Below are 144,179 nucleotides of genomic sequence, written 5' to 3'. Positions count from 1 at the left end.
TTCCACGTCATCCAAGAAATCTGCTGGTGCTTCTTTGTGTCCAAGTTCATTGACAATTAGCGTTTCGTTTTGCGCCTTTTTTTTAACGGACTCCGCTCCTTTCTTATTTCTGGATTTCTCCCTGCAGTGAAGCACGAGAAATACGAGTTCCACCTGCGCCAAAAGCAAGCATACAGTCAAGTTTAAATATCGTGTGTGGATGCCGATCCCCTGTCTCAAACGCGGGATACAATAAAGAACCCTTTTTACCACCTTGTTGCCTCGAAACACTTCATCCTTGCGAAAGGCAACCGCAGGGAGCAGGCAAGGTTGAGACCAACCATTTCTCAGCCTTTCATATACAAGATTATGAATCTTCGAGTGACGTTATGAGGTAGTAACATTGCAGCAATGTGTCCTCTGCGTCTCTGTGTTGATTCAGTGACATTTTTCTTTGGAATCTCTGCCCGTCAGCATGTCATTGTAAAACACGAGTGTATTTGTTCTGACAGACAGTTATAACTCGTGTACAGTAAAATATATCACATATTCCTTTATTCTTCCTAGCTTACTAGAAACATACTATGTACATTTTTCAAACTTTACAAAATATTTCCTCTTTAATATGCTGTTGCAACTTATATTTGAAACTTCTTTCGTGTAATTTTCATTTTGTTGCAGCCCCACCTTCCCCGTGGCGGAGTGGTTAGAACATCGCGCTACGACGGCAGGGGACCCGGGCTAGAATACCGGCCTGGGTATGGATATTTGTGAATGTCCTTTCAATCCTCCTTACTTTCACGTATCGCCAAAATAGAAAAACGCAAATACAACCTAGACTTGGATTTCCTTTTCAGTTGCCATGTTCTTGTGGATCCCCCGCTGTTCTTTTGTTTTCAATGCAGCGCGTCGTTAGGTGGTAATATGCAGGTGGGTCCATTATACTTGTTTCGGCGATTTGAAGTGTGACGTCAGCAGGAGTAGGTTATGACGTACTTTTGAATACCAAATTCAATTAACGGTTTCACCTTATTAATGTTGTGTTATATATTTAATATTATTTTCTAATTATTTTTTTAATTTTCTACCTATTAAAAAGAAATTGTATTGATATTGATGCATGATTTTTATATGAAGTTCATTCACAAATGAACCAACATGTCCTGATCAAGACTCGAACCTTTAAACTACAATTTCGAAATCGCGAGTCGACCACTCAACCTACCGAAGCGACTGCCAGAGGCAGTGGCGGCGATTGGGTTCCAAAATTAGGGGACAAGGTGTAAAATGGGGGGTTGGGGGCAAGGACAATTTACTTTCCCTTGGTACATAAGATTAGCATAGTGCGGGGACAAAAGTTGGAAAAAGTGGATGGGGGCATCTACACCCCTCGACCCCCTAATCGACGCCACTGGTCAGAGGCTTTTTCGAGTCCCTTAGCTCTACCTCATAGTGCTGATGGAACCAGTTGGCTGTTGCCTCAAACATGCCTAAAGAAATACGTAGAAAGGTAAACTGAAGTGACATCCATCCCAGTCACTGATGATTCCTTCCATGATATCTGAAATCGTATCCAAGTTAAACGATTTATGCTGAGCCCTGAATGTCTATGGTACAGTGATTCTGACCCCATTTTCAACTCTATATCCAGTCCCAATTAACCCCGATTATTGGCTCTAATCGGTTTGGCGTCTGACTGCCACACGGGATACAAGAGTTCTATTCCCGGTGTGGGTGATCTAAATTAGGATTTTTTCCGGCCTTGTCACCGAATTAAGCGGCTCTGGGGGCTATCCAGCTTCAAATAAGTGTGTACTTGGAGGCAAACCTACAGGTTAAAGGCGGCGCTGGTACTGATCACAACCCCTCCAAAATGGCCGAGATCGAGAATGTGTGGAACCCTAAGCAAGTTCCCCTGATTGTGGCACGGTGCAGTATGCACGGGGAAGTTACCTTTACGTTACCAAATCCTTTCAACTAGACAGAGATACGAACAGAGGGTCTGTTAAAAAGGTTGTTATGTATTATTACAATATAACTTAATTCCAGTCTGGAAGGACGCGATGCCTTGTAAAAAATGAGTACCAGGTACGATTCCTGGCGAGACACATTGAACCGTGATTTGAATCCGACATTTGAGAATAAAGTGAATTTGAAACCAATTTGGCTAATCAGAAAGACTAATCCCAGAATCACGTAAAGATTTCTCAAAATTGTAAGGGCAATTACGCTGTAAATGTATGAGAATTACAAATCTATTTATAAATTCTATAATATAACACATGGGCGAAAAATATAAGGACAGATAGAAGAGGGAGAAAGAAGGGTGGAACAGAGAACACTGGAAGCTACGCATCGTGATTCCGTGGCGCCGTCTTGTCCGAATCGAATAACCTTTGCAAGAGGCTTAACGAGTTCGTATTTGAGAGATGGTTTGATAAGGTACCATCTGCTGCAGTCTGACTAAGCTTTTCTGTTGTTTGGTGTAGTCACTTCAGGCCACTGGCGTACGCACAAAGAGGGGGCTAAATGGGCTACAGCCCCGATATTTTTATAAAATAAACAAATGAAAGCAGAAAAGTCGGGAAACCCCCCATTAAAGTAATCCCCGATAACCATTGTTGTCTTTGAATAACTTTTCAAACGAAGGTTTAAAATCGTATTTGGAGCTCATATCTGATAAAAAAAAGGGACATTATCGAAATTGACTTACAGCGATGTAGCTTATTCTATGATCCAAGAAAATATATAATCTCTGAACCAGCGTTCACATTCAGCTGTAGATATTGGAACAATTTTGATATAATTCACATAAACTTTGAGTGACGTGGCAATGTGTTGTGGAGTTTCTTTGTAGTTGCGAAGATTTTTAACTACTGACGCAGACATCCTTTCGCTTACAAAGTTTGCCTGACATCTCGCACACCTTCACAATTATCTAAATACCATGTATGTGCATTTTATGGGACTGTATGCGAAAATATACCTGAGTCTTTAAACCATCTATTCATATTATTCACCAAAGAAGAAAATGCTTTGGAACATGGTTATCCTTAACTCCGAAACTATCATCCTTCAAGGTGAATCACTTGCTTTCAATGCTTAAAGAGTAGCCATGTCTAAATATCTAAGAAACTGAACTGACGAGACGGAACTGAAAGATTCCAGATAATCACGAACCGGAAGCCTTTCCGGTCGGCTACGGTCCATTTCGAGCCCTGACTTCACCTTATGCTTCGTCTGTGTTTTGTAAAATAACAATGTACGTGTAAATATTTTGTGCCAAACTTTTTTTGTTTTCGTTTTCGTAATCGGTGTAAAATGGGCGCATAGTACTGTAGGTACTAGGTAAATAAACAAATAATGTGGTGTCCTGAACTACGTTATTTGGGTTAAAGGTATTTTACCAGTATTGTATGAAAGACGGAACTGTCCATTTCCATCATCAAATTGTGCGCAAGGGCAGGAAACCATAAAGTGAGAAAAGAAGAGCGCGTTCAACAGCAAGGCGCCTTGAATTCCAGAGGTTAGGTTACGATGAAATGTTGCACACAACTGTCGACAATTTATCACCATCAAAACTTAAACCATGATGATTTTTTATCGAGTGTAACAGCTTCGATGATGTGAGTGTTTATTTAATGACGAGTAGATAAACGGGGATCAATGTTTTTTTTCTTCTGTAGAATGAAATACTGCGAAGTCAACGGTTGTGAACTCGATTTACTTGTCGCCCGGCGTCCATTGTTCGAATTCTGGACTGGACTTGGATATGATTGTCACTTCATCAACTTCATCTTCATCGTCGGGATTTGTCAAAAGTGGCAGCATAGTGATGTTAAATAATAAAAGTCAATAAAAATTCGAATCAGGTCTTACGAGCTGAGCGTTTCCTGGTGTTGGGTTATTCATCAATTGAATACATGTATCGATCAACTCCTTCCTTAAGAGGCAGAACTACAAAGTAATCATCTAGGATCTTTCAAAAGTTCTATACCCTTTTCAGGATAAGGAAACCGTTCTAAATCATACTTTGTATGGAAAGCGCAGCAGTAACAATCCTTCTCATAGACGTGCGCACAGAGGGTAGGGGGGGCAGTATCCCTTCCCTTCCACATAGAAAATTAGGGTAGATAAATATTATTACCGTTATTAAACAATATTATCCTCTCAAAAAAATAAACTAATTTAAAGCCGACGAAAGTTCTAAGGAACAACGACGAGTTTATTTCCTACGTAATTCACTTCGTTCTCCAGCAAATTACTTGTTATTAAGACTCACCCATTTCATTAGTTAGCCTAGTTGTGTTCGCAGAATATGTGGTCGCAGAATAAATTGGTCACACTTTGGAAATGAATAAATTATGTATAGTTGTTTTCACTCTGCTGTATTAATTCACGTTTATATGTAAATTAGAGTGAACCACAGATAAGGAAAATATAGAGATGGAAAAGGAGAGCTTTTGTGCCACGGAAGGCGGAATTATTCTAATAGAGTGATTTTCTGTGGGTCCGGACACACACTATATACGTTTCCAACCAATACAATAAAACAGAGAGATGGAATGAACTTTTCCTATCTTCGATTGAAGTTTCATCAATGGTTTTGCTCCCTTAACAAGGGGATCTGTGCTGTGCATGCCCATGATCCTTTTGAGAAACGGAAAGGGAAGAAATTTATTTTGTAGGTTAGTAACAATCCATTTTACATGTAACGTTTAGAGGTATACTACACAATTACTATATCGGCTCGTGTCTCGCCTTCTCTCGTCTCGTTAAAGTAATGCAGGATATAATACCAACAGAAGTAAGACGTGAGAGACATCATAAAATATTATTCCCGAAACTGGGTTAAACCTTAAAACCTTTTGTTCCCTGTACAGTGAGAATAAATAAGGTTCGTTAGTCATAAGGACATTAATATTTAAAATACATTTTGCTTATTACCGATAGTTTGGTAGTTTATCAAATCTGCCTTGCGCTTTTTCTGGCTTCCATCAGAAGTGACAAGCGGCACGTTACTCCTTCACAGTGCAAAAGCAAGCATTCACCGCTCATGCACGAACAACAGCACCAGTCAACACAATGCACTATATTCAGGTAACAGATCAGTCCGAGCGATACGAAAAGAGAAGCAGCACATGAAGCTTGCTATTTCGCTTAGATTCGAAAGATTTCACGCAACAAGGATCTTTCAGACCGAAGCTGCAAGCGACAGGTTAACAAATACACCTAGGTTTTTGCTACAAATCAGTTCTTTACTTTCAATTGATTACATCCATTGAGAGCATCCAGGCACAGGTTATTGGAGATAATATTATACCACAATACCATACACATTAAAACGACAAATAAATAAAATGCTTTCCCATATGATGAAAACTATAAAATCTGATTAATTTGCATTTCTCCTGATTGAATTTAACAGTTTGACATATATGAAGTATTGAGCAAAAGAGGCCTAATTAAGTTAAAACGTCTGACCTTACTTGTACAGAAACGTTAGTCTTTTTGCATTTGTGGCGAATTTGTGAAGTTCAAAACTCGTACATTTCATTATTTCCTTTTTCTACTCCGAGGATAATACGGTCAAACTGAATTCTCTTGACAGCAGAAAACTCTCACCTGGTGATGTTTTTGCTGGTATAGTGTGCAAGATAATTTAGCTGAACGGAAAACGTCCTTAAAAACGTTGTCTAAATTTTCTTTTATCATATATACTGCCAATTTACATGGCGATTTATCCTAGACTGTTGCAGTTCAATAAAATACAGTCAGTTCATTCCCAAGGGCTTGTGAATCAAAAATATTTGGTTGGATAAACTGTACTTGCAAGTCAGCAATCAGATTTTCAGGAAAATGGTTTCTTTCTGAATATGATTAGCATTTTGTTAAATTTTAAAGTTCATAGAGCAAGTTTGGCAACGATGAGAACCGCCTAGCTGCACGACAGCCTCAGTGACGGATTTAAGTGAGTGACATTTATGATGTAGCATTAGGCCCATTCCTGAAATCGGCCCAGATGAAAACAGTCGAGATATGTCCAAAAGCTGAACAGTTTTATTTTGCTATATTAACCTGAAAATAAGTCTTAGAATGAAATTTGTTACCTCAATTTTAGACGCCTAGACACAGCGTTACTTACTTGTATTATACAATTACTATTATTCCTTGAGCTGTGACGTAACTATGACGTCGTTGTGTTTATTGTTCACCGAAGAATTCAAGTTAATGCTATCAATTTTACGTTAAACAGTTTACTTAGTAATTTAGCTGCGTTTTTTGGCAATACTTGGCGATTGTTGCCACTTTATTATTGGCAATGACTTAAGAGATCAGCAGAACCATGACGAACATTATGGGGATGTCATGGATGCGCTAGTCCCAGCGCGTCAGATTTCACCTGGGCCGCCGGAATGGTTGAGGCAAGTAACAGCATTGCACTCAAAAGGAAGCGTAGAGGGCCACACATTCGGGATAGATTAGTTCGTATAAACTTTCCAGCCTGATCATTACCAGTGCGTAGTTAGAGATCTGTTAGTTCATTTGAACTCTCACGCCTAAATATTGCCTATTTTTGTGGGAGTGGGAAAAGGTATATTATTCATTTGCTTTGACTCATCTTACCCAACAGGTCGCTTCTTGCCGGGGATTGTCCCGAGTTGATAGCTTCATGGAGATGAGGCCTGCTCGAAAAGGTTTCGGAAGCGTAGAGGGCATGGGTTCTCCTTTCGATGCGCTAAACTTTGCGAATCCCTTGTCTATTTCTAGCCGTTTTAATCTGCCATTGACAAATATGGGGATATTCTTACTCCTTTTTTTGGGTTCTTCTCTAAAATATTTAATATGGAGTATGTATATTATTTTTCTTTCTCGTCGCCGCATATCCCGATGATCGGACGCCTCGACTTTGATATACCGTTTATATTTGAGGGTGCACCGGTAATGCTGTCAACATGTTATCAAAGGTCCCGAATTCATGTCCTGTGGAGGCATATATTTGTTTGCATTCCGTCCAACAACCTATTAGTTTTGGACGGCATCTCTTCATTAACGGGACTTAAATCAACTCTTTAATTATTTATATCCGTATTCAGAAAACGTCACCCACCATTCACTTACTCTGTACGTATTTATGTGCGGAATTTACTTCCAATTATAAGTTTTCCTTTAGTGCGCCGCCCTGCGTAACGAAGTGAATAACACAGCGCGTTAGGACGCCAGGAGCTCTTAGTTCGATTCCCGACCTGGGAATTGGAGTTTTTGTGAAAGTCCTTTCTTCAATTTCATCACTCATTCTTATCTTCGCGATTAGCCAGAAGTAACAGAACAGCGAAGTAAAATAAACCCAAGCAATCAGTGAATCAATCTTTTAAAGGTCTCTAATCAGTTAGTTCTCAACATTTTTCAGTCAGGTGTCCACCTTGAAGAATTTTATACTTCACGGGACCCACAAGTATGGGCGCCGGCAGAATTACTTTAAGGGGTGCGCACCAAGTTTATAATCGTATTTTTGCAAACATCGAGTACTTTAAGAAGCCCTCTTTAACGCTTGCTTAAACAAATTTCACATACTTCATTCTCGAAGAGTACCATAAATATATAATTTAAAAGGTTGAAATTGAGAGATGCCGGTAAGAAGCAATGGGAGGGTGCGAATGACAGAAATGTATAGCTTACACTAAGTACAACACGGGTTAAAATATTGAAATAATATATATTAGTATTTTAAAATTAATAGTTTTGTAAGACAGTAAATACATTCTCAAGTCCGACTTCGCCACCCTCCAAACACCCCCTCCGTTCCCAGCTGTGAGTCGCGCCCGATAGGTTGAGAAATGATGCGATCCAACGCCTTATTTCCCCTAGCATTTGAGTAGAACAGAAACAAGTTTGGGAACAATGATTCTGCAAGCTGTGTCAGTGTATGGCGCCTCGAAGTCTGGAGAAGGGTCGGCGAAGGGTAGGAATGAAGGAAGGAAAAAGATAACTTTTGCTTCCACAAATTGAATTGCAATAGCGTAATTATACTTGCATTCTCTTATTTTAAGCAGCAGCTGAAGCAGCAGGCAAGTTGTCCATCACTATGTTTATAACTATGCCATATGCAATACAAAATTTGAGGATTGAAAGAAAATCGCTAAGGAGACCGAGGACAACGGCAGAATATAAAATAACACTGCGTATTTCGCGACAACATCAAGGGGATAGTAGAATTGGAAATAGATAACTCCTAACAATAGGCCCTTTAATTGACATTAATGGGTTTTAAATTCATTTTCGAGGGGTGACGCTATTGTTAATTAATCTAGCGCCACGTGTTGGGAGTGGAGGAGGAGATGAGTCATCGATGACTCATGCACACGTGTGAGTTTGAAATTAATGGTTTTCCATTAGTGCACAAAATATACTATTATGTATTCCGTTTTCGGCTTAACCTAACCCTATTGTTGTATTTTATATATGCGTTTCTGCCGGATATGAGTCACAGATGATGTATACAGACGTGGGAACTTGGAATTAATGGATTTTCCATTAATGCACAAAATATACTATTATGTATTCCGTTTTTACCTGAACCTAACCCTATTGTTGTACTTTATATATGAGTTGCAGCTGGATATGAGTCACAGATGATTTATACAGACGTTGGAGTTTGGAATTAAATGATTTTCCATTAATGTACAGAAGATACTATTATGTATTCCGTTTTTACCCTAATCTAACAATATTGTTGTACTTTATATATGTGTTTCATCCGGATATGAGTCACGGATGTTTTATGCACACGTGGGTACTTGAAGTTAATGGTTTTTCCATTAATGTACAAGCCATTTGATGGCGTCAGGCAAGGTTTCCAGGCGTCGATGATGTCATGTGGCGAGGGTGGTGGATTATATTAGCTATAATTAAGGATCTGGATTTACACGAATTAAACCGGTGCCGACGCGATTGTTCGGAGGTAGAAGATATTATAACATATGTTCGCTTTAAAGGCGAAGAAATTGAACGATGTAGCCTATATGAAAACGAAGTATGCGGGCAGAATGCATGTTATTAATAATAATTGCTCTTAAAAAAGGGGAACAATACCGCAAGAACCTGTTATGTGGTTGCATTCATCGTCACCCCAAACCGCGAGCGATCATTCACGCACGAGGGGAGAAACGACTCTCCATTGATATGTTCCCCATCGGTCTTTTTCCGGTGCAGTATGGTAGGAGACAGGTTCCGGCAATATTTTTACACGCTGGTATTGATTTTCTTTGAGGTTCCAATTTTATTTGGCAGAAGTAATTTACGCGTTCTTTTTCTTCCTCCTTTCGTAACATTGCAAAGATTATTTGACCTAAGGCTTAAGGAATTTGGCCGAACTAGGAACAATCACTTTCAGTATCTACAGGTTAAAGTGGATGCGAACCACTATTTGCCCTGCGAACCATGGACCCGTTGATTATTGATTTATAAACATCAGGATTCACGTAAAATTGACCACATGTTTTTACTGTTAGGGCCAATATTTCGCATTTTTTGTGTATTTTTACTCAGAAACGCTATTTGAACGATTCAAGCAAGAGTTTGTATGGCAATTTAGACACACAAACTGTGTTTCTTCAACTTTAGCTGAAATTTAGGTTTATTTTTTACTCTAATATCACAATTTCTTCTATTCAGGCAATATTTTTTATTACATTTTGAACTCACAAAGACATTTTTCAACTTTTAACTTGTTATTTTAAAAGTTTATTTCCATTTTTTACTCTAATATCACAATTTCTTTTATTCAGGCAAATTTTTTTTTAAATTTTGGACTCACAAAGACATTTTTCAACTTTTAACTTACTATTTTAAAAGTTTATTTCCATTTTTAATCTAATATCACAATTTCATCTATTCTGGCAGGAGTGTTTATTGCAGTTTAGACTTGCAAAGATAATTTTTCCAACTTCTTTTATTAATTTTTCTATTTATTGCCTTTTGTACCTTATATTTTTTAATTCTTAACTTTCAGTTTTGTTCTTTATTTAAAAAAAATCTCAAATCACTAAGGAAGAAATACTTTTAAGTAAAACTGTACCCACAAACTTTATTATTACTATTATTATTAGTATTATTATTATTATTATTGTTTTTGTTTTGATGTAGTTGTTGAATCTTGTTTGTTGTTGTTAGGGTTTATTGACTTCCACTACGCTATTTTTGGTTTGCTTCGTAGGAAAGTTTGTTAATTTTAAAGTTTCCTCGGTATTTTCTTACTGTTAGGGTAGGTAAAGTTTCCTAAATATATGAGTAGGGTTCCATATATTCTTGTTCTTGCAGGTTTTTCTTATGATGTGATCACCACATCTCTCCAAGTGCTTTTACTGCATGTTTCCATTTTTATTGAGGCTTACTGATTCCTAGAGCCACTTTATGCAAGAGAGAAAGCTTGAAAATTTCGATCTCAGATAACCGCCAATCTTATGTCAGAGTATTTTCGAGTATATTTTAGACTTATTATGGGCCACTAGAATATCACGGCTTGCTTATTTTTTAAGTATTTTGCGCAGTTATTGTATTTTTGCTTTTGCTTACTAGATAAAGTGTATGAAATGTTTAATATTTGTACTTTTTTGCACTTATAAGAGGCCAAACTTTTACTGTAACTAAAATTATTATGTGTCTAAGGACTGAAACCCCTTTACCAAGAGTACTGTAACTGAACGTTTATTAATATTGTTTCTTTCTTCCCTTAAATATTACTACTTAACAATATAATGACAAATCACAGGACAAGTCGATGTTAGCAGATGACTACGTGGCTCTTAAGTCCACCGGCCAAACTTTTCTTACCATGTTATTTACCCTTATAGTCTTTTATTCGGGGTACGTTTCAAGTATTTCTGACTTTTTTGAGTGTTTGATTAACACCAGGGGTTATTTGTATCTGTTATGCTGTATTATTCGAGGTTTCTATTTTTTATTCTACAATCACTATATGTCCATGAGAACTAAATTCCACTGACTGAAGCTTAAAGCTTAGGCTCTACAGCATGTTGAATGGTTAAGCACTGGTCAATATGAATTTTACAGAGGCTAGTAGGAGGCATAGGAACACACGCCAGAGCCTTATTAGCGTGCAAGAAGCACTTTCAGGGAGTACTACGAGGAAACGAAGTTGATTATTTGAGTGCTTTACCAGTTACACAGCCAATGTTTGCTATTTCAAGTAACTACATGTACCAAAACATTCTACAGCCCAACACTAACTAGACTTCAATTTATACTTTATTAGGTGCTAAATGTAGCAAGAACACTGATTGTACATACTTTTGAGAATCCAACTATATCAGGATTTTTTCTATGTAAACATATTTTTTTTGATTACTAACTTTAACAGACCAATAAGGAAGACGACAAAATTCACTAAACTTAGTACTATAGTGTAGTACTAAGTGCATGAAAAGTAGAAATTATAACAACCACAAGATTTCTATTTTTTGCTTTTGTGACTAATCGTGACGCTGAGGATGAATGGATGGCCAAAACTCTTAAGGACTGGTTGTATTTTACCACTACAGACGCCTATGTAGCAACACTAGAGTATTGTTAGCTTTCAAAATTGAGGTTATAGTGTACTGTTTCTTAAATATTTCGTATTTGGCACGCTTAACAAGTTACACTTATATCCATTTCAGGACAAATATTGCTAAAACTCTCAAAGTTACTGTGTACAAGTTGATATTGCTGCTATCAGAGGAATTAACAACCCTATTTTACAAACAAATGGTATTTTTTACACTTTATTTACTTCAATCTGAGACTAATATTTTACAGTAATTGAATCATTCAGCCCTAGTCAATTCTTTACTGCATCAGAAAGTTTGTTATTAATCTAATAAGTATGCTATTTTGTGCTATTCTAACGCAAACGTTGTTTAATTCACTGGTTATAATGCAAACTTTTGCACAAATTCGATATATTCACTAATTTCAAACCAAACAATTGTACTTATGTAGCGCATTTCATTTATATTTCTTGTAATTAACTTATGTTTCTTATAATTAACAAGCTAAACTAATTACTTTGGCATGTTGAAAACCTTATTTTTTTACTATTTCCTATACTATCAGGTTCTATATTGCTGTTTTTATCAATTTATGTAAGACCACACTCTGGCAAATACACATATATTCTCTTTTATACACATACTAACACGCCACACACACACACACACATTTACACACTTATACGAACATACATCTGACGTGTTTCAATATTTTGCTATAAGTTTGCATCCACGCTATTCAAACAACGGAAGGCAATGTAGTATTTATGAGTATTATTAATCCCAAAGTTGTGTTTTTTGTGTCCAAGTTCAGATGAGAGTTTGCTATGTGACTTTTGCAGGGGATTGCATGTGAAGTGTATGCATATTGAGCATTATTGAGTGTGTATGCTTCCAAGTTTTGCTGTTATTTTCCTATAATTCTGCGATACTGTAGAGAGTTCTCCCTTTTCAAGCAGTTTTCTTTCATTGATTGGATACTTTTTGGGAACTTAGCAGTTTTTTATGTTATGAAGCAGATTGTTGTAGAATATTTTGCATGGCCTTTTGATATTGAGTGGCTGCTGTAATGGTAGTAAGTATCTTTCCTTCTTCTGTTGATGTTCTTGTGTAGGTTTCCTATTTTCGGTCAAGTTGCAGTTCTTAGAATAATCTCTATTGTTTTATTAATCTACGAACCTCCTTTGAATAATCATTTGCATGTGACCCTATACTCCACGCTGTACTTTGTTCTGGGAGCTATCTTTTGAAGCCTTAGCATTCTGCTAGTACAGTATTATTAACGTAGAGGTAAATTAGTTCGTGAAAATATGTATTTTTCTGATTAACTATAGTCGCTTAGTTGTTCTAGCAGGTATAAGTAGTTACTGCTGATGTTGTTAATTTCCTATTCGCAGGTACTATGTATGATGTAGCGTATTTGGGTAATTATAATTCTGTACTGGAAATAGACTTGGCTGTCCCTTTTATTCTTATGTTGTTGAGTTTCTCCATAAGCATGCCCTGTTTTACTCTATTCTATGCCTTGTTGCTGCTAGATATCTGAGGTATGTTGCTGGTTCATATCTGAGTTACCTTGTTTGACTAGCTATTATTTTTGCTATGGCTGTGGCTATTGATGTCCCTTTCTGAATTCAATGTTGGTTTCTGTTTATCCTTGTTGCTGCTTGTTATCTGAGTTAGGTTGTTTGACTTCAGTTCTACCCTTTTTTAACTTTATTGTTGATTGCTTTTTGTTTATTTCCTTATTTGTTTTTATTTGTTTACTGAATCTATTTGTTTTTTGTCTTGTAATATTATTTACTATAGTAACAAAATTATTTTCCTTCCACCCCACATTTATTTTTCTGAGCAACAGATCTTCTCCTCCTTTCCCATATATTTGATTGTTTCTGGCGCTTTCAAAATTAATAATTTAAGAGTACAATTCTTTCAAATTAAAGTTTTAAAAATACCATTTTTTCAAAGTTAATAATTTAAGAGTACAATTTTTTCAAAGTTAATAATTTAAAAGTACAATTTTTTCAAAGTTAATAAATTAAGGGTAAAATTTTTTCAAAGTTGATAATTTAAAAGTACAATTCTTCTCCAATTTGAACTTTTGTACAAATTTGTTATTGTTGTTAAAATAAATATGTTAGTTGATATAAAATAACAGTAAATTTTCATGATTTTATATATTAGAATTCAAAATAGTGTTACGAGCTAAAAATAGCAGTAAAAATAATTAGACTTTGACAAATACTGAACAAGAAATACACAAGCTTGTTGATAAATATCAATTTTTAAAAATAATTTTGCATAAAGTGCATAAAGCGGCTCTAGGAATCACTAAGCCTCAATAAAAATGGAAACATGCAGTAAAAGCACTTGGAGAGTTGTGGTGATCACATCATAAGAAAAACCTGCAAGAACAAGAATATATGGAACCCTACTCATATATTTAGGAAACTTTACCTACCCTAACAGTAAGAAAATACCGAGGAAACTTTAAAATTAACAAACTTTCCTACGAAGCAAACCAAAAATAGCGTAGTGGAAGTCAATAAACCCTAACAACAACAAACAAGATTCAACATCTACATCAAAACAAAAACAATAATAATAATAATAATAATAATAATAATAATAGTAATAATAAAGTGTGTGGGTACAGTTTTACTTAAAAGAATTTTTTCATTAGTGATTAGAGAAATTTTTTAAATAAAGAACAAAACTCAAAATTAAGAATTAAAAAATATAAGATACAAAAGGCGATAAATAGAAAAATTAATAAAAGAAGTTGGAAAAATTATCTTTGCAAGTCTAAACTGCAATAAACACTCCTGCCAGAATAGATGAAATTGTGATATTAGATTAAAAATGGAAATAAACTTTTAAAATAGTAAGTTAAAAGTTGAAAAATGTCTTTGTGAGTCCAAAATTTAATAAAAAAAAATGCCTAAATAGAAGAAATTGTGATAGAGTAAAAAATAAACCTAAATTTCAGCTAAAGTTGAAGAAACACAGTTTGTGTGTCTAAATTGCCATGCACACCTTTGCTTGAATCGTTCAAATAGCGTTTTCTGAGTAAAAATACACAAAAAAATGCGAAATATTGGCCCTAACAGTAAAAACATCTGGTCAATTTTACGTGAATCCTGATGTTTATAAGTCAATAATCAACGGGTCCGTGGTTCGCAGGGCAAATAGTGGTTCGCATCCACTTTAACCTGTAGATACTGGAAGTGATTGTTCCTAGTTCAGCCAAATTCCTTACGCCTTAGGTCAAATAATCTTTGCAATTTTACTAAAGGCGGAAGAAAAAAGACCGCGTAAATTACTTCTGCCAAATAAAATTGGAACCTCAAAGAAAATCAATACCCGCGTGTAAAAATATTGCCGGAACCTGTCTGCCTACCATACAGCACCGGAAAAAGACCGATGGGGAACATAACAATGGAGTGTCGTTTCTCCCCTCTTGCGTGAATGATCGCTCGCTGTTTGGGGTGAAGATGAATGCAACCACATAACAGGTTCTTGCGGTATTGTTCCCTTTTTTTAAGAGCAATTATTATTAATAACATGCATTCTGTCCGCATACTTCGTTTTCATATAGGCTACATCGTTCAATTTCTTCGCCTTTAAAGCGAACATATGTTATAATATCTTCTACCTCCGAACGATCGTGTCGGCACCGGTTGATTTCGGGTAAATCCAGATCCTTAATTATAGCTAATATAATCCACCACCGTCGCCACATGACATCATCGACGCCTGGAAACCTTGCCTGACGCCATCAAATGGCTTGTACATTAATGGAAAAACCATTAACTTCAAGTACCCACTTGTGCATAAAACATCCGTGACTCATATCCGGATGAAACACATATATAAAGTACAACAATATTATTAGGTTAGGGTAAAAACGGAATACATAATAGTATCTTTTGTATATTAATGGAAAATCATTTAATTCCAAAACTCCAACGTCTGTATAAATCATCTGTGACTCATATCCAGCTGCAACTCATATATAAAGTACAACAATAGGGTTAGGTTAAGGTAAAAACGGAATACATAATAGTATATTTTGTGCATTAATGGAAAATCCATTAATTCCAAGTTCCCACGTCTGTATAAATCATCTGTGACTCTTATCCGGCAGAAACGCATATATAAAATACAATAATAGGGTTAGGTTAAGCCGAAAACGGAATACATAATAGTATATTTTGTGCACTAATGGAAAACCATTAATTTCAAACTCACACGTGTGCATGAGTCATCGATGACTCATCACCTCCTCCACCCTCAACACGTGGCGCTAGATTAATTAACAATAGCGTCACCCCTCGAAAATGAATTAAAAAGCTATTAATGTCAATTAAAGGGTCTATTGTTAGGAGTTATCTATTTTCAATTCTACTGGGGATAAGGTGTATACAACCTCTCGCCTCAAAGAAAACAAGTTCAAGAGAAGTACAATCTATAAACGATCTTTCAAACCCATATATCGTATGTTCGTATGGTTTTTATAGGTATATCCAATGATATTTTGTCCCAAAAAAAAACACCCTTCTGTCTCCCTATTTTTCCTGGTGTTTTTTTCTGGTACAATGGAAATATTCCGGGACGGTTTCCTTAACTTCACATTTACCATGGACCCTGCAGTACGTGCTCAAGACAGTCGATCCAAATAATCTTTGCGATGAACTAACTGAAAGATAATGAATTAAATATATCTAATCAAACCTATCATTATAAGCAATTTTATTGGCATGCGTACATTCACTCAAGTTCCAACCAGCCACGTTGATATCATTACAAACTTCACTTGCAACCTACTACGGTTAAGTGGTGAGGTTAACAGCCTGCAGAGCCAAAGGTATGCGGGTTCAACGCTGGTTAGGCATAGACAATTCATTGTGTTTGTTCGATTATCATGTCATTACTTCATCATTCTACGGTGAAGAGAAACGTAAAATAATCAAAATGGGACACAGAGATCGAAGAAACTATCTCCATTAAGCGTAAAATTGCCCCTCCAATGTACATTTAGTCATGGACGGATTAACTGGGAAATGGGATACTTTCGCCCGAAACGTCTCAAAATGTTATTAAATATTGGGTGGCCAAGTGGCATTAAGAAAGTATCAGTATTAATAAGGTATCAGTCCTTTGTCCACCATAATAAATAAACAATTTTTAATTAATCAAATGTGGAATATTAATTTCAACAATTTAAGAGAAAGGAGAGTAAGCGTTACTATGACACTCAAAGGCATATATAAAATACTCTTTCTTCGTTTTATCCTACTTTGCTTCTGATGAGAGTATTGATCGAGGCAAACACTGTAGTTGAGCCTGTGACATTTTGCAAGTTAAGCCTAATGACGGTTAGCGACTAAAAAGTTGGGAGTTGTGTTAATCACGGAGGAAAAAAAAGTTACTCGTACTTTTTTAAAGCGCACACATCGCGCTCTGTTATCATCATATATCTGCGTTTCTTATCGCTTTTCTTTTCTTTTCAAACTCGTGTAGTTGTGGAAGAAGTGTTTCCTTTAAATAACAGTGCGTGATGACTAATTCGACTAAAGTATCGGGATAAAACTAGAGTTCATCTTCATCTTCTCGATTTGCCAAAAGTGGAAGAAAAGTGAAGTAAAATGAAATCAATTAATCAATTAGTAGTGTGTCATTACCGGTCGAGCTTCCTTTTCTCCGTCGTTATTTAGATGACGATACGATACGCAGTCTCAGTCATGCATCGTGATGCCGGGGAATACATATTCAGCTTCTGGAAATGTCACTTATACATTTGGTTAATGAATTTTTCAAATATACGCTCTCCTTTCTCTCTCCTCCCCCTACACACGTGCACGTGCAGACTAATTCATATGGAAGTGCCTAAAGGGGTGTTTCAGTTGACTATCTGGACAATGTTAGCCTATTTGTCACAAGTTAATTTACCCCTTTCACAGAAACCATAAGATGTGTGAGGATGAAATTTTAACTTATGGTTTATGAGTATGCTTTTTCACACTAACACACGTTTTCTTATTATTGTGAAGATATTTACGTTATTTACACATAAATATATCTAATTTGAATTTGGTAACGCAACTGATATGCAAGAAAAACTGTATGCCATATCTACTAAATGGAATAATAATAATGAGAATATTGATGTATTTTACCTACTTTGTGATGAATACTATAAATGTTGTAAGGTTTAAAAGCTTGTACTTCGCAAGAACACGGGACGTTAGTGATTTTATTGCCACAGCCAGTTCCTGACGTGCACTTCTTCTCTGAAGAGGCAATGGAAACTGTTTGAGGAAATCTAATAAAACAGGGAAAAGTCAAAATTGTACTACAAATAACTAAGTTGGTACTTTCTTCAGCATTCCTTGGCACTTTCTATTTCTTTTCAACTGATAGCTGCACTGAGTTCACGGTTCGAAGAGAAATGTACAAAAACCAAATAATTATTTAATATTACCCACACAGATGGATTTGATGGCACCCAATAAATGTCAAACATTTCGCTAATTTCCATCATTGTTGTTTCTACTGCTTGACCACTCTAGAACAGATCCTTTTAATATTTTCTGTTTTGACTGAACATAAAATAAAGTGCATCCATAAAATATTTAGGGTGCAATGGCTATCTTTCTTAAAAACATCATGAAGAGCAAGCTCGAAATTATGACTCAAACAGTGACTGAATGTCATGCCAGTCAAAGTACACGTTCAGAGGGGCAAATTTTCTTCCCACGGTTGGGAATGAATAAATGTATAAATGTAGAGCAGGGCATGGGAAAAATAGAGGGGGGGGGGGAAATTCACCGGTTCCCCCCTTTCATTCGAATACTGCTTCTTCCATCCGATCCTATTATCATTCACCTTCATCTTCGTGATTAGCCAAAAGTAGAAGAAATGCGACGTAAAAAAAATCAAATAAATCGGACTCTACTTCAAATCGTGTTTTCTCTAACGTAGACTGTTGCACCACTACAAACATCGCACTGATTACGTAGATCATTTTGCAAACTATTGTGGGTATTGTTAGCATTGTATTATTATTGTATTGTCAAAATAGGCAGCTTGACACTCATTAAGTATTCAAGGATTTCCTCTTATCACTGGTGAATCCCGAACGAAGGATCATCTTTCTAGGCGGATTCCAGGTTTGGCTGCAAGATCCGACCATTAAAATTCAAATCTCGAGACAGCAGGGAAACGAGCAAAGCGTTTTTGTTACTTAAGAAAAATTATCCAGCTTTAACCAACAAAATTATAATCGAAACGTTGTTTTATATATCTCGGCTATGACTGCCTGGAAAAGTTAAAGGACGCCACGATTGTTAAATGTCGGTCAACTCATTATATTAGCACAATAAATTCTGGGTTCGAATTCCTACGTCAGTTTCATCTTTCTTACTTGGCAAATAAGTAATTAATTACAGCCAGTGATATATAAAGAGACAGTAAACATATCATTTTGGGGGAAGGGGTACTGACTGCATTTACGCACAGCATCGACAGTATTGAAAAAAAGGTCGGCAATTGCTTTGGTAATATATCAAAAGGTAAATAAAAGCAAACGTTGTTATTCACTTTGTTGATTTCTGGTTAAATATTTTTTTTTTACTATTTCATATTTCATTGTTGATAATTTTATCGAAAGAAAAAATTCTTACACTCTACAGAAGACAAATCATGTATTAATTTCCGAATAATAGTCACCATTTTATATCATATGCATATCATTAACATTATTCTGTTAAGCCTTGCATGTATCCTGCAGCGAAATAGGACACCTGCCAAAATACTTCATCGCAACCAAAGCAGTGGCTCAAAGGCCACGACAGTAGAAATGCATGTTCCAACGAAAGTCAGTGGCTCAACCGTTATCTGTTTAATGGCGCCTGGAGTTGTCTCGCTGAGAGCTCGAATTTCGGTTTCGCTTATGAGTGAACACTTATATACACAAGCAACAGTGGCGTGTGCATGGGGGCAATTAGTTGGGAATGCAGTACTCCTCATATGGTTCAAGTTCGCTGTATTATTAACTTCAACTGCAAATAAAGATCGCGAAAAAGTGTGAATGTTTTCTGCTATCACAATTGTCCCCAATGGCGTAGTGGTAACGGTATCACATTTAATGGTGCGGTTCGGCGTTTGATCACCATTACAACCCCAGCGGCTGTTTCCATTGGATGATATTCAGCCAACAACTTCCCCGACAATTGTTTGCGCGAAATCACACCCATTGCAATGATTACGGCAAACTTTTTGGAGTGTGTTGTAAATAATTTATAGGCATTACACCTTCAGTGATTGTGGCAGTGATTGAAGGTGCAAATATAACGATTATATTCAAAATGTAGTCCTGCATTTTGTTTAGTATTTAAACAATGACAAGACTATCTATTAGACTAGATACAACGATGTGTAGGGCCTCCCACATCACTCAATCGCGGCTAATTTGTAGGTGCTGTAATGTGAACAAGAAAAAGCATTGATTCAATATTAACATGTTATTTTGAGGTTCAGAGAATGATAAAATATGACGTGTGTAACACTCGTGAAATAATTCGTTCCCTATTTATTAATGATGATAATTTTGCAATTATTTGCAACAAAAGAAGAAATTATTCATTAAAAAATTGCTTCTTGAATTTTAATGTTAAAAAGTATCAATATCTATTCATGTCACTGATTGGGAATGATCTACAGAAAGCGCGGATTTTCATAAATGACTAGCATGTGAGTCAATATGTGAAAACAACCGTCTCCTCGAATTAATAGCACGGACTTAGTGTAGAAAGTAGAGCCCCTGGTAGCAGCAGATTTTTCATTTATTCTTTAGGAAAGTTCAAGTTGCTGCTTCTCATATAGTACATGCATGCGAATATTGAGGACAGAGTGCTGAAAACAATTCTCCCCTCTTTCTTTGCTGTTACTAGCATTTCTAGTTTTAGATGAGAGCATTTACGTTTTGAACGAGTTTCCCTATTCCCTTGAATCAACAATGCGGCGAATTCAGCAGTCTTTCAACAACCACCCCTTCGCCCTCTGTGATGTCTCCAACTTAAAATATATATTAGCTTCAAGTACATTAACTTGACATTTGTGCGAAAATGTAAAACAATTTACCAATTGATTTTAGGAGAGTTTAACCACAAATATTTAATTTTCGATAGTTATAACTGCGTAAGTCAGTTAACAAAGCAACACCTTTAATCCACAATCATGCAATTATAATTTATTTTATTTTAACGGTTATCCCATTTTTCATATGTCCTTGGTCATTAACACTGTGTTACACATACATATCTGTAATTTGGGCGGCAGAAATACAACAACCGAAAGTATAGGGGGCATACATACTATTCACCTTGAAACCACATCAAGTTGAGGTATTGATACCGATATGGTTGAATGCTCGGCGCACACCTGAAGGCGCCAATGCAAGTCTTATTCATCTTGCCACTTATATCGTGTGCGTCTCGAGAATCACTCCCGCAAGCACAAAGTATTTCAGGTCGGCTCTGTGGCTGAATGGTTAGCGTAGCGTGCAACAAAACTGGGTGTCTTAGGTTCGCATCCTGGAAAACCTGCACATGAATTTTCTTTTTGTTCCAACAATCTGTTTCATCATTCATCCTAACCTTCATGTTATATGGGATATCTGCGAGAGGAATCCTCAATTTGAGGAAGACACAGCCATTTGCTGCTGTTATATAGAGATTAATTTGACTAATATTACTTCTCGCTTTTGTCTCTTTTGGTCAATCGCTAAGATTAGGATGGAACTGATGCGAGGGCAATAACAAGAATGTATGGGCAGTACGCAACAAACAGAGTGAATCTGAGTCTAGACGCGAAAGCACCGATTGTCTGCAAAATGTAGCCCATCCAGAGCGGGATATATAGAATTTGGATTATCCTTTATTTTGGGCACTGTAGACATTTTTATTAATATTTTGTTCTCATGGTACTTCATTTTCACTAACTGCATCATGTTCTGTACTAATAACACTTGTATAGTTCAAAACATTGATACATCTGATTAAAAATTACTCATTAAAATTCGTTTTTCTTTGAAACAGCCACTTTCAATATATATTTCGACAGACAACACTAATACCGCACACGCACTAAAGGAAAACGAATCAACACTACATTATGGTAGCCACACTGCACGCGAACCGGTAACCAATGATGTTGATTTTGGTCGCCAATATCCCCCCCAATTGACTTTTATTTGTTGGCATTCAAAACGTTTACATTAGTTTTTTCGAGGAAAAAATACTTATATTCAAACAATAGAGTTGTACATACTGTTTGTATGATCTAGGTGACGTTTGAAAATAGGTCATGGTGAAATAACTTATTTAATTGCTAGATAGTCCTTCGTTAACGAAATAAGCAAGTAAAAGGATTTGGCATGTTTCAATTTGCCATGGTTTTCACTTCTGCCCCTTCAGCATCTCATTTTTGTCTGGCCCTTGGTTATAGCCTAGGATAGCCTAATGGCAACCCCCCTTCCTCCCTGAGTCCAGGACGTGGAAGAGAGGTTGACATTTAGGCTCTTGCAGAAAAGCCATGCATTGCACCCCGCTTCTGTTATCGTTATTTAAGGAACCCTCTCCATTTTATTTGCGGGCAGTATTCCCCACGCTTTCAGTGCCGTACTCACAAATGCAGTAAAGGGATGTGAACATAAGGGGGTTATAAAGGAGTCCAGGGTTCGAATCCTGATGGAGACGCAAGTGGTTCGGATTTCACTGTAAACTGTAGGTCCAGTCCCGATTAGCCTTACTGTGCATAAAGTGGACTTCAAACAACAAATCAAATCAAATCAAATCATAAGGGGTTATTAGATATTTCTTACCACTCCTAGATCATGCCATATTTTCCTAAATTTTATTTTTATTTTATTTTAAGGAACGTTGAGCAAAAATAAGACCACCTAGCTCTAAAACTCCTTCTAAATACGCCACTGTTCTTAACTTTATAGCTGACATATCATAACACCCATCTATCACCCAGTAAGAGAATTCACCTCCGATTAGCGTGAAACACAATAATAGCATGTATTGTTAATATTTTTTCGCCAATCTTATATAAAATTAATCATCTCCATAACAGTTACGATGAAAAATCTCCGTGGCGAAACGACCATGAATAACAAAGGCCTGTTAAGTGGCTTTCTTATAAGTTGACACGTGGTCAGCCCAAAGAATCCCTTTGCCGCTGTTATCTTTATCTTTTATTTCACTTAGCTCCCCAATTGCCTTCAAGAAACCGAAATGTTCAGTAATGGAATTGAGTTCTAAGTCTACTTTATGCAAAGATGGGCTAATCGGTGCTGACCTATAATTAGAAGTGGTATCCGAACCACAACGTACATAATTACAACAGTAAGGGAGCGGTCGGAGCGTGGGTGACGCAAGCAGCTCTTTACAATGTAATCCTGCCCCTGCGTCGTCAAAATGTTCAGCATTCTTGAACAGATGGTCGTCGCCTTTATTCAGTGCTAAGCATTTGTATCATCATGAACCTTAGACATCGAAAGTAGAGATGTAATATTTATCGTTTTTGAAGCTTTTGACAACGAAGCACTGAAGGAAACTGGCAACAAGGCGGTAATCGGCTAACAGCGATGTGGAGAGGAGAAAACAAATGACTGTCAGGGACGAATCTACATATTTTTGGCCCATCGCAAAGCATTATTTAAGTTCCCTTGAATGTAAAACAAACACACTTGTGAAAGGAAATGACAAAACATTTCCTCCTGTTCAGTTTCTTCTATTTATGTATGTTGTTTGCGTGTGTCTGCAAAGATTTGATTTTGTTATTTAGCATCGCTTTTCTACCACTTTGGATAATCGCGACGATGAGGATGAGTGATGATAGGATGAAATTAGGAAATTGATGCAGGAACACTTACAAAGAACACCCACGTCCAGGGGGAGATGCGAACTGTAACCATTGGCTTCGTAAACTCTGTGCTAAGCAGTCCGTGCGGAGATCGGAATATATCTGGAGTTTTTTAATGTATAGTTTTAAGTTCACTTTTTTACACAGATCGGTTAAATGGGACAGGACCTATAGTTTTAAAATGACATCCGAACCACTATGTGCCTCCACCGGATATCTAACATGGTATACCTCTCTAGAGGGAGGTAGAATTGGAGGGGTAGTGTTTGGCAAAATCATGTGCAGATGAAACTTTCGATAAGTCACTTGTGAGAGATGTTTAAGGATACAATTCAGCTGGGAATGATGGACCAATATCTGTTGATAACATTTCTACATTTGCTCGCTTTTACTTCTAATTTGTCGAGATTTGGGTTGGGTATGCGGTGGTTGTTAGGTAACTAAATCACGTTTGATGGTTCCCAATGTAAATAGTAATTTCGTTCTATCCACGGGATTTTCGCCCCTTGCTCCGCCTGTCTGTCGCAATTATTACTCATTCATTGGACAAACCATTCGTTAAATTAATATTACGCACGTTCTCTCCAAGAACCAAGTACTAAAGTTAGCTGTTGAATTTCGAAGTCCCTCCGACCTTTCGTTTCACGCTACGGGGTTAAGAATTTCAAATAAGTAGTTCTTTTTGTCACCAAGTAAGTTGGAGTTCTAAATTATAATTTGACTGGTGCAGTCCGGCCAAGGGAAACGAAACTAGCTGGAAAGTACGATTCCAAACGCGAGAGGGGAAGCAGGTAGAATACCACCCTGTGGCTCTTGCCTGCTATAGTAAATCACAAGCAAAAAAACCTGCGCAGACCCGCAAAGCCTGTGCACCGTATTCCTGCGAGGAGGGGAGGGGGAGATTGGACCAGGTTTCCTTATGGCACGAGCTGAACGGAAGAAGGGAAAGCTACGCTGGGACTTTTCGTCAAATGGTTTTTTCCTTGTGGTCGCTCTGTAGGTTTCTCTTGCTGTGTTTATTACTGCTTTCCGTTTTGTGTTTGTGATGTCTCTTACAATTCGTAACAAACCGTTTCGAAGTGGAATAAATAAAACAAAGACGTATTGGTCCCTGTTGCACATTCTACAAAACACCCTTGATATAATACACAATGCCACAAACCATTCAGTTACTACATTTTCTTTACTGTATTTATAATAGTTTGCATAATAATACTGTTGAATACTATTCTGATTACTGCTGTGTACATTTGTGCTAATTATACGATTTAATAAGGATACCAATTAAATTGAATGACCGATAATAAGGTTCCGTGTTTACAAACAAGTTTATCTACTAATGTGACGTAATGAATACTTTCCTGATATGTTCCGTTTGCTTATATAGTATATGGATGGTTATTTTTTTTCATTCTGTACCCTTACATAATTCGAAAACATCTATACGTATTTTGGCGGCGATGTTACTACGTTTGAAACTTCATTGTTTTTTCAACACCTGACGATTTTCACGGAACCCGCTTCCTGAAAAAAGTGCCCCTATTTTGCCAATGAACACTTCCAGTTGACGCATGCGCACTTTCGTCCCTGGTCTCAGTTAAGGTAGCCAGACAGTATGTCTGTAGGGCCACCCCGATGGTGGCAATCTCGGTGCCTTGTAAGCAAGGGGTCCTGTGTTCGATGGAGGCACGTAGTTTTATAATTCAACATTAAACTCTATGTCCACCATGACTAACCTATTTGTACATAAAGTGGATTTATAATAAAACCTCAAATAAATTTAACTGATTCTTCTAAGCTTTTAGGCCAAAAACATTAACAAAATATAGGATATATATATTATTCGTAACTCCTTTTCGCTCTTAAATTTTACAGTGATTTTATACTTCTTTTTTTAAATCCTGCAATATTGGATATTTCCCAGTGTTGAAATTTTTCTATACATATATTAATGCTGGACTAAGAACGCCTCAATTTCCAATCAAGCTTTGCAATCAAGGGGTCCAGTAGAGACAGTAGAGACATGTATTGGTTCGGATCCCATTCAGTCCCGATTACTTTATCTGTTCACAAATCAGACTTGCAACAACCCATTATCTCTTTACCTTAATATCCAGGAACAGTAACTTGTCGATCTGAATTCTAATTTGCTAATTCTACACATGCTTACATAGTTTACGGTATTCTTTTGTATTAAAATCGCTAGAATTAAATGCAAAATTTACTTTAGTTTCCCTTCAAAACGCTTTGAATTCAATGCTTTATTCTGTGAAACTCCCTCCCTTGCCCGGGAAAACAAATGCTACCGCTACCTAGATAGAGGCGGCAAAATCTCCCTCGGACAAGTGAAATAGCTTTACGATCCACGTTGAGTTCGTGTATAGGGACCGGTGACCAAGAGTGCATAGCGATTAGCCATATCGAATAAACAAAAAAACATATACTTTCAATTACCACCTCATTACCTGTAGCCGGGAAGCGGCTAGCTGCATACCTGAAAATCACGGGTAGCGACATGCGTACGAAATGATATAGCCCAAAAATTAACATGAAAAATGATAAGCATATTCTATTCATAACAAAACAAAAATCAATTTGTTACATCTCCCCCTCTCTCGCTCACACATTCACACACACATTCAATCTTTACGGGGTCATCAACACAAGATGATACGTAAAATGTACAGGTTTTTATGACAACGAGCCCTAATTATTGCATTCACATTTAATTTTATCTTGACTTTTGTCTAATCAGGTCATTTGTGATGTTTGCTCCAGTGCTACTCAAATCCTAGTCAGCCCTTACTTAAGTTCACTTTAAAAAAAAAAAAAAAATAGGTCGGTGCGGTGACAATACATTATTTGTCCAGCATAAACAAATTCGTCTCAACAGCAATTACGCTCACGTGGGCGGACGTTTTCCTCTTACTTGACCTCACGTGGTTCTAAACATAACAATAACCTACGTTGAGTGACGGAGACATATACTCTCTAGCAGGCGGGACTTCAACACTTCGCCGAGTCGAGCAATTTATATTACCAAGCAAATATTTTAACCAATAATCACATACGCGACCTGACGTAGCTACCAGCGACACAGCGCTGACACATAAAAATGAACAAACCTCAAATCAAACAAATACAAAAGGAGCACAAACAACAGCGAATTTAAGATCATTAAAAAAAATCACAAGAAATAAGAAAAATTGACTTGAGACAAATAAATTACAAATGATAAGCGCAACGAGAGTTTGGTATGAAGTTTCGAGTTGTGTGGGTGTTTTCAATATGTTGACAAATTTCTAGGGCGTTCTCTAAATATCAATCGAGCCGGTACGTGTTGACATTCATATAGATGAATACATTACCATCTCTCAGGTTCCAAGGTGCATCCTGGCGTCTTCATGGGCGATTGAAATCACGTAGTATGCACACGAAAGGTTTTCCTATTCTTCCTCGGTCGCGACGACAAAAATGCGAAGAGTGTTCATGCATCTGGTTCTTCGGCGGATCAGTGACGATGGGTCGTCGGCGTCGCTCGGGAACGTCAATGGGTTCGGCGTCTCTTTCTCTCAGGGTCGGTGAACATCTCCGCGGTCTGGCGCGATTCGGACGTCGGATCTGGGCGGTGGGCGGTCGTTCTTGGCTCGTCAGCGTCTTCTCCATCACCGTCGGACGATCTCAAGCGTCGGGATGTCAACAGGGCAGCGTTCGACATCTCTCTCTCTCTCTGTGTGTGGCGGCTGGTATTCATCGTCGGTGTAGCTCAGGCTTCTTGGCGTGTTGTAGGCATGGGCGGTGTAGCTCGGGTTTCTTGGCATGTTGTACGCAATGGTCGGTGTCTCGTCTGGCATCTGGCGAATCGAGGGTAACGCCCTCTCCTCTCTTCTTCCGTTAGCCCGCCATAGTTGTCGATGTTCCTTGTTTCACAAAAACTGTAAACGGCAAAAGATTATCACGGAAACACAGTCTCGCTTCAACTTCCTCCAGCGGTTGAGGTAAGCGCACTCGTAACGACTTGCTGCCTATCCACACTGATGTTCGCGAAACAAAACAAAGTCTACGGTATACGGAGAGGTCGCACGGAGGTGCTCTCGCTACAAGAATCGCGGTAAAACTGTGTGTCGAAAATGCATGTCCTTTGTTTTATTCGGATTTCGAAAAAGGACGCTCGGCGGTCGTTGAAGGGACGCTTCCGGAGAGGTCATTCCACTTCACTCTATTGTCTCCCAGGCTGGACAGGGTCGTGCCGGAGGTTTGGTTCCTACGGATTAAGCTTCCGCCTCGCTGGCGCCCAGAGCTCAACTGTAATTTGAGCCCATAAACTGATCGATTATAACCAATTCGATCTGGCATGCGTAATGCTTGCTTGATATCGACGAAACTCCAACCATCCATCCTTGCACACATGTTGCTGCGTTGGTAAAAATTTCACGTCAATCCGGCCGCTGGAACCCGAGATATTTAAATGGCTGTCGTTACGGTCGAATTTTCTAAGCTTTAGACGCATAACGTGACCTTTCAGGTGCTCGCCCGTCAGACCCGAGACTTCCTCTCGTTCACATGTCGGCTTGGCATATCAAGTATATATACATACAAAGAAAGTAGTGTAATTGAGCACCACTTACAAGTGTACAAATGATGAGCTCATTTAATTAAACAGCCCGATTTGCCCACACTTAAAATTATGCCAAGATCCTCTTATTCCCCATTTCTTCAAGTGTGATATGCTCTTAATTTCAAGAATTTTGAATCCTAGTGTACAAATGATGAGCCCCCTCAGATTGATTTGCCTACACTTATAAAAGGCACTTCTGTGAGATTGTTGTCCATAAGCTTGTTAAAAATATGCCCCTCTTGATATTTTTTTTGCCCACACCTAAAACTATGCCAAGATACACCCACACCCACCCACACACACACCCACACATATTTACTTCCGGTCCACTTCCGGTTCACTTCCGGTCCACTTCCGGTTTGCCTACTTCCGGTTTGCCTACTTCCGGTCCACTTCCGGCCCAATTGTGGCTTATTTCTGAGCACAGCTCTGTTAGAGATAGGGATATTATATAAATTTAAAAATTATTTCATTCTTCACAAACAAATCTCATCTAACAATTCCATAACAGTTCCATGCTCAGCTCTGTGTCTGTGTGAGGCAAGCACAGCTCTGTTAGAGATAGGGATATTGAGTATTGAAACATCTAGAAATTATTTCATTCTTCTCAAGCTCAGCTCTGTGTCTGTGTGGGGATTTGTACCTAATAACATCAAAACAACACAGCTCTGTTAGAGACAGAATATTCAATTCCATATCTATAACATCTCTGTGTAATTCCATAACAGTTCCATACTCAGCTCTGTGTCTATGTAGAGCAAAACAGCACAGCTCTGTTAGAGATAGGTATATTTTATAAATTTAAAAATTATTTCATTCTTCACAAACAAATCTCATCTAACAATTCCATAACAGTTCCATGCTCAGCTCTGTGTCTGTGTGGGATTTGTACAGCAACATAGCTTTGTTAGAGATTCATTCAATTCTTCACCTCCATATCCATAACAGCTCTGTGTTTATAATAGGTAGGAATATTGAGTGCATTTAAAAATTCCTGCCCATAACAGTTCCATGTTGTAGAAATATCAGCAAGGCTCTGTGTCTGTGAGATTTGAAACCTTGTTCCCAATCAGTTCCAAGCTGTACAGCTCTGTGTCTGTGAGATTTGAAACCTGTTAATGTAGAGCTCTGTGAGAATTTTCATAGTGCCTAATAATATCAGCACAGCTCAGTTAGGATCGCATCTTTTGTGTCACCTAAAATTGAATACTGTTCTCCGATCTGGTCTATGGCATGCCCCTCAAATTCAGATAGACTTAATTCCGTCCTAAATTTCTTCCTGGCCATTGTTCGACACCGAATTGCGTCCACAAAACACTTGCAAAAGTCCATCCTCCTGCAAATGTTAAATATCCAAACTCCACAAGAGAGACATAGACAGGCTGACCAAATATTTCTACATAAAATAGTGAATGGCAACCTCAGAAGTGACCGCCTTCTACAGGAAATTCACTTTCGTGTGCCTGCCCGTTCAACAAGAAGCACTCAACTTTTTGCCTCTCAGAAGCCGAGATTGTGTCTCATCCAGCGCTCTCTGTTCCATAGACTGCCCAGTGAATATAATAATCTAGGAAGCCAAATAGACATTTTTGAAAATCTGGACAGTTTTAGAAGAAAGTTAGCAAAAAATATGTAAGTCTTTTAACCACATGTAATTTTTTTTATGTTATTATTTTTGATGTATTATGTTATTATTTTTTTGTCCTTATGTTCTATAAAAACGTTCCAATGTAAAATGGCTAACGCTGTATTTGGAATCTTCTATTAAATAAATAAATAAATAAATAAATAAATAAATAAATATCAAGGATTTGTACCTAATTACAGTAGCACAGGGATAGGGATAATAAGTATAGACTATTGATATAGAAATTATTTTTTTCTTCAATCTTATTCTTAACAGTTCTATGCTCCTATGTGTCTGAGCAACATCAGTACAGCACAGCTCTGTTAATTAATATCTATTGAAACATGTGTCTGTGCGGGGATTTGTACCTAAGTATAGCTATTACTGAGTATAGAATTATTATATCTAGATACATTTTCTGTGTCTGTGCAGGGATTTGTACTTAATAACATCAGTGCAGCATTGCTCTGTTAGAGTATAGATTTATATTATTATTGAAACATCTCTTCACAAACAATCTCATCTAACAATTCTATAACAGTTCCGCTCAGCTCTGTGTCTGTGCGGAGATAAACACCAGTACAGCACAGCTCTGTTGCTCATCTTTTCAGCTCTGTGTCTGTGCAGGGATTTGTACCTAATAACATCAGTACAGCACAGCTCTGTTAGAGTATAGATTTAATTATATTATTATTGAAACATCTAGAAATTATTCTTCAAACAAATATCATCTAACAATTCCATAACAATTCCATGCTCAGCTCTATTGCTCATCTTTTCAGCTCTGTGTCTGTGCAGGGATTTGTACCTAATATCATCAGTACAGCACAGCTCTGTTAGAGATAGGGATATTGAGTATAGATTTAATTATTGAAACATCTAGAAATTATTCTTCAAACAAATATCATCTAAAAATTCCATAAAAATTCCATGCTCAGCTCTGTGTCTGTGCGGGGATTTGTACCTAATAACATCAGTACAGCACAGCTCTGTTAGAGACATTTAATTCTTCACATTTATATCCATAACATCTCTGTGTCTGTGTGTCAGTACAGCACAGCTCTGTTAGAGATATGGATATTGAGTATAGATTTAATTATATTATTATTGAAACATCTAGAAACTATTTCATTCTTCACAAACAAATCTCATCTAACAATTCCATGCTCAGCTCTGTGTCTGTGCGAGGATTTGTACCTAATAAATCAGTACAGCTTAGCTCTGTTAGAGATATTTAATTCTTCACATTTATATCCATAACAGCTCTGTGTCTGTGTGAGGCAAGCACAGCTCTGTTAGAGATAGGGATATTGAGTATTGAAACATCTAGAAATTATTTCATTCTTCACAAACAAATCTCATCTAACAATTCCATGCTCAGCTCTGTGTCTGTGTGGGGATTTGTACCTAACAACATCAAAACAACACAGCTCTGTTAGAGATAGGTATATTATATAAATTTAAAAATTATTTCATTCTTCACAAACAAATCTCATCTAACAATTCCATGCTCAGCTCTGTGTCTGTGCGAGGATTTGTACCTAATAACATCAGTACAGCATAGCTCTGTTAGAGATAGGTGTATTATATAAATTTAAAAATTATTTCATTCTTCACAAACAAATCTCATCTAACAATTCCATGCTCAGCTCTGTGTCTGTGCGGGGATTTGTACCTAATAACATCAGTTCAGCCAGCATAGCTCTGTTACAGACATTTAATTCTTCACATTTATATCCATAACAGCTCTGTGTCTTTGTGAGGCAAGCACAGCTCTGTTTGAGATAGGGTTATTGAGTATTGAAACATCTAGAAATTATTTCATTCTTCACAAACAAATCTCATCTAACAACTCCAAGCTCAGCTCTGTGTCTGTGTGGGGATTTGTACCTAATAACATCAAAACAACACAGCTCTGTTAGAGACAGAATATTCAATTCTTCACATTTCCATAACAGTTCCATGCTCAGCTCTGTGTCTATGTAGAGCAAAACAGCACAGCTCTGTTAGAGATAGGGATATTAAGTATAAATTTAAAAATTATTTCATTCTTCACAAACAAATCTCATCTAACAATTCCATTACAGTTCCATGCTCAACTCTGTGTTTGTGTGAGGCAAGCACAGCTCTGTTAAAGATCTTCACAAACAATTCTCATCTATCAATTCCATAACAGTTCCATGCTCAGCTCTGTGTCTGTGTGGGGATTTGTACCTAATAACATCAAAACAACACAGCTCTGTTAGAGACAGAATATTCAATTCTTCACATCCATATCCATAACATCTCTGTGTAATACCATAACAGTTCCATGCTCAGCTCTGTGTCTGTGTGAGGCAAGCACAGCTCTTAAAGATCTTCACAAACAAATCTCATCTAACAATTCCATAACAGTTCCATGCTCAGCTCTGTGTCTGTGTGGGGATTTATACCTAATAACATCAAAACAACACAGCTCTATTAGAGACAGAATATTCAATTCTTCACATCCATATCCATAACATCTCTGTATAATTCCATAACAATTACATGCTCAGCTCTATATCTGTGTGAGGCAAGCACAGCTTTGTTATATGATAGGAATATTAAGTATAGATTTAAATTTCATTCTTCACAAACAAATCTCATCTAACAATTCCATAACAGTTCCATGCTCAGCTCTGTGTCTGTGTGAGGCAAGCACAGCTTTGTTAAATATAGGAATATTAAGTATAGATTTAAATTTCATTCTTCACAAACAAATCTCATTTAACAATTCCATAATAGTTCCATGCTCAGCTCTGTGTCTGTGTGGGATTTGTACAGCAACATAGCTTTGTTAGAGACAGAGTAGATGGGTATAAATATTATTTCATTCAATTCTTCACCTCCATATCCATAACAGCTCTGTGACATTTATTCTTCACATCTAAAAATTCCCTTAACTGTTTCATGCTCAGCAAGGCTCTGTGGCTGTGTAGATAGGGATATTAATATTTCATTCCTTCATAACAGTTCCTGTGTCTGTGTGGGATTTGTACAGAGCACAGCTCTGAGATAGGGATTAATAGTTAGGGAATAATTAATTCTTCACATCTATTGAGTGTCTAGATGTTATTTCATCCCTATGCCATGACAGTTTCAACTCTGTATTTGTATGGAATTTAAAACTTGTCTGAAAAGTGGCAATCAATGCCCATTGTTTCTATATAAAAGTTTCAACGTATGTTCGAATGAAATAATTTCTAGATGTTTCAATACTCAATATCCCTATCTCTAACAGAGCTGTGCTTGACACACACTGACACAGAGCTGTTATGGATATAAATGTGAAGAATTATATGTCTCGAACAGAGCTATGCTGTACTGATGTTATTAGGTACAAATCCTCGCACAGACACAGAGCTGAGCATTGAATTGTTAGATGAGATTTGTTTGTGAAGAATGAAATAATTTTTAAATTTATATAATATACCTATCTCTAACAGAGCTGTGTTGTTTTGATGTTATTAGGTACAAATCCCCACACAGACACAGAGTTGACCATGGAGTTGTTAGATGAGATTTGTTTGTGAAGAATGAAATAATTTCTAGATGTTTCAATACTCAATAACCCTATCTCTAACAGAGCTGTGCTTGCCTCACAAAGACACAGAGCTGTTATGGATATAAATGTGAAGAATTAAATGTCTGTAACAGAGCTATGCTGGCTGTACTGATGTTATTAGGTACAAATCCCCGCACAGACACAGAGCTGAGCATGGAATTGTTAGATGAGATTTGTTTGTGAAGAATGAAATAATTTTTAAATTTATATAATATACCTATCTCTAACAGAGCTGTGTTGTTTTGATGTCATTAGGTACAAATCCCCACACAGACACAGAGCTGAGCATGGAATTGTTAGATGAGATTTGTTTGTGATGAATGAAATAATTTTTAAATTTATATAATATACCTATCTCTAACAGAGCTGTGTTGTTTTGATGTTATTAGGTACAAATCACCACACAGACACAGAGCTGAGCATGGAATTGTTAGATGAGATTTGTTTGTGAAGAATGAAATAATTTCTAGATGTTTCAATACTCAATATCCCTATCTCTAACAGAGCTGTGCTTGCCTCACACAGACACAGAGCTGTTATGGATATAAATGTGAAGAATTAAATATCTCTAACAGAGCTAAGCTGTACTGATGTTATTAGGTACAAATTTTCGCACAGACACAGAGCTGAGCATGGAATTGTTAGATGAGATTTGTTTGTGAAGAATGAAATAATTTCTAGATGTTTCAATAATAATATAATTTAATCTATACTCAATATCCATATCTCTAATAGAGCTGTGCTGTACTGTCACACAGACACAGAGATGTTATGGATATAAATGTGAAGAATTAAATGTCTCTAACAGAGCTGTGCTGTACTGATGTTATTAGGTACAAATCCCCGCACAGACACAGAGTTGAGCATGGAATTGTTATGAAATTGTTAGATGATATTTGTTTGAAGAATAATTTCTAGATGTTTCAATAATTAAATCTATACTCAATATCCCTATCTCTAACAGAACTGTGCTGTACTGATGTTATTAGGTACAAATCCCCGCACAGACACAGAGCTGAGCATGGAATTGTTATGGAATTGTTAGGAAGAATAATTTCTAGATGTTTCAATAATAATATAATTAAATCTATACTCTAACGGAGATGTGCTGTACTGATGTTATTAGGTACAAATCCCTGCACAGAAACAGAGATGTTATAGATTTAAATGTGAAGAATTGAATGAAATAATATTTATACCCATCTACTCTGTCTCTAACAAAGCTATGTTGCTGTACAAATCCCACACAGACACATAGCTGAGCATGGAACTGTTATAGAATTGTTAGTTGTGAAGAATGAAATAATTTTTAAATCTATTCTTAATATTCCTACAGAGCTGTGCTTGCCTCACACACACACAGAGCTGAGCATGGAACTGTTATGGAATTGTTAGATGAGATTTGTTTGTGAAGAATGAAATAATTTTTAAATTTATACTTAATATCCCTATATCTAACAGAGCTGTGCTTGCCTCACACAGACACAGAGCTGAGCATGGAACTGTTACGGAATTGCTAGATGAGATTTGTTTGTGAAGAATGAAATAATTTTTAAATTTATATAATATACCTATCTCTAACAGAGCTGTGCTGTTTTGCTCTACATAGACACAGAGCTGAGCATGGAACTGTTATGGAATTACACAGAGATGTTATAGATATGGAATTGAATATTCTGTCTCTAACAGAGCTGTGTTGTTTTGATGTTGTTGGGTACAAATCCCCACACAGACACAGGAACTGTTATGAAGAAATGAAATATTAAGATTCTTAACAGAGCCTTGCTGAGCATGAAACTGTTACGGGAATTGTTAGATGTGAAGAATAGAGCTGTTATAAAATGTGAAGAATTGAATAAAATAATATTTACACCCATCTACTCTGTCTCTAACAAAGCTAAATCCCCACACAGACACAGAGCTGAGCATGGAACTGTTATGGAATTGTTAGATGAGATTTGTTTGTGAAGAATAAAATAATTTTAAAATCTATATTTAATATTCCTACAGAGCTGTGCTTGCCTCACACAGACACAGAGCTGAGCATGGAACTGTTATGGAATTGTTAGATGAGATTTGTTTTTGAATTTTTAAATTTATACTTAATATCCCTATCTCTAACAGAGCTGTTATGGATATAGAGATGAAGAATTGAATGAAATAATATTTATACCCATCTACTCTATCTCTAACAAAGCTATTTTGCTGTACAAATCCCACACAGACACAGAGCTGAGCATGGAACTGTTATGGAATTACACAGAGATGTTATAGCTCTAACAGAGCTGTGCTGTACTGATGTTATTAGGTACAAATCCCCACACAGACACAGAGCTGAGCATGGAATTGTTAGATGAGATTTGTTTGTGAAGAATAAAATAATTTCCAATAGATCTATACTCAATATCTAACAGAGCTGTGCTGTACAGACACACAGACACAGAGCTGTTATGGATATGGAGGTGAAGACTTGAATGAAATAATATTTATACCCATCTACTCTGTCTCTAACAAAGCTATGTTGCTGTACAAATCCCACACAGACACAGAGCTGAGCATGGAACTGTTATAGAATTGTTAGTTGTGAAGAATGAAATAATTGTTAAATCTATACTTAATATTCCTACACAGCGGTGCTTGCCTCACACAGACACATAGCTGAGCATGGAACTGTTATGGAATTGTTAGACGAGATTTGTTTGTGAAGAATGAAATAATTTTTAAATTTATACTTAATATCCCTATCTCTAACAGAGCTGTGCTTGCCTCACACAGACACAGAGCTGAGCATGGAACTGTTATGGAATTGTTAGATGAGGTTTGTTTGTGAAGAATGAAATAATTTTAAAATTTATATAATATACCTATCTCTAACAGAGCTGTGATGTTTTGCTCTACATAGACACAGAGCTGAGCATGGAACTGTTATGGAATTTCACAGAGATGTTATAGATATGGAATTGAATATTCTGTCTCTAACAGAGCTGTGTTGTTTTGATGTTATTAGGTACAAATCCCCACACAGACACAGAGCTGAGCTTGAGATGTTTCAATACTCAATATCCCTATCTCTAAGAGAGCTGTGCTTGCCTCACACAGACACAGAGCTGAGCATGGAACTGTTATGGAATTTTTAGATGAGATTTGTTTGTGAAGAATGAAATAATTTTTAAATTTATATAATATCCCTATCTCTAACAGAGCTGTGCTCAGAAATAGGCCACAAGTGGACCGGAAGTAGGCAAACCGGAAGTGGACCGGAAGTGGACCGGAAGTAAATATGTGTGTGTGGGTGTGGGTGGGTGTGGGTGTGTGTGGGTGTGGGTGGGTGTGTATCTTAGCTTAGTTTTAGGTGTGGGCAAAAAAAATATCAAGAGGGGCATATTTTTAACAAATTTATGGACAACAATCTCACAGAAGTGCCTTTTATAAGTGTAGGCAAATCAATCTGAGGGGGCTCATCATTTGTACACTAGGATTCAAAATTCTTAGAATTAAGAGCATATTACACTTGAAGAATTGGGGAATAAGAGGATCTTGACATAATTTTAAGTGTGGGCAAATCGGGCTGTTTAATCAAATGAGCTCATCATTTGTACACTTGTAAGTGGTGCTGGTTATAGGTCAAATCACACTACTAAAGAAAGACACTCAACACATTGATTAAACCATTTTTTACGGCTAATGGTTAGAATAATAATAATAACGAGGCAGGTCGACGGTAAATCTGACTGTCACAATTCTTCCATAGCATTTGAACTTAATTGAAAAACAAGCCTGGGAAAAACATCGCGGGCTGTTTCCATTGCATTTCGCCTCGAAATCTGGACACGAGTCCGCGAGGAGTAGCGATCGACAAGCGAAAATAACAATTATACCAATACAAATTAGATTATAGCAGTATACATTGACTTGCATTTTGTTACTTTCAGTTTGCAAATGCAGCAGTACTCACGCTGTCATTGTGCACATATTTTGATTGAAAGGAAGGCTATAGGAAAACCGAGGACAATTCTTAATGTGAAAGAACACGGCACACAGTAGTAGCAAGAGAGAGGTGAGAAGGTACACGTGGTGAAAATTTGTTTCTATTGCTAAGACCCTTCATTCATTTCTGACATTCATTTGCATCCTCGCAATTAGCCAGAAGAGGTAGAAATGCGACGTCAAATAAACTAAATAAACTAACAATAAGTATAAAACAATTGCACAAAACATGCATGACGCTTCGAAATATGGATTTTTGAATTTAGTAATCCTTTCTCAACAGTGGCGTAGCAACATATATCGAAGCCCTGGATGATATTATAATGTGAGGTCCCCATCCAATGGCGGAAATTAAAGGGAAGTGGGGGTGAGCAGTCGCTCCCCCATTTTTCATTTTTGCGCCAGAACTGTGCTAAACCTTATCTGCCAATGGAAACTAAACTGTCCTTGTAATTTTTGTTTTATAATCATTGATGCGTGTTTACAAGACATTCCAATTTAGTCGGGACAGTCTATTCTTTCAAATCCCTGTCCCAATTTCTTTCAAACTCAAGTCGTAATTTGACTAAAGGTTTTATTTTGGAGGGCGTTAACCCCCATTTAGACATGTTCTTAATTTTAATAATGATTTCCAATTATTAATAATAATTAATTAATAATTAATAATAATTTCTTTCCGATACTTTGGACCTTAACATTGCAACTCTACAATTCTACAACTAAGAAAGATAATAGTAGGCAAATTGTTCACCACCATTTTAATTCTGTCATTTCTCTACATCCTGTGTTCTTCTAAGGGGTCGTTGATTCTCTTGATGCGAAGCTTATGTTGACTGCGTTTCTATTTCAACCTATTATCATGACACTGTGGAAAACAGACTGAATGAAAATACAATGGAGATGGACATATTGCTTTTACCGTTGGATGTACACTTAGCACTGTATCTACGACTAGAACTAGTTCGTATAATAATACTACCGTAACATTGGTGGTCACATCCAGCACTCCCAACAGCATTTTGCCGATCAGAGTCGACTACCTTGACGTACTGGTTAGCACAGCGCGCTACGACTCCGTGGATTCTGGGTTCGAATCCAGCTTTGGGCATGGACGAGTGTTCCTTGATCATTTTCATCATATCATCACTCATCCTCATCATCGCGATCAGCCGAAAGTGTCAGAAAATCGACGTAAAATAACCTAACTTAACAAATCCAATAGCATTTCGGATCTTCTCTTTTGTTCCACATTTCCGGATCTGTCTCCAACCTCCTCAAAAAATCCTAGGTACGGGCCTTTTCTAGGAAGGAATGAAACAACGCGAGCATTAAATGCCTCACGCTTGCTTCCTGGCAGCTGGAAGTCTTTGTTGTTAACTTATTAAAATCTGGAGTGCAAGGTCAAGAGAAAGAAGAGAATACAAGAAAAACGGCTTTTTATTAATAAAATAATAAATGGGAACAAATGTCTAAGCAAGTTATCGTGAATTTTTGCTAACTGTTTCACATGAGAAATACGACGCTCATTTTTTACTTCTTTCGTGCCTCTTAGACTTAAGACCTGCCTGCCTGTATGTTATGGCTCTGATTTGACATATTCATTCAAATTATAACGTTTAACTAGAATTTAAAACCAGATCAATACAGAATGTTTTAATATTACTGCCCACAAAAAATAGCATTTTCCATGTCCCCAGCACACTTCTATTTATAACATTTTTCGTATCAAGCTCATTTAAGCGCGAAGTCCCGTGCGGTCGCACACTTCTTCCACCCCTTGCTACACCCCTGCCTCTCAATGCCTTGGATTGCCTCGAAAGTGAATATTCTTTACGTTGCTAAACTAACATTTTCCCCCTAGGATAGTGAAATGATCCACATTAATGAAGCGACAGAAGAATCCGACGTATATTTACGTTAATTTTAAGCGTTTTTCTACGTCGTAGGTTAATCGCTAATGAGCATTAATGGTGGAATCAGAATGAACACGATGATATATTCATTCCTCACCCAGGATTCAAAAGTAGGGTTCTGGCTTCGTAGCCACTTGTTCATGGAGGCTAAAAGGTTAAAAATGAATACATTGATTAGATGATTTTTAGCGTAGTTTTTTCATTTTTAGCTAATCCAAACGACGAGGATGAGTAATAATATGATGAAATTGATGAAGGGCACCGTCAAGGGAACACCCTGTGCCATGTTCCTCCACCGCGTGTCGAACCCGCGACCCATAGATTACATGAGAGTGTGGTGTTGATCATTCATGTATCCTTCACTACGGCAGAGATCGAGAATGTGTGGAGCCATATTATTTGCTCGAATGATGTCACCGTAGACTGCCATACACAGGGGAGAACGTTACTTTTTGTAGCAGTCGCCACATATATTTTTATGACATAAAATCTTCTCTGTCCCTTCAATTACATTTGCTTCTGTAACTTCGTAAATATTGTTATATAAAGACCACACTGAGGGAAGGAATACGCTATCTTTCACTAAACCTGAATACTTTGTGACCATTTATTTAATTGCATTATAATTATAAAGTGCAATCAAATTCACGACTATAAATTATCAGGTTTAGAAACGAGAAGAGTGTTTATGTCGTTTAAATTTTATTTTGCCATCTTGAAAGTAATGTTTACTACAGTGGATTTAATATTTTCGTTAAGATCATAGAAGGCAAATATGTTGTTTCCAGGCATTATTTATATAAAAAAAAATTAAATCGATGTCTTCAACTCGAGCTTTTTTCCTCAAAGCTTTCTGGTGGGGAACATTATCAAATGTACATGTCATTGTTCTCTCGGTTGTTTTATACATAAGATGGCGCAGTGATAGCGTCGTTGCCTTGTAATCAAGGAGTTCCGGGTTCGATAACCGGTGGAAGCTCATAGTGGTTCGGATCCCACTTTAAACTGTAGGTCCAGTCTCGATTAGCCTTACTGTGCATAAAGTGGACTAAAACACCAAATCAATCAATCAATTATGTATCAGAAAACGCATTTTACGCATATAATAATGCAAATATCTCTGCGTAAGTATTTGTATGTTATCTTTTTACATTTGAACTTTGATGAACACACGCAAACTGAAGTCACGAGCATTACACAGTTCCTACTTTGCGAAAATAACGCAATGGAGAGATCAAGCGTAAGATACCGTGACAACAGACACAGGGGTAAAATGAGCGGTGAACTTACTGCAAGCAGGGAAGCGATTGTGTTGCCCCTGCGACGTTGTTGGGTGGTGACTTTCCCCTCTCTTCTAGTCGCACGTTAAACAGAGCGAGCGAGTACAGAAGACGTCAAATACGTGTAGCATGCAACGTCGCAAAAATACATCCACAGTTCTCTGTCCACGGTTTCGGCGTGGCTGCAGAGGCGAGAGTGAAAACTTTCCTTCACTTATCAGTGTTGCCAAAGACGACTGTTAAAAAGAACTGCATTGAAATTAAATATAGTTAAGGATTGCAATCAAGCCGTTAACTTTGAGAAGTATAAACGTTTGTCTTCGTGTTCTACGAATAGGGATCCTATGTTCGAAAACCGTATGAGTCTTGGGAATCTTCCAGACCGAAGCGTGAAGCGACACGTATCACTTGGAAAGAAAGACTCAATAATATATGCTTATATTTTATGCTGCACGGGTTGCTTGTTACTTCAGTGAGAAACCCCTCGTCGCTTCGCCCCAACGGAACTTTCGTACCGAAGCGATAAATGGCTTTGGAAAGAAAAATTCTTAAATAAACAAAACTTTCGAACAAATGTAATACGAAAAACTACACGTGCCACTTGAATGTTTCACGCACTGGGGACGTTATTGTGTTGCTTCGGTCTGGTGATCATGCCTACGCATTGAATGCTTCCTTACAGTGAAATTTTAAGCCGAAGCAACAGGCAACAAGCAGCAAGCGAAGGCTGCAAGTGACACTGAAGTTCATATCGAAGTGACAGGCGAAAAGAAAGACAAGCAAGTTCAGTCTTCAAGTAAGCTTTCACTGTGAAAGCCCGAAAACCAGACCTAGGCGACCCAATTCAGGATATTGACAAACGGAAGCAACAGGCGAGCCGTGCTTCTTCATTTCGAAATGTTGCATCATTGTTTCTAAGCGAAACGTGTCGCTTCTCGGCTTCCGCTTCTGAAAGTCATGGATGTCATGCAGCGTGTCGCCTTGGTCTGTTAGAGCATTTGAGAAAAACGCTTGCTTGTAGACAGAGGTATCGTGTCACTTGTCACTTCGATATGAACACCCCCTCCCTTTTGCCAGATCGCTTGTCGCTTTGGTCAGAAATCTCCATTCTTATCCTCGTTATGGCCGAAAGGACACAAGTAACGACTTTTTACTCATAACATCTGATATCTCTACTCTTTGTTCCCTGGTAATGGAAGAAAATTTGCTTTACAAATGGATTTGTCTGTATTTACCAGTATTATAGTAAAAAGCAACTAACAATTTGTTATAGCCACATAAAGAAGGGTCACATTTGGAGGAATAAATTCTATTGTAGCACTTTATTTGATTGCAGGATTAAAGCCGACCCCCTTGGTGGAGTACTTATCACATCGCGCTATGACACCACGGTTCCCGAGTTCGAATCCCGATCTGGGCATGGATGTTGTGGGAGTCGATTCATCGATTTCATGATATCATCACTCATCCCCATCTTCGCAAATTAGCCAACAGTGGTACAAAAAGCGAAGTAAAATAAAAGAAATCAATTACAATTACACTTGGAGGGTTAGAAGATAATAGAAAAACAGATCTGGTTCCAAAGTTTTAAGTTGGCAACATTGACAGCTCGGGAGCAACAAGACGGCCAGGCGAGGTTGGAACCCCGTCGGCCGCCGCACGTACCTTTCCTTGCTTCTCAACCCCCTGCGATGTTCGGTACCAATACATGCGAAATATATCCAAGATTTTACACACCCACACTTCCTGGTCCCAAGACATGCGATTAAACACCACACTTTTACACAGACTTGAAGCTTCCAGATTTCAGTTGCAGGTGGCAAAGTGTAACACACACGTTAACACACAAATCGAACAAGTAGGGACTTTTTGGCACCTTCCAAATACTTTGCGTACATGTCGCAAGGGGGCTCAGGAGTCTCGAAATGGCCTTTTCTTTGTTGAGACCGGCAAAAAGTCCCAACAATTTTTTTGGTCCCATTAAGAAAGGTGTTTAAACATACGCCGGTCCCAACAAGAATATATCTGTGTTCTCACACACACACACACACACACACCTATACACACACACACACACACACACACACACACACACACACACACATATATACGTCTAAACGTGGTCTTATAAGGCCCGAGTGAGTGTACATATGTTGTTGGAACCACTATAATTTGATAAATTAGCAAAATCAAATTCATTTTAAAATGTCGAGACCATGCATGTGATTACAAATACCACCGTGGTTTTTAAAAATTATCATTTATGCAGTTTTCCTGACGAAAAAATGGTTACTATTCTTGTTGGAACCTGGTACCAATATCACCTGTCTGATTTACGTGTTGTAATTTTAATACAATTGCAACCGTTGTGGGTACCAATCAATATTGCAAAACCCGTCCAACCAATCACAATTCTTGTAGGTCACATGATTTCTTCCTGTGTGTAAGCAGCTACGTACCATACCGAATTGGGCAAAAAGTTGTGAAATGCGCTTTACGGCGTCAATTGAGAGCGCGTAGCTTCTCTGTCTCGGCGCAGAGCATTCGGAAGGGGAGGGGGAAAAAAGAAGAGTTCCTCTCGCGGCGGAGTTAGGAAGGGATTAACTGCGGCGCAGTCAGTGGCGTACTTAAGGAGTTTATGCCCCACTGAGAAAATAATCACATTTACCCTAATCGCTGACTCTTAATTTTTACTTTGCATACTTTTATGTGTTGTTTGAAGATTTCAGAAATCAAAGCAGGCTTGTGTGGCCTATCATGCCGCAACTGTGTGAAACGAAGCTCTTTATTGGAACGCTACCAAGCGAAACGCAATAGGTAACAAGCGACAAGAGATACGTATCGCTTGGAATTGAACCCTCAGTAATCAATTCGACCTTTCGCATTGATGCGACAGGGCAAGTTGCACATGTCGCTTTCGGCTCGGTGCATTAGGTGTATGAGCGGTGAATTTCTTGCTTTAGATCGAAGTCGCCAGTGTTCATGGGAGTCCGTAAGGGGGGGCAAGGGGGACCCGTGCCCCCTTTGGAAAATGAAAGTCAACCAAAAATTATATATTTCACACATATAATTCTATTTCAGCCACAATAATATGTGTTAATTAATGCACGTACATGATAAATTCAAATGTAAGCAATGTTTTTTTGAAGGAACATTGGGTAAAATGTGGCTTATTTGCTCCCCCTGGAAAAAAATACCTTCCTTGCCCATCCCTGGAAAAAAACCCTGCTGACGTCCATGCCAGTGTTGTCTGTCGATTGTCGCCTGCCACTTGTCGCTTCGATCTGAAGTGTCCTTGAAGGGGTCAGGGGAAGAATTCTGACGGAGGCGACAAGCGACAGTGTGCTTCCACATCGACAAGAGAAACGGGTCCCTTTTGTCTTGTAGACTAAAACATTCACCGCCCGTGCACGACAATTGGAGGCATCACGATGCACAACATTGATAAAGTAGCCAGTTTGAGTGACACAACCAAGCGACATGCAATATTTGCAGCTTACCGTGCTGCATCATTCGAAACGTTGCAATGATTACCGAGGCTTGTCGCTTGTCGCGTTACGCTTCGGTCTGGAATCTGCTTAAACGGCATAAACGGCAGGCGACTAGCGACATGGAGATTTTATACCAAAGCGACAAGCGACAAGCGACATTAGACCATTCATTATAAGGCAAAGCATTCACCGCGCATGCGCGAACAAAAGTACGAAGCGACATGATGCACGGTATTAACAAAACTGGCCACGCAAGCTACAAGCGACACCTGCATCTTGTCGTGTCGCTTCTGTTCGAAAGGTTCAATTCATTACTGCTGGTTCGCTTCCAAGGGACATGTGTTGGTTGGCGCTTTCGTGTGTAATCTCCCTTACAAGGCAAGAAAGCTGCAAACGACAGACGACAAGTGACAGGCGACAAGCCACACGGAGAATTCACACAGAAGCTGCAAGCGGCAAGCGACACTAGCACAGTTAGTCTAAATCCAAACATTCACCGCGCATGAGCTAACAAGAGCACTAGGTGACAGGATGCACGGTATTGAGAAAACTGCCTAATCAGAGCGACACGTGCAGCTTGACCTGTCTTGATACGAAAGGTTGCATTTATTTCTGAATGCTGGTTTGCAAGTTAAGCGTGTCACGTGCCGCTCCCCTCTGAAAGCTACACCAAGCCATTGTTTTATTGAATTCTCCTCAGGAAAGGAAGAGAATGCTTATACAAATACAGTCTCCGTAGATCATTTGCGAAGCCACTCATTATATTTGAAACTCTACTTTATGTGCACACTCAGCGTGCACTATAATCAACTGAAGCGGCCCTAACAAATTATTCGCTGGAACTAGGATCTCACTTTCCTCATCGTTGTGAAGGGTCACTCGCAATAGAATTGTTACCATTTTATCTCTCTGGTTGAGAACAGAATTTGGAGACTATAGTCGACAAAAAAGTTATTTCTCTTGGATTTATTAGATTGGGGGAGGAGGGTGGTGCTTCAGATGGCTGTTCCATGTAGACTGTACATTTGAACAAAAGGAGCAAAGGAAAAGTAACTTATTTAATTTCTTTGTAAAATGAATTAAATGTTAATTTACCAGAAGTCCAGTACAGCAAAACTATCCAAGTTTATAATGGTGTGAGTCTTAATGGACATTTTAATTAAACCTTTCTTAACAAACTGATTCAATATTGAATAGGGTAGTGGTTCCCTAAGGGTGCGCCGCGGCGCCCTGGGGTGCCGCGAAATGTTCCGGAATTTTAACTGAAATGCCACTTACTTGTTAGTCTACACAGGGTTTTAGATATGATTGTTTCAAACATTTGCTTATTTAGTACTTTTTACATAAACAATGTTTCTGAATTTGAAATATGTGCTTATTTTTTAACATAAGGCAAGCAACCTAACAACACTAACTTAGCGTTGCAAGTTTTAGATAGGCCTGTGCCTATATTCTGACTTGGGCACCGCGGAAAACTTTTGAAACTACAAAGTTTGGGATCCCCTGAAATAGGGCATAATTGTAATAATGAATGATTGACGTATAAACTCGATGTGAATCGTAGAGAAATGTTTGTTTCGCGAATGGAGCGAACAAGAAAATGTTTTATAAATCTCATTCCTTGCAACCACCCAATCACAGTAACTGTTAATCACCTGACCTCTACTTCCACGTCACCCATGAAGCCTGCTGGTGCTTCTTTGCGTCCTAGCACCTGGACCACAAGCATTTCGTTTTCGCGCCTTTTTTACCGGACGCCCGGTCCTTTCTTATTTCGGTAGTTCTTCTCGCAGTCAAGTAGGAGGGGTACGAGTTCCACTTAAAGCCTCCCCGATGGCCCTGTCGACCTCCGTGACGGTGTGGTTATCACAGAGCGCTACGACGTCAGGGGTTCCGGGTGCGAGTCCCGGGTAAGGCACGGGTATTTGTTTGTCCAAATGAGAAAAACTGAAAATTGAGAATAACCGAGAAATGAAAATCTTGATAATATAGTGAAAAACGGGGGATACTTCCGGTTAGGGGTATTCCTTTAAAAAAATGGCGTATTGGTTGCTTCGTCGCCTTGTAATCAAAGGGTCCCGGGTTCGATACCGGTGGAGGCACTTTGTGGTTTGGGTTCCACTTTAAACTGTAGATCCATTCCCAATAAGCCTTACTGTGCATAAAGCGGACTTAACCAAGCACAATATGTACTATTTTGCGAATGTGGGAGTTGTTGAAAGGTTCCCAATATAGCTATTTTGTTCTTTGATTATTGGGCTGGTTTAAATAGAATTATTGAAGGCAACGAGAGCAAGTGAAATATTCATTCGAGAATTAGACTGCAAGAATCACTAGCAGAGTTGTCTGTTTCCATCCGAATCGTGGCGCGCCAAAAGCAGGTTCCGAGCGACCCAGCTGGCCGCTGGCGTCAAAGTGTATGGAATCGTCTCAAGCAGTCCGACCTGCAGTGAGCACACAGGCAATGAATTCGGTTTCTGGTGAAGTGACACTTATATATATACAAGACCAGGAACGTGACCGGGGATGGAGGGTTGGGACAAGATATACTTTGTTAAATTTGGACCACGTTATCTGTTTTTACCATGTATTTAGTAACTCTATAGTCCAACAGCCTTTTGAAGACCAGAGCTTATCAAATGGGTTCTTTGTTGATCGCATTCAGTCCCATCGACGCTGTTATCAGACTTTCTCAATAGGAACCAGATCGTCCTTATTAAAAAAAAAAAAGTGAAGGGAAAGTGCTCCCCTGTGCAATGCACCAAGCCATGAAGGCGTATAGGGAGCGTGAGGTTAGGGCCTCACACTTTCTTGATTACGGCCGAAGGTGGGGGTGACGTGATCAGCACCACGTCCCTTGCCGCCTTTACCCCCAGAGTTTCCTCCAGGTACCCACTTTATACGACGATGGGTGGACGCCGGAGCTGCCTGAACAGGTGGAAAATTTTCCGGTTCTCCCCCGCCTGGAGAACCTTATTAAGTCTTTGAATTATATTAATTGTGTTGCGTCATCACCCAAATTTTGGAGCTCTCATCTAAGTTCGAACCCGGGACCGCAGATAATACGCAGGATACCTTTTCATGGTAAGAGTATGATAATTACAATGGAATGAGAACCCAGGAGCTAGATATTTGGCACCCTAGTAGTAGAGTGCCCATAATATTTTGACCCCAAAACGGGACATCCCAAGGAGATCAGTGTACCTCCTCCCCTCCTGAAAAATCAGTAAGGCCTAATTATAAATTTATTGTTATAATTAAAGAATTATTATTATTTTATTATTTGAAATATGATCTCTCGTTGTCAAAAGCTATTATTTATTATAATCTCGGTGTGACTTACACAGTATTTCTGGTTCCTTCTGATCAACCTTTGATGTTAGCCCTACGCAGAAGTTGGGGAGTGCCAGAAGTATGTATCAGAACAATCAATCTTCTTGAGAGCGGCTTTATTTTTCACCAACCGTTTGTAAATCTCCTCAAAAACCTTACCCCACACATCTGACGCGTGATTTCCCACTTCAGTTTGTGGTTTGTCCCAAGCGTATCAATCCCTAAGATTGTATATTTATTTTATTAAGTCTCTCTGAACGCTTCATGTTGACCAGGGCATTCACTTGTTTTTCTCAGCTGTCTCAAGCCTCTTAGGCATGTTTACAATGCATTGTGTTGTGCCATGCAAACCTCCTGAGCATTCAGGAACAGGTAACACTTCTGGTTTTAGAGTCAGCGGTTTGCATGGTAGCAATTATATTAAACACACGATTCGGCGATTCGGCATCGAGGAAGAGCTCGATGGCCAGGGAATATAGAGGTGAGACAAGCTGGGAGGTGACTGACTTTGGAGATTGAGTGGAGAGAGTGAAGGTGGTCAGCAAGTCAGTAGGTGAGGAGTACTACAACGCTCTGGTCAACAAATAGGAGACAAGCTTACAGAGGACTTCGCTATTTTCATTCAGCTAAGAGACTTCAGTTAGACAGGTAATTATCCTACACCCAGCCATGATACAGGTTCAACGGTTCACAAAACACAACGAGTGTCCATTGTCTTTTCAGTAGTTTAATTCCTTTGTGTAATTTGTACCTTTCGCATGCCAAGCAATAACTCGTCATGTCAATGACGAGTGGTCTCATCAAGAGGATGAATGATGAGTAGTTTACATCACCCCATCGATTAACTGGTTAACCTGCTAGATACTCTTAAGATCCCACGAAATTTAAGGTTCGTTACGTGGTGGAGTTGCTTTGGGTCTTTTCATTTTCTTCGGAAATGAAAAGAGTTGCATTTAATTGTTAGCCTAGAAATTGCCCCCTATCTCCAGCTCGTTACGTGGTGGAGATTTGGGCTTCTCATCCATTTTTTTCGGAAATGCGATGAGAAAAGAGTTTGTTAGCCAGTTTAAATTAACCCCACCCCAAAGCTCGTTACGTGATGAAGATACGTGGGTCTTTTCATTTCTTACAAGAATGAAAAAGTTTGTTAGTCAATTTTAATTCAACCCCACCCCAAATTTTGTTACTTGGTTTTAAATTCAAACCCACCCTAAAATTTTGCTCATTTATTTAGTTTCGTTAGTATGTCCTTGCCATATTTTGTTTTGAAAATACATAGGGCTTAAAGCTTTCGCATTTATGGGGGAGAAGAATTTACTTGTGCCATGATAGATGTCGAGCTTTCACCTTGCTGATGAACTCGACGAAACATTAGATCAATTATTAGATATAACACGAGGGACTACAAGTTTTAATTTAGATGTCTGCAGTCCAGCTGCAAGTTCCACCCCCAAATTTAAACGTAGCCCAATTTTAAGTAGACGCCTTCAGCGAGAATTATTGGCATAACAGAAATGTGAACCACAATTAGAGCAACAAGATCAGGATATTAGAGATTTAGACCAAACACAATTCGCAACGATGGCTCAGTCGCAGTTTGTTCCCCCAACTATCTTAGAGGGTATCCCATTTCAGGGGATAGCAGGGGAGGATGTATCAAAATTTTTAGATAAAGTGGATAGCCTTGCAATATTAAATGGATGGAACAATGCCCGTAAGCATGAATTATTTCCAGCCCTTCTGGCCGGGCCAGCGTTACGATGGTACCAGACCTGGAAAGATGGTACAGAAAATCAAGAAGTTTCTTACGAGGTCATACGGCAAAAAATTAAAGACGAATTTACAGGGTCCTTGGATCAACTCCAGATCGAGGAACAAATTCGATATAGATTACACAAGGAAACTGAGCCAGTTACGAATTATGTTCGGGACAAACAATTACTTCTACTCAAGGCAGACCCCAAAATGAGTGTTCAACAACAGATCAAGCAGATCATTTTGGGATTACAGGTGGATTATATGAAAGATATCCACCATAAAGAGTATGAGTCCGTGCATGGGTTACTTAAGGATTTAAAATCCTTTGAAAAACTTCAGTTCTTGATGAGGCAGCGCAAACTGAAAGAACTGAGGTACGAAGATAGTTTATTCTCTCCTTTGCATAATACACCAACTTTTCCGCAACAGCAGCAGATTTTACTGCAGAGTAACAATCTGGCTACTGCTGAGTCTGCGCAAGCGCGACCCACTTCAGACATTGAGGCAAAATTCAAAGCATTGCAAAAGGAGGTTGAGCAATTAAAATTATCCAATAATCCTCACAATAACAAAGCTCAAGCCCAGGCTCAGGAAACTGGTCTGGAAGCAAGATTAGCCAGTCTCACTTTGAGATTGGATAGCATGGAGGATCAAAAACAGAACCCTGGCACCGACTCATCTACTCCAAAACAATTTAGAGAACCTTATTATAGGGATAATTATCAGTCAGGTAATAATTATAGAGGCTCTTATCGGGGTAATAATAATAGACGACAATACAATAGGGGGTACAGGAATGGACGTAATAATAATGGTAACAACTCAGATCGCAATAGGCGATATGGTAATACCCAACAATGGCGAGGACGTGGAAACTTCCGCGGACAGAACTCGCGGGGTTCCTCGTCTTCAGCAGGGCGAGACCAGGAAAACAGGGAAGAGCAACGGGGGAGACCACGCTGCTCTATTTGTAATTACCCTAATCACACAGCAGCCACTTGTTTTCAGAACACGGAGGCTTTAAACGAACAGTGACTGCCCATAGAAGAGACGTATGCGCAGATTTTGTTGGCAAACAGATATCAGTCTCTACTTTCCCCTATGAGGAATTAATTTACATTAACGCAGTGTTAGGGGGACAACGTCAGGGGTTTCTCGTGGATTCCGGAAGCCAAGTATCAGTTACCAGTGATCGAGGCATTCCTTCAACCGCCAAACGTTTCAAAATTCATACGGCCATAAGGGGAGTAGCAAAAGAACAAATTGAAATTAAAGAGATTGTCCTATTAACATTTGCAATAAACGGCCGCAATTTTACCCATCCTTTTCGGATGATTCCAAATTTTGAACATGGGACAATCCTAGGAAATGATTTTTTAAGAGCTCATAAGGCAAATTTCGATTTTGATCAAAATCGACTCACATTGAGGAGATTTGGTACTCCTCCGCGGAACCAGTTAAGGACGGAACACAGTAAAACCTTTGACGTTTCCATAAAAGTTGCTAGTTTGATCAGGGATATATATATGTGCCGGAATTTGTAACTTCCAGACAAATTAGAATCAAACCTAGATCTCATTTGTGTATTCCTGTCAAATTGACAAATTCTAATAATCAAAATTTAACTTATTTGGAACCAGACTTACAGTTTCAAATGGACACAGGCTTAATGGTGCCTAGAGCCATTTTTAATTTGGATTACTAATCCAAATTCTTACAAAATTAAAATTAGGAAAGGGGCACGCTTAGGTACCGCAGAGGCATGGCAAAATCCAGTACCAGCTTCACGTCATACTACCGATGACGGAGGACCTAACGTTATGGTGACTAAGGAGACTGCCACCGTGACAAAACCAGTGCACGACATTACTAAATTTGACATTAATCCAGCATTGGAACCCGATCAGAAATTGCAACTTAGACAATTATTAGAGAAGTATGTAGATGTATTTTCTTGGTCAGAGCAAGACATTGGTTGTGCCACTAATTATACGCATCGTATAAAGTTAAAGGACGATTCGGAATTTCACGTCCCAGCCTACCCTATACCAGTTCACATGCGTAAGGAAATTAACCAGCAAATTGACAACTTGCTAGAAGCAGGGGTCATCAGTCCTACAACATCACCGTACAATTCACCAGTTTTTCTTGTTAAGAAGAAATCAGGAGCTTATCGCATGGTGCAAGATTTTCGATTGCTGAATGCCAGGTCCGTTTTCGACGGAGTTTCTATAGGAAACATCTCAGAGATATTGCATAATATGGCCGGTAAGAGCTATTACTGTAGTGCCGATTTGAAACAAGGATTTTTTCAAATACCATTAGCAGAAGAATCGAAAAAGTACACTGCCTTTGCTATACCAGCTAGGGGACAATTTGCGATGAACTTTACACCTATGGGACATGTTACTTCTCCTGCGGCAATGACCCGATGTGTTCAGCTCGCTACAGCGGGTATGAATGACAATAACTTTGCCTTTTATATCGATGACATGTTTGTTTTTGCCAATACATTTAAGTATATGTTGGTGAATTTAGAGAAAATGTTTCAATGTTTACGATCTGCCGGATTGAAATTGGCTGTACCTAAATGTTCATTTGGATACTATGAGACAATTGCCTTGGGCCACAATGTGGGCAAATATGGCTATCGGATAAGCGATAGAATACTGTCATCCATTAAGAATTATAAGGTTCCCACCACCACGAAGAAGGTTAAAATGTTTTTAGGTCTTTGCAGCTACGTGAGGAAATATGTCAAGAATTTTTCTGATATTGCATCACCATTACAGGGTTTAATTCGTAATGGCAAGAAATTTACATGGGGTCCTGAACAACAATCGGCATTTGAGAAATTAAAGGAAGCTCTAATTACTGCACCTGTTTTGTTACCGTACGATCCAGCGAAGAACACCAAGGTTTTCACCGATGCTTCATCTCATGCGGTCAGTGGCGTATTATTGCAGCCCAATGCAGAAGGAGAGTACTTGCCATGTGCGTACTGCAGTAGAACGTTGACCGACACTGAAAAAAGATTGAGTGTTATTGAGCAAGAATTAACAGCAATTTTATATGCTTTCAAATCATTTAGATTTTATCTTGTTGGGCGCCATTTTGATTTATACACGGACAACAAAGCAATTACGTACATTAGGACATCCCGTAATTTGAGCTCAAAGCTTCTTCGATGGAGCAACCTTTTGGAGGATTTTTCATTCACTCCTATCCATGCTAGAACTACGGAAAACATCGCCGATCCCCTCAGCAGAGAATGTGGAGAAAACGTAGAGGATGGCAACACTGAAGAGGACATTCCCGCACCCAGGACACTTACTTTATTTGATGCAACAACAGATGTCGCGGAACATCAGAGACAGGATTCATTTTTTGGCCCAATTATTAAAGTTGTGGAGGACCCAGACAGGGACGATGGAACATTACCTCTATACATCCAGAGGCAGGTCTATCATCATGTGTTGAAAGATGGATTATTATATAGACAGCAGAAATTAGGAGCTACTACCAAGAAATTATTATGCATTCCAATGACGTTACGTGATTCTGTGATTGAGACACTCCACGCTTCACCCATAGGAGGTTCTCGTCTTGGGTTTACCAAGTGTTACACTGTGGCCTTACCACGAATTTATTTTCCAAATATGAAGTTATTTATACAGAGGAAAATTAGGGAATGTATTACATGCCAGCAGAATAAACGCCGTCCAGGTCTACCAGCAGGAGAACTGTGCACTTTTCCCGCACAGAAGCCATTTCAGCGGATTTGCTTGGACTTTTCAGGTCCATATCCTCCTTCATCCAATCTTCGTCATCGATACATAATCGCAGCAACAGATTTTGGGACGCGCTATTTAATAGCCAAACCAGTTGCAGATTGCACGGCCAGTACAGCAGCAGAATTTGTGTATGAAGAGATCGTGTTACGCTACGGAACCCCACAGGATATTTATACCGATCGCGGATCAGCATTTAAATCTAAGCTTTTCCAGGAACTTGGCAATAAATTGGGAATCACCATCAAGTTTTCACCAGTCGGTCTGCATAATTCTATAGGTCTTTCTGAACGGAACCACGGGGTATTGCAGAGTATAATGAAGTGCTATGTTAATTCAAAACATACAGATTGGGTCCAATATTTACAGCCAAGTGTATTCAGTTATAACACTACGAGGAATCAGAATTTGCGGTATAGCCCATTCTTTTTAGTACATGGATACCAACCAACTTTGCCCTGGGAGCTTGCATTACACACACCAAGCTGTGAAAATGTGGAGAATGATGTACGGTTCCGAGTATTGGAGAAAGGAAGAACCAATGCTACGGATAACTTAGCAAAACGTCATGTTGAAGTGAAGAAATATTATGATCAGAAGAGGAAACAGATCAAGTTTCAACCAGGCGATAAAGTATTAATTTTTGACAGCACCCAGAAAATTGGAACCGCACGGTGCTTTTCAGGTATTTATAAAGGCCCAGCCACAGTTATTCGAGAAGAGAATCCCAATACATACCTGGTGGAATTCCAAAACAAGCGCGGAAAGACAGTAGTGGACTCTATTGCCGTCCAGAGACTCAAAAAATATTATGCGCCAGATGACGGTGAAGGCGAAGAGAATTTGGCAGGTGAAGATGAAGATCATCAAGAGGACAAGGCGGACTCACGCGCGGACAATGGTCACTAAAATTGAAAATTTATATAAGTAACAGGTTTAACATTTTAATTTCACTTGCGTGACATAATAATAATTTATAATAAAATATCACTAATAATATTAAAGATTCAAAGCAGACTTATTATTTAATAATGTGCTTTTGGCACAAAAGTTTTTTTTGCAGTATGTAATAATACTAGCTCAGCGAATACATCACTAGGGTTTTATAGTTACTCTTCAGAAGAAGGTATATGATTATATTAGCAAAGTTTATTTTAAGCGCCAGTTATGAAAATATTTATATTATATGAATATGTAGACGTCGACGTCAAGATTTTTTTGCGCTCCAGTTACAAGTATTTTCCTTCGGATATTGGATAGCTACCGATAATCCTGGAAATCCATTCTGCCATCGCAGAATGATTATGATTAAACCACAACGGTTTTAGTTTAAAGCTTTGCCACAATAATATGCTAAGCATATTTTAGAATGAGTAGAGAGAATTAAAGATTCTTCAAGTTTTAGTGATGTTAGTATTTTAATGCATTTAAAGATCGCATAAATAATAATTATTATTTTATTTCAGGTAGTCAGGAGTAAATCAGTCTCAATTTTTTCCTTACCTTGTACCTCAGTACGGTTCGATTGATTTCAAAGAATTTAAACGTAAAGTTAACACCTGAAATTAAATAAGATAAGTTTGCAGTAAAATTCAAAATAAGATAAGTTAAACAGTGCTAATAAATTTAGAGAATAAATAAATTATATTAAATACATATATTACGCAGATAATTTGAGCCTAGAGTCAGAAAATAATTAAAAGTTGAGTTAAACTATCTACTAATTAAACTAGGCAGGCTTAAAGTACGTGTTAGTTTTGAAGAACTGTTTGTTTTGATTGCCTAAGCAACATGAAAATCATTGCGATTTTAGTTATTTTAAACGGATTACTTCCACACGTAAAAGCTTCTAATTTTATTTATCTGTTGAACAAATCCTTTGACTATCCTTATAATATATTTACAATTTTATTATTAACAACATTTCTTATTAGTATTTTTATAATTTTCATAATCTGTTATTTTCAATGTCACCGCAAGAAATCTATTATTTATGACCATGAGTGTACCAACGAATTACCGTTAAGCAAACTTAATTATGATTCACCGTCAATTGATCAGATTTACGACGATGTTGCACCGATTGTTGAAGTGGTACCATTGAAAACGAGTCACCCGCCAATTCCCCCACCCTTGCCTCAGTCCATTATTATTCAACCTAGGGTACAACAAGAAGTTAAGGATGTATCCAGAAATATTTTAGTCACTAAAGACGACAGTATAGATTTGCCGAAGAATATTTTATCCGTTAAAGATAGAGTTCAGAAATTTGCCGTAAGCAAAGGTCCTAATTTTGTTCAAAACAGTCGCCAGATGGAAAGTGAATTGCCTATTTCACCCTGTGTTCCGCCAGTTGTAAAAGTTAAAGAGTTATTTGCGAATCAGTCACCAGTAAAAGTCGAGAAAGTTTCAAGTGTTACTTTAAAAGCAGAAAGTAAGCCAAATTTTCAGGTTCCCGAACCAGTTGTATCGTTCACAGACCATATTTTTTACGACTTCACGTTCGCCTAGAATTTTTATATTAATTACGATTCAAATTTTAAGCTTAATTCATTTTTTACGTTTGATTGTACCCTATGCAAGGTTTATTAGTCATTTAGTTTGCTAACAGCTTCCCAACTGTTGTTATTTTACGAGCACGGAAGTGTTCAAGTAAACACGCTGTCGCAAGCGCAACGAAGTTTTTCTCTTTCTATCCCATTTATTACGTCATTTCAAAGTCCCGCAGCGCCTACTACACCTTGTTTGCAGTACTTTAAAGTTTCGTAAACATTTACGCGTCATTCAATGTATCAGCGAACCAGAGCTTGCATTTTCTTCCTCCGTTCCTTTGCCCGCTGCCCGGAGCAGCGACTTTTTCCCCTCCACCTCTCCGACCGTTCCCCGAACGTACCCGAAGATGTCGACCGAACACGACAAGCGAGCCTACGATTTTCCTCGCTGTAGAGAATTAGTTCAGTTCTTCCAAGCGACCACGAAAATGCAACTTTGCAGGAACATTGTCAGCGAATTCCTTTCTCCGCACTGTAGCGCTCTCCCGAGTACTTTGAACACGCTGGAAGCTCAGAAAACATTTACCATAGGCTTTTCATATTTTCTCGCATCAGTGGCGGTCGTCCATTAAAATTTTATGGGCACAGTTTAGCTAAGCATATAGCCATCAGAAGTTGATTTTTACGATAGAAGTTCATGTAAACAATGTTAGGGATAATTTTTGCTACATAGATAAATTTTGCCTTATAACGTCGCATTTATGCACTTCCGACTAATCACGACCTATAATTTTACAAAGGAACAACAAGACGAATTTTTTTTGCGTTTTTCTCGCAAAATTTTCCCGTTTTTCATAGAGATATTTATAGTACGTAAATTTTCTGGGAAATCGACGTACATTTGGTTTAAATCAGTATAAAGTCAAACGAAATTTCGATAAAATCAGGGAAATTTTACAAAAGGGGAAATTTTTAGCACTTTATGCACATAGAGTAATCAAGATTATTAGCAACAGGCCCAGGCTAAGCCTCGGTGATTAGCACAGGCATGTGCAGCAAAAGTCGCCATGGCATCGTTAGCCTTTCCAAACTTAAACAGTGTGGTTTACCACAAATGTTGAATTTGAGAATTTATTATTAGGAAATTTAGCTCACTTACCAAATGTGCACCTTATTCGACAATGCAGCAATAAATTCATTACTTCTTACTGATTAACTTCATGTTAATGTTAGTACAGTAGGTAATATTAGTAATTTGTATTTATATTCTAATATATTGCATAACTATTCTCTATCTATTTTTTTTGGACATACCTAAGGAATTGACACACCATTCTTATATGAGTCAAGTATACCTTTCCGCGGCGGGTCTGTTTACACGACCAAGTGATTTGAGGTATACAGCGGACTCGAGAAGTTTTGGGTGGTTAAAATTTATTTTGTTTAAAGGAAACTTGGAATTGAGAAAGTTTTATTATTTTTATTGTGTTTCAAATTTGAATTTCACTTTTTAATTCCCTAATGCTATATTTTGTTACCACCTGGAGTTTCAACGAAACTCAGAAGTAGCATTTACTGAAATTTTGTCTTACATTGCATATTTATGAAGCACGGCAAATTGCACCGGCCTATTGTTTATTAGGAGGCCATTAGAGGCTTGTCAAAGCAACCTCTTAGGACACTAATAGCTTGCTTTGCGCAACTCAAATTTTATATTTATTTTAAGGGTTCACAATATAATTTATTTTATAATTTTCAACAGAATTTAGAACATGCTTGCAACACTTATTTTTGTTTATTAATTCTACATTTTGTAATTTTGAAGTGAAGTCTATTACTGACAATAAATTATTTCAGTCTATCAGAACACGCAATGGTATTTTAATATCAGGTTCAGGTCAATTTATTGTCATTCAGAATTTGAATAATAATTTGAACACGCACAGATCAATTCAGCTTAACGAAGGGCACTCTTTATTTTTCAATTATAAGGATTTTTCGCAGATTATTGTGGATCAACAAATTTTACACACAAGAATTTTAGCTTTCGAACAAGTAAAGATGAAGGAAATTGAATTATTACTTAATATCCCCAAGAATTTATCTGATTTCACTATTCCCCAATGGACTCCGCTTAAACTTGCTTTAAAGCAACTTAATCAATCAATTAGTAAGGGCATCTCATTTCAGGAATTAGTCCTAAACCCTTTGCCCATGTCTATATTAGTTTTTGTTATTTGGAATGTTTTATTAACCGCAACCCTAGGATATTATTTGTATAAACATTATCAGCTTTCTAAACAGATTCATTTAGAGCAGCGCAGTAATAATTAATAGGTTAAGGCAACACATTAATCATGGACATTAATATTTTAATTACGGTTGGATATTTTATTTAAATTTTCCTTATTTATTTTCAAAGAGTTATGGCAATTATTTTATCTATTTATTTAATTTATTTTATTTTGATGAGACAATTTAATTTAATTTTAAAGAAAAGGCAATGGAAATAAGTTGGTATTGTGTACTTGCATGAACATGAATTATACATTTCCTATCCTTTATTATTTCCTTTCTTTGTCATAATTTTCCCTTTATTCAACCTAACCTGTCTATACGGAACGCCATGGACAAGCAATGCCTACACCATCCATGGGCATTTTTCATGACGGACATCCGCTGGCAGTCTACTATTACCAGGCAGAAAGACTTATTACCATTCTACGAGGGAGACATGCAGACATTTTTAAGTACTATTTCAAGGAGAGACTCGTCACCTCCAATTTGAGGGAGACATGCAGACATTTCTAATTATTACTACACAGAAACTACTTTTACAGGAAGGATGTAGTCAACCATACATTTCCCAGTATAGCTGACTATACACTATCAACGACACCTAGTGATGGAGCTAGATAAAATTTCCCTCCACACTGTTTGCAGTTCAAACGACAACTTTTCCCCATCTCCCAAGTTCTACGGGTAATTTACCACATTTTTTTACATTGCCCCAATGCAGTCAAGACGACAAGCAATCCAGAAAGAAGAAGAAGCATAGAAAACATACATTCTACAAACAGCAGTTCCGGTCACAAACAATAATTACAGAATTGTGCTACAGTGTTTCTACACATACACATGCGAGCTCCTATCATGTGTATTTATTTGGTTATTTAACATGCATTATGGGAAACAATACTTTTCCATAGCCCTTATACACATTTTCAGTTTTGTGCCATGCATGAGAACCAGTTTTATATGCATTCAAGTTTATATTATACTACAAGGAAGCGACAAGCGCTAGTGGTGTCAATTGACCAGTGCATCAATTAGTGCATAATTTTGTTTTAAGAAGAAGCTTTTACAATGGATATCCAATTGCACATGCAAGCTATAACAAGCATAGCTACAGTACTTTCAAACATTGCAGACAGTATGCTTTAGTTTTATGCAAATGTTTTTTTCCAATCAGTTAATTGTGTTTCACCAATAAGGTACATAGTTAAAAATACAATTGCACATTGGACATTTTCTGATATTTTCAATCAGAGTAGACAGTTGGTAAAATACTGCAAGATTATTTTTTTTATGTGTGTGCAGACATACAAAGGTATTCACCAAGCCATATATATGTATACAAGTATACAGATTAACGTAGAAAAGAAAATTGAACGCTATATTTATGTTTTACCAGCGATAGTTATCAGTGTAACCAATTATATGCATTGAATATTGTATTATGATACATTAGAATGTGCAACATAACCGTGCAAGTTCATATATTCAACGATGTTAGGAGTGCACTGGCTACGTATTTAGCTCAACATATTACACAGGCTTTAACACAAGACAAAACATTGAGATATATATATATATATATATATATATTGTGTCAATAATTTACATGCTTATTTTGGACGAATGTGACTATTCACATTTTATAGACTTACGTGTGTACCCTTGTCAAGGTTTGTGGTGTATTTATGGACTCCACTCTTAAGAAACAGTGGGAGCTATGTTTTGTTTTGCGAAGACGCTCCAGCCAGCCGTTTGCCTCGCTGACGACACAGAGTAGTTACCGCTTGGCGAGGCATCACAGACTATTGACTAGGCGCTGGCGGATGAGCAATTCTACATAATAAACATTACGTACGCACAAATGTCTTACATTAAGAGTTTTATCGCTTAACGACACGAACCTTTGTGATTTCTAGTCTTATAATATTATATATTATTGTTTTTACATCGTATAAACATACGAATTTGTTAGTATTAAGAGTATTATTCATTATAAAGTTTAGGGAATAAATTTTTTTTTCTTTCGGGATACGGCAAACAACAGACAGTTATGGTGGATTTCTTTTGTATATTTGGTTTTTTAAGAAAATATATGGAATTGGCGAACCTGAGTCATGTCAAGCTTTGCGATTTGACTTTTAAATTTTCAAAGGAGAAAATTTTTCTCAGTCGGGGCGAACGTATCAATCCCTAAGATTGTAAATTTATTTTATTAAGTCTCTCTGAACGCTTCATGTTGACCAGGGCATTCACTTGTTTTTCTCAGCTGTCTCAAGCCTCTTAGGCATGTTTACAATGCATTGTGTTGTGCCATGCAAACCTCCTGAGCATTCAGGAACAGGTAACACTTCTGGTTTTAGAGTCAGCGGTTTGCATGGTAGCAATTATATTAAACACACGATTCGGCGATTCGGCATCGAGGAAGAGCTCGATGGCCAGGGAATATAGAGGTGAGACAAGCTGGGAGGTGACTGACTTTGGAGATTGAGTGGAGAGAGTGAAGGTGGTCAGCAAGTCAGTAGGTGAGGAGTACTACAACGCTCTGGTCAACAAATAGGAGACAAGCTTACAGAGGACTTCGCTATTTTCATTCAGCTAAGAGACTTCAGTTAGACAGGTAATTATCCTACACCCAGCCATGATACAGGTTCAACGGTTCACAAAACACAACGAGTGTCCATTGTCTTTTCAGTAGTTTAATTCCTTTGTGTAATTTGTACCTTTCGCATGCCAAGCAATAACTCGTCATGTCAATGACGAGTGGTCTCATCAAGAGGATGAATGATGAGTAGTTTACATCACCCCATCGATTAACTGGTTAACCTGCTAGATACTCTTAAGATCCCACGAACTTTAAGGTTAGTTACGCAAGTTCATATTGAAACTGCATATACGTTTCTTGGGCATACTTATGCACTCCCTACAAATAACGGAACACACGCAAAACAATACAACTTTTTTTTTTAGCATGAAATGTCAACTTTATACTTGGTTTTCAAACTAACCCCTAGGCTTTTCTAAAACGGTACAAATAGTGTTTTTAAATAATATCGAAGGGACGACCGGGACACGCCTCTCAAACAGGACTGTCTCGTTCAAAACGGGACGTACGGTCACCCTATATAAATGACAACATAACTAAGGACCTAATGAGTGAACTGTTAGAAGGCACTCCAATATCAGTGTTTCCACTTCCATGTAATACGCCTCAGAAACTACGTTCTTGAAGGACATTGATGCTAAGTCCATAGTTAGTACATATTCTGCTAGGTTGTTAGTTATTCTACGATTTGTCCATTAAGTACCGACGCTCCTCCACAGCCAGTTCTTACTGTTGCCTTAAAACTATAGTAGATATTATTTTCTTCCTCTGTAACTGAATCATCACGTTATCGTATTTACGGCTGGAACAGAAGGGGGAGGGGGTGTTCCTTGGCTCTCTAAATCACTCGCTCGCTCCTTCTGAATTCCAGAGATTTCAAACCATCAACGAACAGTGGCGTGAAGAAGAAGGGTGGCCAATATTCCGACTGTGCTGCAGCGTTTCTATGTGGAAAGACTCGCGCACTTTTGGCGTGGCCATTGGCCACGACTTGTACGTACGCTCGCATGCTTGACCTTCGGCCACGTTGTGGGCCCAATCATGTTATAGCTGGGGTTCCTCAGTGATCTTAATGATTTTGAAGATGCGTGCATGTTGTATTGGATGAAGGGAAACAAGTGTATACGTTCGCTTGCGTGTGTATATGCTCTAATATTTTACAAATATTTAACACATATTATTGACTAGTTTCATTATAATAAACTGGGTACATATGGTCCGTTTCAAAATATTTAGATATTTCATATAAACGAATTAAATAGCGACATGTCTCGTGCGCTCGCCGACGTGGCTCCCTTATTTGAAAAGTTTTGAACATAACGTTATGCGTGTTCGGCCTCTTTTTTACTTTCTTAATAATAAGCTGTGTAAGTAAAAACAGTTGGATGTTTTCTGTAAACGGATTCAATAGGGACACTAAATTGGAAACGCAATTTTTACGTATTTTGTGATTTTCACAATTTAAAACGTAATTGAAATATAATTGTTTTCCGTCATTCCCCTCGAATTCCTCTGTAATAAATTATGAGGCTCATATTTTGAAATTCGAACAGTCTAGCATAATTCACTTAGTAGTTTCTGGGGTGAAAATGAAGTTCCCTAGCAACGTCTGTTGCCATGGTCAACAACAAGCAAGTTAAGCTCTGATATCATAGTAAAAAGCCTGGAATATGAGCAACTTCAAAAGAATTCCATTTCAACAACAACACAACTAAACACCTGGCTAAACAACAACAAGCTTTCCCTGAATGTTAATAAAACAGTTCTAATAAATTTTAATCCAGCAAAACAAATAAAAAACTTAAGAAGTCGTCAAAGAATGCAATGCAATAAAATTCTTAGGAGTATTGACAGACACAAACCTGCCTTGGGACATGCAAATTACTAATTTAACTCAAAAGTTAAGCAGGCTCTGCTACATGTTGAGAATTTTGAGAAATGTTTTAACTTTGAATGTTTTAAGAACAGTATATTTTTGGACAGATTCAAACTGTACTTACATATGGTATCTCTTTCTGGGGCAGCTCACCCAAAATGCAGAAAATTTTTATTTGGCAAAAACGCATATTAAAAATTATGAAAAATGTATCCTTCTCAAACCCAACAAAACCAATTTTCAATGAATTTCAAATATTACCTCTTCCATGTTTGTACATATTAGAAACGTTGTACTTTATTCATACAAATTCTAAAATCTTCTCAAAAAATCTGGACATAAACAAGTACAGCACTCGTATGCATAACTCCCTCCACCTTTCTACTGTCCGCACATCCAAAACACATAGTGGTCTAGGATTTCAAGGTGTAAAACTCTATAACAAGCTGCCAGAGGAATTCAAGAATCATAATCCAACCAAATTTAAAATAACAGTAAAAAGCTTGCTTATGAAGTATTTGTTTTATAGCACAGAGGAGTACTTAGATCATATTTTTCATTGATAGACATAACCTTTGATTTTCTTCCATTTTTATGTTCACTAATACCCATAACCTTTCATTTTTCTTCTATTTTTTAAGTTATTCCATACTATTTTATACTTTTGATATGCATAAGTATGTGTTAATTCCTTTCTACTCAAAATTACACATGTAATTGACCTATCTCATATCATAGTGCTATTTGTACTCATATGATCAAGTGGATGGAAATAAATCTTATCTTATCTTATCTTAAGAATTGTTTGTCATTATACCTCCAAACATTTAGTTAAAACAAGCACGATGTAGATATTATCGCATTGAGTATACCAATATCTAATTGTATCTGGACTGAAACATCTTCTTATGTAGATGTCAACCTTGTTTGAAGCTCCTTCTCAAAACCCAGAGTGTGTGTGATCTGTGAGAAATAATGTAGCTTCACAATAAAGACTTGAATCAAACAAGATAGTTAGTTGGATGCTTTGTATAAACGAATTCAATAGAGACACTAAATCGGAATAGCAATATTTTACGTCTCTTGTCATTTTCGCATTTTTAAACGTAATCGAATTTCTACCTCTCCTCAGTAATAAATTCTGACGCTCATATTTTGAAATTGGAAAAGTCTAGCATTATTCACTTACACTAGATTTCGAGGTTAAAATAAACTTTCATTAAGTTCCCTAGCAACGTCCGTTTCCATGGTCAACAACAAGCACGGCAAGCTCTAAAGAATTGCTTGTCATTATACCTCTAAACATTTCGTTGAAACGAGTACGATGTAGATATTCTCGCATTGAGTATACCAATATACATATACGTAATTGTATCAGGACTGAATCTTCTTCTTATGTAGATGTCATCCTTGTTTGAGGCATCTTTTCAAAACCAGGAGTTCATTCATCTGTGTGTGATCTGTGAGAAATATAATGTTAAGAATTAAAGGAAACAATGTGAGCAAAAAGAGAAAGCCATGGAAACGGTTGCTAAGGACGTGAAAAAAGGGCATTTTCACTCTTAAGAAAGAGCCAATTTTTTAATTTTCTCGGCTTTTTGGGACAATTTCATGGGGGGTCGTAATCGGGCATCTTTTGCCTCCGGGCCTTCCTTCATGGAGAAAATTTATGTCAGTGAGTGGTGGGATTGGGTCTATATAGTATATATTGGACTCGCGTACTTTTGACGTGGCCTCTCTCGCATGCGTGACCTTCGGCCACGTTGTGGGCGAAATCATATTATAGATGGGGTAAAATGTCTGCATGTTGTATTGGATGAAGGGGAACAAGTGCATAAGTTCGCTAATTTAAAAAGTTTCAAAAGTTACTTTATATGTGTATGGGCTCTAATAAGGTACAAATATTCAAAAGAGTATTGTCTAATTTCTTAATAATAAACTGAGTAAGTAATAACTGTTTCAAGATAATTAGTTGGATGTTTTTGCATCAACGAATTCAATAGCGACACTAAATTGAAAATGCAATATTTACGTCTTTTGTCATTTTCACATTTTTGAACGGAATTGGATAATAACTGTTTTCCGTCATTCCCCCCAAATTCCTACCTTGCGTCTGTAATAAATTCTGACACTCGTATTTTGAAATACGAAATGTCTAGTATAATTCGCTTACAATAGTTTTGGGGTGAAAATAAACTTTCTTTAAGTTCCCTAGAAACGTCCGTTTCCATGGTGAACAACAAGCACGGCAAACTCTCTAAATAATTGTTTGTTATTATACCTCTAAACATTTAGTTAAAGCAACCACGATGTAGATAATATTTTCGCATTGAGTTTACCAATATATGTACGTAATTGTATCTGAGCTGAAACTCCTTATTATGTAGATGTCACCCTCGTTTGATCCACCTTTTCAAAGCCAGGAGTTGATTCAGCTGTGTGTTGTAGATCTGTGAGAAATATAATGTATCTCGGCAATTAAGAATTGAAGGAAACAGTGTGTGCGGCAAAAAATGTCCGTGGCAACGGTTGCTAAGGACGTGAAAAAAGAAGAGCTATTTGAGCTATTTTTGAATTTTCTCGGCCCTTTGGGACGATTTCATGGGGTGTCGTAATCGGGCATTTCTCTCCTCCGGGGCTTCCTTCATGGAGAACATTTGTGTCAGTGAGTCAGTCAGTGGTGGGATTGGGGCTTCATATATATTGGATAACTCGGCCTTTCATGTACAATTTTCTGAAACTTTGAGTGAAGTTACGAGCTAGGCACATTGTAGCTCTGTTTGTATACTCTGTCCCGAGAGTGACTCGAGAGTGCTCGACCAATTAATGCGTGAGAGGGAACAGGGAAAATGGGAGAAAAAGGAATTTTAAATTCGTCGTTGAAATCTTCAGTGATACTTATTCTAAAGGTAAAAGGTAAACATAATCTACGTGCATTGAATCATGCTGTGAAGGTACACAGGGGTCAAAGGTGGAGCTCTCCCACCGTTGAAAGACCACAAGTTGAATGCAACGCGGTCCTGGAAACTCTCCCTTCTGAAGCATGACGTCATATGAGTTGCAGAGGCGGGCCCCGTTCCTCTGTAGGCAGGGAAGAAGTGAATTGGTGTTTGCAAAACAACAATATTTCATGAGTTTTAGAAAATTAGGAGGGAACATTTAAGAAAGTCAACATCTTCTAAAGTCCAAAATTTAGCACTAAAATATTTCTCTAGAGCACGGTTTACTTTAGTTAGTCGTTAAAGTCACACCTTGGAGTAAAAAGTATTCTTTGACAATTAGGCTATCATCAGTCCTTCTGATTTTTATCAGCCTGGCGTGCAGCATTTTTCATTGCATTGTATGGGTCATACGTAGATAGCTCGGTGGTCGAGCGTGTTCAGTGGTATACTGGCGACCTAGGTGCCAATGGATCCGGGTTCGATTCCCTGTGTGAGGTGTAAGGCGTGACGTTTGTGAAGAGTACGAATTCCACGCAGTAAAACCCTGGACCGCATTCTGCAGAATAATGAGGATCTGGAGCCCAGATGCACGGACAGTATAATCCTCTGCGGTTGCGTGTTGGCGCCCTGCATGCTGAGTTGCCCTTCGCAACATCTGTTTTTAACTAGGGTGTACAGACTTGAGTCTTCAGACGACGGCAATTCTAGTATTTGCCTCGACTGTACGTAATCACTGGCGTAGGCCGAGGGGGGATGGTTGAAGGGGCTACGGTCTACTCCGAAATTTTAAGAAAACCAACATTTTCAAATGAAGGCAGTGAAGAACTGGGAAATTGGGGACCAGAGTGAGTGTTAAATGTGCTGACGTGTCCATAATTTAAATAAATCAATCAAGTATTTTTAAGTTCCGGTCTGCATGAGTCTACCTTTGTAAGTGTAACTCATAATTCATCTTCGTCGTCGCCAATAGTGGCTGAAAAGCGATGTAAATATTAATGAATGCAAACATAAATTCTAGCTCTACGCTGTAGCAATTCTGACCACCTCTCGTACATAAATCAATTTTGTATACTTTTTCTCCTTGTCGATGCTTCTCAACAATATCTGGTTAGTAAAGGTAGAATGAGAATGAGAGAAAGGGAGATGTTTCCAGATGTTTCCAGCTTTGGCTGCAAATCGCTTCTCCCATCTGGCTAGAACTCGAGAAAAACCAAACGGTTAAAATTCCAATTTAGAGGCATTACGGGAAATATAACTTTCATTATTGTAGTGGTTGTTTCTACATATTTTATTTTTTGAGGACACATTCCAGGGTGGTCAGGAACCATTGGCACCCTCCGTGCGCAAAACTATGCCCTCACATATCAATTTTCATTTGCTTCATCTGTAGAAGAAAGTATTGACGGTAACCAAAATTAGCGATGTTGTTTGAAAGTGTGTTAATATCGGGTGTGTTGTAGAAGAAAAGAAAGCATTATTTACACTGTTACTCTTCCTTGCACTCGTATTGTGTTTCGTTTATTACCTGGGACCTCCCCGTTGGTGTAGTGGTAACGTCGTCGCCTTGTAATCAAGGGGTTCCAGGTTCGATAGCGGATGAAGGCATAGGAATATAGTGTTTCGGGTTCCACCTTCAACTGTAGGTCTAGTCCCGATTAGCCACACTGTGCATAAAGTGTACTTAAAACACAAAGTCAATCAATGAATCGTTTGTTTACTGAACGGTGCTATTCGAATATGAGCAAAGCGCTTTCGTTACTTACGAAAAATGCTTCTACTTTAACAGAATTATAATCGAAACGTTTTATATCTTTCAGCTATGATTGCTTGGAAAAGTTAAAGGACGTTAGTATTGTAAAATCTCGGTGGACTCATTATCTTAGCACCAAAAATTCTGGGTTGGAATTCCTATGTCAGTTTCGTATCTCTAACGAGGCAAATAGGAAATAATTTGGAAATATGCTCTGCCCCATGTTTCTCTGCAGCGGCCGAACGAAAGCAAGTCTCTGCGCAATCAGTCAATATGGAGGACGGACTAACGAACGCGTGCGAGGGAACGGGATTGTGGTATAGGTGAACAACGACCACCCTTTCCAGCAGCGCTCCGCTTACTCACTCTTCCCCTTTCTTGCGCAGCCTTGCTCCATAGATACCCGGGACAGAGTATAGAGAGAATTGGAAGAGACAGCAAACGTGCCATTTTGGTGGCAGAAGTCCTCACTGCATCTACGAACAGAATCGGCAGTTTAAAAAAAAAACAATGGCATCTATTTGCGTTGGTAATACATCAAAAGGTGAAGAAAAGCAAATGCTGTTATTCACTTTGTTGATGTCTGGTTAAGTACGTATTTTCCTTATCTCGTTGTTGTTAACTTTATCGAAAGAGATTTTTTTTTTACTCTGCAAAAGATAAATCGTAATTTTGTCACGCCTTGCATGTATCCTGCAGCTAAATATTGACGACAGTAAAAACGCAACAAAACCAGTGTAACAAAGGACTTTGGCCACGTGTGTAGAAATGAACGTTCCTTTCAACGAAACTCGCAAGACTCCACCGCTATCTTTTACTGGCGCCTAAGAGACTGGACTCTGGAGTTGTTTCGCCCAGACATGAGTGCTGGATCTGCTGTGAGAGCTCGAGTTTCGGGTTCACTTCCAAGTGAACGAGAGTGATGTATACACCCAAGCATCAGTGGCGTGTGCAGGGGGATAGTTATAGTTGGGAACGCAATACCCCCAATTGATTCAAGTTCGCTGCACAATTAACGTGAACTGCAAAGAAAGATGGGGAAATAGTATTTATTACTGCTGTCCGCTATCGCAAGTCACGTAGTGGTAACGGTATCACATGATGCGATCCGCCGTTGCCCCCCCCCCCCCCCCGTTAGAGGCTCAGTGGTTCACTTTCCACCGCCATGATCTCGGAAAACGTTTCGGAAAAAGCACTTGATAGGCATTGCAGCTACAGCTCTCGTGGCAGTGATTGAAGGTACAAAGCAAATATAACGATTATATTCTAAATGTAGTCCTTCAGCATTTTGTTTAGTGTCGTAGCAATGACCAGACCATCAGACTATCTAAAGAGATGTGCAGGGCCTCACATACTCTTCAGTCTAGGCCAATTTGGAGGTGATGTGATCAGCAGCACGTTCTTGCCGCCTTTAACCCCCCCCCCCAAGTTTAACCCTAGGCACCCGTTTGTTTGAGGCTGGGTGAGCTCCAGAGCCGTTTTATGCATGGACAAGGCCGGAAAAAATTGACCTTAGATCATCCACGGGACTGCCGTGGGAGCCAGGATCCCTACGGTATTGTGTATAACCTACTTAGTTTCACTACAGCCCCTTCCCCCGCGCTCTTAATTAAAATGATTTATTCTTAGCAATAGCTTATCCGTGATGGGCAGGGGGGAAGGAGAGACTCCAAACCCACCACCTATTTTTTATCGAATTTTCAACTGTTGATGTTTGTATATAAAAAAAGTTGAAAATAAATTAAAGTCAATTACAATGTTCGCTACCAATTGCCTTCGTTCATAAAATGATGAAGGTAACGTACATACGAGGAAAATTTAATTTGAGGGCCTATCAGCCCTAACACAGATGTATGTTCCGCCAAGGTACTTGTGTACCTTGTAACAGTGTACAATTGGTTGGTAATTATGGTAATTAATGTAATTATTATAACAGCTATAGAACTGCTCATATGTAAACAAAAAAAATCATTGATTCAACATTAACATGTTATTTTCAGGTTTAGTGAATGATAAAATTTGTGTGTGACACTCGTGCAATATTATATAACTGCAGCTATATGAACAACAAAGGAAGAAATTATTCATTTAAAAAATTGTTTCTTGAATTTTAATGTTAAAGAAGAAGAAAATGTGTGGGCCTCTGAGGCCTCCCTTATGTAAGTAGTCTGTCTACGTTTATTGTACGCCAGGGATAAGCTAGGGATAATATAAAACTTCTTCCAGTCTTAACTGCAGTTATTTTGTTAAACAATGGTTTCATGCATGCAATCATGTCTTATACGTATAATATTTCTGCAAGGGTTCTTTGGTCAGATTCTCATTCATTCAACATTTTGACTGGCACCTAGCCTCTTCTGTCTTTTCCTCTTGAGGCAGAATAGGTACAATTCAAATGTAGCCGATAAAAGGTAAAGCTAATGTAATTTGAGACCCTTTCCTGTTCAATTCCTACAGATCTTAAGATTGTAAAGTCGTGACTTAAATAACACAATTCATTTTTGTTGTAAGAACAGGTTTAAGTAAGGTATAAAAATAGTACAAATTGGTCGTGTTTCAAGTCTACATATTAGAGAAACAAGTTACATCTTTTGAACAGGTTAAAATACAATATACGTATGTTAAAAATAAGAATAAAAACTATAAAAGCCAGTGAAATTGAAATAAATAATCTACATTTCTCAAGTAAGCATAAAGGAAATGAAAAGTAACGCACAATTCTTGCAGTAATGATAAAATATTACTAATTTCGAGAGCTTAACCGTGAAACGATTGCCCCGCCATCGATATTGAGACACACGGGAACGAGTCATACAATTCGACAAAGACTGCTAGGCCTCTATTTTGACGTGAACCAAGCTTCGTAAGTTCTTTTTAACAAACATTGTTTCAATGTGCGCGAGCTACACCTCCGTAGTTCTATTCACTGGGAATGACCTACTAAAAGCGCGAATTTTCATGAAAGGCTAGCATGTGAGTCAATGTGTGAAGAACCCCTTCTCCTCGGATTAAAAGCGCGGAGTTAGAGTAGAACCCAGAGCCCCCTGGTAGCAGCAGATTTTTTGGCGGATGGAGTGGGGGAGGGTTGCACGTAATATTTCGTTTATACTGTAGGAAAGTTCAAGTCCGTGCTTCTCAAGTAAGACATGGATGCCGAAATATTGAGGACAGCGACAGAGTGCTGAAAACAACTTTTCCCACCCTCTTTTTTAATTTTTTTTACTAGCGTTTTGGATAAGATTGATTGATTAATTTTTGTTTCAAGTCCACTTTATGCACAGGAAGGCTAATCGTGTTTTGGATAAAAGTATTTACATTTTGAAGGCATAGTTTCCCTTCCCTTGTAGGAATAATGCGGTGAATTCAGCAGTCCTACATAAAAGTAAAACATTTTACCAGTAGTCTTTAGGTGAGCCTACCTACAAAGATTTAATTTTCCATAATTGTAATTGCTAGTCAGTTAACAATGCATACACCCTTAATCCACCATCGTGGAATTAACATTTCTTTTCGCATGCATATCTCAAAGTTCGACTACAGAAACACAATTAATTGACTTGGTGTTTTAAGTCCAATTTATTCACAGTCAGATTAATCGGGACTGGACCTACAGTTTAAATTGGGATCCGAACCATTAGTGCCTCAACCGGGTATCGAACCCGAGACCCCTTGATTATACAGAAACACAATGACCGAAAATATGGGAATAAATAATATCACCCATGAAACAGCAAAATCAAGTTAAGGTTTTGCAACTGATGTGGTGAACGCTCCGTGCAGACTTGAAGACGCCAATGCAACAGTCTCTTTTCATCTTCCCAGTTATATCGTTTACGTCTCGGGAATCACTTCCGCAAGCCGACTCTGTGGCTGAATTGTTAGCGTAGCGTGCCACAAAACACACGGTGTCCTAGGTTCGCATCCTGGTTAAAAAACCTGGACATGAAGTTGTGTTTGTTCCAACAGCCTGTTTCATCATTCATCCTAGCCTTCACATTATATGCGACATTTGCATGAAGACACAACATTTGCTGCTGTTATCTACTTATTGATTTGATTAGTTTACATCTCGCTTCTGTCTCTTTTGGTCACGCGAAGATTAGGGTGAAATTGAAGCCAGGCAATGACGAACACGCATGGGCGGTTAGCAACACACAGACTGAGTGTGAGTCTAGACGCCAAAGCCCCGTTTGTCTGCAAAATGCACACTCTGTACTAATAGCACTTGTGTAGTTTAAAATATCGATACATCTGATTAAAAATATTCATTAAACTTCGTTGTCCTTTAAAACTGCCACTTTCAATATATATTTCGCCATATAACACAAATACCGCAAACGCACTAAAGGAAAACAATAGTCACACTGGACGCGAACCAAGAAACAAGGATGTTGATTTCAGCCTTCAATATCTCTTAACTTGACTTTTAATTGTTGGCATTCAAAATGTTTACATTCTTATTTCGAGGAACAATTGTTTATTTTCAAGCAATAAAATTGTACATATTGTTTGTATCACGTGACCTTTGAAAATATGGTCATGATGTAAGAACTTATTTAAGCGCTAGATACTCCTTCGTTCATGAAATTAGCAAGAAAAAGGATTTGACATGTTCTATTCTGCTATTATAACAACGTTAAGAAATTTTAATAGTCCATGGTCTCCTTCACTTCTGCTCCTTCAGCTTCTCATTTTTGTGCGGCCCTAGGTATCCTAGTACGAACCCCCCGCCCCCCTTCCTTAAGTCCATCGTGTCATACCTAAAAGAGACGTTGTCATTTAGGCGCTTGAAGGAAAGTCATCCCTTACACCCCGCTCCTGTTTGTGGGTAATATTCCCACCCTTTCAGTGGCGTGCCTATAAATGTAGTAAAGGGATGTGAGCATAAGGAGATTATGAGTTATTTCTTACCACTCCTGGATCATGCAATTTTTTCCTAAATTTTACGTTTTCTTAAAAGGAAAGTTGCTCTAAAACCCCTTGTACGAGTAGATAGGCAGCTGTTCCATAACTTTCCAGCTGGCATATCATAACCAAGTGACAGAATTCGTCTCTGTTTAGCGTGAAACACAATACAAGCTGACGTAGTGGTTAGGATAACAGACTGATTCTTCAATATTTTCCCGCTCATCTTATCAATTAATCATCTATATAACAGTCACGATGAATAAACTCCGTGGCGAAACTGCCCTTGAATAACAAACGCCTGTTGATTGGTTGACACGTGATCAGAACATCGAATCGCATTGCAGCTGTTATCTGGTTTTCTCGATCGGATCCCACTAATTCACGTAGCTTCCCAACTTGCTTCAAGAGCCAGAAATGTTCGAGCTCCCACCGGTAAATAAATCTGTTATCACGCTAACTTGATTTCTTAGTTTACTTTATGCTAAGATGAGTTAATCAAGACTGGACCTACAGTTTAAAGTTGTATCCGAACCACTGTGTGTCTCCCCCGGGTATCGAACCCGGATCTCCTTGATTACAGGCCGAAGAAATTACCACAACTACATAGGGCTGGCCGTATATGTTAGGCAATAACCATTCGACTGCTTCAAAGCACTTTGAAAATCGTGGGTTGAGTACGGAAATAATATTGATAAAGCAAACACAGTTACAGTAATCTTTGCAGTAATGAATTACCAGTAAATCTTTTGAACAAACCAAAGAAAAGTTTCGCAAAGATACTCCGTAACACCGTCTTTCAGCCCTGAAAGATGGGTCAAACGTTCCTTTTGTAGCATTTTGACTATCTATTCCGTCCGCACCACCTGACACAGGTCTTCTTGTACTGCATGTACAATGTAGTTTGGCGAAAGGAAAAAAAAAAAGCACGCAGTTCTTATCGCTTTCTTGCAGGAAGGGAAAGTGACAGAGCAGAAACGTTTTTCATCCTCTTAGCTTCTTATTTCTTACACAAGGCATGATTTTTCCTGCATTTACTTGGGTCTCACCGATGGCGCAGTTGTAGCGTCGTCACCTTGTAATGAGAGGTCCCGGGTTCGATACCCGGTGGAGGCACACAGTGGTTTGGATCCTACTTTAAACTGTAGGTCCAGTCCCGATTAGCAGAAAGTGCTATTCAAACACCAAATCAATCAATCCTGCATTTACTTGAAAGGTGAAAACGTATCAGCTGCAAAGGACGGAATTAGCCGAAGAATGATTGAAAGTCGAACTTCAGCTAAGAAAAATAGAGAGAATGAATTTGATGTTTAAGCTTGACCAAGATGAGAAAAATCCACTGGCCCTGTTATTTAATTTTCAACAGTAAGGGAGCGGTCGGAGAGTGGTGACGCAATGAGCTCTTTACCATGTGATCCTGCCCCTGCGTTGCCAAAATGTTCAGCATTCTTCAACAGATGGTCGTCACCTTTATTCAGTGCTAAGCATTATCATTATGAACGTCACACATCGAAAGTCGAGATGTAATATTTATCGTTGTTGAAGCTTTTGATAACGAAGGAGTGAAGGAAACTGGCAACACGGCGGTACTCGGGTAAATGCGGAAGAGAGAGGAGAAAACAAATGACTGCCAGTGACGGATCTACATATTTTGGGCCCATGGCAAGCATCACTTAAGGCCCCTTCAATGTAAAATACAGAAGTATGTGAAAGGAAATGTCAAAACCTTTCTGCTATTCCGTTTCTTCAATGTATGTATATATTGTTCGTGCGTGCGAGCCCATGGAAAAATTTGATTTTGTTATTTAGCGTCGCCTACAGAGTGTGTCTAATCGCGACGATGAGGATGAGGGATGATAGGATGAAATTACGGAGTGGATGCAGCAACACTCGCAAAGAACAGCCATGCCCAGCAGAGATGCGAACCCGTTACCACTGGCGTCGTAAACTCTGTGCTAACCACTTCGTACGGAGGTCGGTATATCTCTGGATTTTTTACGGATAGTTTTAAGTCCATTTTTATGTACAGGTAGGCTAAATGGGACTGGACCGAAAGTTTTAAAATGAGATCCGAACCACTATGTGCCTCCACCGGGTATCGAACAAGGCATACCTCTGAAGAGGAAGGTGGAATTGGAAAGGTAGAGTTTTGCAAAATCATGGACAGATGAAACTTTTGATAAGTCACTTATGAGAGATGTCTAAAGATAAAACTCAGCTGGGAATGATGGACCAATAACTGTTTCTTAATACATTTCATTCTACATTTGCTCGTTATTACTTTTAATTTGTCAAGCTTTGGGCTGGGTATGCAGTAGTGTTTAGGTAAACAAATCATGTTTTAATGGTTCCCAATGTAAATAGTAATTTCGTTCTATCCACGGGATTTTCGTCCCTTGCTCCGCCTGCCTGTTGCAATTATTACTCATTCATTGGACAAACCATTCGTAATGTTAATACTATGAAGGTTGCAACGTCCGGGCGCCGTAGCACTGCACACTACACCACGGAGCGGTGCAAAAGTGTACATATATATGCTAGCTTGTAGCCAGCCGAAGACATGGACTCAAAGTATTTCAGGGCTTGCGGGGTTTAGTATGGAAAGGTCAAAGGTCAACTTGGAAAAGTTTATTTATATTTATACACGCATGTAAATAACCAGTTTAGCACATATGCTCTTAAATCCTCCTCAGTGAGGTTACCTGGGCAGTATTAGTATTCTTATCTAATTTAGGGGGGAACCAACTAGTACAGGTAGCCAATAGGAACCTGGGTAGCCGTCACGTGCCACGCCGTCTGGGGACAACATGCGAAAGCGTCAATAGCGAGGGACGGGCCAAGGGGTTTCACAAAGGTGTTGGTGTGAAAGGACGCCGCAAAGTCAATCCAGCTACGACAAGGGAACGGTTCGGTCCCTTGGCATGTCCAGTCAGTAGCAAGAGACGGCAAGGTACAAAGGGTAGGTCTGGGAGCACCCAGGAGACTTGGGCTTGGGCCGCCACGACCCAAGGGTAGCACATCAAGCTCTTATGGGGCAGACCAGGTAGGTAGGAAAACTGCTTTTCTTTTCTCCTCGTTCCTTCTCAAGGAAGCTATTGGATCCTGGTAGGGGAAACTTCCAGACTAGATCTGGGAACCAGGTCTTTCGCAGTCGGCATCTGGCAGTCGACTGAGCTCCGGGTTGGTTTTTTTTTTTTTTTTTGTTCATTGACAGGTCGCTTTTTCCGCCTCAGCATCAATATTTATTTGGCTGATATCTCATTTTTCAATCACAATTTATAATTACATATACATACTTTTCTTTACAGGATTTTTTTACAAAGTCCCCCGCAACTGTCGCTAGTGGAGTTACTCGACAAGATTTCCGGACAAATACATTTCTAACTATTACAATACAATAACAAAATACAGATACATACAATATACTGTGTACAGGACGACATGAGTATTTTACATAGTTATGTTATCTGGAATTCTAATTTTTCCGTTCTGTGTATTTGTAAACAAACAGGTATGTGTTTGTTTCTTGTATAGTACTTCCACTGTCTGGAAGAATATGTCTTGCGGTCTTAATTGTTATGGTCGAGGTAGGCGCACAATGTTCCGACGGGGCCTCGATTTTCCGATATCTTTGATGAGCGGATTTCGATGGACTTGGATTTTCCTCCAAAGTTTTGCTTGAGCTGAGTGAAGGGCTTCCATGAGAGGTGAGCACTCCAAATCTTCGTGCATTTGTTGTATTCTGGTTGTTCTTGGGTAGTGTCCTATAGCTCTAAGGGCTCTATTTTGCACCACTTGGATTTTGCGATGATGGATATGGGCCATCTGCTTCCACACTGGTCCTGCATACAGTAATATAGGCCGGATCATCATCCTATATACATGGATTCTGGCTTCTAGTTGGAGAACGGGCGAACTGAGTATTGGGTATAAGTATCCAATGCGTTGTTTTGCTCGGTTGGCCGTCTTCTCGGTATGTTGGCCGAAGGTGAGATGACGATCCAATGTCACTCCTAGGTAGGTGACGGATGTTGTGCTAGGAACTGCTTTCCCGAAGAGCTGGATGTTTATCTTTCCGGTGGAAGGACCGAGTCCAAATTCTATGGCCTGACTTTTCTCAGGATTGATGTTTATCCTCCATTGGCGTGCCCATACCTCGAAAGTTTGGAGGTATTTCTGAATAGCTTGCGTACTTGGAAGGAGTCTTCTGCTCCATCCAAAGATGGCAGTATCATCGGCGTATGTAGCGATGAGTCCTTTTTTAGGTTGAGGGATATCAGACGTGTAGATGGCGTATAGGAGTGGAGATAAAACTGAACCTTAGGGGACTCCTGCTCTTACTGGTCTTCTTTCTGATCGTTTTCCGTTGAAGGTAACCGTGAAGGATCTTCCGAGTAGGTAGTTGGCTAGGATTTTGCAATAGCTGATCGGGAGCTTCATATTGTAGAGTTTGTAGAGAAGACCAGCGTGCCAGACACTGTCAAAGGCTTTGTGGACGTCCATGAATATTCCCAGGACCCGTTCTTTACGATCCATCTGCACGGCAATATTGTCCACTACTCGCAGGAGTTGATCGACTGTTCCATGTTGGGCTCTAAATCCAAACTGGTGATTGGGGATGATGTGATGTTCTTCACAAAAGTCAGTGAGTCTTTTTCGCAAGACACGTTCGAATAGTTTGGCTAGATGTGACAGGAGGCTAATTGGTCTATAGTTCGTTGGTAGTTCTGGATTTTTTCCGGGTTTGGGAATTGCAATGATATTTGCTAGTTTCCAATTCTTTGGGAAATACCCGATCCTCAGTATATCTGTGAACAGTCTTGCCAGGAAAACCGTGCCTTTTCTGGTGAGATTCTTTAAGGCCGCTGACGGGATCTTATCAATCCCCGGTGCTGATTTGGTTTTCATTTGCTTGGCTGCTGCTGCCACCTCACGTGGGGTGACATGATGTACATCCAATCTCCTAGGTAGGCTTTTCAGTTCGTCAAGTCCTTCTTTTACCACTTGTTCCGTGTCTTTGTCCCGGAGGTGGTGATGTGGGACAAAGGATGCGTAAAAGTGATCCGCCATCATATCAACCTGCTTATCTGGATCCATTACGTGTTCTGCTCCAGTTCGTAGTACTGGGGCTGCCATGGTGTTCTTGTTCTGCAATGTTCTGGCTAGCTTCCAGAAGGAAGTGTCCATCGGAGAAAGATGCCTTAATGTATGATCCCATCTATCAATTCTATCACGGAGAAGGTAGTTGTGTAGTTGCTTTTGGACCATCATCCAATCAGCCTTGTGTGTTGGAGCTCTGGATCGTTGCCATCGTCTTCGGGTCCATCTAGCCAGGTGAATTAGAATAGTTAGCATCGGTGTCTCCCTTGATACTGCAGGTTCATTGCTGTATGAAGTCGCTTTATACCAAGCCTTCGTTACAATGTGCGTGAATTTGATGACAGCTATATCAATGTCCCTTGGCGAATGGAGGTGTATTCTGGGGTCGATCTCGGCATGAGTTTCTTGTCGGTATTGATTCGAGTTGGTGGTAGATTGCTGCAGTGTCTGGAATCGTTGGCAGTAGATACCTTGAGCCAACGATGCTATTATTGGAAGGTGATCCGAAGTTAGTTCCGGGACCGCATAGGGAGCAGTAATGGTGCCAACTCCTTTCAGAAGAAGAACATCTAAGACATCTGGGAGACCTCCGTTACGTGGATAAAATGTGGGTTCCTGTGGTGCCATAATATGGAAATCTGTATCTTGGATCCTTTTATATAGTGTATTCCCAGCTGTGTTGGAAGTCCTTGAGAACCATGACGGATGTTTTGCGTTTAAGTCGCCTCCCACCACCATGTTTGGTCCCATGTTGTCCAAATTGATGATATCGTTACCATCCAATGGTATGCTGCGTGATTTGTAAGCGGCCACTAATATCAGGTCCATGGCTTCTGTTTTGACTTTCACTGCCAGTGTTTCGATGGAAGTTGTAGGTGGTGTGGCAATCTGTGTTGCTGCTATTCCTCTTCTCATTATTATAAGGAGTCCCCCTTTGAGTTGTCCCCGTCGGTCCAGTCGGAACTGTCTATAATTGGCCATCTTCCAGCTGTGATGTGGTTTGAGATGAGTCTCATTGATCAATGCTATGTCAATCTTGTGTCGTTGAATGAAATGTTGAAATTCCAGTGTTTTTTCCATTATGCCATCTGCATTGAATACCAGGATGGTGATCTGTTTTAGGAAGTTTCGACGACTAAAAGCAACCATCTCGTTGCATGTCTAGGAGTGTCTCTATTAGTATCGATACCATTGTCATGCCAGACCCTGCGGTTGCCAGTTTTTGTAACCCCTTGGACACATGTTGCCAAATCCTCTGTAAATTCCATGATGCAGCCAGGTCTATCAAGGATTGGATACCTTGTCCCAAGGTTGGAGTAGTTGTTGGGGGTGTCGGCCTAGATGGAATTTGCAACACTCTTGGGACCCTTCCTGCGTATGTGGAAGTGGATGTGGCTGTAGTTGATGCAGCTGGCTGTGGTTGTGAGGCGGACGTGCTTGGACGTTGTATGGTGTTCTGTATTGATGGTCTTCCTAAGTTGTTTACGGTGGCAGTGCTTCTGAGTGTCGCTGACTCCTTTCGTTGAAAAATTCTGCAACCTCTATAGTTGGCCGGATGCTCCCCACCGCAGTTTACACATTTGGCAGGCAGCTTTCTGTCCTTTTTTGGGCATTCACGAGCATCATGTGGTCCTGTGCATTTTACACATCGGGGACGTGCTTTGCAAAGAGCCGAAGGATGCCCTAATCGTTGACATTTGAAGCATTGAAGTACATCTGGCGTTCTGTACGGTTCCACCGTCATTCTGTAAAGGCTAATATACTCCTGTTGATATATCGTGGAGGCTGAGGATGTTCTTTGGATGTTAACCAGATATAACGGGATCTTTTTTCTGATGTTTGTTGTGTTGTCCGTCTTTTTCAGCTGGCTGACAGATATAATCTGGAATCCTAATAATTGGAGCTCGTCCTTGATTCATGCAGGGTCGAGATCTATTGGAAGGAGTCGTAGCACCACCTTTAGTGGTTTTCCTTGTTTTTGTGGGCCTGTCGCATATTCGATGTTGTTAAGTGATAGTCTTGTTACCATAGTGTGGAAATCTTTTTCTGTCTTAGAGTTGATTCTCACGCAATGTGCAGAGACTCTTACTCTCGGTTGTTCTTCTAAATGGGCGCAGATGTTGCTAACCATTTGATGTGATATACCATATACGAAGATTGGTGGAATGCTTTTCATTTGTGATGGTAGGCTCCCTCCGCCTGTTGCTCCCTCTGTACCCATCTTGTCTCCGTCTGCTTCGACTGTCCCCTCCGTCTGAGTGAAATTTTGTAGTGGAACCGGTGTTGTTCCCTCACATTGTACTGGGAGATCATCGAATAGGTTCGGTGTCGTAAAGATCGGAGTTTGCGGGGCGAATGGTGTTTTCGCTGCTTTACGTGGATCTACCAGTTGGAATGACTCATCAACAGATTTTGTTTCTTCTTCTTCTTTCTTGCCTCGCTGTTTCCGGCGGCGTTTCGGGTCTTTAAGTGGTGTGTGTCCCAATTTTCTCGTGTCTCGTGGTCGTTGTCCCATTGGTGTCGGATTGCCGGTGTTCCCTGGGTGCTTCAGGAATTCTCTCAAACGTAAGGGTCTCTGCATAGTGACCGATTCATCGGATTGTAGTTCGTCATAGGTTCCATAGTTTCCCGATCGTAGATCAGAATCGCTCTCTGTATTAGAAGTTGATCTATGTTGTTGAGAACTGCGACGTTCTTCTTTTCCTAATTTGGCGGTGGATATGGATCCAGCGAATGGCGGCTTCATTACCATGGGTGGCAGGAAGTGTTTTCTCTGTGCTCCTGCACAGGTATCGCTAATGTTGCTCCCATTTATATCCATCGCAACGCGTCGCGTCGCGATGCACAATCAAGGCTTCAGTTGGCACCGTTAGGTTTCCACCTTGATTCCCGGGGACTGGGCCTCCCCGGATTCCATGATGAGCTCCGGGCCTCGCTGCTTTGTTTATATACTGTTTGGTGGCAGCACTGAGGCGGGTGGAGAAGATTGGAACAAAGCCGGCTGCAGCGTTGCAAACTCCCTTCAATTCACGAGATGCAACTCGTGCGTTATAAAATATCAATTTTAGCATTGTAAAAACCACTAGCATGTGGCGATATAAACTTAACACTTGTGTGCTAAACTGAACACTTTACATTAAAGAAATTACAAGATAAAGAGATTCGACAATGCAAGTTACAAATTAAACAACAATTACTGCACAAAAGATAACTGAATGCGTAAACCACGCAGGGTATTTAGCATGCTTGCTTTAACCAAACCGTGCGTGTTACAACAATATATGTTTCATGCCTAACAACAATGCACTCAAAATTAGATAAAAGATAAATCAAACGCATAAGCCTCGCAGGGCATTTCTCAAGTTAATAATTATATATTAAAGAATATGGCTATCACGCAGGATAGCTAAATGTGATGACCACGCAGGGTCATTACATATGCCCCTCTCTCGGGCAAAAATTTTGAGGAAAATTAAAAAGTTTAAATTTTCAGAAAAATTTTGGTAAACCAGAGTCTATATCTCTTTTACTTTTTCAATCACTAAGTCTTTTCTTCATTCACTATTTGTCTTCTCCGTTCGGGGGAACACCTGAAGAGACGAAGGTTGTCAAAATTCACTCGGTCGACTGGGTTCCTGGTCGTCGGGTTCAACAGCAGGGCAGTGTTGCTTCGAACATCCGAGGCGACATAGGGGCCAATGTATACCTCAAACAATTTGGCGATAGTCCTATTCTTTCGGGAACTTAACTTGTGATTCCTGACAAGAACCAAGTCACCTTATTCTAATTGAAGAGCGTTTTTTTTTCTTTCATTCTTCTGTTTCAACAATTGTTGAGCCTTTCTAGAGGGTTTAGATAAGGCTTCGTCGTAAAGATGGTGAAGTAGTCCAGAACTTCATTAGACAGGGATACACGGAATAGCAACCCAAGAGGAAAACACTTTGAAATATCTGAGACAGGGTGCATGGCAGGCAAGTTAATCAGCGAACTCATAACCAATAAATTCATAATGAGACACAATATTAGCTGGACGAAGTTCCCAATCTTCATTCTCCAGTAAAGCCATCAGGAAAAACGGTAAAGAATGCGACTCGTAAAGAACTGTCTCGGCACACTGCTTATATCCAACATCCTTCAATGGTACCAGCTTCTCAAGAATAATCTTCAAATTGCGTCTCAGCACATTTAGGAACTCCTGCTTATGGGAATCAGTCAAAATATCTAATACCTCTACCTTCCTTGAGAGGTCAGCGGATTTATATATCTCAGCCTTCTCTACCTGGGCTACATGGATCTACCGCACAGCTTCAATATCCAGAGGATTCCCTTCCTCATGTTCAGGAGTCTTAACGAAAAACAACTCTGCTGAGTGCATGACTTCAAGAAGATTCGCAACATATTTCTTCAACATAAAAACTGCAGTACTAAAAGATATTCCGCCGAATTCTAGCTCTACTCGCCAACTTCCAAAAACTCGCTTTCTGTGGGTACCAGAGAAATCAACTAATCTTATTTCTGGAACCTTTTGTACCTGAATGCCAGGTATTTGATCCTTTAGTTTAGTCCAGACATTATGACTTAGAATTGAACATTCGCTTCCGGTATCAATTATACAGTTTATCGGTATTTCCATTAATTTTGCAGACACTGCTGGTGATTTGTAACTGGTCTTAGAGGCTCGTGCAGATTTCAGATCACTTTGCAAATTTATTTCCTCTCTTTCGGACAATTGAAAATTTACTTTTAGTTCCTGGATAGATCTTAGTGGTCGCTCCTCCGAGGCCCCTTGCCTAAATGGGAACGAAGCACCTAGACAAGGCTCTAGTTTGTTTGACTAGACTGTGACCTTTGGTTATGCAGGAAGTTCCGGGTTGTCTCTAGGGCTTCCTCCTGCTCAGAGGTCAAGTCTTCTCTGGTTGGTGACTGCCTTCTAGTCTGTTCTGCATCCCGAGGTGAGTATCGTCTAGGGGAACTCCCATCCTGATAATTCCTTATATCAGGGAAGCTTCAACCTCTTTCTGGATAAGGTCGATTAAAGTTCCTCTGTCCATCCTGTTGGCTGCGGTCCGCTCCTCTCCAGCCTTGTCTTCTATAAAACTTTGGAGTCCTCGCAGCATTCCTTTCTCTACCGCTGGTTCTGGTCTCGATGTTGCGGACTTTGTAGCTCTTATTACTGATTCCAGACTCTTTACTCTTGGGGTCTTCCTTATTTCTCCAAGCATCGGGATCGTCATAGATGTCGAAGTCCTTGAGAAAACTGGTCAATTCATCAACTGATCTTGGAGCATGCGCAAGGCAGAGGTTCCGGATACGATACGGCAGCTGTCCTATTATTAGATTCAGCACTTCACTTTCGCTGAAATTGTCACTCAAGTTTCGATAGTCAGCGTAGATGCTCCAAGCGAAGCTCTCCATATTCTCGTAGACTGGGCGAAAATATCGTCGATTTCTCACAGCAGTTAACTGTCTCTGTTTGGCTTTCTCAGAGGCAAACTCCTCCTTAAATCTTAGGCAAAAGTCGGCATAGTTGACAAAACTATCTATGTTTCCCGCCAGCCAATGTTCAGCCTTGCCTGCAAATACTCTAGGAAGTAACTCAAGTCTATAATGCTCAGGTATCTGCATAAGCTCGAAACTGACATTGAGCTCTCTAAGGTACTTCTCTGCCGATTGGGCCTCGACATCGCGTTTTAATTTTGGTATGTGGGCGATATCAGCCATCCTAGGCATCTTGAAATCGGCTCTACGTCGAGGAGGAGATCCATCAGAACTGTCTCCCTCTGTAGGTCGCTTGCCTCTATCTGTTCGAACTGTTCTTTCGACGCAGTAGGGACTTTGCACTACTCTAGGAGGTTCAAAGGTGACCGCTTCCGGGTTTAAGCTTCCACCCCGTTCAATAGAATCCGGGAGTACATCTGAAGTGGCTTCGGTTTGCAACTGCAGTCTTTGAAACTTATCCTGCAGCTCACCTACTCTTCTAATTATAGTTCCAGTTTGATCATGGATCTCTCTTCGAAGGGACACTTCCAGTCTCTTGGTCTCTTCACGGAGAGAGTTCACTTTTTCTCCAGCAGTTGTTACAACTTCTTCCCGGAGATTCCGCGTCAATGCATCGGCAGCCTCCTTCTGCTCTCGTACAGTTTTTTCCATCTGCTCGGTCCTTTCACCAAGGGTTTTTACCACAGAACTCATTGCTTCAACAGAGACCTCTATCTGTTTAACCCTCTCGGGATCGTCACTTTCAGTTTCTTTCTAGTAACTTCCCCTCTAGACTGGACCAGTTCTAAGCAGGTATCTAGATTCCTCTTCATCTGTTCATGCTCTCTTTCTATCTCTCCACGCCACTCAGCTAAGGGCTCTAGTTGTTATTCTACTACCCTTACTACCTCCTGTTGGCAAGAGATCCGGATTTTCTCCAACTCTTCTCTAACACTTTCTCGTTGGTCAACCTTAAGCTGAGAGAAAAACGTTCGCAACTCCTCCCTACTTTTCTCGGCTTCTAGCTGCCTTCTTTCATTCTCTGCCTCTTTTTTTTCTTTCTCTTTTCTTCCTCTTCTTCCTTTTCTTTCTTTCTCTTTTCTTCCTCTTCTTTCTTTCTCTTTTCTTCCTGACTTTCCACCAGGACACGGAGAACTTCTAACTCCCTTTCTCTTTTCTCTTCAGCTTCTCGCTTCTCCACCTCTCTTTTCTCTTCAAGAGACTTTATCAGAGTCCTAAACTGATGTACCTCTTCTTTTCTTTTAGCTTCTTCTTCTGCTTTCTCTCTTGCTCTTTTAGCTTCTTCTTCTGCTTTCTCCTTTTTAATACGGGCTGTCTCCTCTTCCTTCTCAAGGAGTCTCCTCTCCTCCATGGATTCGACCACCTGTCTCAGCTCTATCAACTCTTTCTTACGAGTTTTCTCTAATTGAGCAGTTTCCCTTTTCCTTTGCTTTTCATCAATCTGTCTACGCTCTTCCTCTTCTTTCTTACGTTCCTCTTTATCTTTCATTAACCACTCCAGCAGCCAATGGTCTGATTGGGTCTTACTTGGAAGACTTGGTTCAAGCAGGGACGCTACCAAGGGTGCTGATAAGCATGTTTTACACCTAGCCTCTGCATCAGTCTCTGAGGTCTCTTCTTGCCCCTCACATCTCAAATGGAAATTCTTGAGACACTGGAAACACTGGAAGGACTCCATCTCGGCTCCACAATCATCACAGCATGCGAACCCAGTCTCACCTTCCATGGTTTTTCTCCCTCTGCTCCGTAGACTCATTCCGGACGTTTCTTTTTCCATTTTGTCACAATCGTATATGTCACAACACTTTACCTTAGTGAATTCTGAATGGTTTCTCCGAAAACACTTCACTACCTTCGTGAATTCAATGGACGAACACTGTCACTAACTCTTGCACTACAACCAGTGAGCCACTTCTAGTCCATAAACGGCTTCACCACGTAACTAATCTGACCCCACGTTTTAAAAGTCGAGCCCTGTGTTTTTGCAAATCGGGCCCCACGTTGGGCGCCAATAACTTTTGCAACGTCCGGGCGCCGGAGCACTGCACACTACACCACGGAGCGGTGCAAAAGTGTACCCATATATGCTAGCTTGTAGCCAGCCGAAGACATGGACTCAAAGTATCTCAGGGCTTGCGGGGTTTAGTATGGAAAGGTCAAAGGTCAACTTGTAAAAGTTTATTTATGTTTATACACGCATGTAAATAACCAGTTTAGCACATATGCTCTTAAATCCTCCTCAGTGAGGTTACCTGGGCAGTATTAGTATTCTTATCTAATTTAGGGGGGGAACCAACTAGTACAGGTAACCAATAGGAACCTGGGTAGCCGTCACGTGCCACGCCGTCTGGGGACAACATGCGAAAGCGTCAATAGCGAGGGACGGGCCAAGGGGCCCGCGGTTTCACAAAGGTGTTGGTGTGAAAGGACGCCGCAAAGTCAATCCAGCTACGACAAGGGAACGGTTCGGTCCCTTGGCATGTCCAGTCAGTAGCAAGAGACAGCAAGGTACAAAGGGTAGGTCTGGGAGCACCCAGGAGACTTGGGCTTCGGCCGCCACGACCCAAGGGTAGCACATCAAGCTCTTATGGGGCAGACCAGGTAGGTAGGAAAACTGCTTTTCTTTTCTCCTCCTTCCTTCTCAAGGAAGCTATTGGATCCTGGTAGGGGAAACTTCCAGACTAGATCTGGGAACCAGGTCTTTCGCAGTCGGCATCTGGCAGTCGACTGAGCTCCGGGCCTCGCTGCTTTGTTTATATACTGTTTGGTGGCAGCACTGAGGCGGGTGGAGAAGATCGGAACTAAGCCGGCTGCAGCGTTGCAAACTCCCTTCAATTCACGAGATGCAACTCGTGCGTTATAAAATATCAAGTTTAGCATTGTAAAAACCACTAGCATGTGGCGATATAAACTTAACACTTGTGTGCTAAACTGAACACTTTACATTAAAGAAATTACAAGATAAAGAGATTCGACAATGCAAGTTACAAATTAAACAACAATTACTGCACAAAAGATAACTGAATACGTAAACCACGCAGGGTATTTAGCATGCTTGCTTTAACCAAACCGTGCGTGTTACAACAATATATGTTTCATGCCTAACAACAATGCACTCAAAATTAGATAAAAGATAAATCAAACGCATAAGCCTCGCAGGGCATTTCTCAAGTTAATAATTATATATTAAAGAATATGGCTATCACGCAGGATAGCTAAATGTGATGACCACGCAGGGCCATTACAAGGTTCTCTCCAAGAACCAAGTACGAAGGTTAACTTTTGCATTCCGAACTCAGTCTCCCTTTGTCTCGGGGGATTAACAATTTCAAATAAGGTAATCTTACTTTTCTTTGATTGTCGTTGTAAATACAAGATTTAGAAAAATAATAAAATAATAATATTACATTTAGAAAAACTGGGAATGAAACGTTCGACGACAGGTGAGTTTTCTAAGTAAACTGTCACAGAAAACCAACGTTGTTATTCATTACGTTAATTCATAGTTCATAACTTTGCTATCCCGTTGTTGTTAGTTATTGCGAAATAGAAAAGTATTTCACTCCGCAAAAGGGCAATCATAATTAATCTCTAATAATAATCGTCATGTTATATGTGGCATTAGGTATAATTTTGTTACACCTTGTTACCCGACCCTGTGGCCGAGTGGTTAGCACATCGCGCTGCGACGCCAAGGGTCCCGGGGTCGCATCCCGGTCGGGTTTGGTTGTTTGTAAATGTCCATTCATCAATTTCATAATTTCATCACTCATCCCCATCTTCGCAAATTAGCCAAGAGGCACAAAACGCGAAGTAAAATAAACTAAATCAATCAATCATGTTACACCTTGCTTGTAGCCCGCAGCGAAAATTAGATACCAGTCAAAATAATTCTTACGCACTACTCTCGCAGCCAAACAAGTGTGAGAAGGGGAAGGACTGTAGATTACGGCAGCACCCACTTGCGCAAGCAGTAGAAAAACACTGCAGTTGAAATATCGAATTGGGACGTTAGTACAGTCACTGACACTACTGGTTTGTAATTGTCCAATTGAAAGTCAATGAAATCGTTACAACCCAGAACTGTTCGTCACTGTACAGCTGTCATGATGCAAGAAAGGCCAAGTACAAAGCATGTTTTTCTGGGATTCGAAACCTGAAACGTTACCCTTGCGCGCTGCACGTAAATAAAGACGGACTGGAAGTAAAATTTAGATCTGACATTTTTGTTAATCAGGTTCACCAGAATATGACGAAGAGAAACACTCGTGTTTTAATTCTTAGTTGAAGTTTGTTGTGAAGGAGAGAGTATAAGCAACATATCTTTGGTCTTTGGAAACACTCATGTAGTCTGCAGGTCATATAATTTCGTGTTAAAGAAAGGAACATACTAGTATTACATTTTCGGGTTAGTGTACTATTTTTTTTATTTGTCCCTAAGTAACTTGGAGTTCTCGATTATAATTTGGCTGGTGTGTCTTTAGAGGCCCTCCCCGATGGTGTAGTGGCAACTTCGTTGTCTTGTAATAAAGATGTCCTGTGTTCGATGGAGACACATAGTGTTATGATTCAACTTTAAACTGTAGGTCCACCATGACTAGCCTATTTCTACACAAAGTTGATTTATAATAAAAGCTCAAGTCAATTTAAATCACCTGGTTCGTCTAACCTATTATGCACAAAACATCAACAAAACATAGGACAGCTCTATTATTCAGAAATCCTGGTAACGACGAATTGTCCATCGCCAGAGGTGGCAAGGGGGGCACTTCCTCCCTTTTTTTGCAACTTTTATGCTAAACCTTATATACAAATGGAAACTAAACTGTCCTTGCCACCTTCCCCCCAGTTTTGGCATCTTCCCCCCCCCCATTTTGGCACCTTGCACAGCAGTTTTGGCACCTTGCACCCCAGTTTTGGCGCCCGATTGCCGCCAATATCCATCACCATTTTCATTCAGTCTGTATTACACAGTGTGATAATAATAAATTGAAATAATGACATCAAAAAGCAGAGGCCATTGCCCGCTTCGAACTAACTTAGTTTACTCCTAAAAACAACATAGGATGTACAATAGAATGAAAATGTAATGAAAATAGCGTTGGGCAATTTTCCTACCATTATCTTTGCTGTTGACTGTGCCTTGGAAGTGTCAATCCCAGAATAAAATGCGTAGGACAGCCAGTTATGGATTTTAGATACCAGGTTTCGGTGTATCGAAATACACGTCACATCGAAGATGCAGAACATATTTGTATGATGCCAATACTTGGGGGTCTGCTATATTGATATTTCCAGCAGCCGTAATAAGTATCACGTTTCTTACAAATTGTATTTATATTGCAATCAGACAACGTCCTGCATTTCTGCACTTCTGTGGGTCCAGTTCCGATTAGCTTATCTACGCATAAAGTGGCCTTAAAATACAAACTCAAAACTAAAAATATATGGGGGGTGAACGTGCGTTCGTTTTTTTTTTACTAAATTGGGAATCAACGCAAAAGGGATAAGCTTTATGAAAATAATGCAACTTTAGACAAATTAAGTATTACTTCTATTTATACTAAGTAATTTTATGGCACTTTTGTTTGTATTGGGTTAACCGTGACGATCTTATATACTTCTAAACTGTGAATAATGTGAGTAATGTTTAACTAATATATTAGTTTAAGCGTATCCTTCTCTCACTGACATTCGCCAGAATGCACAGTCAAACAGCTAAACCATAGGAAGGGGGACAGGGGCGTGACTTTTCGTGATAGGCAAACGACGGGTCAATTTTCCATTTCGGCTAATTATAACACACATAATACGTAACGTCGTTAACTTGTAATGAAAGGGTTCGATACTAGGTCGAGGCGTAGCCATTTCCCACTTTAAACTGTGGCCCAATCCAAATTAGCCTTTTTGTGGTACTTTAAAAGTGGAATTAAAACAAATTCAACAAGAACCACCACATAATATTGTTTGTTACTGAGACACTTTTAACTGATTGTTGAAAATTTTCCCGTTTTTCTTACTTGATTTGGTTATGCATAGTTCAGGGCACGGTCTCTCATAATGCACCACCTCCAACATTTCGGTAGAAGTTCTTCAACTGAATGAAAAAAGATCCCTAATCGAGTACTTACCTGCACCACTGCAAATCGGTGGGTCGTCTGGTTTGTCATCCATGGCGGTCATTTTCAATATAGACCCTACTTTCACTCGAGATAGCAGAAGCACCACACGAAAGAACAGAATGACACAGGACGATGGCCACAGTAAAGAAACACGTGTCCGCGGCTCCCACGCTACGCTACCAAATAGCACCCTCTTCCTCACCCTATTTGCAATGTTACATACGCTCTATATTTCGAAGTTACTGATCACATGCAGGATATGCCCAAGTATTGGTTGGTGATTTTACTTATAATAATATACCATACGGCCATTGATCATTGACTAACTTTATATGGTAATTTGTTGATTACTGAAAAGTTTCACACAAGCATAATCGTACCGAGTTAGCTGGTTCCACGGATGCATGTAAAATTCTGGAACTTAGAACACTTTTGGGCAGCGTAGACGAGTTCTTTCCAACAACCTTGCCAAGGACAAAAGCGGGCCTGGAATCGCTTGCTTTCGACTTTTTATTTAGCGTGAAGGGGGACGGACAGTGACCATGTAAGAACTGCATAAAGCATGACGTCCACTGAGACGCGGAGAAACACAGCAAATGAACACGACAGACCCGTTTCCGGCGTCTCAGTGGGAGATAATCTGTAACATAACCTGCCAAAATTTTCGTGCTTCGGTTTCGTGCGTTTCACTGTAGTGGGCGTTACACCATTTGATTTTAGTAGAAGCAGACAGCAGATCTGTTGCCGGAAATTTCCATGTTTCGCCGCGTCTCAGTGGGCGTCAAGCTTCAGTCTCTTCCTTGTAACGCGATCAGCTAATCCGCGTGGCTGAGCTAGCCGGTTTATGTTTGCAGGCAATACCACTGCAAATAGGAGAACTGAAAGGTCTGCACATGTAAATATGTTGTAGAAATTAATTCCATTCTAAGGTGTTAAAGGCATTGAAAGACATGAACTTAAGATACAAAAATGTTTAAAAAAACAAACGCAAGTGGTGCTTGCTCCGTTTCCTGTACCGCACGCTTCTGAAAAAAAAGGGGGGGATGTTTTCCCAGTGCGTCTCGGTCATCAGCTGTAGCTCTTTCTACACAACTGAATCGCCCTTCTGCTAGCTCGCTGCCTGTTGGGGCAAAGAATATATACAAACCATAATAATATTAATAGTGATAATAATAAAATCGTCTTTACTAGAGCGGGCGTTTTTCATCCGTTTCTAGCCCGACCCTGTGGCCGAGTGGTTAGCATATCGCGCTGCGACGCCAAGGGTCCCGGGTTCGAATCCCGGTCGTGCTTGGTTGTTTGTGAATGTCCATTCATCAATTTCATCATTTCATCACTCATCCCCATCTTCGCAAATTAGCCAAGAGGCACAAAACGCGAAGTAAAATAAACTAAATCAACTCAAATCAAATCAAATCAAATCATCCGTTTCTATCATAAATATAACAATGAGTCGAAGTGGTTGGTAGATGAGAGCAAATAAATTCAGACGCGCACAAAGATTCTCGTAGGGCCTAACGTTAGTGCCTCTACTCTTCAACCTTACAAGATATAAATTAATGTCACCATTAAAGAGAGTACTTCATGTTGGTTACCGAAGATACCGAAAATGTCGGTTCTCAGTATATCGATATTTAGAGGTCATATTTTCGAGTACAGATAACGGATATCGATGGTTTCAGCAACCGGCCTCCGTGGCGGAGTGGCTAGCACAGCGCGCTACGAAGCCAGAGGTCCCTGGTTCGAACCCTGGCCAGAAATTGGCTGTTTGTGCGAGTCTCTTCATCAATTTCATTATGTTATAAGATCACTCGTCCTCAACTCAATTAACCGTAGGTGGCAGAAAGCGAAGTAAAATAAACTAAACCAATCAATAGTTTTAAGAGCAGTAAATATACCCCGTTATGTGACCATTTCAGGATATTGTTTTTGATTTTGCCTGCTTTACGGTGCACTATATACACCAGCAAGTTAAAAACAAGGAAATGAAGTAATTAGCTCACAAAGCGGATTACATAAAAAATAACTCCATCGTAGATTCCAGCCGAGGCCACTCCCTAAATATCGTGCCACAGTAACCATCAGCCATGGAATCACTTCTTGGTGAACAAGGGCAATTACATTAACATATTATTATTAATAATATTAACTAGAATAGGATTATACACAGTGGCGGCGATTATGGGGGCGTGGGGGTAGTTGCCCCCCCCTCAAATTTTGGCACTTCTTGTCCCCTCAACTGCGTCCTCTAACGAAATTTCCTGAGACTCCACTCATCTCCACTTCAAAAGCAATGGAAAAAAGAAATAAGTAAGTTAAGAATGGATGACCATAATTAGAGGCAAACCAAAAGAGTGATCAGGTGAGAAGTCGACCCCATCCTTGAAATAATTTGATTTCGATCAGTCAAGTATGAGTTTTTAAACATTTAACAACGTTTTATATGAAAATCTTTATATTACATGAATGCGTGCGTTTCGTTGGTTCTCTTCCTACCGCGCCCATTTGCCATTGCTTTCTCTGCAACGTAAATGTTGGGGGACGTTCGAGATTAGAACCCGAGGCTTTGTCCAGATGTCGGCTCGTTTTGCCCCGACGGTAAAACTAAAAAAGTAGCTCCCTCTCCTATCAGGAGAAAGACAACCTCGCGAAGTGACACCCCGGAGACTTCGTGACGTGAGATGATGCTCATTACTAGGGCTAAAAGGGGCTAGAACATCACCCTAGTTGTTGCCATCAATGGCAGAATTGCGATCCAGTCCCATGTCTTCATCTTTGCTTATGGGCGCGAGAAATCCCCCCCCTTTCCTTTCTCTTCTCATTTCAAGTGCTGGAGAGTAAACTTATACCTTGCAAGAGTCAGTCTCAGAATATTTCGAGTATAGAGTGAGTTTTAGATACCCTGGTTCAATATCTCGAACTACCGGTTACATCAAAGATGCAGAAAGTACTGAAAATAACGAAGGTACCGTTTCGATATATCGATATTTCGTTGTTGCCAATACCTGAGATTCCGGAATTTTCAAGTAACGGTAAATCAATAACTCCACCATCTTTAAAAAGTATAACGTTTCTTATCATTCATATTTAATTTCTAATCACACACTTATACTTATGTACACATGTGGAGGTTGTGTGCCTGTGCAGTGCTTCTTTCGGAAGAAAGTATTCAGGTACTGTTTCTAAATTCGTAAGCAACACAAAAGAAAAATCCGAAGTTAATAAACAACTATTTATACTCGGTTATTTACAGCGCGTTTAATTTAAAATTGTACCGCAGTCCGCCCATTTACGAATACCTAACGCAATGCATTTATATGTTTGTAATGGTAACACTACGGCTGCATAGTCACGTAGCTTGGTGTGGAACTTAGAGGCAAGGAAATTGAAAAGGAAATTAATACTTACTCTCATGATGCTTTTCCGGTGGGTTCAATTTTAAAATGAACGTACTGTATATTTTACGTGGCTTTTCTTCCTGTTTTGTTAATCGCGACGATTTTACATTTAGGTACTCCAAATTAATAATTTTGTATATTCACACGTCAACCTGCTATTATCCTTCACATTTATATGTTTTTACTTTATCAGTAACTAACTGGTAATTGCCATATTGCACAGTCGAACATCTAAGCAAAAGAAGGGCGAAAGAAAATATTATCGCATTGCATCTCGGTTCTATTTAGGGGTGAAACAGTTCCACATTACTGAATTGCGTCTGAACTGAATCTCCTACCTGCCCCAAAGGAACGATTGATTGATTATTTTGCTTTACTTTACTTCCCTTTTTGTGCCACTTTTGGCTAATTTTCGAAGATGAGGATGAGTGATCATATGATGAAATTGATGAATGCACACTCACAAACGTCCGTGCCCAGGTCAGGATTCGAACCCGGGACCCCTGGCGTCGTACCGCGATGTGCTAACCACTCTGCCTTCTGGTGCCGGTCCAGAGGAACGAGTAGAAGTGGATAGTTATCTAAATAACTTACATAAGTTTGTTGGACGAATAAATTGGTCGCTGCAGAAAATGAACATTGCTTTGCGTTGATTAAAATGAGTCTCAAAATATTTTATCATATATACTTGCTTCAAATTAGCAATCTCGTTACATAATTTTGTACAAGCTTCATGCTTTTAGCGTCTTTAAATATGTTGGCTAAAGAAGAGTAGTTGGATAGCCTCAGCATGATTTTTTTTTAAAGAAAATACGAATTGATCTAAAGTTATAGTATTTTCTGATCATTTTATAAATGTATTTAATAGTTCTGCTGTACACTCAGCGGCGAAAGAAACAGTAGGCGAATTGTCCACCACCATTTTCATTCAGTCTGTATTACACAATGTGATGGTACTGAATTGAAATAATGACGTCAATATGAAGAGGGCAATGCCTGCTTCGAACCAACATAGTGTCATTCCTTAAAACAGCACAGGATATAGAATAAAAAGTAATGAAGATAGCAATAAACAATTTGCCTACCATTTCTTTGCTGTTGACTGTACAAAGTAAAAAGAAAACACTCTTTGGTGAGTTCCTTTATTTTCCACAGTGGGCTTTCAGAACGCCACAAGCGATAGCTAATTCTGTGCAACTTGCTTCGTGGCCTCCCTTGCTGGCAGCGTCTGCGGAGTAAAGAATGGCGCCAGGAAGTCTCATCCCGCGTTCGGAAAAGCTACAGACTCAAAATTGCGTTTGCATTAGCTGCTAGTCACTACGTACTTCGTTTTTGCCATCGTTGGTAATATCTGTACATCAAACTTGGTCCATCATCCACTTAAGTAGGATATAATTGAAGTCAATACATGCGAACTACAAAGCAAAACGGATGAGTGAAGGGTGGGGGGGGGGGTCAATGTTGTTTCATCGTTTAATATAGCGTACGTGTCAAAGCAAAACTTTGGTCAAACCACATTCATCTGTGGTTTAACTTTGTTTTGAGTCCACGTTTTGCATGATAGGCTAATCGGGAAGGACCTACAGTTTAAAGTGGGATTCGAGCCTCTGATCAATCTACCCCAAGCAGGCATGAAAGTTCGATCTCGGAATCCCTTCATTACAAAGCGACAGCGTTGGGCATGAAACAATCAGGAAGGCCCATATCTTTAGATCGGAAGGCAGAATATGGGTGTAACATCATCATATTGACTCTTCGTCGTTGCCTTGTAATCAAGGGGTCCGGGTTCGATGCCCGGTGGAGACACATAGTGGTTCGTATCCCACCTTAGACTGTAGGTCCAGTTCTGATTAGCCTTACTGTGCATAAAGTGGACTTAAAACACCAACTCAATCAATAAATACTGACTCTTCTTCTTTTTGCTTAGTGTACATGGTGTGAAATCACTGGTTGAGGTTTACGAAGATCTTAATCTACACGCACGTGCGCGCTAATATGTATACGTAATTAAATACAACATTACTAATTACTAAATCACTAAATATTTAGAAATAACATTATTAAATACATTTAAAGAATTATTTTTTACTTTCATAAATATCAGATTTGCATAAAGTAGCAAACTGATTTCTTTACTAAGTGGTTAAAGATGTCAATTAATTTCAAAATTAAGGAAATTGTTTTATTATGGTACAGCTGAAAGATTGATTGATTGAATTGGTTTATTTTACTTGGCTTTTCTGCCACTTTTGGCTAATCGCGAAGATGGAAATGGCTGATGTACAATGAAACCGATGAAGGGACACTCACAAATAACCATGCCCAGGCCGGGATTCGAACCCGGGACCTCAGGCGTCGTAGCACGCTATGCTAACCACTCCTCCACGGATGTCGGCGTAACACTTGAAACATTGTGTTTAGTTTTTCTATTAATATAAATCAATTAGGTTTCATTCTTATATTTATTGTCCTTTCTTGTTTCACTTTAATTGTGAATACGTTGCTATTGCTGTAGATCTGTTAATGATCTTTTGAAATAGAGATTGTTGTGGAAATGCCCCCGTTGCACCTTGCCCTTGGACCTCTTCGCTCCCAATAGTTCTCATGCACTATCATCCGCTGAGAGGAGATCGTTTCGAGGGATATTGAGCAATCCAGTGTTACGGTGAAAAACCTTCCTTCGTTTCACTTCAGGTGACAAGAGAATCGCAAAAAGTATAAAGAACAGATTGAACTGTTTGTGACATTTTGATCATTTTTGTAAGATGGTACATGGTAAGATGTCACTTACCATGTTTTATACCAGAGCCCTTCATTTAATGAATTTATTTTGCCTTTACGTCTCAGCCCGGACCTTGGGGTGCACGAGTTTGGGGTGGCAAAATGCCTTATCTTATTTAAATCTTCTTTTCGTCAACATTCGTGAATTGTAGTGATAGCGAGTTGCATGTTATTGAGTAGGAAAGCAAGCAGAGAACAGCAATTTCAGTATATCAGGCTGTGATTCCGCCCTTTGGAATTATTTCTCACTTATTGCAGACGATTATTTGACCAGAACCTTAGATAACTTGCAGGAAACATTCCGTTTCTTCCGTTCTGCACGTCCTCTCATATCCGCGTCGTGGTTAACCAGACGGTACAAATTAGTTACCTTAACCTCCTACTGATCCACACAATCCACAATACTTTCACATAAAAAAAATACTTGGAACGGTAGCCATATTATTGGTATTATAACCTGAGCATTGCATTGGTTTGGTTTAGAGTACGAGGTCGTTGTATTATGAAGTTTATCTAATTTTGTGTGGTGTCGCATGTGTCGCATGTCGCATGTCACATGTTGGTACGTACAATGCTGAGGATTTCGGTTTTCTCTTTAGTTGACTTATATTCAATGACAGCTTAAGGAAAGCTAAGCACTTGTTTATCGCAGAAGAAAATTCTTATAACAATGTAAAATGTGACAAATCCACAACAAAATTATATGTAAGGTAATTTCGTACTTTGTAAGTCACGCGTATATAACCTATACTGAATGAATGAATAAATACTGCATTTAAATTTCTTTGAATATTGCTCATGTATTAGGGGAGTCTACAAACCCCACCCCCGGTACGCTCTCAGACAAAAAAAAGGTAGAGTAAAAAGTAAAGTTGTTGCGTGAAAATATGGCCATTCTATTCAATTGCTATTGCCTTCGGTTTGTAGACCTATTGATTATAAAAAAAAGGTGTTTTCTAAACTTTTTTTCGAAGAGCTTGCATTTTCTGCAGCTTGCGTTTGCAACGTTGCAACCAGGAGACAGGACAACCTTACTGTGAAGCAGGCGATCTTGTTTCTCTTCTATCGGTATCTAAGGTTGCCAGACACTCATCTTTTATGATTAACTTCGCTGCTTTTAAATAACGTTATTTTTCCAACATTAAAGCATAAAGTTGGTTTACAAAGTTTAAATTGAAAATATTTCTGTTATACGTTTCGTGAAGCAATGCTGAGAGAACACGGCAGTGAGCGTTCTTAGTTCTCTCTCTTCCCACACGGCCTGAATGTGTTTCTGAAGCAGTGGCAACCATGCCCACTAAGCCCCTCGCAGACAAGGGATGGGGGGGAAACAACTCGGTGTTGCTTTTAGATGTTATATGTAGAAGCACTTCCCAGGTTTCTCTCGCTCTTCCTGTGTAACTTGCGATAAATGCAGAATTCCTGTGTTGTGCGCACAATCGAAGGCAAATGTACTAATAGACAAATTGCTCATCATTATGTTAATTAAGTCTGTGTTCCTCAATGTGATTTTCAAGGATCGGAATCGTCATACAGCTTCTTAAAAACAGCCCTGTCAGGGAAAATAAATAATTGAGGAAAATTATTGATATCTTGCCTGCTATAATTTTTGCCGTTGACTGTATACAGCAAAAGGACGTTTTGCTGTGGTTTTGGAAAACGATAGCGTCGCCTTGTAATCAAGGATGCGCGTCACGGGTTTCATACCGGTGGGGACACGTGGTACAGTGTTTCGGATTCCACTTTAGACTGTAGGTTCAGTCTCGAATAGCCTCTCTGTGCAAAAAGTAGCAATTGAATTCTTCGAAAAGGAGCACACATTTCAAATCTTGGTCGTCTAATACACGAACGAATGTTTGTGGTTACAGTTGCCATGCATCGCCAATACAACACTAAACTAAGGGTTTCAGTGTATTTCTATTTTACGCCCATTTTCTACCTATCTGGTTAATCGCGACGAAGAGGATAAATCACGAACCGATGAAATGGTGATGGATCACACAATGATACATCCACGCCTGACCAGGTACGTAGGAACCTGAGGCTTCATAGCGTGTTACGCCGTTTACTCCGCAACGGAAATCGACTAAAGGTTTCAGATGTCAAATGACAGAATGTAGATATCATCATCAACGGTTCAAGGTTGAACCCCCTGAGTTTATTTCTGCTTTCTATCTTTCTTGTTTTCGTTTTTGTTTTAATATTAAGGCCACTTTATTCACATAAAGCATACACCCCTTGTTTGGGAATGACTGTTTTATTTTTGTGTAGTGTATCGTGCAGTGGGTAACACAGTTGCCTTGTAATCAAAGGGTTCTAGGTTCTATTCCCTGCGGAGGCACATTGTGGAGTCCGATCTTTGCAAGAGGTTGACTTAAAACAAATTTTTAAATAATTTTTTGTCATTTCTTGTCTTCATCATTCGTTCTCATCGTCGGAATCAATCAAAATTGTCAGAGAGGAGGCGTACAATTAGGAAAGTTCTAATACGACAAAGACGCTTTTCTGATGTCTTGGCTGATAGTCAACAATTGATTACAAGAATAATTCAATCTAGAGTTTGGTATCCAATGCAAATTACGCTAACCAAAGTGCTTAACGAAAAGTTCTTTCAGTAGGGGGAAAAGGAAAGAGAGAATGTATGAAGTTGATGTAATCTTAGACGTTATTGTTTCAGAATGTATACAACCAGTATACAGTACTTACAAAAATGTGTAAATTTTTACTATTTTATCGCTTGTCGCCACTGTGTTGCATGTTGCGGGGAAATCTCAAATCATTATTATCTTTTCTGGAAGTCGCACATATTTTTCGCTCGTAAGTCTTATTGACCTAGATAAATAATTTGTAAACACATGTCATAAGTTATCGTGAGAATTTGTTTTAAATCACTTTCTGCATTTCTAAGTAAAAATTCTTTAATCTTGAATTCTGAGAATTCTTGAGATGCTCAAAGTTAATAACTTCTGCATTTGTTTTCTTATATCCCTACAAAACAGCTACTTAAGTTGACCGGACAAGGTTTTCAGTGAACTCAGTCGTGAAACAAACTGGAGGCAGGGGTGTCCGGAGGGAGGGGGTTGTGACACGATGCTTGATGGGAATTATTGGAGGGGAAAACAATAATTGAGCTTTGATAATATAATACCAAAACGTTTAAACATATGTTTATACTATTTCTACGACTTCTACCTGACTTCATACAAATCTATGAATATGTGGTTGATTTGAATTGTTAATAAAGTGCACTTTATGCAGAGATAGGCTAATCGGAACTGGACCTACAGTTTATAGTGTGATCCGAACCACTGTACTGTGTGCCAGGACCTCTTGGCAAAACGACAACGTTGCCACTACGCCATCGGAGAGGCCCCACGTGCTTGTGTGGTGTGTTGGAGCAGAGGATTACTTGCAAAATCAAACTAACAAATAACCAAGAGTACGGTTCGATACGCTAAATGAAAGTGCAAAATTTGTTTTGTTTATTTTTATGTTTCAAAACATAAAGTGTCCTTACATTCCCTTCGACGATCTTTTAATTTCAACTTCGGCAATGGAGATTTGAAAGATGCGTGGATCCAGAAACTGCCTGTTTTCTTTTCTTCAGCTTTGGTTTCAAGTTTGGTCCTGAAAAATGGTTAACTCAGATTTGCGACCAGCCAATGGGATGGTCTGATTTCTCCGGCCCATTTGTTTCAAGAACTTTTAAGAAATAGTCGGGCTGTTTGTTTTGCTTTATATCCAGTGTAAACTCACTTTTCTCGGTGGCCACAAATCTTCGCTTACCTACAAGCATTTGAATCATTTATTAAATCTGTTTGTCATTTTAAATTTCCTCTCCTTGCCTTCTTTCGTTTATTTTCGAATAAAACTTCCAATTTAACTTCCAGGTTATTAGTTTTTACTAGTGTTGCGCAATATATCGTCAATAAATTTTAGAACATCTATCGTGTCAGCGATATAACGTCACGATATTTGGCGACATATAAGGTGTCAGCGATATATAGTCACGACATTTGGCGATATTTATCATGAAGACGATATATCGCCTCGGCAGGCCCCCGTGGAGGACTGGTTAGCACATCGCGCTACGACACTAGGGGTACCGGACAAGGTACGGAGAATGCAATATGTATATGTATGTTAATGAGTTTCCTTGTATTATACCACGCCGTAAACAATGTTAAAGTACCTACATTGTGATTGCAAGTACGTATAGTTCCACGCCTACGCGCATTTGCGTATTATTAATGTAAGAAATGGTCGAACAGTTAACAATGTTACCCAGTTTTCTTTGTTCAACAAATGTAAAAGAAAAATCATGCTAAAACGCTTTTGCAAGTCAGTTGAAATACAGATGTCTGAAAGATAATGCAATCAAACCATGGCCAGTTTAATGGAAGGACTATTATGCCTACTCATTTTATACAGGCACACTTTGTGCTTGGGGGAAGTGGGTGTTCAGACGAGACATTTCCTACATCTCCCAAATAAATCAAGATTACATTCTGAGCTCCCAGCAGCCAGTTACGGTTAACAACTTTTTACTTTAGTAGAAATTTTAGACTAAATATTTGGTCAAAATTGCCGGTTTTCCCCTCAATTTTGCAAAAAAATATTTCTTGCTTGCTTCGATTGTAATATAAACGTTTCTACACGTCACATTATTTAGAAAGAATTAGCGACCTATTCAATTAAAATGTTCCCTACATAGCTATTTCTATTTTGTTTATTTTTCGCCGCTGGTCTATTTCGTGGATGAATCGAGACAATGAAGTGGAATGATAAAATTATGAAGGTACAAACACGATGTTCATGACTCCATATTATCGCGTTTATTCTTTAGATTTAGCTAAACTTTGCGGAAAATTGTGAAAAAGTATTAACGCAATCTTTCAAACCAGAATTTTGATAATTGTTTGAGACCTTCAAGATTGGCCCATGTAAGCAATTGGATCTCCGACGCTGTGCTTCTTGCTTGAGTGCGAGGGGACGTTAAGGGAGGGGAGGGGGTGGATGACGCCGTTCGTGGCTGATTCGAGGGTTGCCGCTTGAAAGTACGGACAGAAGTGAGACTATGCCATTCCTGTTTTCTCTGCTTTCAGGGCATATGGCCTGAGAGCGAATGATTGTCTACAGTCGGATTAAACATTATGGAGACTCGAGTTTGAACTCCAATTAAAAATTAACCAACCAGTAGAGCTACGTATTTAAATTTCGTCCCGATTGGACCACAAGTTTTTATTATTACAGAATCTCAAAGAGAGCATAGTTTGAAAAACAACAAAAAAGCTGCATTTTTTTGTTCTCACGACGATAAGAAATTGAAAGCATACTTGAAAAAAAAATAGTTTTTTTTAGCTTAAATCAGAATTCAATAAGTTAAGTGGTTAATTTTTAATTTGGGTGCAAACTCCAGTAGCCATAATTTTTAATTGGAGAGTAGTTCGGCAGAATCTTTCTTTATTGCTTCCTTTATGGCGTGTGTTTGTGCGAGAGATCGTGATGACCTACATATAAAGAGATATCGCTGTTCGTTAACAGCATGTAAACCAATCGCCTGTTCTCTGTCACCTTTGCACATTTTAAGTCTAAGCACCTTTCAACTCATTCAGCAAAGTGTCATGATGTTTTAACTTGATTAAATAGCAAGTATTAATATACTAATTAGTTTCATAATTTAAATGAATAATAGCAATATGGGCACACACAATACGTACGCAAAATTCAGAATTATCTAATAAAAGGTGTTCCAAATCGGGTGCACTTCAAGAATTCAATCTTTCATCATAATTATTTTCTTTCTTTCACTTTCCGGTCTCGGAATGGAGTCTTGGGGCTCGGGCCCCTCCTCTCGCAGTGTGGTGTGTGCGAAGTCACCTATACCACTAACATTGCGTATATTTTTCGGGTGAAGACAGCATAGAATTGTTGCAGTAATCAGGTTACCTTATCATATTATGACCTATAACTCCACAGTCCACACTCCCATGATATTCAGTCATGGTGCAATGCACAGGGAACAGCTGTACCTTTACTGCGTTCTTTCCATGTAACCTCTATTCGTGCTGAAAGTGTTCGTGTTTAATTATTTTCGCATTTTTTCTACTCATGGTTGTTCATTAATTTTGGTATCGTTTCATTCTGCTTTTCTTTCAAAATTAATTGGACTCCATTCACTGACATGGTGTCATTCAATGAAAAACTGATTGGCAAACCTTGGCTTTCCCAGGGAAGTGGAAGTTTCACCAATCTGTTTAGTTAGCGTCGACAGATTTCCTCCAGGGGCAAAAAGTCTCGTCTCACACATAAAGATCGATATTTAAGATTTCTAGGGGATCGAAAGCACATTACATCGAAAAAGACTTGATTCAGTTAACATGCATTTATTATTATTATTAGACGTATAACATATAGCGAATACATTACATTCAGTTAGAGAAGTTGTACAGTGAATATTGCTTAAAATTTGTGCATTCAGAGAGCCGTAGGTTGAGAATTGTATGCCAAAGAGAACAACACAATTCGACACACCCTTTACACATCATTAAACTTTTGCTTCTGTCGAAAGTATTATTTTAGAACATATATACTCTATATGAAGAAAAGCTCTCATTGTGAGCCGAGCGAGGAAATTTTCTTTACTCAATTTAGGGTTAAAATGGACAATTTAGACCGGTTTGTTAGTGTAAAAAAATATGTACGTGAAATTATCCAATATTTGAAGGCATAGACAACATTTCCAGCTCCCTAGCCTCCCCCTTCCCTGCATTGAGGGAGCTGCTTCTATGCTACTGGTCACCGGTGAAACCTACTTTGTTCTATTTTATGTCTTATAGTATTTGTACAGTTATAAGCCCACGAAATGATCCCCTGTTTAAAAGGGAAGTTGGGGGGGGGGAAGGGTGATGGACTGCGAGATTCATTTGTGGAGTTTATTGACAATACGAAGCTTTGTCGTCTGCCAGACCAGTGTTGTTTAGAAGCCATTTGTATTTGATATTTATTTTACGTCGCTTTTCTTCCACTTTTGACTATTCACGACGATGGATCATGATTATGCTAAATGGATGAAGAGACACTCACAAAACAGCCTCGTCCAGGCTGACGGGACTCGAACTCGGAGTGTACGGTCACTCAACGCACTCGTCCACAGAGTCAAACCTTTAGAAGTGGGGAAATTAATCTTTTCACACCATATTTCTCAGGAAATTACGTTACGACTATGCGTCAATCAATGATTGAAAATATGAATATATTTTAACTGACATTAAAAGTGTTGTTGAAAAGCCGTAATTTATTTCTATAAAAATATGTTTCAAAATATGGATATTGGTATAAGAATATAATTTAATCGGTAGGTTTTTATAACTACAATTCGTATATAGTTTTAAACTTTGTTGAAGAGTTTCTTTCATTTTCTTAGATAAATCTTTCATATTAATATGATACTTTTGGAGGTTAAGGCTTTAATTTTCAAACCTAAAATTCCCAATCGGTTGTTCGGCGTAGCTATAGGGTAAAAAACAGAACACTGAGCGGCGCATAATATGTTGACGTATTACGGTAACGTTGCGCCATTTGGGACGCACTACTGTACTTTCTGTGACGTCACCTGTGCTGTTTGGGTCCGTGACATCGATACAAAGAGATAACGGCCAAAGAAATTCAAGGCGGTAGAGAAACAAAATCACCAAAAAGAGCTTGAAAAGTAATGCATGCACATAAAACAGCACATAAAAATTCGGAAGGAGAAATTTAAATACTTTATTTTTGTTTTCAGCCACTGCCAACTGCCATACATAATCATCCTCTGTGGGGCTTGCGTTATATGTTTCTGATCGTCCCTTCTCCACTTCTAACATTCATTTGCATCCTCGCAATTAGCCAGAAATGGTAGAAATCCGACGCTAAATAAACTAAATGAACTTACAATAAAATGCTCTCAGTGTAGCATAAACTGCATAAAATATATGTGACGCTTCGAAAGGTGGTAGTTTAAATTTAGTAATCCCCCTCCCATGTCTTGCATTGCCTCGAATGCAAGTATTCCTTACGTTGCTCAAGTAACATTTTCCCCTAGGATAGTGAAATGATCCACATTAATGAAGTGACAGTAAACATTAAACGTATAGCCTATTAATGTAGATCTGAGTCGCTTTTCTTTAGTTAATCGTTAATGACCATTAATGCTGGAATGCAGATATAAATGATGGAAGGAACACAATGGCATACCTTACTCATGATTCTAAATTAGAACTTCTGGCTTCGTAGCCACTCCTTCCTGGAGGCAGCAAGGTAAAAAAATGAACAAAATAAAGTGGATTTGATTAGATTATTATTATGTAGCTTCGCTTTTCTTACCCATTTTGGCTAGTCGAAACTATGGGGATGAGTAATGATACGATGAAATTTATGAAAAGCATCCACAAAGGAACACCGAAGTGTTAGCGATGTGCTAACCTTTCCGCCACGAAGGTTAGTTGCAATAGATTGACCGATTGATTTACTTTATTTTACTTCGCTTTGTGTGTCACTTTTGGCTAATTTTCGACAATGGGAATGATGATGATATGATGAAATTGATGACTGGACACTCACAAACATCTATGCTCAGGCCGAGATTCGAATCCTGAACCCCTGCCGACGTAGCACGATGTGCTAACCACTCAGCCATGGGGGCCGTTAGCAATAGAGTCGAATTTACTGAATGATTGATTGATTGATTTAGTTTATTTTACTTCGCGTTTTGTGCCTCTTGGCTAATTTGCGACATACAACTGGATTTTAGTCACCATCCAGGTTTATATTCCCCCAACTCCCTCCATGTGTTTAGTGCTTCAGTGTGTTCATTGATTAGTGTGTTTAGTGTTGAGTATATTTACTAAGCGCGCTAAGGAAGTTAACGCCTGGAGTGATGAAATTAAAAATACATAGTAACAATAAAATAATAAATAAATAACCACAGGGTAGGTAGTTTCTTGCCATGTGTAGTAGGCAACATTGGTTACAACAAGAAAAAATAAATTTCTGTACGGTACAAAGAGTTATTGAAAAAAAATCTTATTGTATCTCAACAAATCTATTCTGGAAGCTGGCCCTCAACGTATTCCGGAAAACGTTTATAAACCGTTGATGTCAGATACCTGGGCCTGGATGTATAAATATTGTATGTTGAAATCTCACCTATAAAGCACAGTTCTGTTATTTATATATATATATATATATATATATATATATATATATAAATCCACTGTCGGTTTTATTTACTGTTTTGCTTTTGACATAAGTCCACAAAAAAAAATCATCTTCGAATCAATTTTGTATAACGCTACATGGTGCCTTGTACCGGGAGTTCCTTCTGATTATTTTTTTAGATAATACATTTAACTTAAGAAATCTTGTTAATAATAAGTTGAGATAGGATTATTTGTGTGTAAGATATTTGTGTCCTACGTAAGAAAGTGAAAAAAAGCTTTACAGTTTGATCGGGTGAGCAGGCTCTTTCGTTGCAGCTGTACGGGATTAAGGGATTAGCGAGCTAGCGATAAGTAGGTCAGTGGTACAAACATGGTTCGAACGTCGAGCTCTCAGTCTCAGGACGAAGCAGCCGAAATAGGCTGGAATAAAATACTTGAATGCTGCGTCAAGGAACTTTGTTATGAGGGGGCAATAGAATGTAGTTTTTGTAAAAAGTGGTACCATAAATCTTGCACGGGAATGAGCGAAGAAGAATTTACGAAATTTGAGTTGCATTTAGAGGAATTTTTCCTTGAAGATATGCTGCGCACTGTCAGAAAAGCAAAATATCAAGGTGGAAAAGTAAAATTACACAGGCTGTTCAAAAATTAACTGACGAAAATGAAGAGAGCGTTAGCCTCACGACACGTTTGTTATTTATGAAGCAGAGTAGAGAAGAGGATAGGCAAGAGCAGCTTAAATTTAGAGAAGAGGATAGCTTTGGCTGCAAGTCGTTTCACTCTTCTGGTTTTAACTTTAGAAAGGTCCGACCATTAAATTCAAATTTCAAGACAGCAGGGGAGACATTATTTTCATTATTATAATGGTTGTCTCTACATTCTTAATTTTTTGAGGACGCATTTGGAGGTGTTCATGCACCACTGGCAACCCACGTGCGCACTCCTATGCCCTCACAAATCAATTTTAATTTGCTTCATATGTAAAAGATGTTTTTTGAAATTGTGTTAATATCGGGTGTTTTATAGACCAAAAGAAAGTAAATTTATATATCTAGGCTATTTGTGCCTGGAGAAGTTAAAGGACGTCACGATTGTTAAATGTCGGTCGACTCATTATCTGAACACAATAAATTCTAGGTTCGAATTCCTATGTCAGTTTCATCTGTCTTACGTGGCAAATATATAATTAATTAGAGGCAGAGATATATATAAGGAGACAGTAAACATATCATTTTGGGGGCAGGGGTAGTGACTGCATTTACGCACAGTATCGGCAGTATTAAAAAAAAAAGTTCGGTAATTGCTTTGGTAATATATCAAAAGGTAAATAAAAGCAAGGGCTGTTATTCACTTTGTTGACTTCTGGTTAAATATTTTTTTACTGTTTCGTCGTTAATTTTATCGGAAGAAAACATTCTTACACTCTGCAGAAGAGAAATCATCTATTAATTTCCGAATAATAATTAATCACCATTTTATATCATATGCATATCATTAACATTCTTCTGTTAAGTCTTGCATGTATCCTGCAACGAAATACGGACACCTGTCAAAATACTTCAACGCAACCAAAGCAGTGGGACGCCACAACTGTAGAAATGCATGTTCCAACGAAAGTCAGTGGCTCAACCGTTATCTGTTTCACGGCGCCTGGAGTTGTCTCGCCGAGAGCTCGAGTTTCGGTTTCGCTTGTAAGTGAGTGAACACTTATATACACAAGCAACAGTGGCGTCTGCATGGGGGAAACTAGTTGGGAATGCAGTACTCCCAATATGGTTCAAGTTTGCTGTACACCATTAGAGCCTCAGCGGCTGTTACCATTGGATGATATTCAGCCAACAACTTCCCCCACAATTGTTTGCGCGAAATCACACCCATTGCAATGATTCCGGCAAACGTTTCGGAGCGTGTTGTAAACACACTTTATAGGCATTACACCTACAGTGATTGTGGCAGTGATTGAAGGTGCAAATATAACGATTATATTCTAAATGTAGTCCTGCATTTTGTTTAGTCTCTTAACAATGACCAGACTATCTAACAGAATATATAAAACGATGTGTAGGGCCTCACACACCCTTCAATCACTGATAATTTGTAGGTGATGTGATGTGAACAAGAACAAGCATTGATTCAATATTAACATATTATTTTGAGGTTTAGATAATAATAAAAAAAAGTATTTCAGGTCGGCTCTGTGGCTGAATGGTTGGCGTACCGTGTTACAAAACTCGGGGTCCTAGGTTCGCATTCTGGAAAACCTTGACATGAAATTGTGTTTGTTCCAACAATCTGTTTCATCATTCATACTATCCTTCATGTTATATTATATATTTGCGATAGGAATCTTCAATTTGAGGAAGGCACAGCCATTTTCTACTGTTATCTACAGATTGATTTAACTAATTTCACTTCTCGCTTCTGTTTCATTTGGTCATTCGCTAAGATTAGGATGGAAATGATGTGAGGGCAGTGACAAAAATGTTTGGACATTTCGCAACAAACAGACTGAATGTGAGTCTAGACGTCAATGCCCAAATTGTCTGCAAAATGCAGCCCATGCAGAGCGGGATAGTATATAGAATTTGGGCCCCTAGGCTATCTTTTCTTTCGGGCACTGTAGACATTTTTATTAATAATTTTGATATCATGGTACTTTATTTTCACTGACTGCATGCTCTGTACTAATAACACTTGTAAAGTTCAAAACATTGATACAATATCGGTACATATTGTTTGTATGTGAAAATAGGTCATGGTGTAAGAACTTATTTAAGCACTGGATAGTCCTTCGTTCACGAAATAAGCAAGTAATAAGATTTGGCATGTTTTAATTTGCCATTATCACAACATTAAGAAATGTTAATAGTCCATGGTCTTCACTTCTGTCCCTTCAGTGTCTCATTTTTGTGTGGCCCTAGGTTATAGCCTAGGATAACTTAATGGCAACCTCCCCCACCCCCTGAGTCCAGGACGTGGAAGAGAGGTTGACATTTAGGCTCTTGCAGGAAAGCCATTCATTACACCTCGCTCCTGTTATCGTTATTTAAGGAACCCTCTCCATTTTCAGCAGTATTCCCCACGCTTTCAGTGGCGTACTCACAAATGCAGTAAAGGGATTATGAGTTACTTGTTACCACTCCTAGATCATGCCATCTTTTCCTAAATTTGACGTTTTTTTAAGAAAGTTGAGCAAAAATAAGACTACCTAGCTCTAAAACTCCTTCTAAATACGCCACTGTTCTTAACTTTACAGCTGACATATCATAACACCCATCTATCACCCAGTAACAGAATTCACCTCCGATTAGCTTGAAACACAATAATAGCATGTTTTGTTAATATTTTCTCGCCAATCTTATATAAAATTAATCATCTCCATAACAGTTACGATGACAAAACTCCGTGGCGAAACGGCCTTGAATAACAAAGGCCTGTTAAGTGGCTTTCTTATAAGTTGACACGTGGTGAGCACATCGAATCCCTTTGCCCCTGTAATCTTTATCCTCTATTTCAGGTAGCTCCCCAATTGCCTTCAAGAAACCGAAATGTTCGGTAATGGAACCTGTGATCACGCTAAATTGAGTTCTAAGTCTACTTTATGCAAAGATGGGCTAATCGGTGCTGACCTATAATTAAAAGTGGTATGCGAACCACAACGTGCATAAGTCCAACAGTAAGGGAGCGGTCGGAGCGTGAGTGACGCAAGCAGCTCTTTACAATAGAATCCTTTAATTGCGTTGTCAAAATGTTAAGCATTCTTGAACAGATGGTCGTCGCCTTTATTCAATGCTATTGTATCATCATGAACCTTAGACATCGAAAGTAGAGGTGTAATATTTATCGCTTTTGAAGCTTTTGACAACGAAGCACTGAAGGAAACTGGCAACACGGCGGTTCTCGGGTAAAAGCAATGCGGAGGAAGAGAGAGGAGAAAACAAATGACTGTCATTGACGGATCTACATATCTTGGGCCCATCTCAAAGCATTATTGAAGTTACCTTCAATGTAAAACACACATACTTGTGATAAGAAATGTCAAAACATTTCCTACTATTCAGTCTCTTCAGTGTATGTATGTTGTTTGTGTGTGTGTGTGTGTGTGTCTGGAATGATTCGATTTTGTTATTTAGCGTCGCTTTTCTATCACTCTGGCTAATCGCGACGATGAGGATGAGTGATGATAGGAAGAAATTAGGTAGTTGATGCAGGAACACTTACAAAGAACACCCATGTCCAGGGGGAGATGCGAACCGTAACCATTGGCTTCGTAAACTCTCTGCTAAGCACTCCGTGCGGAGATCGGAATATCTCTCGAGTTTTTTAATGTATAGTTTTAAGTTCACTTTTATGCACAGATCGGTTAAATGGGACACGGCCTATAGTTTTAAAGTGAGATCCGAACCACTATGTGCCTCCACCGGGAATCGAACATGGTATACCTCTGGAGAGGGAAGTAGAATTGGAGAGGTAGAGTTTTGCAAAATCATGTGGAGATGAAACTTTTGATAAGTCACTTGTGAGAGATGTCTGGGGATACAATTCAGCTGGGAATGATGGACCAATATCTATTGCATAATATTTCTACATTTGCTCGCTTTTACTTTTATTTTGTCGAGATTTGGGTTGGCTATTCAGTGGTTGTTAGGTAACTACATCACGTTTGATGGTTACCAATGTAAATAGTAATTTCGTTCTATCCACGGGATTTTCGCCCCTTGCTCCGCCTGTCTGTCACAATTATTAATCATTCATTGGACAAACCATTCGTTAAATTAATATTACGCACGTTCTCTCCAAGAACCAAGTACGAAAGTTAACTGTTGCATTTCGAAGTCCCTCCCACCCTTTGTTTCACGCTACGGGTTAAGAATTTCAAATAAGACGTCCTTATGTTTCTTTTTTTAATTTTCTTTGTAGATACAAAAAAAAAAAGGTAAAGTGTTCCCCTGTGCATAGCACCACGCCATGAAGTCGTATAGGGGGTGTGGGGGTAACGCCCCACACTTTGTAGATACAAGATTTAAATAATAATAATAAAATAATGAATTTAAATAACTGGGAACAAAATATTTTATCACTGGTCAGTTTCCTGAGTAAACCGTCAAAGAAAAGCAAACGCTGTTATTAATTTCGTTGATTCATAGTTCATTGTTTGCTATCTTGTTGATGTTAATTTTAACGAATAATTAATCTGTAATAATCCCCACTTGAGGTGGGCTGTAAGGGGTGGCCTTCAACGTAGTACACCCAATTGTCAAGTAGTAAACCCTACACTACATTTTGCAGACGAACGAGGCTCTGGCGACTGGCACTATGGCTAGTATAATTTTGTGTGTCTTGTCCTGTTTTTTGTCCTTGTGTGTGCTGAGTTCCACTTTGCAGCCTCAGCTTTTAACGAAAGCCAGAATTTTTTTGTAATTTAGTAACAAGACAGTGCAATAATGCTATTTTATTTATGGTAAGGAGCTGGACCCCGTATATTGTGACGGGTGCAAAATAGCCAAAGTGCTGACGCACCCCAAATTTTTAAATTCAAATTCAATATCACATGAGGTATGATTTTGTTACACCTTGTTTGTAGCCAGCAGCGAAAATTACGTACCAGTCAAAATAATTGAAAGCACTACTCTCGCAGCCTGGCAGGTGGAACACGGGAGTATAGATTACTGAAGCAGATAACATCCACTCCTGCAAGCAGCAGAACAGTTCTGCCGTCGAATTCTGTCGAGCTGAGATATTTGTACATCTTATCATGATGCAAGAAAGGACAAGTGCAAAAACATGCTTTTCTGGGATTCAAACCCTGAAACTTTAACCTTGCGTGCTACACGTAAACAATGACGGACTGCAAATAGAGAAACGCTCGTGTTTTAATTTTTAGTTGATGTTTGTTATGAAGGAAAGGGTATATGCAGCAGATCTTTGGAAACACTCATATAGTCTGCGGGTAATGATAATTCCATGTTAAAGAAAGGATCATATTAGTATTATATTCTGTGAAGTAAGGTAATTTTTTTCGGGTTAGTGTAGTATTTTTTTATTTGTCACCAAGTAACTTGGAGTTCTAAATTATTTGACTGGTAAAGTCCGTGAAAGAGAAACGAAACTAGTTGGAAAGTACGATTCCAAACGCGAGAGGGGAAGCAGGTAGAACACTCACCAAACCACCCTGTGGCTTTAGCTTGCTAGGGTTCGCTTGCTGTGTTAATTACTGTTTTCTGGGTTGTGTTTGTGATGTCTCTTACAATTCGTAACAAACCGTTTCGAAGTGGAACAAAGAAAACTGTGACGCTTTGGTCCCTGTTGCACATTCTACAAACGCCCTCGATACAATACAGAATGCCAAAAAACATTCAGTTACTACATTTTCTTTATTGTGAACACTATTACTAGTGAATATTATCCTGATTACTGCTGTGTGCATTTGTGCTGATTATACGATTTACTAAGGAGACCAATTTAAGTGAATGATCCAAAATAAAGTTCCTGGTTTACAAACAAGTTTATCTACTAATGTGACGTAATGAATACTTTCCTGATATGTTCCGTTTGCGGATATAGTAGTATATGGATGGTTATTTTTTTTTCATTCTGTACCCTTACATAATTCGTAAACATCTCTACGTATTTTGGTGGTGATGCTACTACGTTTGAAATTTCATTGTTGTTTCTACAGCAGACAATTTTCACGAAACCCACTTCCTGAACATATCTCCGTCACCCCTGTTTTGCCAATGAACACGTCCAGTTGCGACTTGCACACGTCGCGAAAATTGGTTGCTATTGATAAGAACCTTAAATCTGTGATTGTCCCTTCATTAATTTCTGACATTCGTTTGCATCCTCGCAATTAGCCAGAAGTGGTAGAAATGCGACGTCAAATAAATTAAATCAACTAACAATAAGTACTTGTATAAAAACTAGTGCACAAAACATGTATGACGCTTCGAAAGATGGAATTTTGAATTTAGTAATCCTCTCTCAACAGAGGAGTAGTCTCTCCCCTCTTTTTTTCCACCTTTGCGCCAGCACTATGCTAAACCTTATCTACCAAGGGAAAGTAAACTGTCCTTGTAATTTTTGTTTTATAATCATTGATGCGTGTTTACAAGACATTTAATTTAGTCGAGACAGTCCATTCTTCCAAATCCCTGTCCCAATTTATTTCAAACTTAAGTCGTATTTACCAAAATGTTTCGAGTTTTATTTGTGGGGGTGGGGGGGTTAACCCACATTTAGACATGGTCTTCATTTTAATAATGATTGCTAATGAATATATCATTTCATTTACAAATGTATTATTTTCTAACCATAGAATTTTCACGGCTGTTCAATGGTGCTGGTACAAGAACATTTCTAAAAAATAAAATATTGTTAGTTTGCGGAAGACAGAAATATTCGAATACTTCTGAGAATTGAACGTAAACAATAAGCACCAAGCTGTACGCCTTGTGACAACTTTAGTCTGTAAGAGATTGCGTTGCTGAATGCTGATTGTCGGATAGGGGGGAGGGGGTTATCAGTGAGTTGATTTTTTCCCGATACTTTGGACCGTAACATTGCAACTCTACAATTCTACAACTAGGAAAGATAATAGTAGGCAATTTGTTCACCACCATTTTCATTCTCTCTTTACTCTACAACTTGTGTTGTTCTACGGGGTCATTAATTATTTTCATGCGAAGTTTATGTTGACATCTGCGTTTCTATTTCAACCCATTATCATGACACTGTGGAAAACAGACTGAATAACAATTCAAAGGAGATGGACATATTGCTTTAACCGTTGGGTGTACACTTAGCATTGTATCTACGAGCTAGCACTAGCTCGTACAATAATACTACCATAACATTGGTGGTCACATCCTATACTCCCAACAGCATTTCGCCGACCAGGGTCGACCAACTGGACGGAGTGGTTAGCACAGCGCACTACGAAGCCGTGGGTTACGGGTTCGAATCCAGGTTTGAGCATGGATGTTCTTTGCGAGTGTTCCTTGATCAATTTCATTATATCGTTACTCATCCTCATCATCGCGATCAGCCAAAAGTGTCAGAAAATCGACGTAAAATAGCCTAATTCAACAAATCCAACAGCATTTCGGATGTTCTCTTTTGTTCCACATTTTCGGATTTGTCTCCAACCACTTCAAAAATATCCTGGGTACAGGCCTGTTCTAGGAAGGAATGAAAAAACGCGAGCATTTTGATGCCTCACGCTTGCTTCGTGGCAGTTGGAGGTGTTTGTTGTTAACTTATTAAATTCGGGAGTGAAAGGTAAAGAGAAAGAAGAGAATACAAGACAACGGGCTTTTTATTCAATGAAAGAATAAATGGGTAAAAATGTCTAAGCTAGTTATCGTGAATTTTTGCTAACTGTTTCACGTGAGAAATACGACGATCATTTTTTACTTCTTTCGTGCCCCTTAGGCTTAAGACCTGCCTGCCTGTATGTTATGCTTCTGATTTGACGTATTCATTCAAATTATAACGTTTAATTAGAATTTACAACCAGATAAATAATAAATAAATGTTTTAATATTATTTCCCACAAAAATAGCATTTTCCATGTCCCCCCCACTTCTGTTTATAACAGTTTTCGTTTCAAGCTCATTCGACGCAAGGCACCTTTACGCGCGAGGAGCCATGCGGTCGGGCACTTCCCTCACCCCTTGCTACACCACTGCCTCTTAATGCCTTGGGTTGCCTCGAAAGCGAATATTCTTCGCGTTGCTAAACTAACATTTTCCCCCCAGGATAGAGAAATGATCCACATTAATGAAGCGACAGAAGAATGCGACGTATATTTACGTTAATTTTAAGCGTTTTTCTACGTCGTAGGTTAATCGTTAATAAGAATTAATGGTGGAATTAGAACGAACACGATGATATATCCATTCCTCACCCAGGATTCAAAAGTAGGGCTTCTGGCTTTGTAGCTACTTCTTCATGTAGGCCAGAAGGTAACAAATTAATACATTGGATTAGATTATTTTTAGCATCGTTTTTTTTTTCATTTTTGGCTAATCCAAACGACGAGGATGAGTAAGAATATGATGAAATTGATGAAGGGCACCGTCAAAGGAACACCCATGAGCAGGCCGGGATTCGAACCTGAAACCACGTATCGTCGTAACGCACTGTGTTAACCTTTCCTTCACGCAGGTGAGCTGCAATAGAGTCGAATCTACTGAATATGTTCGTTTTAAGGAGACTTCCCTTTATAATGCTTCATCAGTGCGTGGTTTTTGATCGATTGATTGATTGGAATTTTAAGTCCACTTTATGCACAGTAAGGCTAATCGGGACTGGGCCTACAGTTTAAAGTGGGATCCGAACCACTGTGCCATGTGCCTCCACCGCGTGTCGAACCCGCCACCCCTAGATTACATCAGAGCGTGGTGTTGATCATTCATGTCTCTTTCACTACGGCAGAGATCGAGAATGTGTGGAGCCATATCATTTGCTCGAATGGTGTCACGGCACGCTGCCATACACAGGGGAGAACACAGGCAGTCGCCACATATATTTTGATGGCATAAAATCTTTGCTGTCCTTTCAAGTACATTTGCTTCTGTAACTTTGTAAATATTGTTATATAAAGACCACACTGAGGGAAGGAATACACTATATTTCACTAAACCTGAATACTTTAGTAGGTGGAACCGCCGATCCTAGGCCCATCCTTTGACCTACTTTCTCGCCTTAATGGATTTCTCGCGTAAGGCACGAGCAGTGTTGCCAACTTCTTACTCGAAAAATCACCAAGGTTTTTGTTTTATGCACTAAACTAACCTACAATGAGAGAAAAATGGAGAGAAGAAAAGCTCTGCCATTACTTTTTAAGCTATTTTTTATGCTAACTCGTTTTTTGACCCACATTTGAAATGACTTATGATATTTTCCTATAAGGCTGCCTCCCTTTTACTGTAAGCCCCCCCCCTCTCTCCCCTTCCCCCCCTTTTTTAGTGTAATCTACCACGACCTGCTAATAGGCTTTTGCTCTCAGCGTAATCCGTTTTACGGGGGTAAACTAACCTACAATAAAAGAAAATTAGACAGAAGAAAAGCTGTGGCATCAGTTTTTTTAAGCTATCTTTTACCTTCTGCAAATCTTGCTCTTATGCTACCTCGCTTTTTGACCTTCATTTGAAATGACTTACCTATAAGGCTGCCTCTCTTTTACTGTAAGGCCCCCCCTCAGTGTAATCTACCACGACCTGCTAATAAACTTTTGCTCTCAGCGTAATCCGTTTTACGGACTAAACTAACCTACAATGAGAGAAAATTAGACAGAAGAAGAAGAAAAGCTCTGGCATCAGTATTTTAAGCTATCTTTTACCTTCTGCAAATTTTGCTCTTATGGTGCCTCGCTTTTTGACCAATATTTGAAATGACTTGCGACATTAAACAAAAATATGTTCACTCGAATATGGAGTAGGTTACGAGAATGAGCAGGAAATTACATTGTGTTGGTTTCGAAATACCGGCTTTTTTATCTCTAATGAAATTCTAAAGCTTTTTATTACAATGAAATATCTGTAATGCGAAAGGGGATTTCACATGCTATGAATATTGACGCAATAAGGTAAATTTGACAATAGGTAGGCCTTGGGATGACGGAAGTATATATAGTAATGTCAGTTAGCGGCATAGATGCCAGTGATGCAAGTCCTCTTATCTCTAATGAAATTCTAAAGCTTTAGAATTTCATTACATTGAAATACCTGCAATGCGAAAGGGAGATTTCGCGTGCTATCAACATTGACGCAATAATGCAAATTCAACAATGGGTAGGCCTTGGGATGACGGAAGTATATATAGTGACGTTAGTTAGCAGCATAGATAGCAGTAATGCAATGCGATGTATTATTCAAAATGACGTGGGTGAAATGTGGGGGAAGAATCTTCTAGAGCGGATTGTGTCGGATTTCTATTGGTCCACGTTGCGTTGGCTAACATTTCACTTTTGACCTTATTAGAAAACCGTATAAAACTTAAAGCAGTGGTGTAGAAAGTTCTGTTTTTATTTTAAACGATAGTGAAGAGCATTTCTGCAGTATTTTCCAAAAGTAAGTATCTTTGTTTCTTAGCTTGCATGAGTTGCTTTTGATTTATAAGTATGCTTTTGCATTTGTGAGTTGATTTTTGAAAGTGGACCTACAGTTTTAAGAACCACTTGTACCTCCACCGGGTATCGAGCTCTTAATTACAAAACAACGATGTTATCACTGTACCATCGCAGAGGCTAGTGGAAGTACTAATTGATTTGATGTTTTAAGTCCACTTTATGCACAGTAAGACGAATCGGGGGTGGACCTACAGTTTCAAGAACTACTTGTGGGGGTATCGAAGCCTTGATTACAAGGCAACGACGCTACCGCTGTGCCATCGCAAAGTCTAGTGAAAGTACATAGTTATTCGAATCTTATTTATTTAAAATATTTAGTTTTTATGCATGCTTATTGATATTAAACCTCAAATTAAATAAAATCTGACAACTATATCCAATTATACTTATGGCTACAGAACGAGCATTCGCAAAAAAGTGGTTTGAGATTTTTTTACCACGTAAACAAAAATGGGGGCGACATGCCAAATATGAACAGGCTATATAGATTTGAGAGAGAGATGGATAGGAAAAAAATTAATTAAAATTTAATTTCATGATTGCAACACGCGGAACTTAATGATTGATTTATTGATTTAGTTTATTTTAATTCGCGTTTTGCACCTTTGGCTAATTTGCGAAGATTGGGGGTGAGTGATGAAATGGATGAATAGATATTCACAAACAACCAAGCCCGACTGGGATTCGAACCTGGGGCTCTTGGCGTCACAGCGTGATGTGCTAACCACTCGGCCACAGGGTCGGGCAAGTGTTGGTATATACATAGATCAAAGTTACATGGTTCTAGGCCCCATAGGAGCCGAGAAAATCAATGTCTTGGAAAATGTCTTAAGACAAATATCTTAATCTTTAAGAAAGTCGACTTCCGGTCTGTCAAGATGTTACTTCCGGTCTGTCAAGAAAATTTTCTTAAGACAATTATCTTAAGACGTTTTCTAAGACATTGATTTTCTCGGCTCCTAATTGAGCTAGGATGATGATTGTGGGTTTGTTGGATAGGTTTTGATGATAACTACTCAACTACAAGCAAGCCCCCCCTCAATTTGTTTAAGAAATTCGATTTGATCCTAAAAAACATTCTGCATCCTATTGGAGTGCTTTGGATGTGTTTTTAGATTAAAAATTTTGTAATTGGGGAATGTAGAAAAGCTATTCTTGCTTGTTGGCGATATTTTTTAAAACTGCTCTGTGACCCTCTCGTTCTTCACATCGTAGGCGAAGGACTTCTCTGCAATCAGGATGACACTGCATAGGGTATCCTCGGGCAAGGCATCGTGGAACTCGCAGACGATCTTGATGTTGGTTCGATCGTTGACCACAACCTTTTTTCTCTTAGATGTGTTGATGACGAACATCGGCCTGCGGATTTTGAATTCGCTGGGCGTGTAGTACATGTCCACGCTTCCCTCGGTCACGCGTTTGTAAGCCGTGTAAGCTTCGTAAAGTTTGAGGTAATCGTTTTTGGTCACGTCGAGGTTGTAATTCTCGCGCGGGAACACTTCGTTGCGTCCATTCTTCAGATAAACGTTCTTGATCTTGCAGTCGTCGAACTTGCTGGAATCTTTTTCCTGATTCTTGTCCCTCCCGGTCTGAAAGAGCACTACGACGAAATCTGGCATGTCGAACTGTATGTTGTTGAACTGCGTCGTCACGTCGAATTCCATGTGACTTCCCGACGCCATCTTCTGCACGCACTGGTAACCGTGAAAGTGAATCGGCACCTGCGGACTTTTCAAGATCTCCGCTTTGTACTTGAGGGCGTAGTTCGTTTCGTATTCCACCACCGGCATTCTCAATTCCATGCTCCGGATGACGCACTTTGCTGCTTCGGGTAGAGTGTTGGCTATCGGCGTGGTGCCGTCCGGACCTAAAGTAGCGTATCGCATCAGTGCGTCGTTGTCGTTGGCCGCTCTTCGAAACGTAACGCGCAGTCCTCCCTTCCACATGATCTCCTTGTAGTCCGAGAAGAACCCCGGCAGCAGACGCATGGGAAAGAGCACCGTGTGACTTGTCGTCGATATTTTGGTCCCGGCTTCGAATCCCCCGGCCTGGTAGTACGCTGCGTCCGTTTTGGATAATTTCAACGTTCCCACCGCCGTCGACGTGATGCCTGGATAGTCTATTCTGTCGATGACGGTGTTGTGTTTCCTCACCTCCACCTGCGAGAACAGGTGAGGCACGAAGTTGTCCACGAGTATCAAGTTTGCTGCTGCGGGAAACGTGTCTCCGCTTTCCTTCTTCACCACGTCGAATTGAAGGTAGAGGTCCGCTCTGTGAGGATGAACGAACCCATCGCCTACGTCCACGTCGTATTCGATCTCCCTGTTCGCCTCGTTCAGATTGGCGAACGTGCGACGGTTGGGAGGGAAAGATTGCAATTCGTAACTTTCGATTTGCTCCATTTTTTTTTTCACTATGTATGTTATTTATTATACGTTAATCTCCACGATGGCAGTGGTCGTTGCACCTGCGAAATCCACCACGTCTCCTTTCTCGTTCGTCACCACCAACTCTATGTCGTCTATGCGGTTGCGACATACTGGAAAATAGATCGGCGAAGAGGGCGTGTAGATGATCGGTTCCATGAACTCGGAACTTGGTTTGAAAGTGGCTATGATTCCCGTCTGCTTGTGACTTCCCAGTAATCCGTCCGAAGATTTCGTGATCATTCCTTCCGCCACGTTGCAGTGTACGTTCAGAGTCTCTATGGCCAAAAATTTAGGAATGTTTGTTGCCACGTGCTTGATGCCAGCTTCGAGTTTTGTGTTGTTCTCGAAACCTAAAAGTTCTCCTATGGTGCCCAGGTCCACGGTCTCCGTCGCCGACAGGATTTCCACTCTGTGCGTGACCGAATTTTGAGAAAGGTACGTGCCTTTGGGTAACTGAGCTTGCAAAGTGGAAAGATTGTATTGTCCTGGCGTGACGACGATGTGTTCGCTTCCGACGCTAATTTTGTTGTTGTGCTGCGTAACGTTAGGTATGAGGTACATGCTGTAGAATGCACGCAGAGCCACGGATTTAGGATAGACAATGTCGTCGTGCAGCGTGAGTTTCAAGATTGAAGATTCGCTCGTGAGATGGAATACGCCCATCCTAGTGATGCTGTTTGAGGTTCCACAATGCTTTCTGGAAATCCTCGATCGTAGGGTTATTTATTTTAGAGAGAAACGCGAGCACGGAGAGGCAGAGATGACCGCAGTTCACGTCTCCGAAATCTTGAATGCGTTCGTCGTTGTAGTATATGGAGGTTTTGCTTGTTTTCAGATAATGAACTAAATTTGTAGGTGGAACACCTCCGAAAGAATCGAAAACGAATGCTTTATCATTATCGTTTTTGTGGTAACATATCCAATGCGTGCCTGGATTTTCTTGACCGTCCAAGTTGACTACTCCACATTCTCTTTTTTTCACGCTTGAAGGTAACGAGTCGGACATGAAAACTCCTCTGAAGTGTTTGATTTGTAACGGTTCGATCAGAGATTCAATGTCTCGGTTGGTGAGTGCTTCTGTTTCTTTTTTTTATATTTCTTCAAAGCATCGAGGTTGCTTTTTTGTTTTTTGGTTATACCTTTCCCCTTCTTCTCCATGGCCAGGTTGTGACGTTTCTGTTCTTCCAATTCCGCCTTGTTCTTCTTCGAGTCGATGACGGTTTTCGCAATGGCGGCACTTCCGCCGGCCAAACTTCCAACGGCCCCCAATGCTGCCAGGATGGCCGGGATGCTGAATATGAAACCTCCGATCTTTTGCTGTTTCCGCGAACGCTGCAATCTTTTCAATTGAGGTGTGCTGAGAAGTAATTTCATTCCGTGTCCTTTCGACAAGCAAGAACGTTTCTTCTCGCGTTGTTTCTTGGTGAGTAACCCATCGAGGGCACCTAGATTTTTCAGATTGGAGTATGGTATCTGGTACACGACACCCTTGGGCTTCATGTTGACGCTCTATGTGTTATTTTCACGGTATGTTATTTATATATATATTCTGATATTTTTTTTCTTGTGTAGTTTTTTACGGTATGTTATTTATATATTTTCAAGGCCTCGCAGTCGTTACACAAATTCTATTACGTGCTTCGTTTTCTTGCCAAGAAGTTCCTTTGTCCCCTTGTACACGATTCGAGTTTTGTTCTCGATTAAAATAGATAGCTTCTCGTCAGATAACATGTTAGCGTATCGATCTGGTAAAAATAGACTGTATTGTGCGTTGAGCAACAGACGTACCTTGGGACCATACTGGGTAGAAACGATTGAACCGGAAGTTATCGTGTAAGGTTTGTCGACTTCCAATTCCCGAATTTTTACATACTCGAATGACAAATTTAGCATTTGTTTTAATGCTTGGAGCTCACTCATTTTTTCAGTTGTCATTTCGAAGAAGAGAAATTTTCAGTGTGTGTGTTAGAGAAATTTAATTGTTTTTCACGATGTGTGTTATTTATATATACCGAAGATTATTTTTTTCACGATGTGTGTTATTTATATATCAAGTTTTTTTGACACGTATATATATTATTATTTTTTAACAGAGGAAGAAAGTCCGTGCTTCGGAAAACGCGAGGATGAGCGTAGTGATATCATCCTTCTCCTGCATAGACTTGTACCAATCATCAGTATACTGTCTTCTTCCCTGCATCGCCTCGTTCAGTTCGTCCGACCTATCGTCCAATTTCTCCCCTGCAGCCGAAAGCAGAATGTTGAGATCACCGCACCTCAGGCCGCTGATCTCCCGAAGAAGGTCCTTGAGAACCATTTCACAAGGGATGCGAAATTCCGGCATTGTTTTTGCCATGATTACAAGTTTATTAACATCTCCGTTAACTACCTTTTTGAATATTTTAGATAGTAGCTCGGGTGGCAAATCAGTTATGCAAGCCATGTTGTTTTTTTTACTGTATGTTATTTATATACCCCACCCCAATTTTTGTTTCGTGTTCATGGCGATGGTGGTACCCAGTGCGGCGACCCGTTCACCCAACGATGCGTCTCTACTCACGAACCTTTCGAAAGCTGCGTGCTCTAACTTTCTGTCTGCTTCGTGACGTGCATTCAGATCCGTCTGCGTGGTGTTGTAGGCGATGTCATGATCTTTGCATGCGGCATCCAACGGATTCACACCCTTGTCTCCTCTCTCCAATCTTTTCTCGAGTTTGGTACCCGGTCCGCAGTACTGGTAGCCAGGTAGATGCATCTCGAAAGGTAACTTGTTGATGATGTCGTTCACGAGCCCCTTTCCTTCGGCCACGTTCCAGAATTTCGGAGGCAGCGTGTTGATGATTTTGATCAGGTAACCTATGCCCTTGTCGTCGTTCACGATGAAGTTGGAAAGTTTCGTGCTGATCATGTCCACGATGCCAACCTTCTCGTTGTAGAAATTACGGTTGCCTGCATTCTCTTCGCCGGCTATCACCAACAATCGGTCCACGAGTTTCCTAACGTCGTCCACCCAAACGAATTCTTTGGGTAGCGTGTTGTAGCGTTTGACGCCGCTGCCTGTTTTGACCTGGTTCCAAATCGGTTTGATGAGATTCCTGTACTTCTCGCCGCTGCTTGATTTCACCCTATTCTGCGAGGCGTCGTTGTTCTGGTACAAGGCATCCGTCATGATCAGAATTTCCTTGTAACTCTGGTAATCTTCGTCGGTGTAATCTTTCGGCTGCTTTTTGGCGACGAGTTCCCACAGTCCAACCGTACCCGGATACCTGTTCCAACTATCCTTGTCGCCTAAATTGACTTTAATGTCGTTGCCTTCGAAGGTCACCTTCGATTTTCCAATCTTCCACACCACACCGCCGCCTTCGCTGGTTTCCATGCTGGGATACAATCCGAACACTTCATCCTTGTCGAATTTTCCCGTGCTCAGGTAGTCTCGTGCCAAAGGTCCCAACTCGATCTTATCCGAAGATGACGACGTGCTGCCTATGGCTCGACGTCGTGCAGGTGCATCCTTCAGTTCGAACGGTGTCGAAGGAATGCTCGAAATGGGCGTGGGTACGGTGTAACTTTTAGCTGCGAGCGGTACGAGTTCATTAATCAAATTTTTATTTTGTTCCGTGACACTTTTAATTTCTTTACCTAGACCGCTGATGGCATCGATCACGGGTTGATCCTGACGTTTCTTCTCTTCGTAGAATCCGCGATTCTCGGATTTCCAACCTTTGAAGCGTTTCGCGAGGTAATCGCGAAGCTTGAGATTTTCGTCTTCGATTTTTCGTTTCGTCATGACGTTATTTATATACGTCGTTTCTCACAACGTTGCAACGTTTAGAAAGTCGTTGATTTTGTTTCTGTATTTTCCGTCGTTGGGTTTCCTCGTCATGTCGATCGTCGCGAATCCGAAATCGTCACCGTTCCAGCAAGTAGAGCAGCCTTCCGAAAATTGATTGTAGTTCATGTCTCCGCCTACGTAGTCATCGTACGCGTGCTTGAGGTTGGTGTGATCTTGACGAAACAAACATATAAAATTAGCGTTGTCGCGTACTAACTGTTTTGGAATTTTGGAAAACGTTTGAGCTAGGTAAAAACAATCCATTCCTTTGTGACGACCTTGCGTGAAAAAGTTGCGAATTTCATTTTGATTTTCCAGGATGGCGTCGTCGAACACGACGACTGAATTTTCACGACAATCGTCGAGTGGTTTTATTTCCGAGGCGAACGTTGCAATGTCCAGACCATCGTACAGTTTCATCAGTTGCTGGTATTTGGATTGCTCCAAACTTTTCGAGAACACGTACAGGTGCCTGTTCTTCCAATTTAACCAATTTGGTGCGAGGAGAAAATTGTCCACGAGCAGCGTCGTTTTCCCACACCCCGAAGGACCTACGATCAGACAGCGGATGCTGTCGGGAAGCAACTTGCCGTTCTTTTTTTTTCTTGTTTGACTTTCCGGATCCGGTAGACGCTTCACCACGTTCCACGTACTCACAAGATCACTTCGTTCGCGTCGATCCAACTTTTTTCCGGAAGTCCCAGCCATTTGACAAACAGTTTGTCACCTTTCCTACGCAATACTTTCTCGATGAGGTACGTGTCAGGGTGTTTTGTTTTAGAGAGTTCCTCTTCGTAAAATCTTCCTTTCAAAATCTCGCCGCTACTATCTTTTATTATATACGTGTGTCGGTTTCCGGGTAGAACTCGAACCACCGTAAAAAGTTCCGTGCTCCAATTTTTTGTGAATCCCTTCTCGAAGGTGCGTTTGAATTTGCTGATCCTCACCTGGTCTCCAATTTTGTATTTAGCTTTCTTTGTCGTGGGTGTGTACTTTGGACAGTAAACTGTAGAAATTAAACGCTGCTCATCAGATTTCGTAACGTCGGCTGGCTTCATGCCTATCGTTCTGTGTACCGTTTCATTATAGGTGTCGACGAGTTCCGGCAGGATGTCGACCCATTTGTAATTTCCCCGAAGCGTGAATCGTTTCCACATGTGTGTTTTCAAGGTTCGATTGAATCTTTCCACGATGCTGGCTTTGATGTGACTGAAGCTCGAATAATGTCGAATGCCATGTTTTTGAATAAACTTTTGGAATACGGCGTTGTAAAATTCTTTACCGTTGTCCGTTTGCAGAAACCGTGGTCGTCTGCCGCCGCTTTCGCGAAAAATTAATTTGAATGCTTCCGTGACGCACGTTCCCGTTTTCGCCTTCAAAGGTAGAGCCCATGCGAATTTCGAAAACGTGTCTATGACGGTGAGAAGGTACTTGTTGCCCTTGTTCAATTTATGCACGTTTTTCAAATTGCCGCTACTCATCTCCACGAGGTCACTTTGCCAGAGGTCGTCGATGCCCTTGGTTACCACAGCCAAACGTTCGTAGTTGCGGCGTGCAGATTTATGCAATTCTTCGACGATGGCTTGCCTAGACATTTTTTTAGAGATTACGTTTCAAGAGAAGCACAAGCGTGATGGGATTCAAAGAGGGTGGCACTTCGCTCGTGTTTTGAATGATCAGCTTATCGCCGGCACTCACGTCGAAAACGGTGAGATCTTCGTCTTCGTGTATTTCATATATGTTGCGCGTTTCGTTCCAACGTGCCAGAGGAATGTTTCCTGCTTTCTGGACACCACGATTCGATATCAAAGTCATGGTGGGAACGCTAGCTTTTCTACCGTGAGACCAGTACGAAAATTCGTTTATCTGAATCGTGCCATCGAGGAGAAACTTGTAGTACGGATGATAAGGATGTAGCATGTACAGTTTGTTACCTTCGACGAACGTGGAGATTCTCTGTTGATTGGGAATGCTGTTGATTTCGATGGCTTGCAGAGAATGCAGTTTAGCGAATTTAGTGTCGACGCCGAGCAGATTACTGTGAACTTGTCCGAGTTTATTTTCGATGGGCAGCAAATGCTCGATTATGGCATCCGTTACGGTAGAAAACGACGGTTTGATTTTCACTTCCACGTTCAACTGCTTGTAGCTTTCGTTGAGTTCTTGCAACTTGGCACCGAAAGAGGCCAGCGTCGATTCCTGCGTTGATTCCAGCACTCCAACTTGATCTCTGATGTTGACGACAATACTCTGAAGGTTCTCGACTTGATTCAATTTCGAGCTCTTCTCGGTAAGATCGTTCACGATGCTTCGCATCTCGGTAAACTGCGTGTGAAGATCGGCAACGCTCTGCGAAGTGGGCAGCATCGACACCAGCGAAGCAAGTTCGTCTCGAATCTGTTCCACGTTCGCCGTTTCCGTTTCCAATCGTTTCAGCATACGTGATATGTTCCTTTTCAAAGCATGTAATTCTTTGGAGGTGGGGAGATTGGCCACTTTACTCTCGAGATCGCTCAACGAACTTTTGATGTCGCTCGATTCGGATAGTGCCGTCACCGCCGTTTTCAATTTTTCCAAATCTTCGCTCGAAGGCACGCTCGTCCGTAACGATTCCAAGTCACCCTGTATGTTGTCGAGTACGTGATGAAAATGAGCGAGATTCGTTTCGACGTTCAAATTTTCTAAATATTCGATCTTCTGCTGAACCGTGCTCAACGTGTCTTGAATGCTCGTCAACGCTCTCGCTTCAGCGTGAATATTTTTAATTTCTTCGTTGATCAATTCCAAGGACGCCTGAAGCGTGGCGATGGTGGTTTGAATGTGTTCGAAATCTTGATAGGCCTCCAATTGAATTTTTATGTTCGCGACGCTTTTACCGATGACCTGCAGTTCGTCCGACGATGGTAGGTTCGTCATTGTATCTTCCAAAGTCTGCAACTTGGATTTAATTTCTTCCAACGTGCTGGTGAATTCTTCTTGTAATTTGGAAACGACGACGTGCAAGCGTTCTACATCAATATCGTTCACGACGGTTTGAAGTTCAGAGAAATTCTTTTCGATTGCGGAAGTTCGTTCTTCGATTTCGAGTTTCAATTTTTCCAAATCTTCATTTTTCGATTGAAATTGCTGTAATTTGGCCAAATCATTTTGAAGCGAATCCACGCTCAACTGTATATTTTGAACGTTGTCGTAAGAAGGTACGTCGACATAATTTTTTATCAGCGTTTTCAGTTCGGAATCGATTTTCAGAATGGGGTCGAGACATTGCGTTTGGAGCGTAGCGATTTCCGACTCTAAACTTTTGTTTAAGGTTTCCTGCAAAGCGATCAAATCGGTCCTCAACTTCTTAACTCGAATGTCCAACATGAGAATCTCTTCTGCGTGGTCTACACGCTTGGTGTTGCCGAAAATGTCGTTAGGCATTTTTGGTTAACGGTTATTTATAATAGGATAGACGATTCGTAATTCTACGAAGAGAGGAATAAGTTTGTCGTAATCTCCGAGGAGTTCCATGTAAAGATAATCTCCTGCAGACACATCGTACGTAATGTTAGAAAGCATCTTGTCGTGCTTGATTCGAAAAATGTTTTTGCCGGTAGAAATTTTGATTTCGCCTGCGTTTTCCGGATTCACGGTGATTTGAAGTTTCCCGTCGATCGGAATTTCGTAAAAATGTAAATTGTTATTGAAGACGTAAAACATCTTGCCCACATCATCATCCAATTTCGTCCAAATACTGTTGAGATGAACAATCAGTAGACCATTGAGTTTAGTTAATACGGAAGGTAGAAATTCATGATCTGTCGTCGTGCGGTGTACAGTCTCCATTGTTTGCTTTCGGAAACCAAAAAGATTCATGTTGGTTATTTAAGAAAAAATTAAGAACATATCTAATATAAATAACACCACAAATAGTAACTTCATCTATGGTAGATTATTTATGGTTTTGGGGTCTAATATAAATAACACCACAAATAGTAACTTCATCCATGGTAGATTATTTATGCTTGGGGGTCTAATATAAATAATTACTACAAATAGTAACTTTATCTATGGTAGATCATTTATGGGTTTCGGGGTCTAATATAAATAACACCACAAAAAAAAATGTGTGCAATTTAGTAACTTTATTTTTTTTCTTAGCAAAAAAATGGAGAAGAAGCAAGCGAAACGTGCATGCGACCAATGTGGGAAATATATAACTATTTCTAACTTGGGTAGACATCGGAAGGATGTGCATGGCGAAGGATCAAGTAAGAGAGAGCTCGATGTTGACGATCAAGCGCCACGAAAGAAGCAGAAGAGTGCCGGCGAAAGTATTCGTAATATTTTAACCGAGGAGACTTTCCGATCTGAAGAAACAACTGATCTAAACAACTTTTTTCCCTCGGTCAAAAACAAGTTAATTTCGTCTATCACCGAAGCTTTGTTGCAATGCTCGTTGAAAATCCACCTCATCGTTTCCGTCATGTATGAAAACGTAAAAAAAGAGCGAGAAACTTTCCATCATTACACTGGTGTAAAGAGTCTCCACGCCGCCGACGTCGATGAGCTGAATGCCATTTGCAACCAGATGTTTGACGCTTTGTTGAACAAGCACGAGACTTTCCAAAAACGTGGATCGGGTTGGACACTTTGCGGTTCGCCTCACACTTTAACTTTGAAGGTGGCACGATACAACCCGATGGGAGCATCCAGCTACATCAATTTGCCCCCGGAAATAGCCAGTAAGAAAGCCATCATCAACATTCAAAATGAAGATAACAGATGCTTTTTGTGGTGCATCATTGCCGATCATCACCCAGCCAATGATCACAAACATCGTTTATACCACTACAACAAGCCAGAATATCTCTCAGAATTTGAAAAACCTATGGCTGGTATTAATTACCCCGTAAATCTACGAGACATTAGTAAATTTGAGGCACAGTACAAGACAGATAAAAACGAAAGTATAGCAGTACACATCTTCGGATTAGACAAAAACAACGCCATCTACGTTCTCAGACACAGCAACATTAAAAATAATCGCGTCATCAGATTACTCCTGATCGAAGATGATGATAATTATCATTACTGTCTAATCCAGAATCTTCCAAAATTAATAGGAAGTCAAATTACCACACATCAACATAAAATTCAAGTATGCGACAGATGCCTGAGTATATTCTACGGTCAAGGGGAAAAAAATGCTGATGAAGAACTCCGAGATCATCATGAAATGTGCAGTAAACATCCGGCTACGACTATCAAAATGCCTTCTCATGACATGATATTTTCCAATTACAAGGCGTTACTCTGGCATCCCGTGGTGATATGCGCCGACTTTGAAAGTTTCCAACTTCCACTCGCCACATGCGAACCGAATCCCAGCACATCGAGCACCACCGAAATTCTACATCACGAAGCCTGCGCTTTTGGATTAATAGTCAACAACACGGACAATCTTATTTTACATCGTGGCAATGATGCTCCACAAATATTCGTTCAAACCTTGAAGCGGATGGCCATACAATTCGCTCCTCTACTAAGAGAAGACAAAGCAATGGAGCCTCTTACCCAGGAAGAGAAGGAAGCATACGACCTTGCCTCTCAGTGTGGTGTGTGCGAAAATAACTTCACCCTCGAAAATGTCAAAGTTCGCCACCATAACCATCACACAGGAAAATATGTAGCCCCCCTGTGTAACAACTGTAATCTACAAATCAAGAAACCGAATTTTATTCCAGTATTCATTCACAATTTGGAGGGCTACGACGCCAAAATCTTCATAAAGGAGATGGGATGCGACGCTCAACCCATTAGCGTCTTAGCTCGCACCAACGAGAAATTCATTTCATTCAGCAAGAAGGTGGACGTTGGAAATGGCAATCACGTAGAAATTCGCTTCTTGGACTCCTACAACTTTCTGTCTTCGAGTTTGGCGACACTCGCGTCTCAACTCACCGACGATGATTTGATCGCCACCAGGAAATGTTTCGGCGACCAACATTTAGCACTGTTGAGACGCAAGGGTGTTTACCCGTACGAATACATGACGGATGCTTCCAAATTCTCAGAAACGTCGTTACCACCGAGAGAAGCATTCTACAGTCGTCTTAGCAACACCCGTTGCAGCGAAGAGGACTACCATCATGCTCAGCTCGTGTGGTCTACATTCTCTTGTCAAACCATGGGCGACTATCACGATCTGTATCTGAAGCTGGATGTTACGCTATTGAGCGACCGTTTTCATCTCCATCGCTCGAGAGGAATGGCAGCATATGGTTTGGACCCCGCTTTCAGCTACACCACACCGGGTTATTCTTGGCAGGCAATGTTAAAATCCACGAAGGTGAAGATAGAACTCATCAAGGACGTCAATCAACTTTTGTTTGTCGAAGAGGCAAAACGTGGTGGAATCGTCCAGTGTCCCCTTCGATACGTCAAGGCCAACAATCCATATGTTGGCGATTTCGATGCAGGGAAACCGACAAACTTCTTGGCATACTGGGACATGAACAACCTGTATGGTTATGCCATGTCCGAGACTCTGCCCATCGGAGAATACGAATGGATGAGCGAGCAGGAACTTCAAGATTGTTTGGAATGGAGCGAAGATCATGAAAATGGATGTTTCCTGAAAGTAGATTTGGAATATCCTGCATCGCTTCATCGAGAACACCATGGATTTGCGATGGCACCTGTGATGGAATCGACTCCGGAGAAGAAGCTGATGCTCACCTTCAAGAGCAAAGAGAATTACGTGGTGCATTATCGTCTCCTACAATTCTACCTCCAGCATGGATTGGTTTTGAAGCGCGTGCACTCGGGATTGAAGTTTAGACAGACCAGGTGGCTAGCGCCCTATATCGACGGCAACACTCAACGTCGAGCATCAGCTTCTTCTTCCGCAGACAAAGACCTATACAAATTAATGAACAACAGCATCTACGGCAAGAGCATGGAAGATGCGAGGAAAAGAAGAAATATCAACTTGGTCTCCGACCCGAAGAAAATAAACAAGCTCGTCGCTCAGCCCACGTACAAGAACTTCACGATACTGAGCGACACGTTGGTATTGATCGAACGTGCTCTCCGCCACATAACATTTGACAAACCAATCGCCGTGGGAGTCGCGATCCTCGAGTTGTCGAAGCTGGCCATGTACAAGTTTCACTACGACATCATGAAACCACGCTATGGAAAGGCGATCGAGGTGGCGTACACCGACACGGACAGCTTCGTGTACAACATCCACACCGATGATCTATACGAAGATCTGAAAAACATGAGCCAGCATTTCGACTTCTCTAATTATCCCAAAGATCACGCTCTCTTCGACAACAGCCAGAAAATGACGATCGGGAAGATGAAGGATGAAGTCAACGGCCGCATCATCGCAGAGTTTGCTGGTCTTCGAGCGAAAATGTACGCCATCAAAATTCAGGATGAGACCGAAATAAAAAAGGCAAAGGGGGTGGGGCGTTCGAGCACAAACAAACTGACCGTAGAAGATTACAAGTCGTGCTTGTTCGACAAAAAAATCAAACGCATGACCGAACATCGGATCACGAGTACCATCGACCAGTTGCATACATCCGCAATCAACAAAGTGGCGCTTGATCCCGACGACACCAAATTGAGGTTGCTGGACTGCAACATCCACACCCGAGAATGGGGATGCCATGACGAGGAAGAAACCTGCTCGCACCATTAGACTTCTGCATCAAAAAAGTACGTATTATTTCTTGCACCACTTTTGTTTTTAAAAAAAACACAATCATTCACACTTATTTTTGCATTCGCATTTTTTATATTTTTCTATTATTTTTTTAAAAAAAACAATCATTCACACTAATTTTTGCATTCACACTTTTTTTTTTATATTTTTCTATCATATTATGTACACTATTTTGAGGATATTTTTTTATTTCTTTCAGATGCAGCACCCCCTACGGAAACTTTTTTAGTTCTTACACATTCTATTCTTAACCAAAATTTTTTTCTTCTCTTCAATCATAAAACACACACATTACACACGGAGGTCCTCTGTAGGGAGTCATGGGGGGGTTTAAAAAAAAGAACCCATGAAACTCTACAAAGGCATGGCTTTGTTAGCCGTGGCCATTAGAACTGTGTTGGGCACCACGCACCCCTGGCGGGATATTTTCTTTTTTTTGGGGGCCAGGGATTTCCTTAACAAAAAATAAAAATTTTGATTATCACACATACACATTGTAGAAGATTACACCTGAGAGTTTTAATAACAAAACATTGTGGCAGATTACGCTGAGAGTGCAAGGTGGTGGTAGATTACACTGAGGGGTCTTACAGTAAGAGGAGACGGCCTTATAGGAAAATATCGTAAGTCATTTCAAATATAGGTCAAAGAACGATGTTAGCAAAATTTGCAGAAGGTAAAAGATAGCTTAAAATACTGATGCCAGAGCTTTTCTTCTTCTTCTGTCTAATTTTCTCTCATTGTAGGTTAGTTTAGTCCGTAAAACGGATTACGCTGAGAGCAAAAGTTTATTAGCAGGTCGTGGTAGATTACACTGAGGGGGGGCCTTACAGTAAAAGAGAGGCAGCCTTATAGGTAAGTCATTTCAAATGAAGGTCAAAAAGCGAGGTAGCATAAGAGCAAGATTTGCAGAAGGTAAAAGATAGCTTAAAAAAACTGATGCCACAGCTTTTCTTCTGTCTAATTTTCTCTCATTGTAGGTTAGTTTACCCCGTAAAACGGATTACGCTGAGAGCAAAAGCCTATTAGCAGGTCGTGGTAGATTACACTAAAAAAGGGGGGGAAGGGGAGAGAGGGGGGGGGGCTTACAGTAAAAGGGAGGCAGCCTTATAGGAAAATATCATAAGTCATTTCAAATGTGGGTCAAAAAACGAGTTAGCATAAAAAATAGCTTAAAAAGTAATGGCAGAGCTTTTCTTCTCTCCATTTTTCTCTCATTGTAGGTTAGTTTAGTGCATAAAACAAAAACCTTGGTGATTTTTCGAGTAAGAAGTTGGCAACACTGCTCGTGCCTTACGCGAGAAATCCATTAAGGCGAGAAAGTAGGTCAAAGGATGGGCCTAGGATCGGCGGTTCCACCTACTTACTTTGTGACCATTTACTTAATTTCATTATTAATTATAAAGTGCAATCAAATACACGGCTATAAATTGTCAGGTTTAGAAACGGGAAGAGTATTTATGTCGTTTACATTTTATTTTGCCATCTAGAAAGTAATGTTTACTACAGTGGATTTAATATTTTCGTTAAGATCATAGAAGGCAAACATGTTGTTTGCAGGCATTATTTATCAAAAAGGAATGAAATCGATGTCTTCAACTCGAGCTTTTTCCATCAAAGTTTTCTGGTGGGGAACATTATCAAATGTACATGTCATTGTTCTCTCGGTTGTTTTATGCATAAGATGGCGCAGTGGTAGCGTCGTTGCCTTGTAATCAAGGGATCCCGGGTTCGATAACCGGTGGAAGCTCATAGTGGTTCGGATCCCACTTTAAACTGTAGGTCCAGTCCCGATTAGCCTTATTGTGCATAAAGTGGACTTAAAACACCAAATCAATCAATCAATTATGTATAAGCAACTGCGTTATACGCATATAATAATGCGAATATCTCTGCGTAAGCATTTGTATGTTATCTTCTTACATTTGAACTATGAAGAAACACACGCAAACCGAAGTGACGAGCAGGACACAGTTCCTACTTTGTGAAAATAACGCAATGGAGAGATCAAGCGTAAGATACCGTGACAACAGACACAGGGGGAAAATGCGCGGTGAACTTACTACAAGCAGGGAAGCGATTGTTTTGTCCCTGCGACGTTGTCGGGTGAAGACTTTCCCCTCTCGTTTAGTCGCACGTTAAACAGAGCGAGCGAGTACAGAAGACGTCAAATGCGTGTAGCATGCAACGTCGCAAAAGGACATCGCAGCTCTCTGTCCACGGTTTCGGCGCGGCTGCAGAGGCGAGAGTGACAACTTCGCTTCACTTATCAGTGTTGCCAAACACGACTGTTAAAAAAAGAACTGCATTAAAATTAAATGTAGTTAAGGATTGCAATCAAGCCGTTAACTTTGAGAAGTATAAACGTTTGTGTTCGTGTTCTACGAATAGGGATCCTATGTTCGAATACCGTACGAGTCTTGGGATGCTTCCAGACCGAAGCTAGAAGCGACACGTGTCACTTGGAAACAAACACTCAATAGTATATGCTATGCTGCACGGGTAGTGTTACTTCAGTGAGAAACCCCTCGTTGCTCGTCGCTTCGTCCCAATGGAACTTTCGTACCGAAGCGATAAATGGCTTTGGAAACAAAAATTCTTAAATAAATAAAACTTTCTAACAAATGTGATATGACAAACTACACGTGCCACTTGCATGTTTCACGCACTGGGGGCGTTATCGTGTTGCTTCGGTCTGGTGGTCATGCCTACGCATTGAATGCTTTCTTGCCGAGAGATTTTAAACCGAAACGACAGGCAACAAGTAGCAAACGACGGCTGCAAATGACACTGAAGTTCATACCGAAGTGACAAGCGAAAAGAAAGACAAGCCACTTCAGTCTTCAAGTAAGCATTCACTGTTAAAGCCCGAACACCAGACCTAGGCGACCCAATTCAGGATATTGACAAACGGAAGTAACAGGCGAGACTTGCTTCTTCGTTTCGAAACGTGTCGCTTCTCGGCTTCCGCTTCTGAAAGTCATGGATGTCATGCAGCGTGTCGCCTTGGTCTGTTAGAGCATTAGAGAAAAACGCTTGCTTGTAGACAGAGCTATCGTGTCACTTGTCACTTCGATATGAACACCCCCTCCCTTTTGCCGGATAGCTTGTCGCTTTGGTCAGAAATCTCCATTCTTATCCTCATCATGGCCGAAAGGAGACAAGTAACGAGTTTCTACTGATAACATCTGATAACTCTACTCTTTGTTTCCTGGTAATGGAAGAAAATGAGCTTTACAAATGGATTTCTGTTTACCAGTATTATAGTAAAACCCAACTAATAATTTGTTATAGGCACATATAGAAGGGTCACATTTGGAGGAATAAATTCTATTGTAGCATTTTGTTTGATTGCAGGATTAAAGCCGACCCCCGTGGTGGAGTGGTTAACAGATCGCGCTACGACACCAGGGTTCCCGAGTTCGAATCCCGGTCTGGGCATGGATGTTGTGGGAGTCGATTCATCAATTTCATGATATCATCACTCATCCCCATCTTGGCAAATTAGCCAACAGTGGTACAAAAAGCGAAGTAAAACAAAACAAATCAATTACAATTACACTTGGAGGGTTAGAAGATAATAGAAAAACAGATCTGGTTCCAAAGTTTTAAGTTGGCAACATTGACAGCTCGGAAGCAACAAGACGGCCAGGCGAGAGGGGAACCCCGACGGCATTTGCGCGTACCTTTCCTCGCCTCTCAACCCCCTGGGATGTTCGGTACCAATACATGCGAAATAGATCCAAGATTTTACACACCCACACTTCCTGGTCCCAAGAGATGCGATTAAACACCACACTTTTACACAGACGTGAAGCTTCCAGAGCTGGCAGAGTTTAACACACACGTTAACACACAAATCGAACAAATAGCGACTTTTTGGTACCTTCGAAATACTTCGCGTACATGTCGAAAGGGGTCTCAGGAGTCTCGCAATGGTCTTTTCTTTCTTGGGACCGGCAAAAAGTCCCAACAATTTTTTTGGTCCCATTAAGAAAGGTGTTTAAACATACGCTGGTTCCCACAAGAATATATCTGGTTACTCACACACACACACACACACACACACACCTATACACACACACACACACACAGGGCGTTTCATAAGTATTACCGCAAACTTACACAGGAAAAAGTACACGATAATAGAAGCAAAAAATCTCAGTAAACATGAGTCTGCAAACGAGCCGTTTTCGAGATAATCGCGAATATGTGATTACAACACGCCACTGACCATATTGTTTGTAAACGTCGTACTAGATCTTAAAATGCTAATAATATAGTAAGAAATGTCATTGTTTTCATGGAAATCAGAAGTAAGTGAAGTACACACTGCAGAACCTTCAGTTCCAGAACCTAACTTGGCCTTCCCGATGGGGCATTGGTAGTGTCGTCGCCTTGTAAGCAAGGGGTCCCGGGTTCGATTCCCGGTGGAGGCACATAGTGGTTCGGATCCCACTTTAAACTGTAGGTCCAGTCCCGATTAGCCTTACTGTGCATAAAATGGACTTAAAAAAACAAATCAATCCAATCAAATACAGAACCTAACTTGACTCAAGTTAACGATGCTATTAAAATGCTAAAGAATAACAAAGCACCTGACATTGATTTAATACCAGCTGAGTTAATTAAATATGGTGGAAATTGGTTAAAATGGCAAATTCATAAATTCATTTGTTTAATATGGAATAAAGAAGAAATCCCTCAACAGTTGAAAGAATCCATTATTGTTCCTGTGTTTAAGAAAGTTGATAAAATTAACTGCAATAATTACCGTGGAATTTCTCTACTCTCAACAACATATAAAATATTATCTAACATTCTTTTAACAAGACTAACCCCATATGCTAATGAAATTATAGGTGATCATCAATGTGGATTTAAACGTAACAGATCAACTACAGATCATTTTTTTTCACATGAGACAGACACTTGAGAAAAAGTTGGAATATAATCAAAATGTCTATCAGTTATTCATTGATTTCAAAAAAGCATATGATTCGTTCAAAAGAAATAAATTATATAATATATTAGTAGAGTTCGGAATACCTAAGAAGCTTGTTACTATGATAAAAGTACGCACACGTGAAAGAGAAAGTAAAATTCGTATCGGTATTAATGTGTCTGACAAATTTACAATTCGTGATGGGTTAAAACAAGAAGATTTATTATCTCCTTTGGTCTTTAATTTTGCCTTAGAATATGCTGTTAGGAAGGTAAAAGAAACTAACGAAGGACTAAAATTAAATGATGTGACTCAGTTGTTAACATATGCAGATGATGTAGACTTATTAGGGGATGATATAAATACAATTAAGAGTAATGCTAAAATATTTTTCAAAACTGCTAAAGGGATAGGTTTGGAAGTTAACAAAGAGAAAACTAAATATATTCTTACAAGCCGAAACCAAGTGTTACGTAATAATCAAAATCTAATTATTGATAACAACTCGTTTCAACCTGTTTCCAAATTCAAATACTTAGAAGCAATATTAACAAATGAAAGTTATATTAAAGAGGAAATAAAAAGTAGGCTTAATTCAGGAAATACATGTTACTTCTCTCCTCATAAACTATTTTCTTCTCGTTTAATATCTAAGAAACTAAAAGTTAAAATATACAAAACAGTAATTTTGCCTGTAGTATTATGTGTGTGTGAAACTTTGTCCCTTACATTGAGAGTGGAACATAAATTGAGAATATTTGAAAATATGATCCTTAGGAAAATATTTGGACCTAAAAGGGATGAGGAGACGGGTGAGTGGAGAAGTTTACATAATTTAGAACTACATAATTTGTATTCATGTCCAGATATTATTAGAATAATTAAATCAAGAAGACTTAGGTGGGCAGGCCATGTGGCACGAAAGGGAGAGGAACGAGGAGTTTACCGGATTCTTGTTGGGAAATCTGATGGTAAGAGACCTGTAGGAAGGCCAAGACGAAGATGGAGGAACAACGGTGAGACGGACCTAAAGGAAATCGGTAGGGATGGAAAAGAGTATATAGATCTTGCTCAAGATAGGGACAGATGGAAGGCCTGTGTTGCTGCAGCCATGAACCTTCGGGTTTATGAAGGCTAGAGAATTAGTTAGTTAGTTAGTTTCATTGAACATAATTATTACTGATTCTATCCATCTTGTTTGATTACATCGCACCTCACGGAAATGTTCTCTTTTGTAAACAAAAAGCAAAACTTGAAACACTCAAGGTTTAAAGCACTCAGTGTTTACAAAATGCAATCAGTGAAGGCTTCTAATCACACATTGGCACATATTATTAGCATTTTACCAACTTGGACGACGTTTCCAAACAATGAAGTCAGTGGCGTCTTGTAAACACACATTCGCGATTATCTCTAAAACGGCTAGTTTGCAGACCCATGTTTGCTGAAACTTTTTCGCTTCTATTATTGTGTACTTTATATTTATATATATATATATATATATATATATATATATATATATATATATATATATATATATATATATATATATACATGGATTGTTGGGAAACATGAATGAAAAGTTCTCCTGATGACGCACTGAGAGCGTTTACGCCTTCCAATGAAGGCTTAAGTGTTCGATACCGGTTGGAAAAACATACTCTTTGAACTCTTGGTCCAGTCCCGTTTATCGTTAATGTGCATCACGTGGATTTCATCCACCAAATGAACCAACCATACATACATATGTCAAGAAGAATGATACTATTTTTTAGCTCTATTTCACTTGAAATTTTAATTACTATCAATAAATCACATTACCTTCTCCCATTTCTCCCGGAAATAACGTCACCTTGCAATCATAGGCATGGACAAGAAATCTGCAAACGTCGTGGCATCCAATCTGACTGTAGTAATCAAAAAATGGCGAATTGTAATTTTCGTTAGGGAAGCGACATTTTCTGACATCTTCCGGAATACTTCTCATTTCTTCATTAGATGCTTCCATCTTGAAATTAACTCTTATGTGAGTAATGTCTGCTTGATATAATTTAGCAATTGAAGATTTCCCATCTCCGACAACTCCGTATACTCCAGTAAAATGAACCTACAAAAATTCAAAATGTAATATTTTTGATTTTTTTTTATGTAAATGCAAGTAGTATAAAATATACTATTACTGGAACACAAAAGTATGACCCCCCTCAGATTGTTTTGGCTACACTAAAAACTATATCAAGATGCTTATATAAGCTTATTGCCTAAAGTGTGCTACTCTGTCGAATCCAAGAAGTTAGTAAAATAGCCCTTGGGGATTTCCAGTGAAAAGTATGACCCCCCTCAGATTGATTTGGCTACACGTACAAAAGCTGCATCTGTCAGATTCTTGTCCATAGGATCGTATGGCCCTCTTGGCATTGTTTTGGCTACACTTAGAACTAAGCCAAGATGCTAATATGAGCTTATTGCCTTTAGTGTAATACTCTGTAAAGTTTAATCTTATTAGCTACATCTACACCCACACCCACCCACATTTACTTCCGGTCCACTTCCGGTCCACTTCTGGTCTACTTCTGGTCCATTTCCGGTCTACTTCCGGTTTAATTGACAGACACCTGTGGGTTTTTCCAGTTTTTTTAAGTATATCGTTTTTGATTTGAGCCCCAAAAATTATACATAAATACCAAAACAAGAAAATAGTAACACAATAAGTATACACACTAAGTATACACAATAAGTATACAAAGCACACTGCTGAAGTCAACTGATATTTTGTATTAAGTTATTAGTTCTTTATTTGAGCCCGAAGATATTATATATAAATACCAAATCAAAAAATGCCAAATCAGAAATATTGTACTCAAAGCGATAAGAATATATCTAGCCCTAATTGGGCTAAGCACCAACGTAATTGTGATCCTGAGAAACGCAAAATGTCCACTAAAATATGCCCAAAATGTCATAGAAAATATAGCGTGGCATACTTCAATAGGCATGTAGGCGCTTGTTCCGCACAACTATCTACATCGTCCCTACAGCCATCTACATCTTCTTCTGGTTTAAAATAAAAGCTTGTTACATCTGGTAATACTAGACCAGTAAAGCCGCCATGCAAAGCACCCATTGATAGTAGTTTTAATGGTCAACTAAGGGATTACCTTTTAGTATCAGAGCCAAAATGTGATATTAAGAATTTTTTGAATAGTGTACATTCTGATGTGCAGGCTATTCTAAACGCACAACACGGCTCTTATAAGCTATCCCTCAAATTGTATACTCAATATAAGAAACCAAACAGTACAAAATTTACACAGTCCCACATAACAAAAACTGTACCTGTATACCAGGGTGGAGTGAAATTATTTTTCTTGAATTTCGAAATGCCTGTAGTCAGAAAAGTTGCATTTTGGTATCAGATAGTCAATTAGAAAAAATCAGCTCTCTAAGTCAATTTCTTCTGGTGCCCCAAGCCCTCCAAAGTTTTCATATTTCCACTAATTTTCGCATATTGAAAGATACATGGAGAATGTTTTTTTTTTTTAATTTCGAAATGCCTGTAGTCAAGGTAGATGATTTTTTGTAACAGATAATCAAATGAAAAAATCAGCTCTATAGGTCAATTTCTTCTGGTGCCCCAAGACCTCCGAAATTTTCATATTTCCACTTATTTTAGCGTATTGAATTCTGGATGTGATGAAATGATATCTTCTTATCCGCCTTTAAAAGGAAAATGAGAAAAACTCAGGAACCTCACGTTTCAGAAATTAGTGAAAATGTTCCTCACCCAGTGGTAGGAATTTTGATGAAAGCTTCATTAAAATCAGTGTCACATCAGCAAGTCGTTGCAAAAGTGAAAAAACTTCACGAACACTATCGAAATCTCTTAAAGCCTTTTAAGCGTAGACAAAATGAAGAGAACTTAAATAAAAATTGCATTGTATTGCTCACATGTTAACTCTACATTATTTGATGTATCGCGTTGCAAGTGTAAACACTTTTCAACCTGTGTTTGTTCTAGAGAGAAGAAAGTACCTATTCAAGAAAGATAATTTATTTTGGATCAAAGAACAACGAGAAAAATGTTCATTGGAAAAACAGATTTAAAAAAAATCCAAAGAACTGCAGAAGAAGCAAGGAAGAAAAGCTATGGAAGAAGCAAGACTTCAGAAACATTGCTGTAGTGTCAATGCTCCTACTAGTAGTCCTCAATCAAGTCCATCAAGTGAACTGGAGGAAGAAGGTTGAGATACTGACAGCGACACGAGTAAAGTACTTAAAACCAAATCGGAAATGCCTTCCACTTCAGCGAATTCCCCATTAACCTCAAACGAAACTCAAGTACTGTTGCCTCTTAAGAATTTTGCTAGAGAGTGTGACAGACATCGCATATCTGAAAGAAGTGCAAATAAAATTGCTAGTGCAGTTCTTCAAGATGTAGGTGGTATTAGTGATGCAGATGTTTCTAAAGTGATAGATGGGAGCAAGGGCAGAAGGGAAAGAAGTAAAGTCAGGAAAAAAAGCTGCTGATAGTTTGGATAATCTGAGTGGATTGTATTTTGATGGCAGGAAGGACCAGAGAAGAATTAATGAAAAGAGAAGAGTGAAGAATTATGGTCGCGTTGTAACAAAAGAGCATGTGACTTTTGTCTAGGAGCCAAATTCCAAGTATATAGGACACGTCACAGTATCACTATAAAAAATGAGATCTTGAGCTTCTGTGTTAGGATGGAAAGAAGTATGGACGATCTTTTAGCAGTTGGATGTGATGGTACAAATGTGAATACAGGAAACAAAGGAGGAGTTATTGTTTTACTCAAAAAAGAACTTGGTAGACCCCTCCAGTGGCTTATTTGTTTGCTGCATATACATGAACTCCCACTGGGAAATCTCTTTCAGAAAAGTGATGGATTCACAACTGTTCCAAAAGAATTTTCTGGGGAAAAAGGAAAAGCTCTACAAACTTGCGAAAAACAACCTGTTGTTCAATTCGATCCAATAAATGTTCCTTTCTTCTTGTCAGCTTGTTGGGAATGTTGACTTTGAAGACTTAAGTACTGATTACAGGTCTCTCTATAATTGGTGTATTAGTGTAACAAATGGCCACTGCAGTGATGAATTAGCGAATCTCAAACGAGGCCCGTGAAACCATTCTAGGTGGCTAACAACAGCTGCAAGACTGCTAAGGTTGTATGTATCGACTGATAAACCCTCAAATAATGTGACAACTCTTGTGACCTTTGTGGTGATAGTATATACTCCAGTGCAAATATATGGATTTATCTTTTCAACTATCAAGTCAAGAGCATTGATGAAAACATTTCACACTAAGAAAGTATATAAGTGTAAAAGTAATTAGTATTACGATATTGGGCTATATGTAAATGTAAAAGTTTAACATTGTTACATATTTTGGGTACTAATGGGTACTTGGGTAGTTTATTTTATGTATTTCGGTAGCACAACTTTATGGTTGTATTCAAATATCTATTTTTTGTACTTGTTTACTTAGGAAACAATGTATTATGTGTTTCAGTTTAGGAAAATATATAAAAAGCTATAATTTTCGGTGAGTAAATGTTGATTTTGAATATGAAATCTTCAGTGACCCTGCTTCACCACTCAAAATCATTTTTTTTCTGAAATAGTTAGGGTTAATTAAATGTATAATAACACAGCTTTTCCCACTACAGGCATCTTCATTTTTTGAAAATCAAAAAAATGCCCTATATTTTCACTCCACCTTACTGTATACTCAAATACAAACTTAGACGAAATACTAACCAGGTTGATAGACCAATTGCTTATCAAACATTCTGAGTTTGCTGCTAAAGAATCAGGATGGAGTCTTCGTGGATCTCCACACAGGCTCTATGTTAATATTTCTGAATTCAGACCTCTACAAGGTTCTACATGTCTGCCTTTACCTGACAATATAAAAAAAAGCCGTGGTTAACGTAGAAAATACCGACCAGAAATGCTTTTTGTGGTTTTGGCTTCTTTGTTTCCAGTTTTAAATAATCCACAGCGAATAAGTCATTATAAACTGCACGAACATGATTTTGATGCTGCTATGGATGGCTTAGAACAGTGGTTTCCAACTTCAAAAGGTCCGAGGGCCAAAATTATATCCACCAGTTGATTGGCAGGCCGCATTTTTTTTGGGGGGATGGGGGACGGGGGATTAAAAATTACAAAAAATGTAAGTACTGAACTGAGAATGTAGTACTTACTTTCGCATGACCTAAATTTCTTAAATGAGGCATTAAGAACAATATAATGACAAATCAAAATTGTATAATTACAATTTATTTCACAAAAACCCAATACTTATGGATTAATTGAAAGAAATGAAAAACACACAATACAAAAAAGAATCTTTCATAGTAAGTTTTCAATGTGAAAATTGAGGCTGATCTGCTTCTTTTATTAAAGTTGGAATGTCCACTTCAATTTCTGTATTTGAAAGTCTCAGAAGGTGAAGCAGTGAAGCATCTACCAATCGACTTCTGTAGCGGTTCTTGATAAACTTCATTGACGAAAAAACCCTTTCACACGTGTATGTGCTGCCGAACATCCATGTCATTCTTTGTCGAAAACTACGAAGGTTTGGAAAACGTTCGTTTGAAAGGAATTTGAAAAACTCGGGCCCCTTTTCTTGGCTAGTTTAAGGACCATATCGCCTTGCAAATCACACAATTCAAGTTGGAGAGAAGTTTCTTGTTCTTCGAAGTTAACGCCAAGAGGATTGCTAAATAGCTGGATGCTGCTTTAAGTTCTTCAAAATATTTAATCTGGAGTCAAAGTCATCCATTATTTCTTTAATATTTGCACTGAATTGAAAACAATGTCCAGCGTTTCTTCATCATCTGCTAGCCGCCGACAGCTTGGAAAATTAGCCAGATTATTCCTCTCCAAAGTAACGCTGAAAATCTTCAGTTTATTACGAAACCCATCTATGTTTCCCATTAAATCTGACACCAGCTGGTTTCTTTCCTGCAGCTTCAAGTTCAGTTCGTTCAGATGACCTGTGATATCTGTTATAAACGCCAGTTGTTTAAGGAAGCCCATACTCTGAAACTGTTCCTTCAGTAAAAATAGAACGTATTTTAATAAAAATACATAAACTTAATGTATTTTGCAAACTGGCTTCACGGGCCGCATGCAGCCCGCGGGCCGCCAGTTGGAAACCCCTGGCTTAGAATATACAATGTTTGTCCAGAATATCGATAAATTTGAAAAAGAGGCCAGCGATAGCAATGGCCGACCATTATCTATTAATGTGATTTCTGCTGCTCGTGGCGATTGCTTGATAGAACCTCTTAGAATCAACAAACTTGATGATGACTGTGCTGTCCCGATCAATCTGCTGTTAATTGATAGAGACGGTACATACCATTACACTCTGATACGCAATCTTGAGGATTTAGTCAGAAAACAACTAGGCAAATCCAATACAATATACAAGTTGTGTCGAAGATGTTAGACTGTTTTTGATGGTCAAAAAATAGTAAATGGTGTTTATGAAAAGAATACCAAAATTGCTAAAAACAAGTTGGTTTAACATTTAAAATACTGTGGGAACCATAAACATGTTCATATGGCTATACCTAAGCCAAACGAAAACGATAAATTCAAAAAATTCGAAGCCTTGTTGCGGCACCCAGCATATATAATCAGTGATTTTGAATCAAATCTCAAATGAAATGTGGGTATCCCTAAATGCATCTCTTACGCGAGAATATGACGATGTTCGATGTTCGGATATATTCATCAACAATAAACACTCTTTTCTGTGTAGAATATGGCATTTTGAAAACACACACACGATGTCAGCATAAGTAGACACAATCTGGAATGCCGTTCGCGACAAACAGCAACCACTTAAGGCACAGAACACATAACAATTGATACATGTTCTCCTGTACCCACTTTTCAGGGTTGCAAGGTGTATGTAATTTATTGCATATGTTCGAGAATAACCAACTTTCTCCTTTGTCGTTAAAAGTGCCTTAGTGTGATAGCCTGAGGTGAAACACATCTGTTGGTGACACGTGACACCAACAGTGTTGCCAGTGTCCTGCGTAATATTGTGAAAACATCGATTTTTGGAACTGCCCATTTATTCCCGTCTGCAATGTTTTTGAAACTTCGTCAAAGTTCTTTTTCTGTCAAATTCATTAGATGGCCATCCAAATTGTTCGTTGGTATTGTGAAATGTTGCGATAATTTACCTCAATGGGTTATGTGCATCAATACACACGATTTGCAAATATTTTTTTTCCGCCTTTGGCAACACTTTGCTTATTTGTTATTAAAACATGCATGTTCTTACATATGTTTGTCTCTCTAAATTTTTCCAATATACAGGGCATTCTCTTGGCAGAAAGCGTTTCTTCTCATTCCGTTTCGCTATTCCGTTATACGGTCGTAAACACCGGGTTGCGTGACTTTTCGGACACTCCGTATTATTAACATCAATACCTATGGCGAATTTAACAGAGGATCAAAACGAAGGTTTCAACAGTGCACAAATATGCTCGGTATGCAATTCTGAAATTTCGGACACAAATAACAAGGTGCATCGCCATTGTCATACAAACGGCAATATGAATAAGCTCTGTGTAGTAGCTGTAATATTAAGATCTGGAGACCAAAATTTGTCCCGATATTTTGTCACGGGACATCCAATTATGATTTTCATCATCTGAACAGATACGAGGAGTTTGACAAGCAGGATTTACATATTTTAGCAGAAAATGACGAAAAATATATTGCTATTAGCAAGATAATCAATGTTAATGGCAGGCCTATACACTTGAGAATTCTAGGTTCATACAGATTTCTGTCGCTTAGCTTGGCTACTCTGGCTGGCCAATTATCTGATGCCCAATTGAAAATCACATGTGACATGTTTACAGATTTGGACCTGAAATTGATTAGGCGTAAGGGTGTATACCCATACGACTATGTTACCGATTTTTCCAAATTTGACGAGTGTGCTCTGTCACCGAAACAAGAGTCCTACAGCAAATTCAGAGCATCAGGAATTAGTGATGATGATTATTGCCATGCCCAGTTGATGTGGACCAACTTAAAATGCCATACGCTTGGTCATTATCATAAGAGATACTTGATACTTGATGTGACGCTCGTAGCCGATGTATTTAAATATTTAGAACATCATCAATGCAAAATTATGAGCTGGACCCGGTCCATTTTTACAGTGCTCCAGGCCTAGAATGGTCTGCCATATTTCTGAAGACTAAAATGGAATTGGATCTGATCCAGGACCAGGACATGTATCTTTTCATCGAACATTGTATACGAGGGGGCATGGTACAATGTTCTCAAAGATATGCCTGAACAAACAACATGTGTGTTCCCCATTATGATTCTGAACGTCCATCGAACTATATATATTTTATGTGGATGCCAACAGCCTGTATGGCTATGCCATGATGAAAAAACTGCCATATGCAGGGCTTAAGTGGGTTGAGGATTTCAACATTGAGGATCTTCAAGACTTTGATGACAGTGATTATGGACTGTACTTAGAGGTCGATATGGCAATTCCCGATAATTTGCACAGCCAGTTTTCTGATCTGCCGCCAATTGCTGAGTTCCAGAGTCCCCCTGGCTCTAAACAGAAGAAGCTGATGATGACTCTAGAGCCAAAACAGGGTTATGGCATATACTACAAGAACTTCCAGTTCCTGATGCGTCATGGTGTTCAAGTGACCAAGGTTGACAAAGTCTTGAGGTTCAAGCACTCATCGTGGTTGAAACAATACATTGATACAAACACCGAGCTTTGAACACGTGCAGTAACCCAATTTGATAAGACCTTGTTCAAATTGATGGTCAATTCTGTGTATGGTAAGACCATAGAAAATGCCAGAAAACATACTGATGTCAAATTGATTACTGACCTCAGTCAGAGCAAAAAATTGGTAGCAAAGCCCAATTTTAATTACAGAACAATTTATGACGATAATCTGGCGCATATTAAAATGAATAAAACAAAGATCAAGTTTGGTAAGCCTATTTATGTAGGGGCTGTAATATTAGAATTGGCCAAATTACACATGCTGGAGCTTTATTACGATGTGCTGAAGTCTTTTTATGGTGATCGTATAAGACTGATGTATATGGACACGGATAGCTTTATCCTTGATATTCAGACAGAAGATGTCTATCAAGATATAGCATACCCTGCATTGCATGTCTATTTCGATACTAGCGAATTGCCTGGCCATCTGAATATTGAACCTCACACAACTTACACATGTTGATGTTAATATAGAT

The sequence above is a fragment of the Lepisma saccharinum genome, unplaced genomic scaffold, assembly GCF_977018435.1.
Source record: "Lepisma saccharinum unplaced genomic scaffold, izLepSacc3.1 HAP1_SCAFFOLD_32, whole genome shotgun sequence".
Taxonomy (NCBI): domain Eukaryota; kingdom Metazoa; phylum Arthropoda; class Insecta; order Zygentoma; family Lepismatidae; genus Lepisma; species Lepisma saccharinum.
This window is presented reverse-complemented; position numbering follows the sequence as displayed.